The sequence below is a fragment of the Nomascus leucogenys genome, chromosome 4, assembly GCF_006542625.1.
Source record: "Nomascus leucogenys isolate Asia chromosome 4, Asia_NLE_v1, whole genome shotgun sequence".
Lineage (NCBI taxonomy): Eukaryota > Metazoa > Chordata > Mammalia > Primates > Hylobatidae > Nomascus > Nomascus leucogenys.
In genome coordinates this window covers 93,136,910-93,248,592 of record NC_044384.1, presented here as the reverse complement: position 1 = coordinate 93,248,592, position 111,683 = coordinate 93,136,910, and the positions used below count along the sequence as shown (strand labels likewise).

Here is a 111,683-nt window from a genome sequence, read left to right as displayed (position 1 = left end):
GCTGAACTCACTTATTATTTTTAGGAGCTTTTCTGTACATTCCATGGAATCGTCTGCAGAGACGATAAAGTTGTCTGTGAAAAACACAATTTCTTTCCTTCTAAAATGCATGTCTTTTGTTTGTTTTTCTTGTCTTATTGCTGGTCTTCTAGTACAATATTGAATAGGAGTGGTGAGAATGAATAACCTTGTCTTGTTCCTGATCTCAGAGGGAAAGTGTTCAATCTTTCAACATTAAGTATGATGCTTATTTTTGTTTTTTTTGTAGATGCCCTTATTCAGGCTAAGGAAGCTCTCTTCTATTCCTAGTTTGCTGAGTCCTTTTACCAGAATGACCACTGAATTTTGTAAGATGCTTTGTCTACATCAGTTTATTTGATTGATTTTTTTCTTCTTTAGTTTTTTTTTTTTTTTTTTTTTTTTCTTCTTTTTGAGACAGAGCTTGCTTTGTGGCCCAGGCTGGAGTGCAGTGGCTCAATCTTGGCTCACTGCAACCTCTGCCTCCTAGGTTCAAGCAATTCTCCTGCCTCAGCCTCCCAAGTAGCTGGGACTACAGGCACCCTCCACCATGCCCAGCTAATTTTTGTATTATTAGTAGAGACAGGGTTTCACCATATTGGCCAGGCTGGTCTCAAACTCATGACCTTGTGATCTGCCTGCCTCAGCGTCCCAGAGTGCTGGGATTACAGGCATGAGCCACTGCGCCTGGCCTCTTCTTTAGATTGTTAACATGGTGGATTACATTAATTGATTTTCAAATATTGAACCATCCTTGAATTCTTGGTATAAACCTTGCTTGCTCATGGTAAGATATGCACACATGCATGTATATTGGTGGATTTAATTTGCTAATATTTTGTTGAGATTCATGTCTATGTTCATGAAAGATCTTTGTTTTTTGTTGTTGTTGTTGTTCTTTTTTTTTTTTTTTTTTTGAGATAGAGTTTTGCTCTTGTTGCCCAGGCTGGAGTGCAATGGCAAGATCTGGGCTCACCGCAACCTCTGCCTCCCAGGTTCTAGCAATTCTCCTGCCTTAGCCTCCCAAGTAGCTGGGATTACAGGCATGTGCCACCACACCCAGCTGATTTTTGTATTTTTAGTAGAGATGGGGTTTCACCATGTTGGTCAGGCTGGTCTCAAACTCCCAACCTTAGATGATCTGCCTGCCTCGGCCTCCCAAAGTGCTGGGATTACAGGTGTGAGCCACCACGCCCGGCCAAAACATCTTTGGTTTATAATTTTATTGTCTTGTCTGATTTTGATATCAAAGTAATGTTGGCCTCACAAAATGAACTGGGAAGTGTTCTCTTCTGTTTTCTGGATGAGATTGTGTAGAATTGGTGTTATTTCTTCTTTAAATGTTTGTTAGAATTTGTGAGTGAAACTACCTGGAGATGTCTTTTTCAGGGGCTTTTAGCTACAAATTCAAGTTCTTTTTCAGATAGAGAACTATTCAGGGTATCTATTTATTTGTTCTTGGGAAAATTGAGGTCATTTGTATCTGTCAAGGAATTGGTCCACTTCATCTAAGTTACCAAGTTTTTATGCCTTGGTTTGTCATAATATTCACTTATGAGCCTTTTAAATTGTTGAGGAGGGAATCTGTAGTGATATTTCTTCTTTCATTCCTGAATTTAGTAGTTTCTGTCCTTTCTCTCTATTTCATTGTCGGTCTGGCTAAATAATGTTGATTTTTTTTTTTTTTTTTTTTGAGACAGAGTCTTGCTCTGTTGCCCAGGCTGGAGTGCAGTGGCACGATCTCGGCTCACTGCAAACTCTGCCTTCTGTGTTCATGCCATTCTCTTGCCTCAGCCTCCCAAGTAGCTGGGACTACAGGGGTGTGCCACCATGCCCGGCTAATTTTTTGTATTTTTAGTAGAGACGGGGTTTCGCTGTGTTAGCCAGGATGGTCTTGATCTCCTGACCTCATGATCTGCCTGTCTTGGCCTCTCAAAGTGCTGGGATTACAGGCGTGAGCCACCGCACCCAGCCAATATTTTTTATTTTAGCAGGTAACCTAGAAGTGAAGTTCAGGTCAGAAATTTCAACTGGCTTTGTGTGAGCTGTGGTTCCAAGTAAAGTTTTGAAAGTATTTGCAGGGCTATTCAGATCAGTCCCACCTGTGTGCCCCCAAGTCTGGCCAAACTATAATTGGCTTCTACTAAGTTGAGGTCATTTAGTGACCTGGGCAGAGAGCTGCCTGCAACAGAGTTCACAAAGCCTGTGGTATTCTGTTTGGGGTGAGATCCATAAATGCAAGCACAGGGTGAACCCCGTGAGTTCATACACAACTATTTGGGATGTCTCTCTTGATCTCCCCCATTTCTGTGATCTTCCCAGTACTTTCTGATCACATCGGCTGCAACTACAGATCTTTCAGAAGGCACGGAGCAGCTAAGGACTCTGAAAAGCAAATTGTAGCCAGTGGATTGGGGAAAGAGATGAGAATTCAAAGCTCCGCCCGGGCGCGGTGGCTCACACCTGTAATCCCAGCACTTTGGGAGGCCGAGGCAGGTGGATCACTTGAGGTGAGGAGTTCAAGACCAGCCTGGCCAACATGGTGAAACCCCCGTCTCTACTAAAAATACAAAAATTAGCTGGGTTAGCCAGGCGTGGTGGCACATCCACAGTAATCCCAGCTACTCGGGAGGCTGAGCCAGGAGAATTGCTTGAACCGAGGAGGCAGAGGCTGCAGCGAGCCGAGACTGTGTCACTGCACTCCATAGCGAAACTCTGTCTCCAAAAAAAAAAAAAAAAAGTTCCATCAAAATGGTGGAAAGTTTACATATTTTTTTCCCCTTCAGTATTGCCCAGGCTGGACTCAAAGACAGCTGCTGGGAACTCAGAAACGTGCAGTAGGTACAGACGGGAAGCGTTCCAGGAGAAGCCTTCTCTTTCTTATCTGGGGAGTGTGTGTGTGTGTGTGTGTGTGTGTGTGTGTGTGTTTGTGCGCGCGCGCGCCCCCGCGTTTGCTAGGGAGCAGCGGAGAGAATCCCATTTTGGTTCTTGCTTTCTTTTTTCTATTCTCCTCTGCCCCTGCCAGGAGGCAATACCTTGGAATTGGTGGCAGCAGCGAGTGGGCAGGCACTTAACATTGAGGAGGGATATTTGTCACTAACCAGAGGAGCTGCGGTCCAAGAGTGCGTGCGCGGGGGAGTGGGTAATCCCCGTTGCCTTTTTCTGTGTTCTCTATTGGTTCCAGATTCAGTTTCGTGGGGAAAGCGTGCACCAGGACAGGGAGACTAAAGCCCCACTGTGGCCTGAATTTTACCCCCTCCCCACACAGCCAAATTTATATGTTGAAATGGAAACAAATTCAGTTGGGCTGCTATCACCACATTCGTACGGTAATAGATAGAGGATGTGTTTACCTTCCCTGGAGTCAGACCCTAGACTTTGGCTTGGATATTAGCCTTGAAAACACACATATGCTCTGTGCTTTGTATTTTCATTACAAATGCATCTTGGAGGACTTTACTTCAGTGCCAGTATATTTCACTCATTCATCTTCACAGCTTTATAGTATTCCAGAGTGTGGCTGTATTATAACTCATTTAACTGATGTCCTATTTTTTTTTTTTCGAGACAGAGTCTCGCTGTGTCCCCCAGGCTGGAGTGTAGTGGCATGATCTCGGCTCACTGCAACTTCTGCCTCCCGGGTGCAAGTAATTCTCCCTGCCTCAGCCTCCCCGGTAGCTGGGATTACAGGCGCCCGCCACCACGCCCAGCTAATTTTGTTTGTTTTTGTATTTTTAGTAGAGACGGGGTTTCACCGTGTTAGCCAGGATGGTCTCGATCTCCTGACCCCGTGATCCGCCCGCCTCGGCCTCCCAAAGTGCTGGGATTACAGGTGTGAGCCACCACGCCCGGCCTAAGTTTTGTATTTTTTAGTAGAGACGGGGCTTTGCCATGTTGGCCAGGCTGGTCTTGAACTCCTCACCTCATGCGATCCGCCCGCCTCAGCCTCCCAAAGTGCTGGGATTACAGGCATGAGCCACCATGCCCGGCCCTGATGTCCTATTAATCATCATTCTGGTTGCTTCTAGCCTTTACTAATACAAACATGGTGCAATAAGATGACTTGTCCATATGATTTCATATGCATATAAATATCTGTGAATAATTTCTAGAGGAAGACTATCAAGGTCAAAGTAACTACTGCATATGCATTTTAAATTGTGTTCAATATTGTCACATTGCCTTGCAAATTTGCCCTCCCATAAGCAATACCTGAGAGTACCTATTTCTCCATGCCCTTGCCAATATACTTCATGTGCACAAGTTCCCACTTTGAGTTACCTCCATTATATTTCCACTGGCAGAACAGGCATCCCACTTCTACCACTTATTAGCTGTGTGACTTTGAGCTCATTGCTTGTGACTATTATGGGAATAATAGTAGTGCTCGTCTCATAGGGCTGTGATGAGGGCTCAGCGAGTTAATGTTTGTAAAGCTGCTCACTCGGTGTCTGCCACATAGTAAGTGCTGTATAAATGTTAATTGATTAATTAATTTTAAAACATGAATTAAGGTCTCCCAAGAGGAACTTACCAAAAAAAGCAGAACTCAAGTCAGGGAAAAATGCCTGCTTTGTAGAGGGGTTGAGGTGATCAGGTTAAATTTGATAACATATTTTTAGTATTTTAAGCCAGGTGCAGTGGCTCATTCCTATAATCCCAGCTACTCAGGAGGTAGAGGTGGGAGGATTAGTTGAGTCCAAGAGTTCGAGACCAGCCTGGGCAACATAGTGAGACCCCATCTCTTAAAAAAAAAAAAGGTATTTTGCACAGTGCCTGGCACACAGTGAATGCTCAGCAAATGCTCTTATATCTGTTATGGTTTCCTTGGTTTTCTTTTTTTTTTTTTTTTTTTTTTGAGACGGAGTCTTGCTCTGTCCCCCAGGCTGGAGTGCAGTGGCAAGATCTCGGCTCACTGCAAGCTCTGCCTCCCGGGTTCACGCCATTCTCCTGCCTCAGCCTCCCGAGTAGCTGGGACTACAGGCGCCCGCTAACACGCCCGGTTAATTTTTTGTATTTTTAGTAGAGACGGGGTTTCACCGTGTTTGCCAAGATGGTCTTGATCTCCTGACCTCGTGATCCGCCCGCCTCGGCCTCCCAAAGTGCTGGGATTACAGGCTTGAGCCACCGCGCCCGGCTCCTTGGTTTTCTTTGTGGGCCCTTCCACAGCAAGTGGCTGTGAATTGTTACCCAAGGCTGATGCATCTGGGGCTGCTGTGACCCTGCAGGAGGGAACTCTTCTCCTCTAGGCACAGTCACACGTGGGCAGGGTCAGGCCCCATGGAGCAGCCTTCTGGTGGTGGAGAAGTCACACATGGCCTATAGGGATTTGCTCTCCCTGGTGCCCAGTGTGGTAGCAACAGAACCAAGGCAATGGAAAAACAGGGCCTCTGAGGGGCAGAGGAGTTCCCTAGTTTTCTCTCCCCAAGGACTGAAGTAAGGTCTGGGCTTATGCGCAGTTGCCAGAAAGATCTGAGACCCCAGAGTCACATTGGATGTGGCTAACAGAGCAGGTGGTGACTCAACTGGTTTACCTTGAAAAATAAGAGATGGGACTTAGGGCCCTGGCTGGGTGGAGGGTGAGTCTGGCCAAACATAATTCAGTAGGTGGTTAAAAACCAAGTAGTTAGAGATGTTAACTAGATCTGTAAACATATCTATATCTCATATTATATGTACCATATTGTGTATGTTAGTATGTGTATATATATATAATATACCATGATGTTGTTGTTTATACTAAGAAATATATTTTGGGCCTGGCGCGGTGGCTCACGCCTGTAATCCCAGTACTTTGGGAGGCTGAGGTGGGCGGATCACGAGGTCAGGAGATTGAGACCATAGTAAAACCCCGTCTCTACTAAAAATACAAAAAATTAGCCGCACGTGGTGGCAGGTGCCTGTAGTCCCAGCTACTCGGGAGGCTGAGGCTGGAAAATGGTGTGAACCCGGGAGGTGGAGCTTGCAGTGAGCCGAGATCGCGCCACTGCACTCCAGCCTGGGCGACAGAGCGAGACTCTGTCTCAAAAAAAAAAAAAGAAAGAAATATATTTTGGTCTTTGACCCAGTTCCTGGCACAGAGCTCTGAAAACCCTTGTAATTTCCTGAGCGATAGAGGTGCTAGGTGTATCTTTTGTTCTAATATTTGGTCTTTGACCCCAGTTCGTTCCACAGAGCTCCTAATCCCTTGGAATTTCCTGGTGATAGGAGCATCTTTTGTCCTAATGAGGTGACTCTTGGTGGGTTCCTGGATGGGGGCCGGTCACTAGAAAGACCAAGCCATGATGAGAAGTTTGGAGCTTTTATCTCCACTCCCCATCCTCTGGGAAGGTGAGTGGGCTGGAGATTGAGTTAATAATTGATCATGCCTATACGATGATGCCTTTATAAAACTGTGGGCTTTGGAGAGCTTTCAGGTTGCTGAATGGGTGGAAGTGCTGGGGCATGGGTCACCCAACACTTTGCCCTATGTACCTCTTCATCTGGCTGTTCATCTCCATCCTTTGTGATATCCTTTATACTAAACAGGTAAACATAAGTGTTTTCTGAGTTCTATAAGCCACCCTAGCAAAGTATCAAACCTGAGGAAGGGAATCCCGATTTGTAGTTGGTTGGTCAGAAGTACAAGTGACAACCTGGGACTTGCAACCAGCATCTGAAGTGGGGGCAGCCTTGTGGGACTGAGCCCTTAACCTGTGGGGTTTGCACTAACTCTAATTGGTGTCAAAATTGAATTAATTGTAGGACACCCAATTGGTGTCTGCCAGAGAATTGATGTGTTAGAAAAAACCCACACATTTGATGTCAGAAGTAAAGTACTGACGGCGTGAGTATATAGAGTAAAAAGAGTTGCTTTTTCCTATGATACATATACATATGTGTGATAGATAGCATATGTAATATAATATATACATATGTAATGTGTTATATACATGTTCTGTATGTTGAATATACATGTGTATAGAGAACAAGAAAGTGGGACATAGCATAGAATCTCTACCTTTTTTTTCTTTTTTTTTGAGACAGAATTTCACTCTTATTGCCCAGGCTGGAGTGCAATGGCGCGACCTTGGCTCACCGCAACCTCTCCCTCCCGGGTTCAAGCGATTCTCCTGCCTCAGCCTCCCGAGTAGCTGGGATTACAGGCACCCACTACCACACCTGGCTAATTTTGTATTTTTAGTAGAGACGGGGTTTCACCATGTTGGTCAGGCTGGTCTTGAACTCCCGACCTCAGGTGATCCACCTGTCTCAGCCTCCCAAAGGGCTGGGATTACAGGTGTGAGCCACAGCGCCTGGCCGAATCTCTACTTTTTTTTTTTAATTTTTACCACATATTGAATTATATTGTATATTTGTGTTATATTATGTGATGAAACATATTCATGTTAACACATATTATGTGTAGTGTAGTATATTAATATATGTATATTATACTGCACGTACATATTATATGATATATTTAGAGATACAGTTAGCATCTCTTCTTGGTTTTTACCACATACTTACATTTTATATTTTATATATATTATATACTATTTATTTATTTATTTTGAGACAGAGTCTCACTCTGTCAAACCTGTGCCGCCCGGGTTCAAGTGATTCTCCTGCCTCAGCCTCCCGAGTAGCTGGGGTTATAGGCATCTGCCACCGTGCCTGGCTAATTTTTGTATTTTTAGTAGAGACGGGGTTTCACCATCTTGACCAGGCTGGTCTTGAACTCCTGACCTCGTGATCCACCTGCCTCGGCCTCCCAAAGTTCTAGGATTACAGGCGTGACCCACTGTGCCCGGCCTTATTTTATATTATTTTAATATTTTGTACTTATGTATTTCTAACATCAGAAAATTGCCAAACCTATTACAAGATAGGCCATGAGAAAGAGTGGCTATTTGTAGGCATGAAGCCATTTTCTAGGAGCAGCCGGGGAAGGGTTAAGTGTCATGGCCGCCTAGGCTTCCTCCAGCCCAGTGGTCTGCCTGTAACTGTTGTCTGGAGGCCCTGCCGCTTTCCTGCAGGGTGTGATGATCCCTTTTACTCTGCGCCTGCCAGGAGCCATAGAGAAATTGAGAGAGGTGTGGAAAAGGGGAAAGAGGGCTGGCTCGGGAAAAGACTCAGATGAAATCAAAGGTGCTGAGTTTACTGTGGGACCTAAGAGTGAATGAAGGGAAATCTGAGAGCGACCACAGCATTTCTTGAGCAACGTGCTTGTCGCTGCGCCAGGTATTTTATGCTCTTCTCCTCATTTAATTTAACCCTCCCTCACAACGCCTCTCAGAGGTGGTTACTATTAATTATTAATAAACTTATTTGGATAGATGACATACACACAGTATACAGTTGAAAGGGTCCAAAGACTTTACTGTGAAAGGTGAGTCTAAGAGAAGTCAGACAAACGAATATAGAGATAAAGCAAATACAAACATGCTAACCACGTGAAATCTAGGTGCTGAGTATGCGGGAATTTATTGCACTGTTCTCTCAACTTTTCTGTTTGAAAGTTTTTCATAGTAAAAGTTGAGGGGAGGGGAAAGTGAATTTCCCCGCTGTCGCCATCTCCTTTATGCGGTTCCCCTCCCAGGAGGCCAGCGGGGATACTAGTTTCCTGCTTGTACTGATACTCAGTTTATATGGGCGTGCACGCATGCATACACACGCAGGCACACACATGGGTCCATTTGGTTACTTCTGGTACTTTATTGATAGAATTTCATTTTTGAAAGCTTTAGAGACGTAGCTTTTTAGGAAAGGGAATTCTTTTTTTATTTCTTTTTCTTTTTTTTTTTTTTTTTTTTTTTTTTTTTATTATACTTTAGGGTTTTAGGGTACATGTGCACAATGTGCAGGTTTGTTACATATGTATCCATGTGCCATGTTGATTTCCTGCACCCATTAACTCGTCATTTAGCATTAGGTGTATCTCCTAATGCTGTCCCTCCCCCCTCCCCCCACCCCACAACAGTCCCCGGAGTGTGATGTTCCCCTTCCTGTGTCCATGAGTTCTCATTGTTCAATTCCCACCTATGAGTGAGAACATGCGGTGTTTGGTTTTTTGTCCTTGCGATAGTTTACTGAGAATGATGTTTTCCAGTTTCATCCATGTCCCTACAAAGGACACGAACTCATCATTTTTTATGGCTGCATAGTATTCCATGGTGTATATGTGCCACATTTTCTTAATCCAGTCTATCGTTGTTGGACATTTGGGTTGGTTCCAACTCTTTGCTATTGTGAATAGTGCCGCAATAAACATACGTGTGCATGTGTCTTTATAGCAGCATGATTTATAGTCCTTTGGGTATATACCCAGTAATGGGATGGCTGGGTCCCTGACTTTAAACTATACTACAAGGCTACAGTAACCAAAACAGCATGGTACTGGTACCACAACAGAGACATAGATCAATGGAACAGAACAGAGCCCTCAGAAATGATGCCGCATAGCTACAACTATCTGATCTTTGACAAACCTGACAAAAATAAGAAATGGGGAAAGGATTCCCTATTTAATAAATGGTGCTGGGAAAACTGGCTAGCCATATGTAGAAAGCTGAAACTGGATCCCTTCCTTACACCTTATACAAAAATTAATTCAAGATGGATTAAAGACTTATATGTTAGACCTAAAACCATTAAAATCCTACAAGAAAACCTAGGCAATACCATTCAGGACATAGGCGTGGGCAAGGACTTCATGTCTAAAACACCAAAAGCAATGGCAACAAAAGCCAAAATCGACAAATGGGATCTCATTAAACTAAAGAGCTTCTGCACAGCAAAAGAAACTATCATCAGAATTAACAGGCAACCTACAGAATGGGAGAAAATTTTTGCAACCTACTCATCTGACAAAGGGCTAATATCCAGAATCTATAACGAACTCAAACAAATTTTCAAGAAAAAAACAAACAACCCCATCAAAAAGTGGGCAGAGGACATGAACAGACACTTCTCAAAAGAAGACATTTATGCAGCCAGAAAACACATGAAGAAATGCTCATCATCACTGGCCATCAGAGAAATGCAAATCAAAACCACAGTGAGATACCATCTCACACCAGTTAGAATGGCCATCATTAAAAAATCAGGAAACAACCGGTGCTGGAGAGGATGTGGAGAAATAGGAACACTTTTACACTGTTGGTGGGATTGTAAACTAGTTCAACCATTGTGGAAGTCAGTGTGGCGATTCCTCAGGGATCTCGAACTAGGAAAGGGAATTCTTAAAGGTGAATCCCCACATTCGCTTTCCCAGGGGAAGGTGACTATTTTGTTGCCCAGGCTCACCCCTAGAGGGCGCCTCTTCGCTTGACTGGCAGCTGTTAGGGCAGAAGGTGCACAAACTACGGTCGGGGCTGCTCCCATGTGACTCACGAGATGCGCAGCCTTCCAAAAGTATTCACACTTATGTTTTCTGGCCTTAGCCACATTTCTTGTGGGTTGCAATACTCAGACACAGAACCCACATTTTGGCTTTGCAGAGGCAAAAGCTGACAGAGGGACAGGTTGTCCAGAAAGCTTCGCCCACACACTGTACTGTAAACTTCCAGAAGATGAATAAAACACCCATTTCCAGGCACAAAAGAGACACTTCTCAGTGTCCCAAACATTTCGATGCTGATTACTTGACTAGATTAAAAAATGTTTTTGACTAAAGGAAAGCCGTTTTATTAAATACATTAGAACTGACTTAAGCATTGGTGTTAATGTCTCTCTGAACGATTATACCAGTCTTATGTTTTGTTCGTATATTTAGGGAGACAAGATTTCACCACATTATCTCTGGGTCTGTGTGAAAAGGAATTATAATAGTGAGTATATTCCTTTTTAAAAGTAATTAAATCAATGCCAATAGATAAATGACTAGTTTAACCACACAGAAATGTAATTTTACTTTTTTAATTTATTTTAAGATAGGGTCTCACTGTCTCCCCCCCAGGCTGGAATGCAGTGGCACAATTTTGGCTCACTGCAACCTCCACCTCCTGGGCTCAAGTGATCCTCCCACCTTAGCCTCCCAAGTAGCTGGGACCACAGGCACGTGCCACAACTCATGGCTAATTTTTTCTCTATATATTTTTTTTTTGTAGATACAAGGGTCTTGCCATGTTGCCCAGGCTGGTCTCCTGGGCTCAAGCGATCCACCTGCCTTGGCCTCCCAAAATGCTGGGATTACAGGCGTGAGCCACTGTGCCCAGCCAGAAATGTTACTTTATTAATGTTGAATATGTACAGTAACTTGAAGTAGACCATTATTCTGTTTTCATGCTGCTATGAAGACATACCTGAGACTGGGTAATTTATAAGGAAAAGAGATTTAATTAATTCACAATTCCACATGGCTAGAGAGGCCTCAGGAAACTTATAATCACGGCGGCAGAAAGAAGTGAATGCTGAGCAAAGGGGAAAGCCCCTTATAAAACCGTCAGCTCTCGTGAGAACTCACTCACTGTCGTGAGAACTCACTCACTGTCGTGAGAACAGCAAGAGGGTAATTGCCTCTGATTCAATTATCTCCACCTGGTCCCTCCCATGACATGTGGGGATTATGGGAACTGCAATTCAAAATGAGATTTGTGTGGGGACACAGCCAAACCATAGCAAGACTATTTTTGCCATTTAATTATTTAAAATTTTTTTGTTTTATATGCATTTTTTGAGACAGGGTCTCAATCTGTTGCCCAGGCTGGAATGCAGTGGTATAATGTTGGCTCACTGCAACCTCCACCTCCCAGGCTCAAACAATCCTCCTGCCTCAGCCTCCTAAGTAGCTGGGACTACTGGGGCATGCCACCATGCCTGGCTAACGTTTGTGTTTTTTGTACAGATGAGGTCTCCCTATGTTGCCCAGGCTGGTCTCAAACTCCTGTGCTCAAGTGATATGCCTGCCTTGGCCTCCCAGAGTGCTTGAATTATAGGCATGAGCTACTGTGCCTCGCCCTCCCTCTCTCTCTCTCTGTCTTTCTTTCTCTTTCTTTCTTTCTCTCTTTCTTTTGCCATTTAGAATGTAAATATAAATATCTGTTTTCGGAATTTTGAGGCTCTTTGAAAAAATGTATGTATTGGCTTAAAACACAGATAAATATGACAACATAGCATAGCTGTTAAGAAAATCAGTTTTGATTTGAGGAATCTGCAAACACAGTCACAAAAACAATGAGTGATAAGATGATTCATGGCAACTATTTATGATGATATTTATAACAGCAAAAAATGGAAATAACCTAAATATTCATGGGTTAGGGTCTGAATTAAAAAATACCTGGCACAGTCATGAAATAGAATATTATAAAGCTGTCAAAAGAATAAGGGAACTTTCTGTATATGAAAGGCATATCCATCTTTCCACTTCACCGGAATCTCTGCAAATGTTTATAAAGGGAAATCTGAGAAATCAAATGATGCTTGAACCACAATTTAAAAAAAAACTTTATTTTTTTTTGAGACAGAGTCTCGCTCTGTCACCAGGCTGGAGTGCAGTGGTGTGATCTTGGCTCACTGAAACCTCCGCAACCCAGTTCAAGCGATTCTCTTGCCTCAGCCTCCAGAGTAGCTAGGATTACAGGTGCGCACCACCATGCCCAGCTAATTTTTGCATTTTTAGTAGAGACAGGGTTTCACTATGTTGGTCAGGATGGCCTCGATCTCTTGACCTCCTGATCCACCTGCCTCGGCCTCCCAAAGTGCTGGGATTACAGGTATAAGCCACTGAGCCCGGTTAAAAAAACCTTTCTATTTTGAAATAATTATAGATTCACAGAAAGTTACCAAGAGAGTACAAAGAGGTCTTGTGTGCCCTTCACCGAGTTTCTCCAATGGTTGCAGCTCAGGTAACTATAGCACAATATCAAAACAAGGCAATTGATACTGGTACAGTGTGTGGATAGTCCTATGCTATTTTGTGGCATGTATGGAATTGGGCAACCACCACAATAAAGATACAGAACTAGCCAGGTGCAGTGGCTCACACACTTGGGGAGGCTGGGGTGGGCGGATCATGTGAGGCCAGGAACTCAAGACCAACCTGGCCAACATGCTGAAACCCTGTCTCTACTAAAAACACAAAAAATTAGCCGGGCATGGTGGCTAGCGCCTGTAATCCCAGCTACTTTGGGAGGCTGAGGCAGGAGAATCGCTTGAACTGGGGAGGCAGAGGTTGCAGTGAGCAGAGTTCGCACCATTGCACTCCAGCCTGGGCAACAGAGCAAGACTTTGTCTCAAAAAAAAAAAAAAAAAAAAAGAAAGAAAGAAAATTAGCAGGGTGTGGTGGCCCACACCAGTAATCCCAGCTATTTGGGTGGCTGAGGCACGATAATTGCTTGAACCTGGGAGGCAGAGGTTGGAGTGAATTGGGATTGCACCACTGCACCCCAGCCTGGGAGACAGAGTGAGACTCTGTCTCAAAAAAAATAAAATAAAATAAAATAAAATAAAATAAAATAAAATAATTTGTATGTGTCAGGTGAAGCAAAAAAGAGAGGTCAAGGCTAACCTTTTGTTGGAAAGCTACAACATGTTGAACAGCTCACCTGTTGTACTCTTGGCCTCTGTCCCTAGCTTGTTCTCTGTCCCAAGCTCCCTAGAAAGCCTTGGCTCATTCTGGAATGTTCTACTCCCACATTCCCAATAATAAAGGCATTTAGGGTTCATAGAGAGCCATTTCAGAACCATCCCACGGACGGATCGCTGTACCTACACCCCCACCCTCAGTCCCCCAACTCTGAGCCTCACATTAAAATAATGTTTTAATCCATCTGTCATCCTCCCCTGCCTCCTTCTAGGGCTTTACTTGTTAGAGCACAAGGGTGAGGTCACACTCACCTGCGTTAGGAATGCAGGCTCCAGGGTCATGCTGCCCTTTCTCTTGTTCTTGGGCAAGTAACAACTCCTAAACCTGAATTTCCTCACTTACACACTTGAGGTGATAGATAACAACAGTACCAGCCAACAAGATCACTCAGTTATTCTGAAAATAGTTATAGAGCATCTACTATGGGCCAGCTGAGAATATGGTGGGGAGGAAAGACAAGGCCCTGCTCTCAGGAAGCACCACAAAAAGAGAAAACGGGAGTACACAGCTCAGCCCAGTCTTCAGCACGTGGCCAGCCTTTAAAAAATGTTAGTTATTTTTATTTTTATTATATATATATTTTTTGTTGAGATTGAGTCTCACTCTGTCACCCAGGCTGGGGTGCAATGGCAGGATCTCGGCTCACTGCAACCTCCGACTCCTGGGTTCAAGTGATCATCCTGCTTCAGCCTCCTGAGTAGGTAGGACTATAGGCACGTGCCACCACGACCAGCTAATTTTTGTATTTTTAGTAGAGACGGGGTTTCACCATGTTGGCCAGGCTGACCTCGAACTCCTGACCTCAAGTGATCCGCCTGCTTTGTCCTCCCAAAATGCTGGGATTATAGGCATGAACCACTGCATCCGGCCTGCTTTTGTTATAAATATAGTCACACACAATACTTATTTATGGACTGAAATGGAATATGAACCCAGTATCACACACTTGGCCTAGTATATTCTTATTCATTATTATCAGACATTAATTATGGTTAGCTGCTAAGAGCTGTGCTGGTGTCTCATGCCACCATGAAAGTCAGCTCAGTTGCTCACCAAGAGCACTCATTTAATGTTTAAAATCCAGGATTATTTTCTGAATTTAATATCTTGAACATCAGACTCATTAAGGGTCTCTTGCTGTAAACATACAACTTTGAAGAAATAGTCTTTATGTAAACTTACAAAAAAGTATCTTACAGTTTGTTTGAAGGTCGATATATTATCAAAAGATGCCCACACAATAAATAACAATTTCATTGCTTAGAACATACATTTCATAAATAATCAGAAATATGAAATTTAGCAGGGGAAAAGCCCCTTAGAGGAAGTTAATTTTTTAAATCGTTAAAAATGCCTAAAATGTGGCTAAAAAAATAAAAAAGAATAGGGCAGCTGAATAAATGCAAAAACTCTCAAAAGAGGTCTGAATTTGAGGCAAACTGTTCATTATGCAAATTAGTCAACGGGTGAACTGGTCACCTGGCAAATTTATCATTAGAATACCTGGCTCTGGGGCTGGGCGCGGTGGCTCACGCCTGTAACCCTAGCACTTTGGGAGGCCGAGGCAGGTGGATCATCTGAGGTCAGAAGTTTGAGACCAGCCTGACAAACATGGTGAAACCCTATCTCTACTAAAAATACAAAATTAGCCAGGCGTGGTGGTGCATGCCTATAATCCCAGCTACTCAGGAGGCTGAGACAGGAGACTTGCTTGAACCCGGGAGAGGGAGGTTGCAATGAGCTGAGATTGCGTCACTGCACTCCAGCCTGGGCAACAAGAGCCAAACTCTGTCTAAAAAAAAAAAAAAAAAAGAAAGAATACGTGGCTCTGGTCACAGTAGTCTGTTCCTGGGGCAGGACCAACGTGGCGGTAATGGGCAGTTTGGACATGTTGGGAAAAAAAAAACAAATTTTTCCTCAACCTTCCTAAGTTCTTATTTGGAAAAGACCCCTGTAACAAAAGACAGATTAACAAGAGAAAAGCAAAGCAAACAGGAGTTTATTAATGTATATATTTTATATATGTCAGAGGAACCCCTGCTTACCAGGCCTCTGGTTTAATAATACATGACCAGAATGACTCCCTCTTGAAGTGAGTAACTGGGCACTCATAACACACTTTAAAGGTTAATATTTAGGACCTGAAAATAGCCACACTCTAAGCTGACCACCAATTATAATTACAGAATATTTATGGCCCTACAGAGCAGCTCCCACCAAGCCTGCAGAATATCCAGATATCCTAAGCATGGAGCCCATGTACTTAAAGATAACGATAATGAGCAGGCTTCGACTGAAGGATTACTGGTCATTGACAATACTAATAGCCACTACCTTTAGCGAGCACATCTGCACATTTCAAATTTAATTATAGCTCCTTATAGTTTCTTATAAGTAGAGATGCTAACCAAGGATGGCATGTTCCTCCTCCTGCTTTCTGAGGATGCTCTACTTGACTCTGTAACAGGGTGGTTTCCAATATACTTGCTTCTTTCACTGTGGTCTGTGGCTCTCCTTGAATTTTTTTTTTTTTTTTTTTTTTTTTGAGATGGAGTTTCGCTCTTGTTGCCCAGGCTGGAGTGCAATGGCGCGATCTTGGCTCACTGCAAACTCTGCCTCCCAGGTTCAAGTGATTCTCCTGCCTCAGCCTCCCGAGTAGCTGGGATTACAGGCATGCGCGACCATGCCTGGCTAATTTTGTATTTTTAGTAGAGACGGGGTTTCTCCATGTTGGTCAGGCTGTCTCGAACTCCTGACCTCAGGTGATCCTCCCACCTTGGCCTCCCAAAGTGCTGGGATTACAGGCGTGAGCCACCATGCCCAGCTTGCCTTGAATTCTTTCCTGCACTAGATCCAAGAACCTGTTCTTGGGGTCTGGATCAGAACCCTCTTTTCCAGCAACATATATACATGGGGGATACCCAGGGAATGAGTCGTTCTCCAGGAATTCCAGCTTATATAGCATCTCCAACAAAGAACAGTGAATGTTTAGAGAAGTGACAAGACGGGAAAAGAACTTGAGTCTCCAGGGGCAGCAACTCGTGGGAAGGCAAGTAATTGGCAGATAAAGGCCAGTGAGTGAAGCTTGTTCATGTTGATTCCTCTGGCGTCATCTCCAGGGGCCCATGAAGGTCTCAAGTTGTCTTCAGTGGTTAACCTTTGTCCTCCTTTTTTTTTTCTTTGAGACGGAGTCTCGCTCTGTTGCCCAGGTTGGAGTGCAGTGGCACGATCTCAGCTCACTGCAACATCTGCCTCAAGTGATCCTCCTGCCTCAGCCTCCCAAGTAGCTGGGATTACAGGTGTCCGCCACCATGCCCAGCTAATTGTTTTATTTTTTGTTGAGACAGGGTTTCACCATGTTGGCCAGGCTGGTCTCAAAATCCTGACCTCAGGTGATCCACCCGCCTTGGCCTCCCAAAGTGCTGAGATTACTGGCGTGAGCTACCGCACCCAGCCCCAACCTTTGTCCTCCTTGGTAGAAGGAAGTACAGGATACCTTTTGTCTTCGTAATCTATGTCCTGCTTTTAGGCAAGTAGAGGAAGGGCAGAGAGCTTTCCTGCCTCTGCGTCTTCTCAATTGCCTTCGGCTCAACAGTGCTTATAACAAAGAGGCGTATTTAGGGGGTCTCCCACAGACGTTGCAGGTGGAGTGTTCTGATGGCAGGGTGTGGATCACATCTCTGCTCACAGGAAGTGGGGAGAGGGGATCTGGGGCCTCCTCGACTTCCACAGGGGAGGTTGGGCCTGCGCTGTCCACCATGACCCATACAACCACAGACAGAAGTTCCTTGGTAGTAACCAGCACATGTTCATTACAGTGAATGAACAGACCACAGCAGGTAGCGCGGATCTCAGCCGCAGCTCATGGACCACCCAGCGCTGGGACATTGCAGAGGTTCCCTAACCTCTCCTAAGCCTGAGTTTACTCATGCAGAAAATGTCAGGGTGGACTTGGAGGGTAGCTGTAGGCCCTGTGAGCACTAGGATTTCCTGAGACTTTGCTGCTGTCCATGCCCCTCCCCTGTTTTGACCTTTCCAACAGACTGGAGGCTAGAATGAAGATAAGGAGTATCATTTTTTGTTAGGCACTTGGAGACAGCCCAGACTTTGCTATAGCAAAGGTTAATGTTCTGTCATCTCAAAGATCCATTTCCCCAGGCTTTCGGAATGTAAATGTTAAGGTGATGAAAATAGTGAAGTTTAGGTTCCGGCTCATTTGAGTCAGAGCCCCTCACCCCTCACAGTGCAACCCTGGAGCTCAGGGCCTCCTCTGTGGCCTGAACCTTCATAAACTTGGGTTTAGGTTGTCAGCACTGATTTAAAGAGATTTGCTTTGTTCAGTTTGCTTCTGGGAAAGAACTGACATTCACAGCAGGGTTTGGGGGTTAAGAATGAAACCTGAGCTGGCTTCTTCCCCCCTGGGTGTGTGCAGAGTGAATCAGATGTTTGCACAGAAGGCTGTGGTGTCAAATCCACAAATTCGCAGGCCTTATGCCTTTACCACTTCAAACCGGAAAGGTGTTGCAACATAACAGTTTTAATTGCTAAACCCTAGCTGCAAACCCAAATCTCTGGATTTAATAAGAATTGGGTGTGAAAGACTGTGAACAGTGGCAGTTTTCTGCCAGGTGAGTTTATTTGTTCCTTCATTCCCTCATTTGCTTCCTCGTTGGTGCCCAAGCCCACACCAAAGGACTCTGGCCAATCGCTGCCTGCGCGCGCTCCTCCTGGTGACGGGCCTGTGGTCTCATCTGTAGGTTTACCTTCTTTCCTGCTCTTGGTTGAGATTTGCGGACCTTTGCATCCACCGTGGTCTCCTTGGAACAAGCAACTGGAAATTCTTCACACCAGCTATGGCTGGTAGGAATTTCAGGCCACAACTCAGGTAGATAAAAAATAAAGCTTTCTTTTCCAGAACTTGACTCTGGGTTCAGGTCTTTGCAGTGCCAGACTGGTATAAAACCTCTAACCATGGTCTTTCCTGGGCATATACCCACTTCCCCAGCAACACGTATTCATTGAGTTGCCCACCGTCTTGGGAGTTGAAGTAAGGCCATGATTAGGGAGGGAAATGAATCTGGCTCTGGGTCATTGGTCCACAGAGTTGGTCAAGGGATCTGTTGGTCTTGCTAAGTGGCCCCTTTTGCTTCAGGGTCCTCTGCTGCTTTCCTGCCATCCTGGGGCCCTTTCTGAAGTTACTGTAATGGCTGGTTGTACCTTCCACAGGCTTCCAGACTCTGGACAGTATTCCCAGAGTCAGCTCCCTTCTGAATTGGGAGAAAGAGAGAAAGGAAAATACAAGAAGACCCAACCATGTGGATTAACACCCTATAGCATGATCCAGGCCCACAGCCAGCTCTGTGTTTCCAGGTGGGAGATTATAGACATCTACTTTTTCTAAAGGAATAATAAACGGATAAAAAGTAATATTTTCTAACATCTGTTAGATACAAACTGGACCTGGCACAGTAGCCTTTTGAACTGAGTACTATTATTATTTCCATTTCACAGATCAGAAAACTAAGGCTCAATGATATAAGAAGCTTGCTCAAGGTCATACTGCAGTGGTAGAAGAGGTTTTAATACCAGTTTTCCTGATGCTAGAGTCCAATAACTTATTTATAATCAGTACTCAGCTGTATCTTAGATACTTAAAAAATGCTGGACCTATAATCCTGAGAGGGGATTTTTTTTTTTTTTTTTTTTTTTTTTTTTGGAGGCAGAGTCTTACTCTGTCACCCAGGCTGTCTAGAGTGCAGTGGCGGGATCTCAGCTCACTGGAGCCTCTGCCTCCCAGGTTCAAGCAATTCTCCTGCCTCAGCCTCCCAAGTAGCTGGGTCTACAGGCATGCGCCACCATGCCCGGCTAGTTTTTGTATTTTTACTAGAGATGTGGTTTCACCATGTTGGCCAGGCTGGTCTCAAACTCCTGACCTCAAGTGATCTGCCACCTCAACCTCCCAAAGTGCTGGGATTACAGATGGGAGGCACCGCACCCTGCCTGTGAGGGGATCTTTAAACTACATTTTTATGATTATTCTCATCTCGTCCTGGAGTTTGTAGTATAGTCTGGCCCCTCTCTCAGTGGGACTAGAAAACTCAGTGCCCAGCAGCTACCGTGGCTGCCAGGCTCATGCTGTGAGCTCCATAAATACTTGCTGACTGATGGACTGTACATCTCACACGTGATTTTGCATTTTCACATACTTTTGTGTCTGGTTTAGATGTGCCAGAAAAAGTGAGAGGTTGCTGGTAGCGTTGTTTTCTCTAAAAAATAGAAGAAGTCCTTCTAGTTTTGCTTTAAAAAAATTGCCTATTGATATTCCTTCAACTCTTCCTTCATTTTGCCTTCCCAGTTAGTTCCCAGTCTAATCCACTCAGGGTGAAACCCCCTGCAGGGGTTTGACAAGACAGATAGACCTGGGTTCTAAACTCCAGCTCTGATGCTTGCTGTTCATGTGACCTGCTGGTCACATATCTCCCTAAGCTTCTGTTTCCTCCTCCATAAAAGAGGGGCAATAATGCAACTAACTTTAGGGATATTGTGAATGTATGCAGTAGGCACTCAATGGCTAATTCCTTTCTCTGATAATTAAATCAACCTCATCGTCAATTTGAACTTTAAACTTAAGGTCCTTCTGAAAACTCTTTAAGAATGCCATCCTTTTGGATGGATTTAGGAATTCATGTTTACCAATACAGCTAAAAGCTGATGTATCAGTAAGATGTTTGCAGTTGCAAGGAAGAGAAAATACTGACCCAAACTGGCATAAACAGTAAGAAAAGACACTATTCAAAGGTGTGAAGGTTGATTCACGGGCTCAATGGTGGCAGTTAAGACTCAGTCTTGAACTCCTGGGCCTGAGACCCGCTCGCCTCAGACTCCCAAAGCTCTGGGATTACAGGTGTGAGCCACTGCTCCCAGCCTGACCCAGGCTTTTCCATCTGTTTTCCAGTTTCCTCTAGAGTAGGCTGCATGTGCTCATGGCCACAGGGTAACTGGAGCTGCAGGTGAACACATGGTATTTAGACATAACAACATACAGAGATAGAACAGGGGCCTTTATTTCAGTGTCCCCTTCTCAGGAGTCAGGAATTCCTTCCCAGAAACCTCCCATCAGATATATCCTCGGGTTTTAATGGGCAGAACTGGGTCACATGCTAGAGTCTAATGGTACCACTAAGAGGGAATAAAACCAATTAGGATTTATCTCTGAGCTAGGGATGAAGCGACCATTTTCTAAGTCATGTTGTGGGGGATGGCCCCTTGAACAAAATCCAGGTTCTATCAGCAAAGAAAAATGGAGAGGATTATTCTGATTGCCTCCTCTTCATCCCATTAGTGAGGGAGGGATTCCTAGCTAGGGTTATGGGGGTGACCAAACACTACACTGGCCAGGTGAGATTGAGACAGCTTACTCATCACATATACTCACAGCCCAGGGGAGGGGGACACAGGACCACATGGAGGTTGCACCCAGGAACAGAGTAAACAATCAGGGGCCCTGGGAGTCAGGCTTTGTAGTTTTAAGAAGGTGAAGTGTTCTTTAGTCCCTACAGGAGGAAGTGATTGGGTTTTTGAATAATTCTGTGGGCTGGCAGGAAGTGAAACCTCCTACTCAGTGATAAGCAGGAACTGTGCCTTGTCCCTTAAATAAGGAAGGTTATTTGGCCAGGGGACCATATCTACAGGAACATAGTGGGGAAGACGACTTGTTTGTTAGGCCATTTGAGGCCCTTTCATTTTACCAGATGTCAAGACAGCACATAATATTGAACTTTAATTTTAGGTCTTACATACACAGGCAGGGATGGATGTGGGCTACATATGCACAATCTCCCTTCCTGCATTCCTTTATTTATCCATCCATTCATCCATCCATCTATCCAACCATCCATCTATCCATCCATCCATACGTCCACCCACCCACCAACCCACCTATCTATTCTGTAGAGTTTCCACAAATGATTGATTGAGGCAGCCTAAACATTCTGACTACATCTCTTGTTTTTCATGAGTCCTGGTCATAGTTGTTCGTGGGTAGTCAACATTGGAATCAGCGCTTCTGACCTGTGGCCAACTCTTCACCCTTTTCAACTCTGCACTAGTCCGTAGGTCAGCTCATTGACCCTAGCATATGCTTTTCTCTGTTCTGCTTCTGATTTTGCTGGAAGCATCGCTTTCTTCTTTGCCTGTCTAAATTCTACTCTTTCTTGAGCCAAATCCCTCATCATCCATACACACTTTCACTCCACATCCTGAATTCTGAATCTTCTTGTCAGCCCAAAGCCTTTGTGGCAGCTGCTGTATGCAAACACGTAACCATGCACTACTGTGTGTCACTGCATCTCCTGGGGATTGATCTTTCCTGTTCTGCTGCCATTTCTCATTTTATTGGTATGTTTTCTCTCCAATCTCATCGTGAGCTCTCTGAGGGTCAGGGCTCTATCCTGCACACCCCTGCACCCCCTTCATTGCATGGGAGTGGGGAAGGGACAGCCCAGCACCTTCTTATGCTCCTAAACCTCCATAGACATTTTCTGACTTAACTTGAATCATCAAATTCTTTTTAAGAATATTTTAAATGTAAATACAAAAAGCAGTTTGAGTAGAATCTCTAAATGAACATTTATCTAGCATCTAGCACATAGAAGGCACACAATAAAAAAAGTGTTGAAATGATGAATAAAACACCTCAATGGCCATAAACATAATTTTTTTTCTTTTTTTTTTGAGAAGCAGTCTCACCCTGTCACCCAGGCTGGAGTGCTGTGGTACGATCTCGGCTCACTGCAACCTCTGCCTCCTGGGTTCAAGTGATTCTCCTGCCTCAGCCTCCCAAGTAGCTGGGATTAGAGGGATGTGCCACCACACCCAGCTAATTTGTGTATTTTTGGTAGAGACGGGGTTTTACCTTGTTGGTCAGGCTGATCTCGAACTCCTGACCTCAAGTGATTCACCCGCTTCAGCCTCCCAAAGTGCTGGGATTACAGGTGTGAGCCACTGCGCCCGGCTCTTGTTATTATTTTTTAAAGGCTAAATATTGATGGATATGCAGAATTTCAGGGCTCACAGAAACTATTTCTCTCTCTTAATCTAAGCTACTACTTTACTGGCTTCAATCCTTTGCACTTATCTTTATATATTTTTTTGTTATCTATGTTATCTTGTGTTATTATTAATGTTTCTTTTTTGTTTGTTTGTTTTGTTTTGTTTTTTTGAGACGGAGTCTCGCTCTGTTACCCAGGCTGGAATGCAGTGGCGTAATCTTGGCTCACTACAACCTCCGCCTCCCGGGTTCAAGCGATTCTCCTGCCTCAGCCTCTCGAGTAGCTGGGATTACAGGCGCCTGCCACCATGCCTGGCTAACTTTTGTACTTTTAGTAGAGATGGGATTTCACCATCTTGACTAGGCTGGTCTTGAACTCTTGACCTCGTGATCCACCCGCCTCAGCCTCCCAAAGTGCTGGGATTACAGGCGTGAGCCATCGCACCGGGCCTAATGTTTAAATTGATTAATTTTTAAACTTAGTCCAGATCTAAGCAATAGTATTTGTGACATCATTGGCATGATGTGCTAGTTATTTTCATGTATCTAATTAAAAATACACAATTAAAATAGCAAACAGTTATCTATACACACAAAATTCTTTCTTTCTTTCTTTCTTTTTTTTCTCTCTTGTTGCCCAGGCTGGACTGCAATGGCACGATCTCGGCTCACTGCAACTTCCGCCTCCTGGGTTCAAGTGATTCTCCTGCCTCAGCCTCCTGAGTGGCTGGGATTACAGGCATGTACCACCATGACCAGATATTTTTTTTTGTATTTTTTAGTAGAGAGGGGGTTTCTCCATGTTGGTCAGGGTGGTCTCAAACTCCCAACCTCAGGTGATCTGTCTGTCTCGGCCTCCCAAAGTGCTGGGATTACAGGCATGAGCCACTGCACCTGGCCAATTCTTTCTTTCTTAAACATGATATGTAATGATTATATATATTCTGGGGCTACATGTGATATTTTGGTACATGTGTACAATGTGGAACGATCAAATTAGGGTAACTGGGATATCCATCACCTCAAGCACTTACCTTTTCCTTGTGTTGGAAACATTGTAATTCTTCTCTTCCAGCTATTTTGAGATACACAATAAATTATTGGTTTTTTTTTTTTTTTTTTTTCTTTTTTATGAGACAGAGTTTTTGCTCCTGTTGCCCAGGCTGGAGTGCAATGGCACCATCTCGGCTCACTGCAACCTCCTCCTCCTGGGTTCAAGCGATTCTCCCGCCTCAGCCTCCCGAGTAGCTGAGATTACAGGCATGCGCCACCACGCCCAGCTAATTTTGTATTTTTAGTAGAGATGGGGTTTCTTCATGTTGGTCAGGCTGGTCTCGAACTCGCGACCTCAGGTGATCCGCCAGCCTTGGCCTCCCAAAGTGCTGGGATTATATGCGTGAGCCACTGGGCCTGGCCTGTAAATACAGTTTCTTGAGACAGAGTTTTTTTCTTTTTTTTGCTCTTGTTGCCCAGGCTAGAGTGCAATGGCACGATCTCGGCTCACTGCAACCTTCGTCTCCCGAGTTCAAGCGATTCTCCTGCCTCAGCCTCCTGAGTAGCTGGAATTACAGGCATGTGCCACAACAGTGGCTAATTTTTGTATTTTTAGTAGAGATGGGGTTTTTCCATGTTGATCAGGCTGGTCTTGAACTTCTGACCTCAGGTGATCCACCCGCCTCGGCCTCCCAAAGTGCTGGAATTACAGGCATGAGCCACCATGCCCGGCCAATAAATTATTGTTAACTATAATTTCCCTACTGCACTATCAAATACTAGAATGTATTTCTTCCATCTAACTGTATTTTTGTAACCATTAATCAACCTCTCTTCATCTCCCCTACCTTCCCAGCCTCTGGTAACCACCATTCTACTCTCCACCTCCATGAGATCCATGTTTTTAGCTCCCACATATGAATAAGAATATGTGGTATTTGTCTTTCTGTGCCTGGCTTATATGAACATAATGACCTCCTCCAGTTCCATCCATGATGCTGCAAATGACAGGATTTTATTCTTCTTTATGGCTGAAGAATATTTCATTGTGTATGTATACCATATTTTCTTTATCCATTCATCCATTGATGGACACACAGGTTGATTCCATATCTTGGCTATTGTAAATAGTGCTGCAATAAACATAGGAGTATAGATATCTCTGACATACTGATTTCCTTTCTTTTGGGTATATACACTGCAGTGGGATTGCTAGATCATATGGTAGTTCTATTTTTCGTTCTTTGAGGAACTTCCATACTGTTCTCCATAGTGGCTGTACTAATTTACTTTCCCACCAACAGTATACAACTGTTCCCCCTTTCCCACATCCTTGCCAGCATTTGTTATTTTTTGTTTTTTTGATAACAGGTATTTTAATTGGGGTGAGGTCATATCTTATTGTGATTTTGATTTGCATATCCCTGATGATTAGTGATGTTGAGCATTTTCTCATGTGCCTGTTGGACATTTGTATGTCTTCTTTTGAGAAATGTCTATTCATATATTTTGCCCATTTTTATTGGATTTTTTGTTTGTTTGTTTTGCTATTGTTTGAGTTCCTTATTTATTCTGGTTATTAATCCCTTGTTGGATGGTGATATGGTTTGGCTGTGTCCCCACCCAAATGTCAACTTGGATTGTATCTCCAGAATTCCCATATGTTGTGGGAGGGACCCAGGAGGAGGTAATCATTACCTGGGGACAGGAGGTAATGATTACCTCCTCCTGGGTCCCATGCTATTCTTGTGATTGTGGATAAGTCTCACAAGATCTGATGGGTTTATCAGGGGTTTCTGCCTTTGCTTCTTCCTCATTTTCTCTTGCCACTGCCATGTAAGAAGAACTTTTCACCTCCTGCCATGATTCTGAGGCCTCCCCAGCCATGTGGAACTGTAAGTCCAACTAAACCTTTTTTGTTCCCAGTTTCGGGTATGTCTTTATCAGCAGCATGAAAATGAACTAATACAGATGGTGTCTCAGTCTGTGTAGTGTTCCTATAAAGGAATATCTGAAGCTGGGTTGTTTATAAAGAAAAGAGATTTCTTTGGCTCATGGTTCTGCAGGCTATACAAGAAGTGTGGCACCAGCGTCTGTTTCTGGTGAGGCCTTCAGGCTGCTTCTACCCATGGCAGAAGGCAAAAAGGAGCTGGCATTGCCAGAGAGAGGAAGTAAGAGAGAGAGGAGGCAGGTGTCAGGCTCTTTCTAAACAATCAACTCCCACAGGAACTAATAGAGCACACACTCCTTACTGTGAGGTCAACACCAAGCCATTCATCAGGGATCTGCCCCTATAACCCATTGGAAGTGGACCTTCCAATTAGGCTCCGCCTTGAACACTGGGGTCAATTTCAACATGAGGCTTTTGAGGGTCAAATATCCAAATATTTTACAAATATTTTCTCCCATTCTGAAGATTGTCTCTTCACTTCGTTAATTTTTTGCTTTTGTTGCCTGTGCTTTTGAGGTCTTACTCAAAAAATCTTTGTTCAGACCACTGTCCTGTAGTGTTTCCCCAATGTTTCCTTCTAGTAGTTTCAGAGTTGTAGGCCTTACATTTAAGTCTTTAACCCATTTTGAGTTGATTTTTGTGTACGGTGAAAGATGGAGATCTAGTTTTATTTTTCTGCATATGGATATCCAGTTTTCCCAGCACCATTTATTAGAGACAGCCCTTTCCCCAGTGTATGTTCTTGGTGCCTTTGTGGAAATCAATTGGCTGTAAATGCATGGATTTATTTCTGGGTTCTTGATTTTGTTCCATTGGTCTATGTGTCTGTTTTTATGCCAGTGGAATGCTGTTTTGGTTACTATAGCTTTGTAGTATAATTTGAAATCAAGTAGTGTGATGCTTCCAACTTTGTTCTGTTTGCTTAGGATGGCTTTAGCTATTTGGGGTATTTTGTGGTTCCACATTCTTTTAGGGTTCTTTTTTCTTTCTTTCTTTTCTTTTTTTTTTTTTTGAGACGGAGTTTTGCTCTTGTTGCCCTGGCTGAAGTGCAATGGCACGATCTCAGCTCACCACAACCTCCGCCTCCCAGGTTCAAGCAATTCTCCTGCCTCAGCCTCCTGAGTAGGTGGGATTACAGGCATGTGCCACCACACCTGGCTAATTTTGTATTTTTAGTAGAGACAGGGTTTTTCCAGGTTGGTCAGGCTGGTCTCGAACTCCTAAACTCAAGTGATCCTCTCGCCTTGGCCTCCCAAAGTGTTGGGATTACAGGCTTGAGCCACTGTGCCCAGCCAGGATTCTTTTTTCTAATTATGTGAAGAATGTCGTTGTTATTTTGATAGACATTGCATTGAATCTGTAGATCACTTTGGGTAGTATAGACATTTTAATAATATTAATTTTTCCAATCCATGAACATGGGATATCTTTCCATTTTTTGTGTCCTCTTAAATTTCTTTCATCACTGTTTTATAGTTTTCTTTGTACAGATCTTCCTTTTTCTTTTGAGACAGGGTTTCATTCCAGTGCCCAGGCTGGAGTGCAGTGGTGTGATCATGACTCACTGCAACCTCAACCTCCTGGGCACAGGTGATCCTCCTATCTCAGCCTCCCAAGTAGCTGGGACTTCAGGTGCATGCCACCATGCCTAGCTAATTTTTTCTACTTTTTGTAGAGATGGGGTTTCACCATGTTGCTCAGGCTGGTCTCAAACTCCTGAACACAAGCAGTATGCCCACCTTGGCCTCCCAAAGTACTGTGACTATAGGTATGAGCTGCCATGCCTGGCCCTGTTTCTTTGGTTAAATTTACTCCTAGGTATTTTATTTTTTTTTTTGTAGCTATTATAAATAGGCTGGGCGCGGTGGCTCACGCCTGTAATCCCAGCACTTTGGGAGGCCGAGGTGGGCGGATCACGAGGTCAGGAGATCGAGAGCATCCTGGCTAATGTGGTGAAACCCCGTCTCTACTAAAAATACAAAAAAAATTAACCAGGCATGGTGGTGTGCACCTGTAGTCCCAGCTATTCGGGAGGCTGAAGCAGGAGAATGGCGTGAACCTGGGAGGCAGAGCTTGCAGTGAGCCAAGATGTGCCACTGCACTCCAGCCTGGGCAACAGAGCCAGACTCCATCTCAAAAAAATAAAAAATAAATAAATAAATAAAATTGCTTTCTTGATTTCTTTTTAGATTGATCACTGTTAGCATATAGAAGCATTACCGATTTTTGCATGTTGATTTCGTATTCTGCAACTTTACTAAATTCATTGATCAGTTCTAAGGGTTTTTTCTTGGAGTCTTTAGGCTTTTGTAAATGTAAGATCATGTTATTTGCAAACAAGGATTATTTGACTTTTTCCTTTTCAATTTGAATGTCCTTGATGTATTTCTCTACCTTCTAGTACTATGTTGAATAAAAGTGGTGAAAGTGGGCATCCTTGTCTTATTCCAAATCTTAGTGGAAAGGCTTTTAATTTTTCCCTGTTCAGCTGTAGGCTTGTCATATATGCCCTTTACTGCATTAAGGTATGTTCCTTCTATACGCAATTTGTTGAGGGTTTTTATCATGAAGGAATATTGACTTTTGTCTGTTTTTTCCAGCATCTATGGAAATGCTAATATGGTTTTTGTCCTTGATTCTGCTTATGTATGTATCATGTTTATTGATTTGCGTATGCTGAACCATCCTTGCATCCCTGGGGTGAATCCCCTTTGACTATGGTGAATAATCTTTTTAATGTGTTGTTGAATTCTGTTTGCTAGTATTTTGTTAAGGAACTAAAGTTGTTTCATGTACCACCCTTGGAAAACTCTAATCTGGCAATGTTCATATTTATATGTTTTATGATTAAAAAACCAGTTATGGCCGAGGCATGCAGATCACGAGGTCAGGAGTTCAAGACTAGCCTGGCCAATATGGTGAAACCCCGTCTCTACTAAAAATAGAAAAATTAGCCAGGCGTGGTGGCATGCGCCTGTACTCCCAGCTACTCGGGAGGCTGATGCAGAAGAATCGCTTGAACCCCCGAGGCATAAGTTACAGTGAGCCGAGATCGTGCCACTGCACTCCAGCCTGGGTGACAGAGCGAGATTCCGTCTCAAAACAAAAACAAAAACAAAAACCAATTATAACACAAAAGACTATTGTTGTTTGTCTCCTGTTGTATGCTTCCACTTATTTAAAAATTTTGGTAAAGGCAAAACTCTAAACTCTAGGGACAGAAAGCAGATCAATGGTTGTCTGGGGCTGAGGAAGGGAGTAAGGATTGACCATCAAAAGGGACTGACTTTGAACAAGAGAAGTTTTTGGAGCAAAGGAAGAATTCTAAAACTGGATAGTGGTCAGTCATGTTGGCTCACGCCTGTCATCCCAGCACTTTAGGAGGCTGAGGCGGGTGGATCACCTGAGGTCAGGAGTTCGAGACCAGCCTGGCCAACATGGTGAAGCCCTGTCTCTACTAAAAATACAAAAATTAGCCAGGCATGGTGGTGGGTGCCTGTAAGTCTAGCTACTCAGGAGGCTGAGGCAGGAGAATCCCTTGAACCCAGGAATCAGAGGTTATAGTGAGCCGGGAACGTGACATTGCACTCCAGCCTGGGCAACAAGAGTGAAACTCCATCTCAAAAAACAAACAAATAAGTGAATGGTGGTGATGGTTGCACAACTGCATAAATTTAGAAGAAATCATCAAACTGTATTTATAATGAATACATTGTATGGCTTGCAAATTATATCTCAAAGAGGAAGAAGGAGGAAGAGGAGAAAACAAAATAAAGAAAGTAATGGAAAGATTAGCCAAGACGGGATATGAGGGGGCTCCTGGAGTACTGGTGCTGTTCTTTGTCTTTATCTGCATGTTGGTTACAAGGGTATGTTTACTTTGTGAAAATTCATTGAGCTGTTTTTGCTCTGTGCATATTTCCATATGGACGTTATACCCCAGTAACAAAATTATACCTAAAAAAAAAAATTCGGTCAAAATGGGGATGCTGTTTCTTCCTCATTATTACTTAAGTATTTAATGATGAAGCTGTTACTTTTCTGTTTATTACTGTGTATAATTACATGACTCTGCCACCTTAGTTTTACGATGTTAGGAGTTTAGGTTTTGTGTGTCTTAATTCAGAAAGGATTATAAAAAGGTATATTTAATTAATCACACAAGTGCTATAAGAACATCAATGGAAGTCATTGTTCCTTAATTATTCACAGGAATTATCAAGGTGGACAATATCTCAACTTGCAACCAAAATAAATGGATGTTTTAAGAGGTCTTGTTGGAAAAATCAAATCATCAGTCTCAAAAAGTCCCCTATCTCTCAGCCCAGTTCTCCTGCTGCCTGCTAGGGTTTCACTTCTATATTTATCTCTTCAAATCAGCAGTACAGCAATTAGTTATTACAATAAGAGCTACCAATTTATTGTGTGCCGACTTCATGCCAGGCACTGCATTATCAGAATTTTTCATACTTTAATTGTTTCGTTTTAGTGTCATAACAACCCTGCATAGGAGTTGTTTATTCCATTTTACAGTTGAGGAAACTGAGGCTGAGAGGCTTTTGAGTGGGTCCGAGCCCTGGTTGCTGGTAAGTGACAGAGCCAGAGAGCAAGCTGGGGTCCCACCCAGTCATCCTGGGACCTGATGTCAGTAACAGGAAATAAGTGACATGTGTAAGGCAATTCTGAATCCCAAAACATGGCTCTTCATGCAGTTGCTATAGTTACTGCTCGACATGATGCTCTGTCTATCTGTCTTCTTCTTTTTTTTTTTTTTTTTTGCTGAGATGACAATGGATCCACTGTTAGCCATTGAGGTGTTGAGCCCTCCAAACCCTGTATCGCCCCAAAACCCTGGGGACATTTTACTAGGGTTAAGATAGCGTTCTTGCCTTGTAATCATACTTTACATTTCAGAAGCTCCTATAACATTCACAGATCCAGTATTATGGCAACTTTACAAATATTATTATTGCATGTTGTATAAAACATAGGAGCTCTATAAAGGTAACTATATGGAGGAAAAGATACCTTTTTCCTTCTGTAGCAAAAGACAGATTAACAAGAGAAAAACTTACACATTTATGTAATATAAGTTTTGTGTGATGTGGAGGACTTCATAAGGAACTAAATAAGGGCTTATGACTAGTTTCAGGGGAAGGTCAAAGAATCCTTCCTGCATCTCAAATTCTTTCAGCTTAAAAATATCCAGTATACCAAGTTGCCATATTTTGGGGGAACATGTCCTGATCCCTGTCATAACCATATTTCAGACAGTCATGCAGAACTCCTTGACAAAGCAATATATTTGAGGTGGGGGCAGGGACAGTGAGTCAGTGCCCCCTCGTTGGGTTGAGGTTGAGGGTAGGCATCCAGGTAGGAAAAAGTGTGGAAAGAGAGGCCCTAGGACCCAGAGAGACCCAGCCTGGGAGGGACTGGACAGAAAAGGCAGAAGCAAGGCTTTGCAAGTGATTACACGCTTGCTAAACAACTAAACACATGCAGAGGAAATGGCTTGGATTAGGAACAGGGCGGGAGGACAAACCAAGGCCTGAAATGTGTTACAGACAAGTGTTTGGGGGCACGGAGTTGAAAGGGTGAGACTTCAGAATCTGGAGTTGTTTTACAAGCCTTTTTCACACCAGCCGGTGATGCTATGGCTAGGCGGCTTTATTCCCATTTGACATAAAAGGGGTCTCAAAGCCAGTAAACTTTTCAGAGGTGGCACGCTGAGACACTCCTGGGGCTGAAGACAGGAGCCAGAGCTTCTGATTCCTGGGCTAATTTAAGATCCGTTGTCTATAATTACAGAGTCATAATGGTGAAGAGGATGGTGACATCCAAGGACAACCACAGGGCCTCTCTCCTGACACTGGTGAGAACCAGATTCCTTTCCCTGGTTCTGTAGCTCCCAGCAGAGTTTTGGAAGCTGATTAAAGAGAAGGTTGGAAATAACAGGCAATTAGAAACCTTATTAAAAAAAGGAAAAACACTCTCATCAAACTTGCCAAAGCGTCTTAATGGCTGGATGTGGAGGAGGCATTGGAAACTGCTGGCTGCAAGGGTCACTTGTGCCAGAGGGTGGCCTGGAAGCTGAGGCAAGTGTGGAGAGGGACCAGGGCCAGTTCCCAGGGACAGAGAGTGCAAGGGGACTGTTTAGGAATTTATTTCCGAGTTGATGCACCCAGTGAGTAGAAAGTGAAAGAAGGCCATTTACAAGTCCTAAGAAAACCACAGCTGGTGAAACTGGTGGCACAAGGACCAAAGGAAAAGAAAGGGACACACACACAGACACACACATACACCCATACACAGAAGAGACAGAGCCCACCACCAAGAGAGGCAGAATGGAGTGCATTTCCCCACTGGCCAGTTCCTTGACTGCTCAGAATATACCACAACAGGTAGTTGGAAGGAGATCAGCAGAGATGAGGGTTCAGATAATCGATGCAACTCACTGCTTTAGGGTTCTTCACCCCCTGCAGTCCCTAGGGACCACCCCCAGCATGGCAGGGCTTGTGGGAGGTAATTTGAATGGCCATGTGTGGGCTGAGTGCGGGTTTGGCCCTCAGGTGACCTGCTTGGACTCTGAGAGCAGTTGAGCAGCCCCTTGCTTTGAGGGTGCCTCCCTGCCCAGTGCACCCTCACAGCTCTCCTCCATCTGGGGCTGAAGCATGAACTCCCACCTTGCTCCCTCACAGGGCCTCCCATTTTACTTTAATTAACGAATTGGTTAATTATTTTATTTTTTGAGATGGGGTCTTGCTCTGTTTCCCAGGCTGGAATGCACTGGCGCAATCGCAGCTCACTGCAGCATCAACCACCTCAAGCAATCCTCCCACCTCGTCCTCCTAAGTAGCTGGGACTATAGGCGCACATCACCATGCCCTGCTAATTTTTGTATTTTTTTGTAGGGATGGGGGTGGGTTTCATTATGTTGCTCAGGCTGGTCTCGAACTCATGGGCTTAAGTGATCCATTCTTCTGCTTTGGCCTCCCAAAGTACTGGGATTACAGGTGTGAGCCACTGCACCTGCCTAGGGCCTCCCATTTTAAAGCTCAAGAGGTTGTTTTGGAAACCCTTCTAAAGGGACCCAGACTGGTTTCTTTTTGCATTCCTGCTCCAGAATAATCTGAAAGCTCCCTGAGGCTGGAACTGGGGGAAGAGGGACTCTACTTGACAGAGGCAAGGCAAGGCATGGAAGGAGGTGGGAAGGGGAACTCCACATTGCACGCAGTCAAGAGCTTCAGCCTGCTCTTGCTCCTTGGGCTGTGTTACATTTCGTAGTTCCTTTTCCCCCACTTGTTTACTTTTTTCTCTTCATTGCTCTTTCATTTCTCTTCTCTCTAAACCTGACTGACCATCTCCTGAGGGCCAAGATTGTCCCAGGTGAAGATAGATTCTGAATGGAGTCTGAGACACAATTCTCTGTGTCAGGAGATCACAGTCCAGTTGGTTCGGATTATTTCAAAACAGAGGGAGTGTTTACGTGCTCAGCAGGAGCCAGCAGGGGGCTGGTTTGGGACCTCTGGCTTAGGGGGCGAGCAGACCTAAAGTAGAGGTGAAGTCCAGGGAGACCTCTCAAAGGAAAGGGGAGTGGTGCTGGTTCCTGAGAGGGTGGCCAGGTAAAATACTGGATGCTTGTATCTACTGCAATATTTGGGACACACTTATATGAAAAAAATATTCACTGTTTATCTGAAATTCAAATTTAACAGAGCATCCTGTATTTTCATTTGCTAAGTCTGGCAAACCAAGTTGCTGATGAATAAACTGGAGTTAGCTGAGTGAATTGGGGGAAGAAAGGGAAGGGCATGCCTGAGAGGGAACAGCATGAGTGAACATCTGGAGGTCAGAGATCCTGTAATTCATCTAAGGAAATGAACATTGTCCACATGCTGGAGTATGGAGTGCAAGAGGGCAGGAGGCAGTGCAGAGAATGCACCAAACCATCACACAGCTGTTGAGTACGTGCTAAGTGCCGGGTACCAGGTGAAGTTCTAGAGTGCAGTTATGAGCTAATGGGACACAGCCTCTGCCCTCAAGAAGCTCACAGTCCAGCTGAGAAGCAGGGAGGTGGAGAGAGGGAAGGACAGGCACTGTGGAAGTTATAGCTGGGGGAACTCAGCCTCGCTGGGAGGTCAGGGAAGACCTCCCTGAGGAGGTGACAATATGCTGAAGGATGAGGAGACAGGTATGCTAAGGGTGGGGAAAGAGAGATCTTGGTCAAGGGAACCGCATAATGGAAGGCCCTGAAGTGAAAAAATGAGCAGTGGGTCCCAGGACCTAAAATGTGGCCAGAGAGGCTGGGCCCAGAGAGAGAGGAGAGGGGAGGAGGAAGGACCAGTGGGCAGGGACCAGACCACACTGCGGGGAGTTTGAACTGGACCCTGAAGGCAATGGGTGCCACTGAAGGAGTATAAAGCAGGCAGGGTGACACACAGCTTCGTGCTCTTAGAGCTGACTCATGCTGGAGAGAGGAGGACGGATGGGCAGCGTAGGGTCGGGGCGGAGGGAACGGGGGACACCAGGAGGGGGCTACTGCAGAGGTCCGAGATGGACATGTTGCTGGCTTGGTGGTGGAGATGAAGAGGGAGAAGGAGAAATGGATTCAGGCTGCACTGAGGGGGAAGACTTGGCAGGGCTGGGTTCTCTGGCACTGGGAAGTGAGGGGGAGGGAGGAGCAGGCATGACTCAAAGCTTCTGGTCTGGGCAGATGGGAGGATGGAGGCGCCATTTGCCGAGCTGAGCTGGGGACTTGGGAGGTTTGGGGGTGGTGAGGAGAGTTCAGGTTTGCACATGCTGAGGGTGAGGAGGCTGGCGGTGGACCCTGGTTCGATGGGCTGTGAGGAGGAGGAAACTGCAGGGAGCCGGCAGAACCATGTTCCAGTCTCTCCTGCCACACTTAGTCATGTGGCCTGGATCAATAACTTCACCTCTCTGTGCCTTCGCCTTCTCACATATCCCGTGGGAGGTGGGGGTATTCTGCCCTCAGAGCTGTCGTGAGGGTGTGGTGGCAGCCTCCTTGTTCACGCCTTGTGGTGCCCTCCCACACTGTAGTAGGGTTGATCTGTGGGACCATAATCATATGTGTGTTGCTTTTGAGGCTGGGTTATAAAAGACATTGTGGCTTCTATCTTGCTCTCTCTTGGGTCACTTGCTCTGGGGGACGTCAGCTGCCATGTTGTCAGGAGAGACTCTCATGACAAGGAATGAATGCCTTGTGCTGAACGCCATGTGAGTGAGTTTGGAAGGGAAGTCTCCAGGCTTCAAATGACTGCAGCCCCTGCCGCCAATTAGACTGTAAGCTCCTGCGGGACCCTGAGCTGCTTCTAAGTTCCTGACCCACAGAAACGGAGGGGAAAGCACTTGGAAGCTGTTTTAAGACCCTACCTTTTGGGATTATTTGTTACGTGGCAAAAGGTAACTGATACAGTGGGTAAAAGCACCTAGCACAGTACCTTGTACAGAATTGGGGCTATAGAACAGACAAGATCTGTAGCTCTGGATTCAGGACAGAGGGCTGGGCCGGAGACAGGGATTTGGAAGCCTTTGGCTCAGACACAGTGAAGGAATCCATGGAGGTGGCTGAGCCATTCCGTGGAGAGGGGGCGATGGTGTTGAACAGGAACTTGAGCATAAGTGTCGGGGTAAAGCAAGAGGAGCATCTTTGTAAGTCTAAGAGGAGGAGCTACGGAAGAAGGAGGAGAACGAGGAGAACACGCATCCTAGAAGCCAACGAAAGAGGCTGTCCCCTGGCAGACGTCACTGCAGAGGCCTTGCTGCGGAGAGGCCTGAGCCATGCAGGTCGGAGGAGGTTCTTTGGGATTTAGTATCAAGGAGGATTCTGGTGACCCATTTAGACGGAGAGGTGGGCCCTGAGGCCAGATTGAATGTTACGGGTTGGGGTCTTAGGGGAAGTGGGGGACACAGCAAAGGAAGAGAGGGAGGGGGACACTGTGTCGAAGGAGAAGTCTGAAAATTCTTGAGTCAGACAGAGACCTGAGGCTGTTTATCTGCTGATGGGCAAGGGAGATGGACTGGAGAGAGGGAGGGATGGAAGATCTGAGCCTGGAGAGGCTAAAGGGCGGGAGAAGGAATGAACTAGGGCCCAGGGAGGGGATCACCTGGACAGGAGGTGGGATCCCCCAGCCATCTCATGAGGGGAGGACAGTGCAATGCGGGTCAATCCAAAAGAGGGCAGAGGAGGGGTCCAGGGGGCTCCCACTGAAGGGGAAAGGTTTTCCTGACAAGTAGGAGGTGAGGTCGGCTAGGCAGTGAGAGTTGGGAGAAGAAGGGAGAGAGGGAGGGGACTCAGATCTCCATGCTTCATTCAGTTTTGTCAACTGCTGGTCCCCCTTTGCCCTCTCAGCATCGTGCTGGGCTTGGTTCCTTCCTGTAACAGGTGTAGCTGCAATAATAAACAGCCCCCTCCAGGTCAGCCTGGCCTCAGGGCAGACCAGGATCAGTATCTTTACCACAGGAGCCTGGATACTTGGTGGCCACCTGGAAAAGAGAGGTGCAGAAGGTCAGGGGCAGCTGTAAACCAGAAGCCAGCCTTCCGCAGCAGGCTTGCAACCCTGAGCTCTATGGAGGCAAACAGCTTCCAATATAAACCCTTTCCACCCCCAACCCCCCAAACCAACAGATCCAGATGGTATGCGGGAGAATCCTATAGAACATTCAAACTACAGAAAATCCCAGTCTAGTGAATAGACACTCATTCCTTAAGGTATGTTATGAGGCTCATGTAACTTTGATAGCAAAGCCAGATGAGGAGAGAATAAGAATGGAAAATAGTAGCATATCTCAGTCATCCACGTGGATACAAAAACCCTAAATGAAATATTAGCAAATGGAACCCTAAATGAAATATTAGCAAATGGAATCTAGCGGTATATTGAAAAAATAATACATCATGACTTGTGAAATTCCTTGAATAAAAATGTATTGACTTAAAAAATACATCATCAAGGCGAGTTTATCCCGGGAATATATGGATGGTTTAATATAGTAAGATCCATGGTTGTACTTTATTACGTTGCAATGGGGGGAATCTCACATTGATAAAATTCAGCACCCATTCATAGTAAAGAATAGTGCTTCCTTACCCTGATAAAGTATATCTATCAAAAAATCCACAACAAACACTATAGTTAATGGTGATATGTTAGAAGCAGTCAAGAACAAGATAGAAATGCCCATTACCATCACTGCTCTTCAACATTGTGGGAGAGAATTTAGTCAGCACAGTACAGCAAGAAAAAGGAAAAAAAGCACAGGAAGATACCACACTGTTACGACTTGCAGACTCTATGATTATTTGCATAGCGAATTCAAGAGAACCTACAAACTTATTAGAACTGAAAGAGTTCACTTTTGCTGAATATAAGATTATATAAAGCCCAACTGCATTTCAATAACCATTTATCAATTATAAAATACAAAAGTGAAAGTACAATTAGCACTAGTTATAAAAATTTTAAGATAGGAAGGACTAGGTCTGACAAAATCACCAACAAAATTAATCCATCAGTTTTTATATGGGGAAATAGAAGCCCTGAGAGGGGAAATGACTCTTTCAAGGACACCCAGTAAGTCAGAAGCAATTCTGGGTTTTCAGTGGCACCAAATTCTGGAGATCTGAGTATTGGGTAATTTTGGTATTGTCCTTCTATTAAAAAACAACAAAACCCAGTGGGGTGGGGCAGGGTGGGGGGCAAAAAAAAAAAAAGAAAAACCAAACCAAAACTCATTGTATTTTTCTGATTATAAATTCAATATTCATGTGTTCTGATTATAAATTCAATATTCATGAAAATTCAGAAGAACGTTATGAAGTAATGCCATTAACATTCCCATACAGTTATCTTGAACACAATGGTCAATGGTTTGATGTATTTCCTTGAAAATTTTTGTCTGTATATATTTATGTTTTTAAAAATAAAATCAGGATATCATGTATACTAGTTTGTGTATTGATCATTTTCACACACATTTCCCTGTATTCTTACCTAGTCTTTGTGAATTTGATAATGTAGCACTCAGTTATGTTGATGAAGCATATGTCATTTATTTAACCTATCAATTTGAGCTTTTGGAGACAAATCAAGTATCAGATATAACTGTGATGATCATGCTGATATAATTTTAACCCCAGAGCTAGCTCACACACATGCAGACGTGAAACCCAAGTGAGTTTTTTTTTTTTGAGACGGAGTCTCGCTCTGTCGCCCAGGCGGGAGTGCAGTGGCGCAATCTCGGCTCACTGCAAGCTCCGCCTCCCGGGTTCAAGCCATCCTCCTGCCTCAGCCTCTCCGAGTAGCTGGGACTACAGGCGCCCGCCACCACGCCCAGCTAATTTTTTGTATTTTTTAGTAGAGACGGGGTTTCACCGTGGTCTCGATCTCCTGACCTCGTGATCCACCCGCCTCGGCCTCCCAAAGTGCTGGGATTACAAACGTGAGCCACCGCGCCCGGCCAAACCCAAGTGAGTTTCTAAGGCCAATGGTTATTCTGGTGGAAAAGGTTAAACCCAGCGTCAGGTAACTGGTCCCACCGGAAGGGGACAGTGGCCTGGCTAGCAGGAAGTGAATGGACTTGGAACGAGTGGACGGATGGAGACCAATTAGCCCTGAGGCGTTAGGTGCTGCCCATCCTCTGCAGCCTTGGCTTCCTTCCTGGTGAAGTGGGGACAATACCAGCGCCAGTCTCATCTAGGGCTGAGCTCCTCCAGGCCCTAGAGCCTTATGCACGGGTCGTTTTGTCTGCTGAAGGTGGCTCTGCCCTTCTCTCCACCTGGCTGCCCGTGTTGCTGAGCCTCTGGGCCCAGCTGCCCTTTGCTGTCTTGCCCGCCAGGCCGGACCAGACCGTCTTGCCCCGGTGGCCCCGGGGGCTTCTTCACAGGCCTCATCACAGGGTTGTCTCCGCAGTGCAGGGCAGGCAGGAGGGGCTCTGGCCGCAGGTCGGAGTACAGGTCTTCCTCGGCCACTGCGTTTAGAAGCAGGGGCTCTCTTCCCTTCTTCTCCATCTAAGTCCTCTAATCATGTCCCTCCCAACACTTACGGTCATAACTTGTCATTATTTTGTCTATTAGCTGTTTCCTTGAGTCTTGTCTGTCTTCTCCTTTCATTAGGACCCGCCTCCGTCTTGGTGGCCGCTGTATCTCCTAAACCCCCAGGCCTGAGATATAGTGGGGGGCCCATACAAGTTCGTGAAATGACTAAGGAGAAACAGCTGTGGAGGTACCAGCCCTGAGGACGCAGTGGGCCTGGGGTTGGGCGGACCCCAGGCTGCAGGAGGAGGCGGGACGTAGGGGCGGGGTTTCGGGGCTTCGGAGCGGAGCCTAAGGGGCAGGACTGGAGCTTCGGGGCGGGGCTTCGGGGCTGCGGTCGTGTGGTCTTGACCGCGCGGCTCCGACTGCCCTGACTGAGTTCCTCAGGCCGCTCGGCTCTCTGGCCTCACGCCCGCGCTGCCGTTAGGGGGCGCCCGCGCTCGTGGCGCCGCGGCTCTGCTAGGAAGGCGCCGCCCGCGCCGGGCAGCTGGAGCCGCAACTCCGGGCGCGGGCTCAGTCGTCCCCTCTGCCGCCGCAGCCGCCGCCGCCGCCGCCGTCGACGGGCGCGGGCTCGCTTGTCCCAGCGCTCGCGCTCTCCGGCCGCGGGCATCTCCCGGCCCGGCCGCAGCCGCCGCCGCCGCGCAGTGAGTGGGGCTGGCGCGGGGCTTGCGGGGCTGGGGCTTGGGAGGGCCGGATTTCAGGAGACGTCTGCGCCGAGCGGCCAGGGGAGCGGGGCTGAGGAGCATCTGGGCGGGGGCTTCTGGAACCGGGCGGCGGCGGGGCCGCGTTGAGGGGACCGCGCGTCCCGGGGCTGGCACGAGCCAGCAGCGGAGGTGCCCGCGGCGGGGCCTGGGCGGGGGTTCCGGGGCCCGCCCGGCGGGGATGCGCGGTTTCTGCGGGCCCGGGTTCGGAGCTCCGCGGCGCGCCCCTCTTCCGGGCCCGGAGCACCGCCCGCCCTACCCCTGGCCGGGTCGGGTTGCGGGGGATTCGCTGGCGGGGCAGCAGCGAAGCGCGGCCCGGACGGAGATATTTGGGGTGTGCTCGAAAATGATTGTTTTTGGGGGATGGCGCTTATTAGCCACCAATTGCCCTAGTTTAAAGCGTGAGGCAGGACTCAAAACCCTGCCTTTGGGATTTTCTGCCCTGAAGAGACTCTCAGATCGCAGCTGAGTTCCTTATGCCTAGATTTGTGTGTGTGCTGGCGTTTTTAATGCTTGATGTCAGAGGTGATAAATGGCCATGGTAATGGGGAGCCCTGGCAGCACCTGCTGGGCTGACAGTGGTGGAGGCTGTGTCTGGGGGTGGGACGGGGAAATGAAACGTGACAGAGATCCTGTTTGGATATTCTGCTGAAGTTACCATGTTTCTGTTCAAGTATACCAGTTCTAGAACAAGTTGATGGATCCAATTTTAGGACTTTGTGATAGAAGCGGTTTGGGTGGCAAAGTGACCTGGGATGACCCGGCTCGGCTAAGAATATTTGGGGTAGCCTAAGTATCTCTTCCATATCCCCCTGGCATGTTCTTTTTTTCGCTATCACAAATGCTCTATTACTTGAATCATCCTGGGATAGGAGAGAAGCTTGGGGACAGCATGTAGCACAGTCCTGAGCCCAAGATTGAGATGTTTTCAAATGAACAAATATGTAGCTAGGAAAATGAAAATGTTTTTGTCAGCAGGGTTGGTAGGTTGAGAGAATTTTCTCTTTGGCCGAAAACCATCAGTCCATACTGATACTTGATTTTGTGCTATGCCTTAGATATGAACGATGGAGTGGTCAGGATAGCCATGGATGCCATTCCAAAGTTTTGTGATTTGAATTTTCATAAATCATATTTTAACCAAAGCATTACTACTTAAAGGAATCTTAGGGTGAACCCTATGAATCCTTCAGTGCGTTTGGATTTTGATATTTGGGGTCCATTTAAAATGGAGTACATGTACATATTTGGATTCAGCTTTACCTTGGAGATAATCCTGAGTCATGCTTTAAAGAAGTTCCTTCTGAGATCAGGAGCTCAGATGTTTGGTGATCTCTGGGAAAACTGAGAAAACTAGACACTCCCCTTTACCTGTATGTAGTTCTCCCTTCTGGAGCTCTGGGAAAAGGAGGACCTGGGGAGATTTGAAGCAATTTAAGAGGCTGCCTCCTCCCTATTTGCCATCTCCAGGCCAATGCTCTAAATTACTTGTGTTCACATTCAAGTTTCTCATGTTAACCTAGAAATTTTGTTTATGCTGCTGCCACTAGTGTTTTCACATTTGTCTAATACTTGCCAGTTTACAGATGGTTTTATATTCACGATCTCCCTTATTTTCTCCATTTCCCCAAAGAAGAAGCTGGGCATAAAGTGATTTTCTCAGGGTCTCATAATCAGTAACGGAGCAGAATTCAACTACAGGACCTCCCTGGGAACCTGTTCTCTTTCCTTGTCCTGATGTGTTACTTTTATAGGCCAATGTTTGCCTTTGTGTTGTGCCTAAATGGTGTAATTACCCCGTTGTGGGAAGGTGGTATTATACCGTTTTATCTTGCGGAAACTGAGGGTTAAGAGGAGTGTTACGATTTTGTGACTATTTGTGACAGCTTTTTAATGTTAGGTCACTTTTAAACCTATAGCTTCTCTCTTCTAGACCACATGGTTGAGGGAGGAGAAAGAGAAAATGATTACTTTTAGAGAAAAATGCATTTCTGCAGTGGTGTGGTTAAGGATAATCTAACCATCATCACGTTCTCTTTGTATGCCTGGCTACTTGTGCTGGCCTGTATGTGAATGTTAACCCCGAAGACTCCTTTAGATGTCGCTGAACTAGTTACTATAAAAAGTATTTCACTTTCAAACTCCCACATTTCAAGAAGAGCAAAACTCAGTACAAAGGCAATTTTGAAGGTAAGTATAGAAAAAGGGAGTTTGTTCTCTTCTGACTACCAGACATGAAGGTTTCAGTAAAAAAGCATTTTTAAAGGGCTGCCTGGAAACTGGGAAGTCAGTAGTTGGAGTTTTTTATTATTCATTGGAGGTTTTTATTGCAACATATAGGTAGTTATATAGGATTAGGACTTTTGCCCTGGAGAATTCTTAATCTGTAGCAGGAATGATAAACTCAGAATATTTTTGTTAAGTTAGTTCATCATAACCATTAGGCCTGTAATTGCAATTCTGCAGTGATAGGGAGAATGGCATTTAAGGGTTCTTAGGTTATTTTTTTAAGTTATTAACTTACTGAATTATGCATTTCTTCAGATATGCTAGTTTAGAAAATTTATACTTCCTTTTAAGGCTTCTATAAATTCTTCAGTATGTGTTTTCTTAAGCTTAATTACCTGCTAACATGACACTGTCAGAATTTATACATTAGTCACAATAACCTTTGAAGCTTAAACATGGTTGAATTTTCAGCACTGCTTTATATTCTTTGGGGAATGGTCGGTGTTTTCACAAGAATTTTATTTGCATCAAAGGTTACATCTTTTCAGGTGAACTGATTTTACAGGGTCAGAGGCTTCTTTGAACTTTATAGCTGTTTGTGCTTGGTTGCATTTGCTGTCTTTCAAAACCATCTTTAGTTTTAGTAAGGAAAGTCACTATAAAGGAAAAATTTTTTTTCGTTTTTTATTGTTACCATTCCTGGTAGATTTTCTGAAATATTAGATATTTCTTTGCTTTCATCAAGTAAAATAGGCCTATTTGATACCCATTTCAAGATCTTCCTTCTGCTGCCTGTCTTGTGGTCATTTAACTTCTCATTAAGCCCTCCACTGGAGACTGTGCCAGAAGGTAGAGAAGATGAAAAAGCAAATGAATCATTTTCTAATTGTTAGTAGCTCTGGAAAATGATTCAGTAGAAGAGATTGAAACTATTCTGGAAATTCTTTGGGATTGTATTTCATTCATCTGCATTGTTTCAGAGATGTTCCTAATGGTCGTCAATTCAGAATTCAGAAGCTGATCATTATCCAGCTATTGGATAACAAGGAATTTTTCATGCTTTTTTTATTTGTTTGTTTCTTGCTGTATTTAAGCATCACCACAGAAGATATTTAGAAACAGGGAGAGATAAAATTTTAACTAATCAATACTGTTTTTTCCCTTTGAACTCTTTAATGAACAATTTGATTTCTTTAGACAGTTTAGTCATGGTTATTGGAAGTGACTAATAGTGAGTTTGCTTCAATTTATTTTGATGTATCTTATATACAAGTATAGGAAGGCTTTTGGGTGGTTTTTAAGAAACATGGGCTGTGGATTCCCATAATTGCTTTCCTGAATTATTAAGCGTGAGCTTTCATCACATCTTTGTACCGGAACTTTTGCTTTTGCTGTGGAACAGATTCAGGGACATCATCTATAATTTTTTTTTTTTTTTTTTTTTTTAGATAACGGCCTAAGAAGTTACCTTGTTTTGATTTAGCAGTAAAAAAGAAAAAAAGGGTTAATAGTGGACAGACTTTTTGTTAACGGCTGCAACATTGATGTCTGCTTTTTTCCTTGTCTTTGATCTTCTGTTTCTCATTTAATCATTTGGATATTCATGGATTGGAGTTCTTTATGTCACTACAGACAGGACAGCAACCATTATTCACACTAGTTGAATGGGTTCCTGCCTTTTTTTGGTGGGGGGGCCTCAGGAGAATTTTTACAAACCCATTATGACTGTTTAGTTAGGCTGAGTTACTGTAAAATTTGTAAATAAAACCCTACTGGATGGATAGGGTTAATAGATGGCTATAGAGAGTTTAAAGTTAATCTTTTTCAATTTCTTGTCTCTTGGATTCTGTTCTTTCAATTTCTACCCTAGGAGGGGATTTTTGGAAAAATCTAGACTAAGAGTCAGAACATGCAAGTTCTTATCTAGTTACTTCCCAGCTGTGGCGCCCTCAGCTAGTCACTTAATCTGCCTTGTTTCTCTGTTTTGCATCTTTAAGATGAGGATAGTAATCCCTGCTCGGCCTACTGGTATCAGGAATGTTGTAGGGGGAAAAAAGTCTTTCATACCCCTGTCTACTAAATTGTTTCTTTCTTCTAGAATCCCTTCTCAGGTTGTTCGAATTTTCTTTCAAGGATTCAACTGAGTGGGCTCTTCCCAGAAGTCCTCCATTTCCCCTTTGGAATCTTGCTTTTCCCCTCTCGCGGACCTCTGCTGGTCCATCTGTTATATAGCACTTTGAATTCTGTTCTGTACTTCAGTCATTGCATGTTGCCTTCCATTATAGATGGAAAGCTCCATGAGGGCAAAGATTGTCCTTTTCCTCTTTCTGTGTATCCACATTGCACATAGGCACCCCCTCCACTCTATAGGTGACCCACAATAATTGTTGGCTGAATGAATGATTATTGAGGCTGTCAGGAATGAATACTTTGGGTGATGGGAAAATGCCAAAGATGAGCATCTTACCAGCACTTTTGGATGAGTGGCCTTTTAAATTGCTCAGTTACTAATCTGTTGTTATCAGCAACTGAATCAGATCCTGGCAAGACAAATTGGCAAAGCCCATTTCTTGGTCCTGTTTACTTCGGATACTATTTGTGAAGCAAGTCGGAGGAATGAAAGACTGTCCTAACAGTCTTGAATTTGACATTCGTTCCATTTCTCACCCCATAGCATGTGGAGGCCTATCTATATCCGACTGCTGAGTGTAAAGAATAAAAACTGACTGCCCCATAGTCTGGTCCACATTTTAGTTTGTGTGCTTTGAAGGATTTGCAAGGTAGAGAAATAGATGCTTCAGGCTCTGATTTCAGCCCATGCTGTGCTATGCAAATGTTCTCTACATGCCTGAGTGACCTTTTGAGAAAGAGCCTTTGTGATCTTCTGTAGCCAGGGCTTGTTCTGGGAATTCTGTGCCAGATTCCTCTAAAAGTGGGAAAAGTGGATCTGTTAAAGGACCACGTAAAAAAGCCAGTGCTTTTCCTGGATGAATACCAATAAGTCCATGTTTCTTACCATGTCTTGCCAGAGCTTTAGAAATTTGCTCTGCAGTTTGCTTTGCAGGTTGATTTGGGATTGAAGTGTGTGAGAGGGAACTGACTAAGGCAGTTCAGTAGCTGGGAAACTGTTTGTTTAAGTGCTTTTGAATTGTAGATAAAAATACATTCACATTGGCGTCATTAGTATCTGAGCATTTCTCAGTGTCTTAAGGCTGGCTCTCCATGAGTGCTGGCTGATTGACTCTCATCTATATTGGTAAGGTTCTTTTTGCCCCAAATCGTGCTCTTTTAACACTTTGGCATTTAAATCGCTTTCTATTTGTTTTAATTGTTGTACAAAGAGAAATACATCATTATTTAAAAGCATCATTATTATTTTTTTTTTATATTATAAGATAAATACGATTCTGATGTATTTCTCTTGGAAAGGGATGCTGGTGTCCTGGGAGGTTTATGATTTTTGATGCTTTTACTCAGGTGATTGGCTTGTATAGCTGAAATGCTAATGAAAAGGAGTTTTCCCCTTCTCCCTTTTTCTTTTCTTTTTTTTTTTTTTGAGATGGAGTCTCACACTGTTGCAGGGGCTGGTGTGCGGTGGCACAATCTCAGCTCACTGCAACCTCCGCCTCCCAGGTTCAAGTGATGCTCCTGCCTCAGCCTCCTGAGTAGCTAGGATTACAGGTGCCCGCCACCACGCCCAGCTATTTTTTGTATTTTTAGTAGAGATGGGGTTTCACTATGTTGGGCAGGCTGGTCTTGAACTCCTGACCTGGTGATCCACCTGCCTCAGCCTCCCAAAGTGCTGGGATTATAGGTATGAGCCACCGCACCCAGCCTCTCCCTTTTTCTTAAATGACCTTTTTGGTGAGGACCATTATAGGTTTGTACCAGGATAAGGTTGTAGAGTTAATCATAATGTTCTCTTATATAAATTCTAAAAATTGATTTTCTAAGAGGAGAGGTAGAATTTGAATGACTGGGTTACTTCCTAGACTCTTCCTCCTTCTCTTAAGTACAGGATAGTTCTTTCTCTGAAAGTCTTCCGTCTCTCAGTTCCAGATGGGTTCTCTATGGTAAGAATACAGGACATGTAGAAGGCCCTAGGGGAATGCTTTCTTCCCCAGATGGTTGCCCTGTAGTAGGTTTCAGCTGAGCAAGGATGAGTAGTTTTTCTGGTGTTTGGCCTCCTCTGTTGGGTGGAAAAAGCCTTTCTTCTCTATTTTCATAGTTACATATGCTATCATATGTCTGTTTTTCTCCTCTTGAAGTTTCCCTGAAACCTGGGCTCTTGAAGACGCATCACTGGAGCAGATGGATAATGGAGACTGGGGCTATATGGTGAGTGCTTCTTGGAGATGCATTTTGAAGGCTGGGGAATTACTTTTGTGTGTCTTTTTATCCTTATGTATTTTTAGGTATATCTTATAAGAAAAGAAAATTGTGAATTTGTGTAACCTCTCTTCCCCCTTTTACTTAGTTTAGGTGTATTTTGGAGGCGTTTTTGTCTTGTGTGGTGTTTTTTAAATTTTTATTTTATTTTTTAATTTTTTTTTATGTGGAGTCTTGCCTTCTTGCCCAGGCTGGAGTGCAGTGGCGCGATCTTGGCTCACTGCAACCTCCACCTCCCAGGTTCAAGAGATTCTCCTGCCTCAGCCTCCCGAGTAGCTGGGATTATCAGCGTGCACCACCACATCTGGCTAATTTTTGTCTTTTTAGTAGACATGGGGTTTCACCACGTTGGCCAGGCTGGTCTCTAACTCCTGACCTCAAACAATCCTCCGCCTTTGTTTGGTGTTTTAATGGAATCAAACTCAAAATGGATTTTCCAAATACTTTTTATAATCACTGGAGAGGTAACGTGATTTTTTATTTTTTAAAGTATGTTGCTCTGAAGACTCTTTCTTCATGAATAATGACTACAAAAGGATCTAGTGAGTAATGATATGGAGGATATTTTATTGTGGTTTGGGAGATTAATGGTTGAGAAAGTGCCTCTTCTCCCACTTGCATTTTTTGTGTGTGCATATGTCTCCCTATTTTTCTTTTTTTTTTTTTTTTTGAGACGGAGTCTTGCTCTGTCACCCAGGCTGGAGTGCAGTGGCGCGATCTCGGCTCACTGCAAGCTCCGCCTCCAGGGTTCACGCCATTCTCCTGCCTCAGCCTCTCCGAGTAGCTGGGACTACAGGCGCCCGCCACCACGCCCGGCTAATTTTTTGTATTTTTGGTAGAGACGGGGTTTCACCGTGGTCTCGATCTCCTGACCTCATTATCCGCCCGCCTCGGCCTCCCAAAGTGCTGGGATTACAAGCGTGAGCCACCGCGCCCGGCCATGTCTCCCTATTTTTCTATTCCTTTGGTGTAAGGTATATTTTACTTGCCTAGTACCTGAAGTCTCTGTCTGCCTTTCTTTTTTCTTTTTTTTCTTTTTTTTTTTTTTGAGACAGGGTCTTGCTCTTTTGCCTAGGCTGGAGTGCAGTGGCGTGATCTCGGCTCATGACTTTCCAAGCTCAGGTGATTGTCCCACCTCAGCCTCCTAAGTAGCTGAGACGATAGGTGGGCACCAAGATGTGTGGCTAATATTTTGTATTTTTTGTAGAGACAGGGTTTTGTCATGTTGCCCAGGCTGGTCAGCAACTCCTGGGTTCAAGTGATCCACCCTCCTTGGCCTCCCAAAGTGCTGGGATTACAGGTGTGAGCCACCACACCTGGCCTATTTTTTTCATAAATAGTATTTCTAAAACTGAAGGTATGTTTTTTAAGAGAAGCTTGCTTCTCAAAATTAAAGGCCAGATTGCAGCATTAATGTTACAAAAGTGAATACACTATCAGATTATGAAATTTTATGGCTGCTGTTAGCTTTTGGGTATGTGATACTTTTCTGGCTTGGTTGTATTGACTAAACTGTATATTTTAACTTAGTATTTGAAAGTATCACTTCCATGAAAAAGTTACCAAGATTAAGTCTGCACAGTTTTTAATTTAATTTAAATAATTTTTTTTTTTTTTTTTTTTTTTGGAGACAGAATCTCTCTGTGTCTCCCAGGCTGAAGTGAAGTGGTCTGATCTTGGCTCACTGCAGCCTCTGCCTCCCGGGTTCAAGTGATTCTCATACCTCAGCCTCCCAAGTAGCTAGGACTACTCAGGGGCCACCACGCCCAGCGAATTTTTTTTTTTTTTTTTTGTATTTTTAATAGAGATGGGGTTTTGCCATGTTGCCCAGGCTGGTCTTGAACTCCTGAGCTCAGGCAATCCGCCTGCCCTGGCCTCCCAAAGTGCTAGGATTACAGGCATGAGCCACTGTACCTGGCCCAAATTTTTATTTTAAAGACAAATTTCATAGTTTGTTCCTTTTGTTTGAGGGGGAGAAACCAAAGAAATATTGAAAGTAAATGTCTATATTATCAGATCATTTTAATTCTATCTAATGTTAAATTAAGTTCAGAAAAGTGCAAGCCTTCAAAAAAAAAATCAGAAAAATATAAGTGTATTTTAGCGTGGCTTTTCCCTTCCCACAATATATTCTGGCCTGAAAACTCTGTAGATAATGGGCCCAAAATGATGTGGCTCTGGAAGTCAATGCCCTGTATTCTTGGCATAAGTCTTTAAAGAATTGGATTTCTCCTTTTTTTTTTTCTATTGAAAACAAATGTTGTTAGATCACTTCGTCTGGGTGGGTTTATTGCTGGTAGTAAAGTCATTTTGCATTAGAAGATTACTAAATACATTATAGCCTGAAAGAATCTTGGGCTTTGCTCAGTATCACTTATTTTCTTAATTTGTCAAAGTTAGTATTTAAAAATTTCAGATGACTGATCATTTCTTTAAAAATTTCAGATGACTGACCCAGTCACGTTAAATGTAGGTGGACACTTGTATACAACGTCTCTCACCACATTGACGCGTTACCCGGATTCCATGCTTGGAGCTATGTTTGGGGGGGACTTCCCCACAGCTCGAGACCCTCAAGGCAATTACTTTATTGATCGAGATGGACCTCTTTTCCGATACGTCCTCAACTTCTTAAGAACTTCAGAATTGACCTTACCTTTGGATTTTAAGGAGTTTGATCTGCTTCGGAAAGAAGCAGATTTTTACCAGATTGAGCCCTTGATTCAGTGTCTCAATGATCCTAAGCCTTTGTATCCCATGGATACTTTTGAAGAAGTTGTGGAGCTGTCTAGTACTCGGAAGCTTTCTAAGTACTCCAACCCAGTGGCTGTCATCATAACCCAACTAACCATCACCACCAAGGTCCATTCCTTACTAGAAGGCATCTCAAATTATTTTACCAAGTGGAATAAGCACATGATGGACACCAGAGACTGCCAGGTTTCCTTTACTTTTGGACCCTGTGATTATCACCAGGAAGTTTCTCTTAGGGTCCACCTGATGGAATACATTACAAAACAAGGTTTCACGATCCGCAACACCCGGGTGCATCACATGAGTGAGCGGGCCAATGAAAACACAGTGGAGCACAACTGGACTTTCTGTAGGCTAGCCCGGAAGACCGACGACTGATCTCCGACCCTGCCACAGGTTCCTGGAAACAGACTCTCCAGGAAATGGAAGATACTGATTTTTTTTTTTAAATCATAGTGTGAGATTTTTCTTTCTTTTAAATATTTGTATTTATTTGAAGGCAGTGAGGACCAGAAGGAAGTTTTGTGCTTTGGCAGACTCGTCCATGTTTTGTTCCCTTCCCCCTGAGTATGCATGTGCCTGTTCAGAGTCTCCAGATACCTTTTTTATAAAAAGAAGTCTGAAAATCATTATGGTATATAATCTACCCTTAACAGAGCTTTTCTTATTACAGTGCTAAAATGATTTCTGATAAAATGGTCCCTAACTCAACTAGAAGGCTAAAAACACAAGAATGAAAGAATAAGCAGAGTACTCATGATGCCTTTGAGAAAAATCAAAATATCATGCAGGGTGACCTAGTTTCCAAACCAGTAAATAGGTAGTATTGTAATATTAAAGGAAAACTGTTCCAATCATTTAAAAGTACTTATTAAGTACTGCTTTTTACAGTTATGACAACTGTTTCTTTCTATGCATATAAATCAACGAACCAAATATCTGTAGCCATGGAAATGTCTGACTAGAAATATTTATATTGAATTCTGAATACAAAATGTCCCTGTGGTAGAAATCTTACTCTTTATGCCTGGTGCAGTATAATTCCCAAGTGTACTGTCTACCAGAAAAAAAAAAAAAACTAATAAAAAATGAAATATGAAAATTAAGTTTGTATTTATTGATTATTATTACTTAAGGGGAGAAAATCATATTCCTTGTCTCAAATATGCATTGTTTATGTCCCAGTGTTTACTGCCTATAGCACATTTGTATTTGATTTGAGAGGACACAGTGGGATCTTAGGTTGCAGTTTATAAGAACTGTTGTGTCATTGAAGCAAAGATGGATGGAATTATTAATTTTGACTAAAAGGGTGCATATTTGAACAGTGAACATACAGTTTTTCATATTTTTTCAAAAGAATTTATGTTGAAGATTACAGATTTTTCTTTAATTGCCCACAGTTCTATGACCATTATTTCAGCTTTGTGCTAAGCATAGGAACAAAATGACTCTTTAGCTCTTTATGCTCACGTTTTGTGGTAATCCACAAATGTATTTTGTTAACAAAGTTAAGTTTATTTCTGAAGAGAAGAAACAAACTGCAGTGAATGAATGACCTAGAACGGAGAAATACACGTACTTGGAGAAATACATGTACTTTTATTTATTTCACTGTAGTCTTATTTTGCATAGTTCATGTGCTTCTATTTCTTGAAAGTAACTCATAGGAAGGATTATTTTAATTATACTGAGACTTCCTACTTTGTTAGACCACCGTATAAAAGGAAGTCATGTAATTTATTCCCTATTTTCTAAGGGAAGAGTGGAGCGCTGAGGCTGTGTGCCCTGGGGCAAGCAGGCCACTCCTTTTCTCTTTCTGTGAGAATATTCTGAGGTTCTCTCTCTGCAAGAAAGGTGACAACACTTCCTTATGTCTATTTTTGCCTATGTCTCTGAAAATTTATTTTAAAATTTGACAAATGACCAATATCCAGAAACTAAGATCCTTTGATGTTATTGACAGGTTGCTGTGGTTTCAGTAAATCAATATACGAGTACAAGGTTATCATTTTGGAAAATTATCTTGTACTTAAAATTGATTTGATAGTTACCTTAAAAAAAAAAAAGGCCCAACCAGTTACGTGTTGTTGAGCTAGCTGAGATCAATATGAAATAAAATGATTTGGGGTGAAAACAGGTATGGAAATAGGAATAATGCTAGTTCCCAGTTTTTATTTTTATTTTATTTTTAAATGATTTTTATGTATTTATTTTTGAGACGGAGTCTCACTCTTGTCGCCCAGGCTGGAGTGCAATGCACGATCTTGGCTCACTGCAACTTCTGCCTCCCAGGTTCAAGCGATTCTCCTGCTTCAGCCTCCTGAGTAGCTGAGATAACAGGTGTGTGCCACCATGCCCGGCTAATTTTTGTATTTTTAGTAGAGATAGGGTTTCACCATGTTGACCAGGCTGGTTTTGAACTCCTGACTTGAGGTGATCCACCTGCCCTGGCCTCCCGAAGTGCTGGGATTACAGATGTGAGCCACTGCGCCTGGCCCAATTTTTAAAAGTTAAAAACTTACGAGGCCTCTTCCTTGTTCTGTTTACTGGAGATAAGTTTGCTTTTGGTAAATTTTCTCGAATTTACTAATTATTAACAATGAAATGATTGTTTATATGAGTAAATTAGGAAAAGTAGCCAGCTGAATTTTTTTTTTTTTTGCCATTTTACTTGTCTAGTGACATTTAGAGTGTTTTGTCTAATTGGGCAATTTAAAATGATATGAAAAATGTAGCTTCATTATATTTGGGTAACTTGAGACAGTTATGTCTTTTAATGAAATTTTAAATCATCTTCACTGTGGAAGAGTTGATTTTTAAAAAATGATAGTTGCATTCTTAGAGCTGTATTTTATTTAGATTACAGCAAGTATAAGCACTTAGAAGGATTGTGTGTGTACATGTATGTGTGTCCTTTTAAACCCAAGGATAAATGTGTGCTAAAAACACACTGTGTTTCATGAGCCTATTGGCTTTTGCTAGATCTACAGCAAAATCCTGGTATTTAACCAAATAGATGCTATAAATGGACAGTGGTGCGGTTTTTTTTACTGTGGGAAATTTCTTTCTTTTTCTTTTTTGAGATAGGTTCTTACTCTGTTGCTCAGGCTGGAATGCAGTGGTGTGATCACGGCTCACTGCAGCCTTAATGTCCTGGGCTCAGGCAATCAGCCTCCTGATAGCTGGGTGGGACCACAGGCATGTACCCCCATGCCTGGCCAATTTTTTTTTTTTTTTTGAGGCAGACTCTTGCTCTGTCACCCAGGTTGGAGTGCAGTGGCATGATCTCGGCTCACTGCATGCTCCACCTCCCGGGTTCACACCATTCTCCTGCTTCAGCCTCCCGAGTAGCTGGGACTACAGGCGCCCACCTCCACGCCCGGCTACTTTTTTTGTATTTTTAGTAGAGACAGGGTTTCACCGTGTTAGCCAGGATGGTCTCGATCTCCTGACCTTGTGATCCGCCCGCCTCGACCTGCCAAAGTGCTGGTATTACAGGCGTGAGATAGTTATTTTTGTAGAGATGGCATCTCTCTATGTTGCTCAGGCTGATCTCGAACTTCTAGGCTCAAGTGATCCTCTCATCTTGACCCCCTAATGTGTTGGGATTACAGGCATGATCCACCACGCCCCACTGGAAATTTCAAACACATTCAGAAGTAGAGAGGATAGTGTAATGAACACCCATGTACCTGCCCATTGACCAACTTCAGCAACTATTCACTTTGGCTTTTTTCTTCTATGGATTATTTTGAAGTAAATCACAGATATTATTTCACATATATCACTTCAGACTGTATCTAAAAGATGATGACTCTAAAACATAAATATCTAATTTAAAATTTTAATGTTGCATATATGCCATAGTACCATTATCACATGATGGTGCTGGTTGCTTCTTGAATACTGTTGGTTATTTTATAGCTTGGATCTCCAACTTTGTAATAGTGGTCTTATATATTCCTCATAGGCAGGGTTCTCCTGTTTGTAGAAAGAAACGCATTATTAAGACAGTACATTTCTGCCAGGATTAATGACTTTTACTTTCAAATTAAGTCTCTAGCTTCAAAAAGTAACATTACGTAAGATTCTTAATTTTAAAAATTACTTCTAAAACTCATTTTGTGTGAACATATGGAGAAACATTTTTTCCAAAGGGCATCCTTCCTTTTCTCATGCAGATTTTAAATTGTGGATGCAGGTGGCCAATTAAAAACACAGCTTATCACTTGCTTTTGGAATTTAATACAAATAAAAGGCTTGACTCTTTGAGCCTTTCTGAAACTGAACATTAATCACAAAGCAAGGAACCAGATAGGGATCATATAAGCAGTATTCTAGGTCCGACTAGGTTATCCTCATTATGCTGTAATTCAGTGTCTTGATTCTTTGTTTCTTAGTTCTAGTCTTATCTTTTATAATATTTACTTTGTGTATGTGTGTGTGCCTGTCTACGCTAAAACTGTAAGCTCCTTGAACACTGGGCTTTTGACTGTTTTTTTTTGGAGACAGTATTGCTCTGTTGACCAGGCTGGAGTTCAGTGGTGCGATTTTGGCTCACTGCTACCTCCGCCTCCTGGGTTCAAGCGATTCTCGTGCCTCAGCCTCCTGAGTACCTAGGATTACAGGTGTGCACCACCACACCTGACTAATTTTTGTATTTTTAATAGAGACGGGGTTTCGCCATGTTGGCCAGGAGTTTGAGACCAGCCTGGCCAACATGGTGAAACCCCGTCTCTACTAAAACAAAATACAAAAATTATTTGTATTTTGGGTGTGGTGGCTTGTGCCTGTAATCCCAGCTACTTGGGAGGCAGGAGAATTGCTTGAACCTGGGAGGCAGAGGGTTGCAGTGAGCTGTGGTTGTGCCACTGCACTTCAGCCTAGGCAACAGAGCGAGACTCTGTCTCAAAAATAATAATAAAAATACATAAAATATCTGTAGTGTGCCTTTTTCTATTAGTGCAAATGAGGAAAATGTCTCTTATTGCAGCTTCAAAATTATAGCATTATATCTTAAGAGTAGGGTTAAAAAATTATCCACAGCAGATTAAAAAATACACTTTAAAAGTGCTATTTTGGTGATCTCTAAAAGGAGCCAGAAATGTAAGATCATGTATATTAGCAGGCAGCCTCATGTCATTTTAACTGACTGGAAACAGTTCACTAAGGTCATTTGTAACTTCACATTCCCAAATTATCATGCGTGAAAGATCCACAGTGCTATACCTGTCACCTTTTTAGGAAGGTAATTAAGCTAGGATGACAAGAGTCTGGCACTGTGTACGCAGCAGATTCCTTTGTCTCACTACACAGGTCGTAAAACCATGTTCATTTATTCCATAAACGTGGTGTCTACTCCGTGATAGATTCTGGAGTTGGGAAGGTGAAGACTCCTTCGTTGTTCACAGCAAGTAGAAGGAGATAGAAGTGAATGGGATGAAGTGCATCAATGTTTTCCTAAATGTGTTGACCCTCTGGGTCAGTCATTCCTCTTGTTTAGATAAACATGTTCTCATGTAGTATCCAGATTAAAGCCTTTTAAAATAAATATTAAAACCAAACTAAAACACAAGAAAGCCCCCTCCATTCTCTCTATAGAAACCAGAATGTTTCCTGTGTTGCCAGTAAAACAGGTTTGGGCTATATATGTGAGCATTTCTGACAGGTGTTACAGCAGGGTGGGTTTTTCTCTGGAGCACCAAAGGGCATACATTTATCTTTAGACCATGGAAGCTAGTCTGGAGTGGGAGGACTGCTGTATTTTTATGCCAAGATTTAAATGTTAGAGAGATCTAATCATTAGAAAAAGTAACACACTGGAAGTAGGTTAACTGTACTAAAGCAGTGAACATATATTGTTTATACTTCCTTGAGTTAAAAGGATGTCTTTCTGGGGACAGGGAGTGACCAAGATGGGTTTGTTGTGTTGTAACTTTAGATAATCATGTTAAATTAAGCCATGTGGTATGACAGGCTGCAAATTGTTAAGAGCAAGTCTAACACCATGCTAGGTGTGAATGAAAGCCTGAGAGTTGCCAATTTGATGTGGTGTTAAGACACCTTTTCTGGAATTGGACCAAAGAGGTAAAAAAGAAAGCTTCACCACCTGAATAATGTCTTTGCACTATAAAATTTAAAATAATCTGTTTTGTACGAATAGACTTTTTGTTTTGATCATCTATGTAAAATCTGCTATTAAATATTGGTTCCTCATATTCTAACTACAGGGTTTATTTCCTCACTCCTGTTAACATATTCATTGACATTTACAACTTTTCCCAAAGAGGCTCATAAGCAGAGAGCTGCGAGCATACCCTGGCCCTAGAGTGTTGGGACCTTATGAGTCCTCCCCGTCTTCTCGCTGTTAATGATGTAGAGTTCTGGTGTGCTCTCCTAGGATGGCTGGGGATTTTTTTGGCATGACCCTTGTAATTGTCACTCATGGCTTTCCTGGGCTACTGATGGCAGTGCAGCAGCTTTCTTTGCTCCTTGGATTGTATTCCTTAGAGTGAAGAGGAGAGAGTATCATTTCTAGCAGGCAATCAGGTCTGAGAGAGACATCCCTCAAGCTTCCTACCACTTCTGAATACCTACTTTTATCTACACAAAACTGAAAGTTAAAAGGCTGAAAATAAGGTGGTTAAATCACCGCAGTGATTTATCTCCTTCTTTTTGTTACTTAAAAGCCAGTTTACCACTCTGTGTGTATGCCCTTGGGTCTGTCAAGCCATGATTTAGAGCTTGGGCCTTCCTCTTAATTCGCTTTACTAAGTTCTGAGCAGTGCATTTTGCTGATTACAGTCCAGGCTCAGAGTTCCTGCCAGGCCATACCGCCACTGCTTGTTTCTTTTATGTGTTCTCTAAAAATATTTTAAACAGACATGGTACGCCAAGTGATTGCCAACCTAATGGGAATCAATTAAAATGGGAGAACATGAAGGTGTATTCACTGCCTGTTCTCTGCTTTCTTACATAATTTATAATGTGTTCCACTCAACTACCTGAGTATTGGTTGGTGACTTCTGAGCCCACTGGAACAGGCGTTCATAGACGTTTCCATCATAACAGCCAAGTGCTGAATTTAAACACTGATCAGTGAAGTCAAAAGCATCAGTTAACAGGATGGCATCCTTCCTGGGATAGGAAACAAGAGTTTGTAAGTATTTTAGATTGCTCTTATGAATCAAACTAGTCTCGGATGGTGAATAACAATACCTAATCAGAGGTTGCATGATTATTCGCTTTTCAAACAATTCAGCATTTTTTTGTTTTTATTTTTTAATCAGTTATATATGCATAGTATAATGAGTCAAAGGGTTCCTTAAGGCTTGTTTAAAAAACAGCATATGCGGCCATGCGTGGTGGCTCATGCCTGTAATCCCAGCACTTTGGGATGCCGAAGTAGGCGGATCATGAGGTCAGGAGATTGAGACCATTTGGCTAACACGGTGAAACCCCGTCTCTACTAAAAATACAAAAAATTAGCCAGGCGTGGTGGCACATGCCTGTAGTCCCAACTACTTGGGAGGCTGAGGCAGGAGAATCACTTGAACCCAGGAGGCAGAGGTTGCAGTGAGTGGAGATCATGCCACTGCACTCCAGCCTGGGCGACAGAGTGAGACTCCTGTCCCAAAATAAAGAAAGAAATAAATAACCAGCATATACCTGTCTGATTTCCACTTCTTTCTCCTCAGAAGCAATTTCAATCTTTTTTTTTTTTTCGAGACAGAGTCTCACTCAGTTGCCCAGGCTGGAGTGCAGTGGCACAATCTCGGCTCACTGCAACCTCTACCTCCCAGGCTCAAGCCATTCACCTGCCTCAACCTCCCGAGTAGTTGGGATTACAGGTGCCTGCCACCATGCCTGGCTAATTTTTGTATTTTTAGTAGAGATGGGGTTTCACCATGTTGGCCAGGTTGGTCTCGAACTCCTGACCTCAGGTGATCCACTCACCTCGGCCTCCCAAAGTGCTGAGATTACAAGCATGAGCCACCATGCCCGGCTGGCAATTTCAATCTTTTAGTTGATATTTCGGTATTTATCTGAATGTCAAAATATCTTGTTTATATTGCTGCTTGTTGATGGTTCAGTTTGAGATATTATCCGTTGACTCTTCATTCAAAAGGTAAAGATTTATATTTATCACCCCTGTCTTCACTCCTACCTCCCCTTGTTCCCATTCTTCCTCCTCCTGGCCTTTGGGCTTCCCAATATAGTTATAATTTTGGCCAGACCAATATTTAGTATTGACATTATGATGACTGTGTGTCATTAAAGCATTGGAGGTAACTGGGATACTGTATCCAGTGTAATCCTTTCTTGATGATCCCCAACATCATATGAGCCCTACCACCAATTTAATGTCCCCCTGCCCCCTTGTGGTCTCACTTCATTCCTTATCCAGCTGAAATTCCTGTTCTATTACTCTCTCAAAAATACATTCAACAGGCCAGGTGCGATGGCTCACGCCTGTAATCCCAGCAATTTGGGAGACGGAGGCTGATGGATCAGCTGAGGTCAGGAGTTCGAGACCAGTCTGGCCAACATGGTGGAACCCTGTCTCTACTAAAAATACAAAAATTAGCCAGGTGTGGTGGTGGGTGCCTGTAGTCTCAGCTACTGGGAAGGCTGAGGTGGGAGAATTGCTTGAACCTGGGAATCAGAGGTTGCAGTGAGCTGAGATCGTGCCACTTTACTCCAGCTTGGGCAACAGAGCAAGACTCCCGCTCAAAAAAAAAAAAAAAATACACACACACACACACACACATTCAACAATTTTTCTTGCTTTGTCATACCTGTTTAGCAAAATGCATACCTCTTTGTCTTTAGTTTTCCACCCACTTTGTGCCACCACCTTTGTAGCTATACATGGCTGGAAAAAACAATCATACCTGGTGTAATAAGGGCTCAAGTGGGCCCTGATTGCAGTTCAGCAATCGTATTACATTGCTGTATTTACTCATTGTTCATTTACTCTTTCCTTTTCCTAGGTAGTTATTTCATACCATCTCTTTGATCCTCAGATTGACACTATCCACCTTTCCCATCTCTTTTGCCTGGATGGCTTTACATCATATTTCACTGATGAAGTGGAAGCAGTAAGAGGATCTGTATAAGTTCCCACCCTTGCATTTATACATACAATGCCTTCTCTCTTCAGGCTGTCAGCTCAGGCCTCAGTCCCTCCTTGTCTACTAGATGTCTTTTCCTCTTGCATACTGGAGAACAACATTCTCCTGCCTTTCTCCAACAACGTCAAAATTCCCCTCTCAGGGGTAAAAAGTTAGTGGAAATGCCCTTCTTTCTTTTTACTTTAGGCCTGGCTGGTTGCTGTCAAAATGGGCAAGTTCATGAAAAAGTGGGAAAGTGGTGCTGGTCCTGGCTGGATGCTACTCTGGATGCAAAGCCATCATCATGAAGAACATTGATGATGGCACCTCAGTCCATTCTTACAGTCATGCTTTGGTAGCTGGAATTGACTGCTATCCTCACAAAGTGACAGCTGCCATAGGCAAGAAGATCTCCAAGAGGTCAAGGATCAAGTCTTTTGCAAAAGCTTATAACTACAATCACCTCATGCCCACAGGGTACTCTGTGGATATCCTCTTGGACAAACTGTCATCAACAAGGATCTCTTCAAAGACCTTGCTCTTAAACACAAGGCCTGATGGGAGGCCAAGATAAGTTCAAAGAAAGGTACAAGAAAAAAAAAAAATCCCCTCTTTACTGGATCATTTCCATCAGTATACAAACAGTCATTTCTCCCATCTTAAACACAAGCTTTTGACTCTATTTCCTTCTCCATCATCTTGGCTCCCCTTCAGGACAAAACTCCCTGAAAGTGTTACGTGTGTTTATGCTTATGATTTCCAATTTTCACATTCTCTCCTGAACTGGATCTGTTCATGTTTTTACTGCCACCACGCCACAGAAATAGCTCTTGCCACGGTTACTTCCTTATTATCTTTCGAGGGTCTCAAGACTGAGTACTTGGACCTCTTCTCTTCATGCACTCCTTGTGATATTCTTCTCAAGGCTTTAAATATCAACCATATGCCAATGACTTCCAAACTTATTCCTCCAGTGTCCCCTGCTTACCAACATCTGTACTTGGATTTCTGACAGGCTCTTCAAAAGTAATGTGTCTGAACCCAAACTCCTTCCTGTCTACCCTGCCCAAACCTGGCCCTCCTGTAGTCTTCCCCATTTATGGTAAATGGCAGCTCTGTCCTTCTGACCAAAAACCTTGATTCTTCTCTTCTTTCTCACTGTACATCTAATCTGTCAGCAAATCCTATTCTGCCTTCAAGATATATTCAAACTTCAACCACTTCCCACCACCTCCAGTACTATCGCTGCTCCAATCCACTATCACTCACTTGGATGATTGCATTAGCCATCCAGCTGATCTCCCTGCTTTTCACTCTTAGTTCTTAATATGGCAGCTGGAGTGAGCCTTTAAAAATATACATCAGATTCTTTTAGGTTGTGTCTATCCAATGCTCAAAACCCTCCCATTCTATCCCATGCTCAAAACCTTCACATTCTCTTAAGTCTTTGCAATGATCTACCTTGCTGTCTCTTCCCACCCCCTGCTGTACTCCCTTAACTCTCTGCCCTCTGCCCTCATTTTCCACCACAGTCATGCCATTCCTGCCCCTGTGGCCTCTTCTGTGTTCTCTGGATGGATATGCCAAGCACACTCTGGTCTCCAACATTCGTACTGTCATGCACTGCATAATGATGTTTTGGTCAATGATGGACCATGTATATGATGGCGGTCCCATGACATTATGATAGAGCTGAAAAATTCCTATTGCTTAGTGATTGATGTTAGAATTGCCTACAGTATTCAGAACAGCAACATGCTTTGCAGGTGTGACCCTACGAGCAATAGGCTATACCATTTAGGCTTGTGTAAGTACACTCTGTGATGTTCACATGATGACAGACTCACCTGAAGACACATTTCTCGGAACGGATCCTCCGGTCATTAAGTGATGCGTGACTGTACTTATGTTCTGCCTGTAATGCTCTTTCCCTAGCAGCCACAACAGCTTCTCCCTACCTTCTCCCCAGGTCTTTCCTTAAATGTCACCCTCCCAGGGAGGCCTTCTCTGGCCTACTTAAAATTGTAGCTCCCCCTCCTCCCTACTGACCCCCAGCATTCTTTCCCCCACTTCCTGCTATCCTTTCTTTTATGGTAGGTATTACCATTTCACATGGTATACAGTGTGATTTATTTTGTGCATGTGTGTGCCTGTCTCCTCTCCTCTAGTCTGTAGGCATCTGTGACCCTTTTTCATCTGAAACTCGTATCCTTCATTTGAGGAATGTTTTCTTGAATTATTAATGATTCGCTTCCTTCTGTTTTCTCTGTCTTCTTTCTAGACCTGTTCTTCAGATGATGAACAGCTAAGACTGGTCCTCTTACTTTTTAAAAGTCCTCCTTTTTTTTTGTCTTTTTGCTTTCTTGCTGTGAGATTTCTGCAACTTTATCTTCCGGTCCTTACACTGAGTTTTTCATTTCCACTATCATTTTTTAACTTCAAGGAGCTCTTTTTTTAGGTTCTCTGAATATTAGTTTTAAATAATGGCATTCAGGTTTTTATTCTGTGGTTGCAATACCTTCTCTTAGCTCTGAGAGATCGCTGTTTTTTTGTTTTTGTTTTTTTTTTCAAGTTTTCTTCTCCCTGCAGATTCTCTTATGTCCTCTGAATTGCCTTGTTCTTGCTTGTTTTGGTCTCCATCTTTTATGTTAGGGGCATTCTTCAGATGTTTGGTGATCCCTGAGTGTCTGATCATAGCTAAGAGCAAGGCATTAACTAGCTGATTACAAACTTGTGGCTATGCTTGCTAATATGGGGTTCACTATGGCGTGAATTGGGTGGACCATTGGGGGACTCTGATATCAGTGTCTTTAGCTCCTTCTCCTTGGGCTGGTCAGATTCTCCAGAGAAGGATCATCTTATCATCTTCTTGCAGGCTACTAGTCTGGCTGCCAGTTTTTTAGGAACCAGTGGGAAAAAAGGTCTGGGGGAGGGAGGTGTCAGCATTTGGCCTATAATGAACCCTGTTTTCTGAAGGGTAGCCTTATTATCACCTATACCTGATGCTCCCTAGTCCACAGACCCTCTATTTATCCTTCTGCCAGGGCAGAGTCAGGGAAAGTCTTAAAATTACTCACAGAGGCTAGGTGTGTTAGCTCATGCATGTAATCCCAGCACTTTGGGAGGCTGAGGTAGGAGGAGCCCTTGAGCGCAGGAGTTCAAGACCAGCCTGGACAACATAGAGACAACATCTCTTTCTCTTTGTGGGTTTATGCCTTTTAAAAAATTTCAGTCCATTCACTGATGTTTTAGTAGGGTTTCAGGAAAGAACAAAAGTAAACGCATATGTTTAATCTGTCATCTTTACCTGGAAGTCCCCCCAGCTGAGGTTTTATGACCGCTTAAACAACTAAAAACTGTTTGGGTCAGTTAACATTACAGAGAGCTTGTTCTTGGCATCTTTAGCATACTATGCCACCCTTCAGTTTTCATCTCAGAAATCTTAGGGAGATAGTGACTAATCAAGGCAGGGAACTGTGACACCAAACAGTGATATGCATAGAATCTGTTATGTGCCTAATTACCCTGCAGTAGTAAGGCTACTTAGGAACCATCATGGAAGTAAATCAATTTCTGGGTTTGACCCATGAGTAAGTTGGCAGATTGCAGCTGGGCTGTCTGTCTTGTCTTGAATTGTAAGTTTCTGGATCCAAGGCAAGCACTTAGAAATGCTGTTTGCAAATTTAAAAAAACATGCTTATAGGGTGTTAAGGTAATCTTGTATTTTATCATCACAGACAACCGGGGCTAGAACATTATTTTCAAGTGCTTTTAAATTCTGAGAGTTTCAAAAAGATAGACACCCTTGGGCTTGAACTGTGCAGTATTTAATTATGCTCTTAATAGTTTTCACCACTGGATTCCCTGTATTAGGGAAAGTTTTATACCTGGGACATAATTGTGTCAAATGTATTTTTGACAGTTTTTGATGATTTAACTGAACAAACTTTTTTTTTTTTTTCTTGAGACGGAGTCTCACTCTTGTCGCCAAGGCTGGAGTGCAGTGGTGCGATCTTGGCTCACTGCAACCTCCGCCTCCCGGGTTCAAGCGATTCTCCTGCCTCAGCCTCCCAAGTAGCTGGGATTACAGGCATGTGCCGTCACACCCAGCTAATTTCTGCATTTTTAGTAGAGACCAGGTTTCACCATGTTGGCCAGGCTGGCCTCGAACTCCTGACCTCAGGTGATCCACCCACCTTGGCTTCCCAAAGTGCTGGGATTACAGGTATTAGCCACCACGCCTGGCCTGAACAAACATTTTTTTGACCACCAGCTATCTGTTACATGCTATGAGTAGTCATAAAGGGCATGTAACATATTCCATATTGTTAGAAATAAAAGGAATTTGGTCTCGTTTTTAAAAAACCTGTCTTAAAAATCTTATTTTTAAAAAATTACAAATCTTTTAGAGACAGGGTCTCACTACATTGCCCAAGCTAGTCTTAAACTCTTTGCCTCAAGTGATCCTCCCACCTTGGCCTCCCAAAGTGCTGGGATTACAGGTGTGAGCCACTGCTCCCAGCCTCTTTTTCTCTTTGTATTAGTCTTGTTGATATGAGAATTGTTGGAGATTCTAGGAGTCGCCTCTAACCCCATGCAATAGGTATCATATTTTCTGCCCAGTGAGGTCTCAAAAAGATTATATTCTCAAATTAGTCCATTTTTTTTATCTTATGGACAATGGTAAATAATTTGCAATGCTTTCTTTTCTTTCCTTTTTTTGAGACAAGGTCTCACTTTGTTGCCCAGGCTGGAGTGCAGTGGTGTGACCACAGCTTACTGCAACCTCAACCTCCTGGGATCAATCAATCCTCCTACCTCAGCCTCCCAAGTAGCTGGGACTACAGGTGTGTGCCTGATTCATTTTTTATATTTTTTGTAGAGGTGGGGTTTTTCCATGTTGCCCAGGCTTTTTTTTTCCTTTATTGTTTTTATTTCTATTTTTTCTAGGACTCTGATCAGGTTGGGCTTTGGTTTTGCTATGTTTTTAAACCAGTCGTTTAGATTATAGAATAATAGTGTGAAAGCACTGCATTAGTATTTCATTGACCATACATGGCACTGCATTAATGCTGCACTTAAAAACTTTGTGTTATTATTTTATAAATCAATATATGAATTACAGAGTTTAAAAAAATTTTTCATCTCGAAGCTGAGGGAAGATTAAGGTAAGTTTACTAAACTTGGTAAGAATTTGCTTAAGCACATTTAACAAAGACAAGGATGTGTTTGAAGTATATAATACCTCAACCTTAACCTTAACATACAGGTTAAGAGCTCATGCCCAGGGGCCAGACCTGAGATTGTACCCGGCCCCTCCTCTGGCTGATTGTGTGACACTGGGCAATTCCCATCAGCCCGAATTTCCTTTCCAATAAAATGAGGAGATTAATAGTACCCATTTCAAAGGGCTGTAAGGATTAAATGAGATGTATGTAAAAGCCTTTGCCACAGGGCCTGTCACATAAGTGCTCTTTAAAGGTAGCTATGCCTGGGCACGTTGGTTCATGCCTGTAATCCCAGCAGTTTGGGAGGCCGAGGCAGGTGGATCACTTGAGGTCAGGAGTTCAAGACCAGCCTGGTCAACATGGTGAAACCCTGTCTCTACTAAAAATACAAAAATTAGCTGGGCATGGTGGTGGGCACCTGTAATCCCAGCTACTTGGGAGGCTGAAGCAGGAGAAACTCTTGAACCCGGAGGCAGAGGTTGCAGTGAGACAAGATTGTACTACTGCACTTTAGCCTGGGCCACACAGCAAGTCCCTGTCTAAAAAAAAGAAAAAAAAAAGAAAAAACAGCTATGGTTGAGACTATTATTAGCACATTAGCACATATCATTCATATGTAGCATGCTTCATTTTATTGATTTTCCTTAGATACTATTCCTATTTCCTTGACAATGTGAAGAGTTCTACTGAGGTAGCTAATTTATTCTTAAGTATTTTTCCCATTTTTTTCTTTCATTAGTTCATAATGCTTTATGCTGATGTAATGATAATAGGGTGTAAACCTCCCCAGAGCTGTTGCCGCTCTGCCCATTAGCAAGGTTTTGGAGTTGGAAGTGATCTGTGAACAAGGAGGTAGGGTTATTCTCTGAAGGGTAACATGGTTTGAAGTCTCTGCCACTCACCGGATCTGGCGAAGCAGGTCCAGGTAGGCTGTTCTTGCCATGTCCACTTGGGCACCAGACAGGAAGGCATCATGGAGAAAGTCACCCGAGTTAGTCAAGATTCCGTGTATGGCATGGAGGTCACAGAGGCGCTGGAGCACCTGCTGAATCGCTGGTTCATTTTCTAGTTTCTCCAGAGCTTCTGTAAAACCCTTCACAGTGATGTAGTAGCAGTGCGCCTACAAAGACACAAATACATGCTCTCCTGATTTCTGGTTTTCTACTCCAGACGTCACCCTGGAAGTGTGGCAAGATGGCTGGAATAAACTTGAGGCAGGATGTGCTTCCCAGCAGGCTGATGAGCAGCCGCCATTTCTCCTAGCTCACTCTGGGTCTGATCAAGGCTTTTTGATGGGGTGTGTGTGTGTGTGTGTGTGCTGGGGACTGGTGGGCTTTGAAACATGGCCCTTGTTTTCTTTTGCTTGGAGCAGTTTCAAGTAGGTTGGAAAGTGGAGAGAAAGAATACAGGCATATTGGAGGCTGGCCTGGGGAAGTGGAGGACAGCACCACTGTTCTTAAGAAAATAGCTATTTTAAGGCTGGGCACAGTGGCTCACGCCTGTAAGCACTTTGGGAGGCCAAGGTGGGTGGATCACCTGAGGTCAGGAGTTTGAGACCAGTCTGACCAACATGGTGAAACCCTGTCTCTACAAAAAATGCAAAAATTAGCCAGGCATGGTGGTGCATGCCTATAATCCCAGCTCCTTGGGAGGCTGAGGCAGGAGAATCACTTGAACCCAGGAGGCAGAGGTTGCAGTGAACCAAAATCATGCCATTGCACTCCAGCCTGGGCGATTAGAGCGAAACTCCATCTCGAAAAAAAAAAAAAAAGAAAATAGCTATTTGTTGTCTCCCGTGTTCAAGTCAGTTGCGTGTGTGTGTGTGTGCGCGTACATGTGTGCACCATGGGGTGAGAAAATAAAGTTTCAACATATATATGAAATTTATTCCAGCTAGAGCATAAACTCCTTAAGGTAAGCAGTGCTGTTATTCAGCCCATATGTAATGGTCTGGCTGTGGCAGTTGTTAAAATAATACTTTAATACCAGCTGGCAAGTGTCCACTGCCATCAACCCTGTGAGAACCCCTCCTGCCAGATGGACTCCTTCCTGAAGACCCCCTCCTTCTCTCCACAGCCCAGCAACTAAAGGATTAATGCTTGACCCAGCAGGAGGACCTTGCTTCCCCTAGGGCTGAAGTCCATTTTGGTTGGTTGGTGCCTTGTCGTACTGGTTGTAACATATTTTGAACAGTCCCCATCTCGTCAAGACAAGCACACATAATTATTTTGCCAGGTAGGATATATGGGTTCTATAAGGGAGAGCGAGGAAGAGAGAAAGTATAAAGCAGTGCTTCTCAATTGTTTTTTTTTGAGATAGAATCTCACACTGTCACCCAGGCTGAAGTTCAGTGTTGTGAGCTTGCCTTGCTGCAACCTCTGTCCCACTGGGCTCAAGTGATTCTCCCACCTCAGCCTCCTGAGTAGTTGGGACCACAGGCACACACCACCATGCCTGGCTTTTTTTTTTTTTGTATTTTTTAGTAGAGACGAGGGTCTTGCTATGTTGCCCACACTGGTCTTGAACTCCTGAGCTCAAGTGATCCTCCTTCCTTGGCTTCCCAAAGTGCTGGGATTACAGGTGTGAGCCTCTGGGCCCGGCCCTGCTTCTCAGTTTTTTATGTGCATATAGATCACCTGGGGATCTTGTCAAAATGCAGATTCCAGGGCAGGGCCTGAGACTGTGCATTTCTAACAAGGTCCCCTGTGATGCCCATGCTGCTGTAGTGATTTTCAGTAGCAAGACTTAGAGTGTCTTGGGGGTTTGGCTGGGCGCGGTGGCTCACACCTATTATCCCAGCACTTTGGGAAGCTGAGGTGGGAGGACCACTTGAGGTCAGGAGTTCGAGACCAGCCTGGCCAACATGGCAAAACCCTGTCTCTACAAAAAACACAAAAATTAGCCAGGTGTGGTGGTGCACACCTGTAATTCTGGCTACTTGGGAGGCTGAAGCACAAGAATTGCTTGAACCTGGGAGATGGAGGTTGCAGTGAGCTGAGACCGTGCCACTGCACTCCAGCCTGGGTGATGGAGTGAGACTCCAATCTTAAAAAAAAAGAGTGTCTTGGGGGTTCAAAGGAGTTCACCCAGGCGGACTTGAGTTGGGGGAAAGGTCATTCCAGGCAGGGGGATCTTTATGTGCAAAAGGCTGTACTTTCAGGAAGCTGCAGGCAATTTAATGAGGCTGAAGTGTGGTGGTATAATGAGGTGATGATGGGGAACCATGGAGGTTAGGGTGGACTCATACCTGGGGCCCAGATCAGTGAAGGGCTGTGAATAACGTGGTCAGAATTTGTTCTGTGGGACCGGGAGTCTTCAGCTGGGCAGTGACCTGATCCACTTTCTCACTTGGAAAGAACTTGTGTTTCCTCCCCTGGCCCTCACACAGGTGCTGACAACTCCAAGTTGCCATTCAGACATGGTGTGCTCACAGCCATGCTGGGCTTGCAGCATTTGGCTGTGGAAGGTGAGCAGATGTGCTGTGTTGCCTCTGCTGGCTCCAGTAGCCTTTGTTACTCAGACTGGGTCCAGCTTGGCAGAACTGCAGACCCACACTCCTTTTCCTGTCCTAACCCGAGAGCCACATTCTCAAATGCTCAAGGCTCTGAGTTGAGGAGTGGAGTGATGGAGAGCTGCCCAAGGGCCTGGGCCTTAAAAAGCAGGATGAGGATCAGAGACAGAGGTGACCTCTACACTTTGGGGAAGGGCTGAGCTGAACCTTGGCCCCATGCTCTGAGCACAGTGAACGTTATTTACATTGTGTGTGTTGGTTTAAATCTTGCCTCCTGTCTAATTTGGGGGTGGGGGTGGGATATATAGCACTTAGGTGCTAGCTGCCTCTCTAAGTTTTACTCACTTGATCTTTATTAGAATCCTACAGAGTAGATACTGTTATTAGCTCTGTCTTGCAGATGAAGAGACTGAGGCTCTGACAGATTAAGTTTTTTGCCCAAGGTCATGGCTAGGAAGTGGTAGCAGTGAGATCCACACCAGGGCTATATTCCTAACTCTGTGTGGCCAAAGCCACAGGAGACTGAGGCTGGATTATAACGAGGCCAGCATTTGTTCCCGTGGTCTCTTCTGGTCAGAGTCTGAATTATAGGACCACAGCCTGACAGAGCCTAAAGGGCTCTTCCATGCCCCTTTGTCTACAGACAGGGAAATTAAAGCCCAGAGAGGGAAGGGGCCGCTTGAGGTCACACAGAGCCGGGACCAGAATTTAGCCTGTGGCTCCCCCTTGTCTACTCTTCTGTCAGTATCATCCCCCCTTCCCCCAAGTTGCAGTTATCTCTACCTGCACATTTATGGTTTCCAGATGGGGCCCAGTTGGGTGCTGAAGCTTTCTGTAGACTAAACAACCCCACAAAGCACAGAGAGTACAGAAAGCCCTATCCATTAAGACCTTGGAGACTCAGCTGGGGCACCACCTCCCCAGGACACTGTCAGGGTCATGTTCTTCCCCCACAGTCTGGCTGGCTCTCACCCTCCATCCCCCCAGAGTTTGTTGCTCACCTCAGTCACTCATCACCCCCTCAGTGGTGTGGGAAGGGAAAGCATCTGGACTCAGCTATTTCCTACCTCTGGGACCTAACTCCTGAGTTCTCTTTCCTCACCCTTGAAGTGGAGATAATGTCAGTCTCCCTCCCAGGGCTGTGTGGATTAAATGAAGTAACCCTGGCAAGCAGCATCTGGTCCATTTGAAGGCAGGCCATAGGTTTGGAAAATGGATGAGTGGATAATGGGTGGCTGTGTTCCTGTTTTGGTGATCCAGTGAAAGCAGGAAGCCTTGGCTCACCCTCTGTGTTGACAGGACAGTTAGCACAGCAGGGGGTGCCCCTGCTGTAGGCTGAGCAGAACTGAGCGCTGCAGAGGTAATCCCAGCACCTGCGGTGTGGTGGAGGTGGTGGTGCTCAATGTCCAGCCTGCCTGACCAGCCCTGTCCCACGAGGGCCTCTGCAGCCCTTCAGGGCTCTCCTGTTCCAAGGCTGCCATTTTCTGGGTCTGGGCCTGAGGATTGGCGTGATCACTTTAGTTTTCCAGTTATTGGCAGTGCCAGAGTCCCAGCTGCCTAAGCTAGAACTCAGGAGTTGTTCTTACCTCTTTCCCACCCCAGCACTCTGAGGCCTGTCCCTGCCGTCTTCCCCCTTAGCATCTCTGATCTACGCACTTGTCTCCAGGCCTTCTGCCATGCTCATGGTCAGGACCACCCTCAGTCCTGGTCCAGACTTGCTCCTTTCTAACTTGCTCCCTTTCATTCCATCCCGGGCAACCTGCATGATTCTTCTAGAATGAAACTGATCACTTTACCCCACCTCCAAACAAACTCAGCAAAGGCGTTGCAATGAAAACAAAACCCCAACTTTTCACAGTGGTGCAAAAGGTCAGAGGCCTTACCTGTCTCTCCTTCTCCCCTTGTCTCAGTCCTCCTCCTTAGGTCCTCCTTGGGAGATTTCCACTTCCCAAGCACACCAGGATTCTTCTTGCTGCCTCCTTTTGCACGTGCAGCTCCCTTTGCCTGGAAACTTTTCTCTCGAAAGTTGCCACCCCACCCTTTAGCTGGCTAATTTCAGCTTATCCTTGAAGTCTTAGCCTATATGCCACTTCTTTTGGGAAGTCTTTCTGACTCCTCCAGGTGGGCAGAAATGTACCTGCTCTGGGATTCCATAGCAGCCTGTATTTCCCTGTCATGGTGCTTCCTTGATTATAGCTGTGCATGGGCAGTGGCTTCACTGTTGAGCACCCAGCTCAGTGCCCAGCGCAGAGTGGGTGCTCAAATATTTGCCGACCGACTGTGAATTATGCACAAACACAAAACGAGTGGAAATTGAATCAGACATCCAAGGATTGCCTGTGGGGCTAAGGGGAGACTTGACCTGCTTTTCTATCTGGGAGGAAATATTTGAACAACCTGAAGCAAATCCAATAACACTGCCTCATTACCTTTTCCCCTAAGAGCTGCCAGCAAGATTGCTTTGGAGTTAAGTCCTTTAATTAAAATACCCTGGACTAAAGCCTTGGAAGTGAAACGAGGGCAGCCGCCGCTGAAGCAGTGTTGGGGAATAATGGCAGAGCCCGGATTTTCCCAGCAGGGTAGCCTGCCTGGGAAACAAAATGGATCCCTTTCAGCCTCAGCTGGCAGGCGCTCACCTTAGCAGCCTGGAGGTGTATGACAGTGGTCTGGTTCCAGGCCTCGTGCTGGTCAGCTCCGGATTGCGTCAGGGTCTGTAAATGCTGCACTGAGTCCTTTATGAGCCTGAAGGCCAAAGCAAAAAAGGTTTAGCTTCCTGACTGAGTGGAAAAGACAACTGATGGGCTTCCTGTGGTCCCTCAGAAGTAGAAATAATGCCTGTTTATTGACCACTTATGTGCCATAAAGCTAAATGATTGATATTCATTATCTCTTTAACTCTTTTAAGGGCAGGCACCCCCCAGTTTGCAATGGGGAAAACTGAGTCCCAGAGAGGTTAACTAATTTGTCCAGGGTCACACAGCTAGTAAGGAGTGGAGCCAGGATTTTGACTTGTTGTTAATCGCCATGTTATAAAGCCTCAGGGCCATAGGCCAGGAGCTGTCCCCTATTTCTAATGCAGATTCCAGCCTGACACCAGTATGTTCAGGCCTTTTTGTTGACTGATGTCCTATGGCCTGAGCAAGGAGAATGGTTTTTCTGTAAAGGCTAGAGAGGCCCGTCGGTCACCTAGCATGCTGCGGGTTCTACCCAAGGGACCTAAAAACAAAAAGAGAAAACCAACCTTTGTCCTGCAAACCACTAAATTAGTCATTTGCCATTTTATTAACCTTTAATCCCTTCTTATTTTCTATTCCCTGCCCGTCCATCCATGACCCTTAGAATTTGTGTGTAAAGCAAACTGTTTATTAAGCAATATGTGTTTTGCTTTCTCAGGGAATAGATAAGCAGATGTCATATTGAGTTTCAAGCAAGGAGAAATACCATTACACTTTAATCACCTCGAGCAGCCTTATTTTCCCCTCCTCAAATCTCCCAATTGAAATGTTAGCTCTGTGAGGTCTGGGGTGTTTATCAGGCCTATTTACTGATAGGTTCCTAATGCCTAGAACAGTGCCTGCCATATTATAGGCAGTTAATAAATAATTTTAGAATAAATAAATGAATGTTCCAAGTTGCTTATGATCTTGAAATAACTATTAACCATCCCTGGGACCACAGGTTGGGATATAAGGCCTCTTATTATATACTGAAAATATGTTTTTCCAGTTTGTTTTTGGTGTTTCATTTTTATTTTTTTTAATTAAAATTTTTTGTATTTTTGGTAGAGGTGGGGTTTCACCATGTTGCCCAAGCTGGTCTCAAACTCCTGAGCTCAAGCAATCCACCCACCTCGACCTCCCAAAGTGCTGGAATTACTGGTGTGAGCCACCATGCCCAGCCTGTTTTCGGTTTTTTAATTTGGGGGCAGGGTTCAGAAGGTTTCCTTTTTAGGTAGTTAAACCTCCATCTTTTCCATGGTGGTATCTGTGTTTGGTCAAGACCTCTGTATTCCCAGCCCCTGGCATATTTGTTCATTCCTAACACATAGTAGGTACTGAACAATATTTGTTGAATGACAGAATGGATGAGTCCTTGGTTTTGTCCATGTTCCCTGGAACCTACTAGACCCTGGAAATAAAGGAATTCTATCCCGTGGTGTAGTCATATTTTCAAAAATTATTTTTAGATTATGGGATATTTCAAACATACAAGTGAGTATTGCTTTATTTATTGGTATTTGCGTATCAATACATTTGTAGTATTTACATATGGGTACATTCGTTGTATTGCAAATCACCATAGGACCCTAGAGATTTTAAAAATATCTCACTGGCCAGAGGTGTGATGTCCTTCTACTACTGTGACCAGGATGGGGAAGTGATGGGGGTCCATGGCTGATGGGAGGCACATCCCCTCTCTCTGCCCATGGTGGCAGGAACTGAGAGGAGCGGGGAGGCTAGGCACGGGGTGGTTTTTAGAACTGAATCCACAAATGTCCACCCAACCAAAGGCCCTAGTGTGGCATGGAGCCTGTGCCCAGGTGGGATGGCTGATTTCTCAGCACTGGCTTACCTTGCTGCCACATGTGCCCAGGCCGTGGTATAGAGCTTCGGGCAGAGGAAGTCAGCTGCCCTCTGGGCTGGACACCTGGCCAGGTCAGCTGCGGTGAGATACGCGACAGATGGAGGGAGAGATCTCTGTGGCGTGGAGCCAGGGGACATCTGAGTCTGCAGGTAGCTCTTCACCAGAAACCTGGGGGGTGGAAGAGGAGGCAGGTGAGAGGGTAGAGACTCTGTGGGACAGCCCAGCACCCCTCACTCCCAGAGACAGGCGAGCTCAAGCTGGGTTCCAGCCTTCCCGTGGGAAAGCCAGGTCACCAGGCCTCCGCCTGGCCTCCCTCCTGAGGGTTCCCCCTCGGGCCATCCTGCCTCAAGGCCCTCAGTCAGGCATACCCCAGGACCTGTGGAGCTGGGCCAGACACTCTCCGATCCTGAACATAAACCCTTCTGTGATCTGAGCAAACAGAATTTTCCATCAGAACATTGCGATTTTGGGATTTATAATGACTTGTACAGTGACTGGGTGGAAATTAAATTTTCTTAGCTGAAAAAAGAAGGATAGAGGCAAGAATGCTAACATGAGTAGGAGGATTATAGGTGACTCTCAACTGCTGCTTTAGGATAATCCAGTGGTTACAGGTTCTGGGCTTAGACAGCCCTGGATTCCCATACAGCCTCGCCGAGACCTGTGTGATGAAAGAAGCTTCACCTCCCAAGTCTCGGTTTCTCCAGCTCTAGGTGGGGAGGACAGTTCTCATCTGATTGAGGGTTTGTGAAATGGAATGAGATGATATTTGCAGAGTGCTTGGCACAGTGCAGAGTATATAATATGTGCTATTGTATTCCTTTTCTAATTTGGAAAAAAACTAACGGATGTTATATATTTTTAAAAATATAATAAATGTTGTTTTTCATATTTGCCAGTGAACTTCTTTCTCCTTGCATAGGGAAGCTTTTGCCCTGTTTGGTCACCTGAGAATAGGTGAGGATGAGGCTCTGTTGGCCTCCAGGGCCCACAGACCTAAGAGGGATGAAAAGAAATCGCCTGTGTGGAGGAGGCTGACTTGGCCATTGCTTGGAGCCTCTGTGTGCAGGCTCTGCATGAAGCCTAGGCGATGCTAAAGTGAGCAAGGTAGGGGTAGTCCCTGCCCTCAGGGAGCTCCTAATCTAGTTGGAGAGTAGAGCTAAAAAGGTGAACAAAAAAATGAGACAATGATAGATTGTGAAACTGCTCCAAAAGAAACAAGGCCATGTTGGGTGGGAGGGGATCAAATGCAAAGGCCTCCTGGACAGAAAGAAGTGTGTGGCTGGCAGAAGTGAGCAGAGGTGGCTGGGTGCAGTGGCTTGCACCTGTAATCCCAGCACTTTGGGAGACTAAGGCAGGTGGATCGCCTGAGGTCAGGAGTTGGAGAGCAGCCTGGCCAACATGGTGAAGCCCCATCTCTACTAAAAATACAAAAATTAGACGGGCATGGTGGTGTGTAATCCCAGCTACTGTGGAGGCTGAGGCAGGAGAATTGCTTGAACCTGGGAGGCGGAGGTTGCAGTGAGCCGAGATTGCACCACTGCATTCCAGCCTGGGTGACAGAGTGAGACTCCATCTCAAAAAAAAAAAAGAAGAAGAAGAAGAAGTGAGCAGAGGCAGGAGGTGGTGAGAGGAGGATGGACAGGAAGGCAGGGGTCAGGTCACATGGACCTTGCAGGCCACAGCATAGAATATGTCATTTTCCTACGAGCACTGGGAAGCCATTGAAGAATTTCAAACCAGAGAAAGATGTGATCTTCCCTAGGCTCTGAAAAGATCCCTCCGGCTGCCTGTGGGGAAGCAGGAAAGGATAGAAGCAAGAGACCAGGGAGGGGTCTGAGGCTGTGGTGGAGGTGAGAGAGGATGGTGGCCTAGAAGTGGATAGATTAGTCATATTGGGGAATTGGACAGCTCCCAAATGGCACTTCCCAAAGCCTGCTCCCTTTATGGGCATCAGACGGAACCCTCCACCCAACAGAAGCTTGGTGGGTCCCCAAGGGCTTGGGCAAAGGCCTGGGTCAGCCTGGACCTTACCTGGCCACCTGCAGGTAGAGCACTGTGTTCTCACCCTCATAGGTGCAGGAGGCCGACAATTTGGTGACCAGTGATGGCAGGCCACTCAGCTTTGAGTAGCCGTGTCCGCCACAGGCCCTGCGGCACATCTCAGCTCCCTGGATGCAGAATTCTGACATCATGGCCTTCATGCCCGTGCTCAGTGCATGGAGCTGTGAGAAGACGGAGGGCAGTTGGGCGGTGTTAGGGGGCCTCCACCATAGGGACCAACCCTGTGCACCACTTACTGAGCATCTACTGCATGCCCAGCTCAGCGCTGAGGTAAGAAGTCTTTCCTCTGCTCACAACTTCATGAATGAGAAGGTGGGTACTCAGCTTATGTGACTCACCCAGAGGCACACAATTAGGCAGTGTAGGGGCATAAGAGTGAAGGAAAACCTGGTCTGGCCAGTGTCTCCAGGATAGGGAAGAGGGTGCTGCCTGAACTGGGCCCACAAGCCTCCAGGAGTTACGGATTTTGCTGGCATCGGTTTTAGAAAGCTGGTCTATGAGGATGGGTGTCCACTGTAAGCCCACTTACTGGGTTGTAGGAGGGTGGTAGGGTCTGAATGTGTCCACCTAAAAGTCTTATGTAGAAATCCTAACCCCCGAGGGTTAGGGCTAGAATTAGGAGGTATTGATGATTAGGACTAGGATTAGGAGGTATTATGATGGTAGTAGGAGGTGGGGCCTTCAGGAGGTGATTAGGTCATGAGGGTGGAGACTTCATGAATGGGATCAGTGCCCTCATGAAAGAGCCTGCTTCTGGCCAGGTGTGGTGGCTCACGCCTGCAATCCCAGCACTTTGGGAGGCTAAGGCAGGTGGATCACAAGGTCAGGAGATCGAGGCCATCCTGGCCAACATAGTGAAACCCCATCTCTACTAAAAATACAAAAATTAGCCGAGCGTGGTGGCATGCACTTGTAGTCCCAGCTACACAGGAGGCTGAGGCAGGAGAATCTCTTGAACCTAGGAGGCAGAGGTTGTAGTGAGCCAAGATCATACCACTGCAGTCCAGCCTGGGTGACAGAGTGAGACTCTGTCTCAGGAAAAAAAAAAAAAGAAAGAAAGAGGCCGCTTCTACCATATGAGGACACAGCAAAAAGACAGCCATCCAGGAAGCAGGCTCTCACCTGATATCAGATGCACTAGTGCCTTGACCTTGGACTTCCCAGCCTCCGGAATTGTAAGAAATAAATTTGTTTGTTTGTTTTTCTTTTTTGAGACAGGGTCTCACTCTGCTGCTCAGGCTGGAGTGGAGTGCAGTGGCACAATCACAGCTCACTGCATCCTTGAACTCTTGGGCTCAAGGAATCCTCTCACCTCAGCCTCCAAAGTAGTAGTTGGGACTACAGGTGTGTGCTACCACACCTGACTAATTTTTCAATTTTTTTTTTGTGGAGATGGGGGTCTCACCATCTTGCTCAGGCTGGTCTTGAACTCCTGGGCTCAAGCAATCCTCCTGCCCTGGCCTCCCAAAGTGCTGAGATTACAGGTGTAAGTCACCATGCCAGGCCAATTTCTGTTGTTTATAAACCACCGCTTTATGGTATTTTGTTACAGCAGCCCCAACAGAGATAGAGGCTGCCGGGCAGCAGGCCTGGTTTGAGATTTTGATTCTTGAAGCCCCTGCCTATCTTTGGAGCTTTCCAAGTCCTTGGGAGGAAAGTTGTGTCCCTTGATCTCTCTGTGCCTCAATTGCAGTTGGAAGGGTTAGGCCGGGCGCGGTGGCTCACGCTTGTAATCCCAGCACTTTGGGAGGCCGAGGCGGGCAGATCACGAGATCAGGAGATCGAGACCACAGTGAAACCCCGTCTGTACTAAAAATACAAAAAAATTAGCCGGGCGTGGTGGCAGGCGCCTGTAGTCCCAGCTACTCAGAGAGGCTGAGGCAGGAGAATGGCGTGAACCCGGGAGGCAGAGCTTGCAGTGAGCCGAGATCGTGCCACTGCACTCCAGCCTGGGCGACAGAGCGAGACTCCATCTCAAAAAACAAAAAAAAAAAAAAGAAAAAAAAAAAAGGAAGGGTTAATGAGCAGTGCTTATAAAGCATGGTGCCTGGACAGACTGAATTTTACTATATATGTAAGTCCACAAGGCTTTAACTGAGACCTGTGAGCCAGATGTGTTTAGGAATCAGAGTAACTTTTGGATTGTAGAGAGGCCAAGTGGCATTTAAGGTACATTTTTTTTCTTTTTTTTTTTTTTTGAGACCGAGTCTCCCTCTGTCTCCCAGGCTGGAGTGCAGTGGCGCGATCTCGGCTCACTGCAAGCTCCGCCTCCCGGGTTCATGCCATTCTCCTGCCTTAGCCTAAGGTACATTTTATATAATAGCCCCAGTGGGGTTTGGGGCAGCTTTAGTGATTAAATACATTAATAATTTTACTGCAAAATGTATTCACACTCAGAGGGATAAATCAGGTCAGTTCAGGTCAAACTATGCCACCAAATGAGTTCCAAACAACTGTTTTTCAGAGCTTTTTGGGTTTCAAATACACATCAGGGGTTGTGGACCTGTGTTCTCTACGCTAGGTGTGATTGTTTTCTCTTAGCATGTTTGTAGCTCTCTGGGGGCCGGTTGTGGGTAAATTTATATACCAGGGTGCCGTTCACCCAGATGCCCTGGGATGCTGAAAGCTGGGAGAGGTGGGGGTGGGGAGTGCCCGTGGGGATGAGGCTGTGGCTGCTCCCCAGTGAGTGGAACAATCTTAGCTGCCCTCCCAGTGCCTGCCCCTCCTCAGACAGCAGGTACCTCAGGCAGGAAGCTGAAGTCTCTGTTCAGAATGGCAGTGTAGGAGTGCTGGAAGAACTCCAAGAGGCTGACTGCCAGAAAATGGAAGGCGTAACTGATGGCCAGCTGAGGAAAGAGTTTCTGCTGTTGCGTCTGGTAGTCCAGGACCTTTGCCTCTGGGTCACTGAAGGGAAAAGAACTAGAAGATTTAGATTACTACATGCCGTGTCCACCTTCCCCTATCCCCGACACCATAAAAACCTTAAAAACAGACAGTTCGTTAGAACTCATTGCAAAACTTGAACTGACACGAGGCCATTGATAATCCTTTAAAAATCCCATCTAACATGAACATACACATTTCACTGCAGGAATATTGACACATTTGTTGGTGGGTACTGCCCCTTGTTAAGGGAGGCTTATAGAATTCCAGCATATACACGGTATTATCCTAAAACCTGAAAAGTTCTGAGATTCCAACACGTCTGGTCCCAAGATTTCAGGTGAAGGGTTGTGGCCCTGCACCTGTGATGATTTAAACCTGTGACCTTCTACTGCCCGTGTGCACTTGCCACGTGCTGAGGAATATGTCAAGCCTAAACAATAACTCTTAGGATATAAACTCGGGTCCGATGGAACCCCAAGGAAGGGACTGTGTCTGCCTTATCCGCTGCTATGTCCTCAGTGCCCGAGACTATGTCCAGCACTCAGGAGCTCGCAGTAACTGGATTGAAAGAGGGTGTGATTACAAGAAGCCTCCTCTCCGGACAGCAGCTGCTTACCTGGCGCATCTTTCTTATAACCACCCTGGGGACACTTCTGCAGCCCAGATAAATGGGCTCGGGCAGGACAGCAGCAGAAGCCCCTTCTTCCCAGTGGCCCTGTCCTCCAGAGAACTCTTGCAGCCTGGATTCTGAAGCCCAGCCCAGGCCAGGGCACTGTGAGCTTGCCAGAGGAAAGGACCCTGGGCTGAGGGCCTAATGTGCCTTACTGCATTTCACCCTCCACACCACACTGAAAGGCCACTTCTGCCATACCCATTTTGTAGCTGAGGAAGCTGAGGGATGAAGTGAAATGGCCGAGCTGAGTGTTCACAGAGGGTTCAGTCAGCCCTTGCTATTCAGTGCTGTGGGGTGGAGGGAGTGGTAGCAACACAACCAATTACAACAAAAGGGATCCAGACTAGACATACCACTCGGATGCTGACAGCACAGCTGGAGAGAACGAGCTCAGCCACACACGGTCGATATGACATTGGATTTTGCTAGGCTCGGCCTGACAGAATCAACTCAGCCAGCCATAGTCTGATGCAGCTGGCAACTGGCTGACCCAGACCCGTCCAACCCGTCACAGCCGCACAGAATACAGCTGGACTCGGACAGACACAGAGTCAGACAGACCTGGTGCTACAGGGCTAAAGACACTATCACACAGAGCCCGATGGGGGCCAGGCACTGAGGATGCAGGTTAGGCTGACTGGTCGGCCCTGTTAGAGGGAGCCAGAGAGACCCCTCTGACATGCCCAGATGGGGCCAGGCTGGGTAGATTTTGTGTGTGTGTGTGTGTGTATGTGGTGGGGGGCATCGTCTGCTCCCAGCTCTCTGGCTCTGGCAGAAGGGTGGTGTTAGGGGGAGGCACTGTGGGACCAAGAGGCAGCATATCTGCAGTAGTCAGTCACTGGGCACCCCTTGCCTGGGCCGGAGCCGGGATTGGCGGCGGATGACCGAGTAGCGCATGGCGATGACACAGGCCTTCTGCAATATAGGGAGGATCTCCCCTGACAGCAGCTCCACCCGCACCACCACCATGGGAAGGTAGTTGCTCTGTGTTGTCCCGAGTTTGACGTAGGTGCCATCTGGCAAGACCTGTGTGGAACAAGGATGGGCACAAGGTCTGGGCCACAGCTCCCCAGGATGCCCCCGCTTCCCCAGAGCTGTGGGGCTCCACACAGGGAGGGCACCTCGCCCCTCAACCGGCGCATCTGGAGTTGGAATGTTAAAATACCAGGCCATTTCCCCAAGTGCCCTGCTTCACAGTGACTCTCCTGGGACACCCCGGACCTCCCCACGACCCATAACTAAAGGGGTGATGCCTGGCAGAATTGGGACCTTCAGAACTCCTGCTGGCATTCTGGCTGGTATCTGTTGGGCGATTGGTTGTGTCAGGCCTCACTGTGGGTAAATATGCAGATCACCTCAGCCCTATCCTCTCCTGGGGCTGCCACCCCACCCCACAATTGCTCCGTCAGCCTATGTGACGAGCATTTCTGCATGAGAAGTCTGAGGCTCTGTGCCCAAGATCATACTGCTCCTAAGCAGGGGTTTCACCCCAGTCTGTGGGATATCAGAGCCTCTCTTGTGGGAAGAGGTTATGTGGCCCAAACTAAGCTCTATGGAGGACCCAGGCCCAGCCTGCACAAAGCGCGGGTCCCCTCTCCAGGAAGTACAAGTCTCCGGCCTCCCCAGACCTGTAACCTGTGCAAAGCGACTCAGCATGTTCTCCCTGGGGACCCGCACATGGTTCAGCTGCAGGAAGCCATTGTCTGTTTGATCAAAGTCCATCTTGGGTCCGATGTCCCCAACGATGATTCCTTGAAGGAGATGGAGATGAGGACACCTATCAGTTGAGAGAGTGCTTGCTATGTGGCAGGTATCACACACACATTCCAGGTCACAGCAGCCTGTGACACTGGGATTATTGTATCTATTTTGCAGGTGAACAAGCTGAGGTGAGAAAGATGCTAAATCTTCCTCAAGTTCACCTAGCCAGTTAGCACCAAGTCTGTCCAACTGGACCCCTCCCTGCCCAAGGGAGACATGTCTTTGCTACTCTTGTGGCCCTCTGGGGCCCCAGGTCAGGGAGGCCACCTGGGCTCTCCTCCTGGCAGGGTTCCTTGAGGGAGCATTGTGGGCTTACCTGGCAGTGGGGTGTGGTCCTGAAGACTCCGGATTGGCACAATAAAAGCATGCATGCCCCGCCGGGCTCCCGAGCAGATCAGCTGGGCCTGGACCAGGGCGTGGGTGGCTGACCGTCCCACTGAGGGCAGAGAGAGTAGAGGAAGACCTGTGCATTGCTTTTCCCAACCCAGCCTCCTGGGCCTGGGGTTTTGGATGGGTACCTCTGGAGCCCTGAAAAGTCACTGATCAAAGAGAGAGGGGATTGCCCCCAAAGAACCAAGCAAACCTAGCAGCAACTTGGCAAAGGCACTGTGAAATGATCCAGCCTTTTTTTTTTGCCCCCTCCCACCCCCCAACTATTAATGAATTACTCTGTCATCAACCTTATAATAATGAATACAGATAATTATGGTTTATCAAAATACAAGTGGCGCTAGACCCTGTGATAGATGCTTTCCAGTTCTTGCAGGGGACAGAGGATGATGAGTCCCATTTTCCAGATAAGGAAACAGCCTCAGAGAGTAGAGTGACACACTGAAGGTCACTGGCCTGGAGGGGCAGAGCTAGGATTCATCTGTACCCTGGTTTGTCTGATCTTAAAGGCTGGTTTCTTTTGTCTTCATTTTTGACAGTGGTCATTTATTTTCTCTCTCTCTTTCTGTCATCACTCTCTCATCTCTCTCTCTCTTTTTTTTTCTTTCTTCTTTCTTTTTTTTTTCTTTTTTTTGAGACAGAGTCTTGCTCTTTCGCCAGGCTGGAGTGCAATGGCGTGAGCTCGGCTCACTGCAACCTCTGCCTCCCAAGTTCAAGCAATTCTCCTGTCTCAGCCTCCTGAGTAGGTGGGACTACAGACGCCCGCCACCATACACGACTAATTTTTGTATTTTTACTAGAGATGAGGTTTCACCATATTGGTCAGGCTGGTCTCAAACTCCTGACCTCAGGTGATCCACTCACCTCGGCCTCCAAAAGTGCTGGGATTATAGGCATGAACCACCGCGCCCAGCTCATGTCTCTCTCTTGTCTGTCTCCCTCTCTCTGTGTGTCTCTCATCTCTGTCACTCTCCTGCTTTAGTTGGACTCAGCATATTTGTTTTAATTTTTTCCATATAAGGTGTGGGTCCCCAAGTGCCACAGATGTGTCCTTGGAGGTGAAATTCTCAAGTTTGAGGAAGGGGAAATCCCTCCTTGGGGCTTGGTAAATCACCAAGCCTCAGGGACGCTTGATGTGGCCACCACCTGGTGACCACGGCGGGAGGTATGGCATTGGTGGCCTGATGGGGGCTGGTGGTGGCCGTGAGCCTTCCTGGGTGTCTGCAGCAGGGGCAGGCAGGCGTGTTCTTTCCACTATGTGATCACAGGGCCTGTGCTCTGGCTGGTGGCAAGCTCTGCCACTAACTCGGGAGATGAGAGGAACCGGGGTTGTGAGGAGTGCCTGGGACTAGACCAAGTGTGTGTATTTGTGCGTGTGTGTGAGTGTGAGTGTGAGGCCTTCTCTCTCACGGATTGATTGTCTCCTCTACTTCAAAGTTCCTTTGGGGACTTTCCAGCCACTCACTAATGAAATGTTTAATATCCCACCTATTTTACAGAGTAAGAACCGGAGGCTCAGGGAGGTGAACTGACTTGCCCAAGGGCAGCAGCCTAGAACAGAAAATCAATCTGAGGTCTGTTGGACCTCAAAGCCAGTGCTACTCTGCCCTCCAACATTCTTCTACTTCGGGAGAGATAAGGAAGCGGGGTGGATGGATACTCACGGTCTCCAGGCCACCATTTGGTGGCAGTCAGCGTGGGGCTGTGTATCACAAACTCCTGGGTGGCTGCGTCATAGGTGGCTTCAGTCTCCAGGCCCTGAAGATATGTCCCTTAGGATCAAGGAGGGATGTTAGACATTGGCCTGAGGTGGGGTTCTTACCTGGGAAGCTGCTTCTAGGTGGGCCTGAACTCTTAGGCATCAGCGCAGTACGGAGTGGGGCTCAGCTCCCAGCTGTACTTGCAGGCAGTTCTCCCCTTTCATCTGTGGGCTGTGTGGGGGACACACAGTCCCCTATAGCCAGTCTGTGACAAGGGGTGGCTGCTGATGTTTCCAGAAGGAATGGCTTGCCCCACTGGGAGCTCATACAATACGTGCAAATTAGAAGGCGGCACCCCTTCCTCAAGACCCTTGAGTGCCATCTGCTGGAATGTTTTCATATTAAACTTATGTCCCTCGGAGCATATGAACCTATGACTACCTAGATGTAAATGGGCCCTCTGGAGTTTTGCAGTGCACAGCCTAAACACCACATGCAGAGTCCTAGCTCACCATGTCCCAACTCTGTCTGTGCATACGTTGCGATGATCTGGATGTTTTTGCAGAGTGGGTCCCATTTGGCAATCTGCTCCTCTGAGCCCAGGCTCCTGAGGGCTCTCAGGAAGACTCTGTGTATATTTAAGGCCACGTCTCCAGAAAGGGCTCTGTTGGGGACAGATGCTGTAGTTGAGCAGCCTAATGGAGACAGGGGCCCAGGTGCCCCCTGCCTGAGCAGAGTACAGGAGATAAAGGGCACCTAGCATCCTGGTTTCCCAACAAGTCTTCCCTTTGTTGGGGGAAATGGCTCATGGGGCTGGGGGGTTTCCAGGTGATCCCAGGTAGATCCCTCTCCAGTGGGGCTGCCCCAGGAGTGAGTACCTGTAAGCGTAGCCTAATTCACGACCATCTTCTAACCAACCCAGGCGCCGTGCTATCAACCGGATGTGGAATGCCCTCCGCATGGCAGCCTCATAACGCTCATTCTGGGTCATGAAATAATTGTCCTTACAGCTAAACTCCGGGTAACTGTGGATGATGCTCTCTGCAGAGGACAGAGAACAGAGGGCTTAGGGACCTGGGTGAGGTTTCTGGCACCTTCAAATCTTCTCACCCACTTGCTTCATGGATCTGGAAAGGAAGTCAGGCATTACTGTTATTTTACAGGTGACAAAACTGAGGACCAAGGTGGGAAAGTGAATTGCCCAAGGTTACAAAGCTATGCAGTAGCAGAATTTTAGGACCAGAATCCAAGTCTTCTGCTGCCTAAACTCTTCTATCCCCCAGGTGGGCTCAGGCAATATTGACATGTGAAGATTGTCTTTACAGTTCAAAGGAATGAATCTGTAACAGTGGAATTTCAAGGGCAAAGTTTGTTATTTGGAAGCAGAACTGCTAATGAAGGACTCTTCTTACAAGAGAAGCATGGGGCATAAAACAGATGTCCCATTCCCCAGCTTCCCCTTACCAACTTTCCTGCGGAGTGCAGTGTTCTGGGCACCTCCATCAAGGATGTTGGTGAGCTGTTCCACGTCAAAGGACTGCATATACCTCTCGCTCTCTATGTCGGGGTGCATTTGCCTGCTCCAGGTATCCCCCAGTGACACTCGGTGCACTGGGCTGCCCATCCTATCCTGGATCTGTCTGGTGACTGAGGAGAGACACTTCCGACCCGGCTGCTCCGAGGGTTTGCTCTCAGCGTTGGTCAGTGCAAAGAACCTGTGTGCAAGAGGAACTGCCTAGGGCTGGGTGTCAGCCAGGGCTGGTTGGTAGAAGAAAGACATCCCTAAGTGCCTGAATGCCACTCCACCTCCACACTCTCCCTGTGGATGCTGGCTGTGGACCAGGCACTGTGTGCATGGTAGGCATGGTATGCAGCCATTGCTTGGTACATGTTTGCTCAATACTTGTTAGCCAAGATTGGACAGGGCCTGACCCCAAAGATTGGGCTCTATCCACTGCAGTTTGAGTTACATGAATTGCCTAGGGAAATCTTCACAAAAAAGTCAGTGAAGGTTACACCTGAAGAAAATAATCCTGGAGAGGTTGAGTGGCCCCTAGCCACACAGCTGGAAATGGCCAGGAGTTGGATGGGGTCTGACCACAAAGCACATGACTTGTCCATACTACAGCTCCACTGTGGAGGATTACTGGGGGCACCTTGGTCTCATTCAGCTGCTCATAAGTTCTAGGATCATTCAGCCCCATTTCTATGAGCCCTGCAGGTGTATTGTGGAACTGAAGGGAGGAAGCCTGCTTCCTGCCTGTGAAGTGTTCCCCTGGAGCCCCTGACTGTCTTTCATACCCAGGTTGGGCCCTGTCTCCTTCACAGCAAATGCTTGGCCTCTGACAAGCCCCTATTCCTCCACAGTGAGGCAACCATGAGGTGCAGTCCATCCCATTTCACAAGTCTCTTGAGTCCATCTGCTCCTTGCTATCTCTTTGGCTAGCATCCAGGCCACTGTCATCTCTTACTTGGACTCAGTGTTCCTCTTATTTGTTCTTCCAGCTGCCAGGTGAACTCTTGAACTGCAAATCACATTGTTTTCCTCTCCTGCTTGGAATCTGCTCCTTGGGGCCCACTGTTTGTGGAATGGAGTCCTTGCTGTGTCTACCCACCTCCCACTCCACTCGCCTCTCTCCTATGTCAACTTACTGCCCTCATCCGTGGCCTCCACTCACCCTCTTCCTACCCTTTGCCCCTGCTGTTCTCTCTGAACAAAGTTCAGCTCCCTGGTCCCCTGGGTGCTCTAGGGTTAGGGACAAGTTCTTATTTGCTTACATGTTCCTCCCACAAGGCCTGGGAGGCCAGCTCTGCGTTTCCTAGCTTGCAGCAGGTATGTTGTAAATCTTTCCTGCAGGCTGCCATGCTTTTGATCCCCTTCGTTCCTGACCTCAACCTGACAGAGGTACTGCTGTTATTACCATTTTATGGAGAGGATGTGGGCCTTGGAAAGGCAGGAGACTTTCTAAGGGCCATGCAGCCACATGTAGCAAGTGATTCATACGAGGCTTTCAAACCAATACACCTAGCAGGGCTGTGGGGGTGCTGGCAAGGAGCCCCATCCTCTGCCCCCTGGAGTCCTGCAAGTGCACCTAGTGCGGCTCCTCTCGTCCTGCCTTACCTCTTTTCCTTGCTCTGCTGCCACTGCCTCCTTGCTGTTCTGAATGTTCCAGGCCTCGCTGCCACTGCCAGCTTTTGCTGGGGCATCTCTGTCTGCCCAGAACACCCTTTCTTCAAATGTCACTAGGGCTCTTTGCATTGAACCTCATTTAACCTTAAGAGGCCACCCTCTTTACAATCCCAAGCCCCCTCCCCCAGCATTCCCTGTCCTCCTCACTCTGCTCTCCTTTTTCTCTTTTCACTTATCCCCTTCTGACATTTGAGATCATTTACTCATTTCATATGTTTTTGTTTACTTCCATCTCCCTGCTACTAACACAGAAACTGCAAGAGGGCCGGGATCTTTGTCACTGTCACGCTGTGACCCGGAGGTGCCCAGTGAAGACAGCCTTGCTCAGGGTCTCTCAGAGCTGCAGACAGGGTCATCACGGGCGCGGCCCTGTCCTCTGGGGTCTCCCAGTCCCTCCCTGCCCCAAAACCTGGCTCACCTGGCTCCCCTCTGTCCTGTGTCCGCACTGTAGGCTGGGCTGGCCTCTCCCTGGCTGTAGGCCCCAGCCTTTCGCAGGCTTGTGGTCCTGCCCTTCTCTCCTCCCACAGAGGGGCGGGAATACAGAAGCTGAGAGCCCTGCTTGGCCACCTCTCAAGCCCTTGTCTGCTCTCAAGCCCTTATCCGGGCTTTCGGAGCTCCTCTCCTTCCTCCCTCTCTTCCTGCATGGGTGTGACCTTTGTGCCTGTCCCTGGGGCTGCCCTGGGAGGACTGCTGGGAGGTTGGAGCCCTTACGTCTCAAAGCCAGGGATTCCTTTGACACTATTTGTACCACAAAGCTGTGTACCCCAGCAGTGTTTCCAAAGTGATATCCTGGTCTTCGCTGATCTTTCACTGTGTGCCCTTCAGGGACTCAAGCTGTTAATATCACATGAGCTTAATAGGCTCCCCTCAGATGGTCCTCATGTGAAAGGATTGCTCTGTAAGGTGTATGTTTTTCCTCTCTCCCCATGTTTCTGCTCTAAAATATGGCTTGTCTTATGCTTAGCATCCCCTGACATTCCCTGGAAAAATATTTGTGGAGCATCCATCTGTAGTGTGTGGGATCCAGATGGGAGCTGGGTCTTAGTGAGAGAAATGAGAGGCTTAAAGGTTCCATCCCTGCATAACCACCTTGGAAAGTCAGATGCATCTCCCCATTTTGCAGGTAAGGAAACAAGCTCAGGGAGAGGATGTCACTTTGTTTGGGTTTGCACAATAAGTAGATTACGTAACACATTTGTGTAAGATTGGGAAAGAAATCGAGGGGCCAGTAGGAGATCAAGGCTCCTGTTCTGGCAGGACTTCTGAGCTATGTTGACTCTGAGCAGGTGTACTCCTTTCTGGGCCTTGGCCTCCCCTGTAATGCAAGGTATTTGCTCAGTAAGGAGCCTCACAGCACCCCATCATATCCCCAAGGTAGTGTCTAGCTTGTGTCTGTAGGAAGAGGCAGGACCTGTGGCCCAAGCTTTGTGACTTATCACCTAGCAGGTCCTTCTGGAGCTGTGGGGCTCAGACTCCTGGCAGTCCTCATTGCTGTGGGCAGTGGTTTCAGGGAAGGTGGTCTTGGCCCCACTGTTTGGAGGTGAAAGTTCTTGCTTACAACTGGACTCATCTCTGCCAAGGATTTATGCTATCACTGACCATGGGCAATGACTTAGTTCCCCTCTGCCATAGAGAAAGGCTTGGATTGCAGGAAGTGGCCAGTGAAGAAAGCCTTGCTCAGGGGCCCTTGGAGCAAGGCTTTTTAATAAACTCTCCATGTTTAAATTGTTTTCTCATTCACTTTGAAGCTGGCCCTGTTCTGTATGTTTCAGATGTGATCATTTTGATTTGTTGCACTGAACTCTTGAATTCTCTAGCTTAAAAAGGCTTTTTAAATTACAAAATATTTCAAACTTGTACAAAAGCGGAGAGAAAAATATAATGAACCCGAATGTACCTAACACCCAGCACTAACAATGATCACACTTGTCTCCTTGTTCTTTGTTTTTAACTTTTTATTTTGAAATAACTTTAGAATTTCAGAAAGCTGCAAAAAGTTCTTGTATATCCTTCACTCAGCTTCTTCTAAGGTACAATTATGAAACCAAGACATTAACACTGCTGCAATATTGTCAGCTGATCTTCGGAACTTATTTGAGTGTGTCAGAGGTTCTCCAAGATCAACCTCAGGTCCAGTGATTTGCTAGGAAGACTCATAGAACTTAGAAACGGTTATACTGAGCCAGGCGCGATGGCTCACGCCTATAATTCCATTACTTTGGGAGGCTGAGGCTTGAGGATCACCTGAGGCCAGGAGTTTGAGACCAGCCTGGACAACATAGCAAGACCCTGTCTCTACCAAAAAAGATGTAAAAATTAGCCCAGTGTGGTGGTGTGTGCCTATAGTGCTAGCTCCTTGGGAGGATGCAGTGGAAGGATTGCTTGGGCCCGGAAGTTTGAAGCTGCAGTGAGCTGTAATGGAACGACTATACTCTAGCCTGGGTGACAGAGTGAGACTTTGCCTCTAGAACAAACAAGAAGAAACTGTAATACTCATGGTTACAGTTTATTACAGCAAAAGATTACAGATTAAAATCAGTAGAAGAAAAAGGTACATAGCGCGAAGTCTAGGAGAGAATAGACTGAGCTTCTAGGTGTCCTCTCCCAGTGGTGTTGTATGGACAGCATTTAATTCTCCCAATAACAATGTTTACAATATGCACGAAGTATTGACAACCAGGGAAGCACACTTTTGAGGCAGGAGAACAGCAGAAGGAATTGGAGGTTGGATAAAGGGCGGAATGAGCAAAAGCAGAAGTAAGGTGAAGGGGTGAGTGAGCAAGAAGCAAGATAAGCAGAAGTTAAGCAGCCAAAACAAAAGTAAGATAAAAAACTGAGTAAAGAGACCTCATGGCTGGCAAGATCCTGACCAAACCAGTAAGGGGCAACTCCTCCGAGATAGGCATGCTCATTAGAGCGAAAAGGGATGTTTAACATGACCCCGTATGATAATCAGCTCATTAAAGCTCATGCATATGGACTGCATATCATGCATGTACTTGAGATTATGGAATGGAGGCAACGTGCAAGTGCACAAGGGCCTAAGTAAGCAACACACCTACCAATCAAAAGGCAGACACTAGCTAGAGATTAGGCAGCCTTGGGAAAAGAAAGGGAAAAAAGAACACATGAGAAGACCATAAGCACAGCAAACTGATGCTGATCTCATCTCGCAGAGGTCAGCCCACTCTGCCCTCTTTGAGAGTATAATGCTGTGCTTAATAAACTGTTGCTGCTGGCTTTGCTACTTCTGTGTGTCACGTCCAGTTTTTTGGTTAATTTGTTTTTTTGTTTTTGAGACAGATCCTTGCTCTATTGCCCAGGCTGGAGAGCAGTGGTGCAATCCTGCTCACTGCAACCTCTGCCTCCTGGGTTCAAGCAATTCTCCTGCCTCAGCCTCCTGAGTAGCTGGGATTACAGGCATGTGCCACCATGCCCGGCTAATTTTTGTGTTTTTAGTAGAGACGGGGTTTCACCATGTTGGTCAGGCTGGTCTCGAACTCCTGACCTCAAATGATCCGCCCGCCTCAGCCTCCCAAAGTGCTGGGATTATAGGTGTGAGCCACGGCACCCGGCCCAGTCCAGCTTTTCGTTTGAGACACCAAGAGCCTGGAACTGCATGGCACCATCTGGCAACACCTTGGTGTCCAGAGTTATTGCAGTCGTCACAGAACCATGGGATGCTTGTGTGGCTGACCTTAGCTACTCAGTCTCCATCGACTCCAGATGTGAAACTGATAGAGTGTGGCCTAAGGACCCACTCGGAATCACATTATTAGTATAAACTGCCTGGCATGGCCCAAGGCCCCAAGTATACAAAGATACTGTTTCCAGGCAGGATATTCCAAGGGCATAGACGTTACCTCCCAGGAGCTGTCAAGCGCCAGTCCTTTCTTTGGACTATGCAGAGTTTGAAATATTGCTGAGTTAACATTTTTCTGCATATTGAGTTTTGCTGGTTTTCCCACTAATGTTCTTTCCCTGGTTTAGGATTGAATTCAGGATCTCACGTTGCATGTAGTTAGTTGTCCTGTCGACATGAAATAGTATAGTTCTTCAGTCTTTCTTTGTCTTTTATGACCATGATACTTTGAAGAGTACTGGTTAGGTGTTTTGTAAATGTCTTTCAATTTGAATTTGTCTGCTGTTTTCTTGTGATTGGATTGAAATTAAGTTCTTGGTGTTTTTTTAAATATTTGGTTTACCATACCCTATGTACATAAAGTTTTTTTTTGTCTATTAAAATGCATCCACTTGTCACATTATATTCTGTTTTGCTGATAGTCAGAAATTTGATTCTTCATAGGTAGTATTAAAATGCTATTTTGTATTCTTCCTATTTTTATACTTTAAAAATATGTAACTTATTTATTTATAATTAAAAAAGATAGTATATATTTATCATGGACAATCAGGTGTTTTGAAATATGTATATGCATTGTGGAATGGCTAAATCAAGCTAATTTACATATTCATTACCTCACATACTTATTTTTTGTGGTAAGAACACTGAAAATCTACTCTCTTGGCAATTTTCAAGTATATAATACACTGCTGTTAATTACAGTCACCATGTTGTACATATTGTATTATGTTATTGAAACTACCTTTGCAAACATTGTAACTGATAAAATTATGACAATGAAATAAATCTGACCTAACTGACTCCATCTTGCTTCTAACCTTCAAACTGTCCTTGTTCATTCCTGGGCATAGGCCAAACTGATTTTGGGAGGAACTGAATTTATAGTTTAACTTTGAACAAAGACGGTAACAACCCTTTCCCAAAATAAACCCCATTCTTGCATGAGGACTAGACTGCCTTTGCAGGACTAACAAATTAGCTACAAGATTAGAAATTATGGTTTAGGAGTCATGCAGCTGGACTCCTAAGCCTGTGTGTGTGTGGGTGTGTGTGTGTGTATTCTGATGTTGCGTGCATATATGATTGTTATATCCTCTTGATGAATTGACTTCTCTATCATTTTATAATGACCTTCTTTGTCTCTTTTTACAGTTTTTGACTTAAAGTCTATTTTATCTGACACAAGTATGACTTTTCCTGCACTCTTTTGGTTGCCATTAGCATGGAATGTCTTTTTCCACTCCTTTACTCTCAGTCTGTGTGTATCTTTGTGTGCGTGTGTGTGTGGCAGGGTCTCACTCTGCTGCCTAGGTTGGAGTGCAGTGGTGTGATCTCGGCTTGCTGAAACCTCTGCCTCCCAGGCTCAAGTGATTCTCGTGCCTCAGCCTCCTGAGTAGGTGGGATTACAGGTACCTGCCACCATGCCCAGCTAATTTTTGTATTTTTAGTAAAGATGGGGTTTTGATATGTTGGCCAGGCTGGTCTCGAACTCCTGGCCTCAAGTGATTTGCCCACCTCAGACTCCCAAAGTGCTGGGATAGAGGTGTGAGCCACTACACCCGGCCCTCTAGTGACCTTGTCTCTTTTTACATTCTTTGATTTGAAATCCATTTTATCTGCTATAAGTATAGCGACTCCTGCTCTTTTTTGTTCTTCCTTTGTGTGGCATATCTTTTTCCATTCCTTCACTTTCAGTCTACATGTGTCTTTAATGGTGAAGTGAGTTTCTTGCGGGCAGTATATAGTAGTTGGGTCTTGTTTTCTTAATCCATTTAGCCACTCTATATCTTTTTATATTTATTCATTTATTTGAGACGGAGTTTTATTCTTGTTGCCCAGGCTGGAGTGCAGTGGCACGATCTCGGCTCACTGCAACCTCCGCCTCCCGGGTTCCAGCGATTCTCCTGCCTCAGCCTCCCAAGTAGCTGGGGTTACAGGCGCCCGCCACCATGCCTGGCTAATTTTTGTATTTTTAGTAGAGTCAGGGTTTCATCATGTTGGCCAGGTTAGTCTTGAACTCCTGACCTCAGATGATCCAGCTGCCTTGGCCTCCCAAAGTGCTGGGATTATAGGTGTGAGCCACTGTGCCTGGCCCCTCTCTATATCTTTTTAAATTTAAATTAAAAAAATTTTTTTAGAGGCAGGGTCTCACTCTGTTGCCCAGGCTGTTCTTGAACTCCTGGGCTCAAGCAATCTGCTGGCCTCGGCCTCCCAAAGGGCTGGGATTACAGATGTGAGCCACACTGCCCCCAGCTCTATGTCTTCTTTTGTTTTTAGAGCTGAGGTCTCTCTAGGTTGTCCAGGCTGGTCTTGAACTCCTGGGCTCAAGCAATCTTCCTACCTCAGCCTTCTAAGTAGCTGGGGCTACAGGTACATATCACAGCACCTGGCTTCCATGTCTTTTAATTGGAGAATTCAGTTAATTTACATTGAATTTTATTATTAACAGGTAAGAACGTAATACTGCCATTTTGTTACTTATTTTCTGTTTTGTAACTCCTCTCTTTCTTTCCTACTGTCGTGCTTTGGGGTTAAATCATTTTCTCTGGAGGTATGTTTTAATTTGTTGCCTTTTATTTTTAGCGTACTTATTATAGATTTTTGCTTGTGGTTACTATGAGGCTTACAAAACACATCCTATAGATATAACAAGTTATTTTAAACAGATGACAATCTAACTTTGATCACAAAGAAAAGAAACAAAGGAAAACTAAAACACTCCATCTTTAACACTTTAACTCCATCTTCCCACATTTTCGTTTTTGTTTTCTCAATTTACATCTTTTTGTATTGTCTACCTTTTAACAGGTTGCTGTAGTTTTTATTTTTGATAGATTTTTCTTTTAGTATTTACACCAGAGATATGAGTGGATTGTATACCACAATTATAATAGTAGAGTATTCTGAATTAGTTTGTGTACTAACTTTGCCAGTGAGTTTTATACCTTCAAGTGTTTATGTTTTGCACATTAGCATTCTTTTCTTTCAGATTGAAGAACTCCCTTTAGCATTTCTAGTAAGATGGGTCTAGTGGTGATGCTTTTGTTTGTCTGGGAAATACTTTTTTCTTTTTATAGATAAAGGGGTCCAAGTGCAATTTAGTTACATGGATGTATCATGGAGTGGGAAAGTCTGGGCTTTTAGTGTACTGATCACCCTAACAGTGTACATTGTACTCAATAGGTAATTTTTCATCCCTCACCCCATTCCACCCTCCCACCTTTTGGAGCTGCGAATGTTCATTATTCCACTGTGTATGTCCATGTGTACCTATTGTTTAGCTCCCACTTACAAGTAAGAACACTCAGTATTTGACTTTCTGTTTCTGAGTTATTCCACTAAATTAACAGACTCCAGTTCCATCTGTGTTGCTGTAAAAAATATTTCATTCTTTTTTTTCTTTTTTGAGACGGAGTCTCACTCTGTTGCCAGGCTGGAGTGCAGTGGTGAGATCTCGGCTCACTGCAACCCCCGCCTCCCGGGTTCAAGCAATTCTCCTGCCTCAGCCTCCCAAGTAGCTGGGACTCCAGACACATGCTGCCATGCTCAGCTAATTTTTGTATTTTTCATGGAGACGGGGTTTTACCATGTTGGCCAGGATGGTCTCGATCTCTTGACCTTGTGATCCTCCCGCCTCGGCCTCCCAAGGCGTGAGCCACCGCGCTGGCAACATTTCATTCTCTTTAATGGAGAAGTAGTGTTCTGTTTTTTATATATGCATATAGTAAATATATATGCAAAGAATTTATGATTAAGTCCTCAAAAACAAACTCAGCAAAAACATATATGTGTTTAAATATATATGTTTTTGTGATAACTAAACAATATATTTTTTAGTGATAAATATACAAAAATATCTCATTTTCTTCATTTCATGATCTGTAGATGGATGCTTAGTTTGATTCTATGACTTAGCTATTAAGAATAATGCTGCAATAAACATAAAAGTGCATGTATGTTTTTGGTATAATGACTTCTTTTCCTCTGGTTAGATACCTAGTAGTGGGATTGCTGGATTGAATGGTAGTTTTATTGTTAGTTCTCTGAGAAATCTCCATACTGTTTTCTGTAGAGCTTGTATTAATTTACAGTCTGACCAATAGTGTGCAAGTGTTCCCTTTTCTCTGCATCCTTGCCAATATCTGTGGATTTTTGACTTTTAAATAATAGCCATTCTGACTGGTGTAAGATGGTGTCTCATTGTGGCTTTAATTTGTCTTATTCTGATGATTAGTGGTGTTGAGCATTTTTTTCATGTTTCTTGGCCGCTTACGTGTCTTCTTTTGAAAAATGTCTGTTCGTGTCTTTTGCCCACTTTTTAATGGGGTTATTTGTTTTTTTCTTGTTGAGTTGATTGACTTCCTTGTAGATTCTGGCTATTTTCCCTTTGTTGGATGCATCACTTACAAATATTTTTTCCCATTCTGTAGGTTGTCCATTTAGTCTGTTGTTATTTCTTTTGTTGTGCAGAACTTTTTAGTTTAATTAAGTCCCAATTGTCTATTTTTGTTTTTGTTGAGTTTGTTTTTGAGGACTTAGTCATAAATTCTTTGCCTAGGACAATGTCCAGAATAGTTTTTCTCAAATTTTCTTCTAGGATTTTTATAGTTTCAGGTCTTACATTTAAATCTTTAATGTATCTTAAGTTAATTTTTGTATATGGTAAGAGATATGGGCCTAGCTTCATTCTTCTGCATATGGCTATCCAATTTTCCCAGCACCATTTATTGACTATGGTGTTCCTTCTCTACTGTATATTTTTGTTGACTTTGCTGAAGATCAGTTGTTTGTAGGTATGTGGTCTTATTTCTGGGGAGTCTTGTCTATTTTATTGACCCATGTGTCTGTTTTTATACCAATACCATGCTGTTTTGGTTACTGTAGCCTTGCAGTATAATTTGAAGTCAGGTGATGTGATGCCTCCAGCTCTGTTTGCTTAGGATTGCCTTAGCTATCAGGCTCTTGTTTTGGTTCTATATAAATTTAAAAAATTTTTAAAATTCTATGAAAAATGACATTGATAACTTGATAGGAATAGTGTGAATCTGTAGATTGCTTTGGGCAGTATGGTCATTTTAATGATATTGATTCTTCCATTCCATGAGTATGGGCTGTTTTTCCATTTGTGTCATCTACAATTCCTTTTATCAATATTTTGTAGTTCTCTACAAAGATCTCTTTGTAGAGATCTTTTATTTCCTTGGTTGATTTTATTTCCTTGCTATATATATATTTTTTTCTTTTTCTTTTTTTTTTTTAGACACGATTCTCATTCTGTCACCCAGGCTGAAGTGCAGTGGCGTGATCTCGGCTCACTGCAAGCTCTGCCTCCCAGGTTCATGCCATTTTCCTGCCTCAGCCTCCCAAGTAGCTGGGACTACAGGTGCCCACCACCACATCCGGCTAATTTTTTTGTATTTTTAGTAGAGACGGGGTTTCACCGTGTTAGCCAGGATGGTCTCGAGCTCCTGACCTCGTGATCTGCCCGCCTTGGCCTCCCAAAATGCTGGGATTACAGGTGTGAGCCACTGCGCCCGGCCTATATATATTTTTGTAGCTATTGTAAATGGGATTGAATTCTTAATTTGGTTCTCAGCTTGATTGTTATTGATGTATATAGAAATGCTAGTGATTTTTGCACATTGTTTTGTATCCTGAAACTTTATGACATCTAGGAGTCTTGTGGAGGAGTCTTTAGGGTTTTCTAGGGATAAGATCGTGTCAGCGAACACAGATAATCTGACTTCCTATTTTCCAGTTTGGATGCCTCTTATTTCTTTCTCTTGACTGATTGCTCTGGCTAGGACTTCCAGTACTATGTTGGATAGGTGCAAGTAGGCATCTTTGCCTTGTTCCAGTTCTTAGTGGGAATGACTTCAACTTTTTCCCATTCAGTATGAGGTTGCCTATGGATTTGTTGTATATGACTTTTATTATTTTGAAGTGTGTTCTTTTGATGCCCAGTTTGTTGAGTTTTTTTTTTTTTCCTATCTTAAAGGGATGCTGGCTTTTATGGAATGCTTTTTCTGCATCTACTGGGATAATCACATAGTTTTAAATTCTCTTTATGTGGTGAATAACATTTATGTATTTGTGTATGTTGAACTGTCTTCACACCCTTAGAATAAAACCCACTTGATTGTGGTGTATTATCTTTTCCATGTGCTCTTGGATTCAGTTTGCTAGTATTTTGGCAAGGATTTCTGCATCTATGTTAATTAGGGGTATTGGCCTGTAGTTTTCTTTTTATGTTGTGTCCTCACCTGGCTTTGGTATCAGGGTAATATTAGCATCATACAATGAGTTAGGGAGGATTCCTTCCTCCTTGATTTTTTAGAATAGTTTTAGTAGGATTGGTAGCAGTTCTTTGTACATTGGTAAAATTTGGCTGTGAAGCCATCTAGTCCTGGGTTTTTGTTTTTGTTTGGAGATTTTTAAAATTATTGACTTAACTTTACTACCCATTATCGGTCAGTTCAAGATTTCTACTTCTTCCTGGTTCAGTCTTAGGAAGTTGCATATTTCCAGAAATTTACCTACTTCTTCTAGGTTTTCTAGTTTGTGCACGTAGAGATGCTCAGTAGTCTCTGATGAACTTTTGTATTTCTGTGATATCAGTTGTGACACCACCTTTATCATTTCGGATTGTGTTTATTTGAATATTCTTTTTTTTCCCCTTGGTTAATCTAGCTAGTGGCCTATCAATTTTGTTTATCTTTTCAAAAAACCAGCTTTTTCTTTCATCGATCCTTTGTATTGTTTTTTTAGTCTCAATATCATTTAGTTCTGCTCTAATCTTTATTTATTTTCTTCTGCTACCTTTGGGTTTGGTTTGTTCTTGCTTTTCTAGTTGCTAGAGGTGAGATGTTAGGTTGTTAATTTGAGATCTATCTTTTTCAGGCAGGTATTTAATGCTTTATATTTTCCTCTTAGTACTGCTTTTGTTGTATCTCAGAGGCTTTGGTATGCCACATCTCTATTTTATCTCGGTCTCTCTGTCTCTGTCTCTCTCTTTCCCTCTCAACAGGGTCTCACTCTGGTTTCCCAGGCTGGAGTGCTAGTGGTGCAATCTTGGCTCACTGCAGCCTCAACCTCCTGGGCTCAGGTAATTCTCCCTCCTCAGCCTCCTGAGTAGCCAAGACTACAGGCATGTGCCACCATGCCCGGCTGATTTTTTGTATTTGTATTTGTATTTTTTTTTGGATTTTTAGTATTTTAATACAGTTCCAATCAGTGTGTCTGGTTCATTTCAGTTCCTTCACTGCCAAACAAGGGGGCAGGGACTGCTTCAGTTTCTCTGCCTTCTCTTTGTCAGTGATGACCAGGGTGTAAAGGTATGGGCTACATCGAACTTTAAACTTAACGTTGTCCTTATTTTTCTTGATCTTGACAGATTTGGCATCCTTTCGTCAGGCTGTGAGCAGAAAGTCCTTGATTTCCTCAATTTTCCGAGACATGGCGACGAGGCGCGCTGGGCGCTGGCGCGGACTGGGACAGCGAGCAGCAACCGGGGAAAAGGACGAAAAAGAACGAGACTTCCGTTGGCGGGCAGTTAAACCCTCCCAGTGGAGATTTTTTGTATTTTTAATAGAGATGGGGTTTTGCTATGTTGCCCAGGCCGGTCTCACTCCCGGGCTCAAGCAATCTGCCCACGTCAGTCTCCCAGAATGCTGGGATTAGAGGTGTGAGCCACTGCACATGGCCTCTATTTTCATTCATTAAAACATTTTTTAGGCTGGGCGCGTTGGCTCACGCCTGTAATCCCAGAACTTTGGGAGGCCCATGTGGGTGGATCACCTGAGGTCGGGAGTTAGAGACCAGCCTGGCTAACATGGTGAAACCCCGTCTCTACTAAATGTACAAAAAATTAGCTGGGCGTGGTGGTAGGCACCTGTAATCCCAGCTGCTAGGGAGGCTAAGGCAGGAGAATCGCTTGAACCCGTGAGTCAGAGGTTGCGGTGAGCCAAGACTGTGCCATTGCACTCTAGCCTGGGCAACAAGAGCAAAAATCCATCTCAAACAAACAAACAAAAATTTAAATTTTTGTCTTAATTTCATTATTTACCCCAAAATCATTCAGGGGTGGACTGTTTGATTTCTATGTATTTGTGTAGTTTTGAGAGTTCCTTGGTATTGATTTCTAGTTTTATTCCATTGTGGTCCAAGAAGATACTTAATATGATTTTTATTTTTTTTTGTATTTGAGACTTGCTTTATGGCCAAGCTTATGATCTCTTTTGGAGAATCTTCCATGTGCCAATGAGAAAAATGTATATTCTGCAATTTTTGGGTAGAATGTTCTGTAAATGTCTATTAGGTCCATTTGATCTAGAGGTTAGTTTAAGTGCAGAGTTTTTTTTTTTTTTAATTGATTTTCTGCCTCAGTGATCTATGTGCTGTCAATGGGGTGTTGAAGTCCCCTGCATTATTGTGTTGTTGCTGCCTATCTTATTTTCTAGGTCATAGTATTTGTTTTATGAATCTGGGTACTCCAGTGTTGGGTGCATATATGTATTTAGGATTGTTACATCTTCTTGTTGAATTGATTTCTTTATTATTATATAATGACTTTATTTACCTTTTTTTACCTTTGGTGATCTAAAGTCTGTTTTACTTGATATAAGTATAGTCACATTGCTTGCCTTTGGCTTCTATTTGTGTGAAGTATCTCTTTCCACCCCTTTATTTTGAGTCTGTAAATGCTTTACTTGTTAAGTGGGCTTCTTTTAAGCAGCATATGGTTAGATCTTGTGTTTTTTTTTTTTTAAATACATTCTGCCAGTCTATATATTTTAAGTGGAGCATTTAAATCATTATGCGCAAGGTTAATATTGATATGTGAGGATTTGTTTCTGTGATAATGTTAATTGTTACCTAGTTGCTTTGTATTTTCAATTATGTAATTGTTTTATAGGATCTGTGAGTTTTATACTTTTGTGTGCTTTTATGATGGAGAGTATTACCTTTTCATTTCCATATTTAGAACTCCTTTGAGCATTTCTTGTAGGGCTGGTCAAGTGGTAGTGAATTTCCTTAGGGCTTGCTTGTCTGGAAAGTATTCCATTTTTCCTTCATTTAAAAAGCTCAGTTTAGCAGAATACAAAATTTTTGGCTCAAACTCTCGGAAAGACTCTCCCAGGTTGTAATCCTCAGTAAGACTCCAAATAACAAACTCTAACTCTTAAATAAATAAATAAGTCTCTTTGTTAAATTTCTCTGACAAATTTCTTAATTGCTCTTCTGTGTTATCTTGGAGTTTGTTCAGTCTCCTTAGAAATGTTATTTTGAATTTTTGATCTAAGAATGCACACATCGTTGTCTTGTTAGGGTCAGTCACTGGCTTCTTGCTTTGTCCATTTGGGAAGGTTACGTTTCCTTTTTTCCTATTGTTTCTTGTAAATATATATCTATGGCTTCACACTGAAGGAGTAGTCATTTATTCCTGTCTTCTCATTTATTCCAGTCTTCTCTGTCTGGCTTATTTTGGGCTTTTCTAGGGTTTGTTTGTTTAAAGGTTCTTTGCAGTTACCATGAGTCCCCATAATCCTGGATTATTGCCTTTTTTTGTTGTTGTTGCAGTAGATGGTGCCTTAAGCTAAGGTTTGTCTTGACTCTTGCAAATGTTCAGAGCCATCCTAAATGGGGGGTTCTCAAAAGCAATGCCTCAGCTGTTGGGGAAGGCTGGCTAGGGTTTCATGCCCAGAAGACCCATGGTGTGTACCTCGTACAGCATGGTGCTGCCGAACAGCCTTTGGCTGAGATAAAGAGCAGAGTTTCAGGGACTGGAGTTTTTAGTCCCACCTCCCCTTTTTGTTACTAGCTTCCCTGAGGGGTTTTTCTTCTTATAGGCACTTGGAATGCTGGTTGAAACAGGAATGGTTTTTCTCCAAGTTTCCCCAAGATGGTGGGGAAGCTGGCTGTCTGCCTCAATCTTACTTTTTCCAGTGTAGAAACTGTGAGTCAGGGAGAAAGTGTCATGGATAAAGAAATTTGTTTCTCTTTCTCTCTCCTCAGAGTTTTCCACTTTTCTGTGGCCCCAGGGATTGTCTTAGCCTCTGATTTGAGTTCTGGGATGGTGTCGATAACATTCGTGTTGGATTTTTTTTTGGTTTTCAGTGGAGGAAGTGAAGTGCTTCTTCTTTACCATTTTGGTGAAGTTGCTCCATTTTATGTTCTTGATGTCATAATTTGCATCTTTTAATATTATGTATCCCTGTATTAGTCCATTTTCACACTGCTATAAAGAACTACCTGAGACTGGGTAATATGTAAAGAAAAGAGGTTTAACTGACTGACAGTTCTGCATGGCTGGGGAGGCAACATACAATCATGGTGGAAGGTGAAGGGGAGGCAAGGCACATCTTACATGGTGGCAGGAGAGAGAGAGAGAGTAAAGGGGGAAGTGCCATACTTTTAAACCATAAGATCTCATGAGAAGTTACTTGCTGTCATGAGAACAGCATGAGGGAAATCCACTCCCATGATCCAGTCACCTCCTACCAGTTCCCTTCCCTGACACATGGGGATTACAATTTGACATGAGATTTGGGTGGGGATACAGAGTCAAACTGTATCATTCCACCCCTGGCCCCTCCCGAATCTTTTGTCCTTCTCACATTTCAAAACCAATCATGCCTTCCCAACAGTCCCCCAAAGTCTTAACTCATTCCAGCATTAACTCCAAAGTCCAAGTCCAAAGTCTCATCTGAGATAAGGCAAGTCCCTTCTGCCTATGAGCCTGTAAAATCAAAAACAAGTTAGTTATTTCTAAGGTACAATGGGAGTACAGGCATTGGGTAAATGCTCCCATTCCAAATGGGAGAAATTGGCTAAAACAAAGGGGCTACAGGCCTCATGCAAATCCAAAACCCAGCAGGTCAGTCATTAAATCTTTTATTTTATTTTATTTTATTTTACTTTTTTGAGACAGAGACTCATTCTGTTGCCCAGGCTGGAGTGCTGGAATGCAGTGGTGTGATCTTGGCTCACTGCAAGCTCCGCCTCCTGGGTTCACACCATTCTCCTGCCTCAGCCTGTAGTCCCGAGTAGCTGGGACTACAGGTGCCCACCACCACACCTGCCTAAGTTTTTGTATTTTTAGTAGAGATGGGGTTTCACCGTGTTAGCCAGGATGATCTCGATCTCCTGACCTCCTGATCTGCCTGCCTTGGCCTCCCAAAATGCTGGGATTACAGGCGTGAGTCACTGTGCCCAGCCAAATCTTAAAGCTCCAAAATAATCTCCTTTGCCTCCATGTCTCACATCCAGGCCACACTGACACAAAGGGTGGGCTTCCAAGGCCTTGGGCAGTCCTGCCCCTGTGGCTCTGCAGGGTACGGCCCCTGCGGGTGCTTTCATGGGCTGGCATTGAGGGTCTGTGGTTTTTCCAAGTGGATGGTGCAGCTGTTGGTGGATCTACCATTCTGGGGTTTGGAGTATGGTGGCCCCCTTTTCACAGCTTCACTAGGCAGTGCTCCAGTGGGGACTCTGTGTGGGGGCTCCAACCCCACATTTTCTCTCTGCCTGCCCTAGTAGAGGTTTTCCATGAGGGCTCTGCCTCTGCAGCAGACTTCTGCATGGACTTTGTTTCCATACATCCTCTGAAATCTAGGTGGAGGTTCCCAAAGCTCAATTCTCACCTTCTGCACACCTACAGGCCCAACACCATGTGGAAGCTGCCAAGGCTTGGGGCTGGCATCCTCTGATGTGACGACCCAAGCTGTACCTTGGCCCCTTTTAGCTGTGGCTGGAGCTGGAGCAGCTGGGACACCATATCCTGAAGCTTCACAGAGCAGCAGGGCTCTGGGCATGATCCATGAAACCATTTTTCCCTCCTAGGCTTCTGGGCCTGTGATGGGAGGGGCTGCTGTGATGGTCTTGGACATGCCCTGAAGACAGTTTCCCCATTGTCTTGGCTATTAACATTTAGCTTCTTTCTTTTTTTTTTTTTTTTCTGAGATGAGGTCTTGCTCTGTCACCCAGGCTGGAGTGCAGTGGCATGATTTTGGCTCACTGCAACCTCTGCCTCCTGGGTTAAAGTAATTCTCCTGCCTCAGCCTCCCAAGTAGCTGGGATTACAGGTGCCCACCACCACACCCAGCTAATTTTTGTATTTTTAGTAGAGACGGGGTTTCACCATATTGGCCAGGCTGGTCTTGAACTCCTGACCTCAGGCAATCCACCCACCTCGGCCTTCCAAAGTGCTGGGATTACAGGTGTGAGCCACTGTGCCCTTCTCTTTACTTATGCAAATTTCTTAGGCTTGAATTTCTTCCCAGAAAAATGGGTTTTTCTCTTCTACCACATGGTCAGGCTGCAAATTTCCCAAACTTTTATGCTCTGCTTCCTTCTTAAACATAAGTTTCAATTTCAGACCATCTCTTTGTGAATGCTTATGACTATATGCTATTAGGAACAGCCAGGTTATATCTTGAATGCTTTGCTGCTTAGAAATATTTTCCACCAGACACCCTAAATCATTTATCTCAAGTTCAAAGTTCCATGGATTTCTAAGGCAGGGGCAAAGCAAAAGAGTGACCTTTACTCCACTTCCCAATAAGTTCCTCATCTCCATCTGAGACCACCTCTGCCTGGACTTCATTGTCCATATCATTATCAACATTTTTGTCAAAACCATTCAACAAGTCTCTAGGCAGTTGCAGACTTTACCACATCCTCCTGTCTTCTTCTGAGCCCTCTAAACTGTTCCAACCTCTGCCCATAATCCAATTCCAAAGTTGCTTCCACATTTTCAGGTGTCTTTAACAATGTCCCACTCTCCTGGTACCAATTTTCTGAGTGGGGAAGCTGGCTATCTGACTGAATCTTACTTTTTCTAGTGTAGAAACTGTGAGTCAGGGAGAAATTTTCTGTGCACAGTGCTTGGCAGATTGAGGGGAGGGTGTCATGGTTAGAGAAGTTTGTTTCTCTTACTATCTGCTCAGAGTTTTTCACTTTTCTCAGAGATTCTTAGGGATTGTCTCAGCCTCAGATTTGAGTTCTGAGATGTTGTTGATGACACTGGTGTTTGATATTTGTTTTTGGTTTTCAGTGGAGGAGAGTGAACTCAGACTGCTTCTACTTCACCATTTTGGTGACAACATTTCATTTCATGTATTGGATGTCACAATTTCTATCTTTTTATATTATGTATCCCTTAACAAGTATTGTAGCTATAACTATTTTTACTAGTTTGGTCTTTTAAGCTTCATACTAAAGTGCTTTAAATATAAGTGGTTTAACACCATCATTACAGTATTGGAGTATTCTGAATTTGACTATGTACTTACTTTTACCAGTGATTTTTATCCTTTCATATGTTTTCATGTTACTAATTAGCATTATTTTCTTTCAGCTTGAAGAACTCATTTTAGCATTTATTTTAGGGCAGGTCTAGTGATGGCAAAAAGCTTCTGATTTTCTTGGAAAATATCTCTCATTTCTGAAGGATAGCTTTACTAAAGAAAGTCTTCTTGGTTGGCAGTTTTTATCCTTTGGCACTTTGAATATATCATCCCACTTTCTCCTGGCCTGTAAAGCTTTTGCTGAGAAATCTGCTGATAGCTTTATTGGCATTCCCTTGTAACTGATACATGTCTTTTCTCTAGCTGCTTTCAGGATTCTCTCTTTGTCTTTGATTTTCTACAGTTTAACTATAATGTTTTGGTGTAGTATTATCTCAGTTGAACCTGATTGAAGATCTTTGAGCTTCCTGTACCTGGATATTTGTATCTTTTCCCATATTTGGGAAGTTTTCTGTCATTATTTTTTAAAACAAGCTCTCTTCCTTTTCTTTTTCATTGCCTCTTCTGGTGCATCTATGATGCATATACTGGTTCACTTAATGGTGACCCATATTTAATTTCGTTTGGAATGTTTTCTGTGTATGGTGTAAGGTATGCATCTAAATTAATTTTTTATTTAATATTGTTATTCTCTTACAGAGACATCTAATATTTTTGTAGAAAAAATTCATCTTCTAAGTGAATGAATAAATATTGAGGAGTATCGTGTTACTTTTAGCACTTTATATATTAACTTCTTATATTTGCTTGATTATATTTTGGAAATATCAATTCTGTGTCAGTGGTTCATTATTTCTGCCTTAACTTGCTATCATATAGTTTTATAATTATCCTATTGTTATATGGTTTAAAATTTTAAAATTGAGTTGAGTCCATTATTTATTTGCATATTCTCTCTCTCTCTCTCTCTCTAATTTTTTCAATTTTTCCCCTTTTGGCATTCCTACCTGCTTATTCTTCTAGATAAATTTCTGTAGTGGACCTCTATTGTTTTTGCCTGCTCAGCAACCCTCCCCCTTGCTTTGGTAAGTGAATCCTTCTTTCCTGTGAAGATGCCGTATGCTTTGGGTGGCATGTCTGTCTTCCTACCTCCCTGGGGACATATGGGTGGGCATATAGCTGTTCATAGTATCTCAGCTCCCTGGTGAAGAGTGATTGGTTCAGGAATGTACACGTGATCTAAACTGGGCCAATCATAGACCTTCCTCTCTGACCACCCACCCCCAAATTGCTCTTAGTTGGGACAGACTCTTTCTGTTGTGCTTGCTCAGTTGGAGGATGGGTTAGAGGCTACCAGGAGTCATCTCACTCTGTACATAAGAACAGAGAGGGAGACAGGGAGAGAGGGAGAGAGAGAAAGAGAGAGGGAGAGAGGAAGAGAGAGAGAGAGAGAGAGACATGAGACCCTGGATCCAGCCACACCTGAGGCTTAATTTTATATATATAAAATTCCTTTTTCAAAAAAAATCAGTTTGAATAGCATTTCTGTCATTTGCCACTGAAAGAGTCTTGACTAATACAATTTCACCGTCAAAGTCTGTGGGTATCTCCTGGGGTCTTAAAATCTCTCTTTTTTTTTTTTTCTTTTTCTTGAGATGGAGTTTCGCTCTTGTTGCCCAGGCTGGAGTGCAGGGGCATGATCTCGACTCACTGCAACCTCCGCCTCTCGGGTTCAAGCGATTCTCCTGCCTTAGCCTCCCAAGTAGCTGGGATTACAGGTGCCTGCCACCATGCCCGGCTAATTTTTTGTATGTTTAGTAGAGACGGGGTTTCACCATGTTGGCCAGGCTGGTTTCTAACTCCTGACCTCAGGTGATCCACCCACCTCGGCCTCCCAAAGTTCTGGGATTACAGGTGTGAGCCACCACACCTGGCCTTAAAATCTAATAAAGATTAAAATCTCCCTAGATTAACAGACAGACTTGACAATGTCCGTTCATCTTCCCTACCCAGAAAAGCGTATTTGTCTTTCGTTCTTTCCCTATAGTGTCTTTTATTCCTATTCGTGTTTTATTAATTTTCTTGCGATAAATCACATATTTTGAGTTAAATTAGCATTTATTCCATTTATTTACTTGTTTAAAACATCATATCCAATGTTATCTTTTTTTTTTCTAGCTATGTACTCCAATATAGAAATTCCATAGGCTTTTGGGACTTCAGCTTGTGTTACTTCATTAGGCAGAATGAGCTAGACTGTGCTGCAGTAATACAGCACTCCCAGATCTGAGTGGCTAAACACAAGTTTATTCCTCCCTCATGCCAAGTCCACTGCTGGCATAATAAGCATCAGAACAGCTGTCCTCTGTGTGGTGAGTTAGTGAGCCAGCCCGCTTGACTTTATGCTTCTCCATCTTAATGCTCAGCCTCTGCACTTGCCACCAAGGGGAAAAGGGAGACCTGAGGATCCCTGGGTCTTCTCACTGCCTCAGCCCAGAAGTGACCCTCATCACACTCCTGCTCCTATTTCATTGACCAGAATGAGTCACATGACTCTGCCTAAGGACAAGGGGGCTTAGAGGCAGAGTCTTCTCTGGAGAGGAGAACCAGATAGGGGAAGCCATGCCACACCCATGCCCTTGGCTTTTTTTGGGTTTGGGGTTAGCAGATTCAAGCAGAAGAGAAATTCCTAGGAGTTGTTTTAAAATAGCCGTGAAAAGGTTAGATAATATGGGGGCACTTGGAGCCGGTGTCAGAAGGTGTGAGGTGATACCGCCCCCCAAAAAATAAGGGCTGGGAGAAGGGCAGGGGGTCTTGAGGTGGGCCAGACGTTGGGGAGGGATGGATGTCAGACAAGTTTAGGGACTGAGAAGAGTAAGTGAGTGGACATAGGACCTGGAAGGGTCTGGTCAGCAAGAGACATGAGGGAATGGAACTACCAGGGACAGGAAGAGGATGATAATGAACTTTTCCTGAGTGCTGGCCCTGTGCTTGGTTCTTGCCAAGTACTTTATGCTTGTTAACTAAGTCCTCTAACAACCTTTGAGGCTGGTACTCTTGGAATTCCCATTTGACAGATGAGGAACTCAGAGATGTTAAGTCACTTGTCCCGGGTCACCAGCTTGGGGGTGCCAGAGCTGGATCTCCTACCTTTCCCAAGAATCTAAAGCCTGCGTGAATTTGTAGCCTGAGCTATTAATAATCGTGCTGTGTCACTTTGTCAAGATATCCATAAAAGAGAGAGCTAGGGAGGGAGAAGGAAGTGCCATCCTTGAAATGTGTCCAGCCCTGCACTAGGCACTGGTGTAAATGTCCCAGAAACTGCTGGACACATAACCATCCTCAACACATATCTCTCTCCTTCCCCCGGCTTCCTGAGCTAAGGGCAGGGATGTGGACTTCTGTGCCCCATTTGGTCACTGTGTTTTCTTTTTTTCTTTTTTTCTTTTTTTTTTTTTTTGAGTTGGAGTCTCGCTCTGTCACCCAGGCTGGAGTGCAGTGGCGTGATCTCAGCTCACTGCAACCTCCGCCTCTCGGGTTCAAGCAATTGTCCTGCTTCAGCCTCCTGAGTAGCTGGGATTACAGACACCCACGACCATGCCTGGCTAATTTTTGTATTTTTAGTAGAGACAGTGTTTCACCATGTTGGACAGGTTGGTCTCGAACTTCTGACCTCAGGTGATCCACCTGCTTGGCCTCCCAAAGTGCTGGGATTATATGCGTGAGCCACCACGCCTGGCCAGCCACTGTTTTTTCTAAAAGCCATGAGTGAGATGGGGCTGGGATTCTTGACCCAGGGGCCTACTCTGCCAGATTGGTAAAGGCGGGGCCACCTGCTGGCAGGGAAGGAGGAAGGGGGAAGGCTGTTTGGCCTCAGCATGCTTGCAGAATATTTCTGGTGACAGATGGGAAAGCTTGAATGTGGGTGCTTTGCAAAACATCCTCCTGCAGCCTCCACCAGCGAGTGCTGCCAGGATAATAAAGCCAGGCAGATGTGGGTTCAGATAAAATGGGGGTAATGACAGTCTTGGGGGATTAAATGAGAGAATTCATATAAAGTGCTGAGCACAGTTCCTGGCACAGGCACTAGATGTTCAATGAGTGCAGCTCTCATTACCCTTGTCACAGATGTTAAAAATGGAAAATGAGGTTCAGCAAGTTGCCCAGGCTTGTGACAAATAAGTGGCAGAGCTGGGGCTTGAATCCAGGTCTGGCCATAGAATTAGCTCTTGGCTCCCCACCCCACTGCCCCAGCAGGACGAGAGCTGAACAGTTCACCTGGGATTTTAGCAATATAGAATCACAGGAAGAATGTTCCTGCCTTTCCCATAAAAATGCTGTTTTGAAAACAGAACATTATGTAATTAATGTCCTTTCTCGGGCAGATTTGAGCTCTGATTCCTCTTGGCATTTTATGTTAAAAAGAAGTTTTTCTTTTCTGGCAAGCCTGCATGATTGCTAATAACAGTGGAGCAAAATAATTTTTGCTACAGCTAGGAAAAGAATTTTTCCTCAATCATCATGAGTTCTTAGTTGGGACGGACCCCTGTAACAAGACAGATTGACGAGAAAAACAGTTTAGTGACACGTGCAATGCATATCACATGGCCGCAACTTCAGTGAAAAGTAACTCAAAGCAGTGGCTTAGAACTCTGGCTTATGTAACATCTTCAACAAAGAACAATAAATCTGTGGAGAAATGACAGGACAAAGGTAAGCAGTTTTAGGCTTCCAAGGGCTGGAAGCTCAGGAAGGGAAATATATGGGAGGAAACCACTGGAGTGAGGTTTCCTTGCAGATTCCTCTGGTGCCATCTCTGAGTGTTAAGAGTCTAGAGTTGTCTCCAGTAAAGGTGAATTTGTATCCTGCCTCTAGGCAGATAAGGGGGGAGGGTGGAGGGAGTTTTCCTGTGTTTGCTGCTTCTTAATTGCCTTCAACTCAAAAATAATTTTATGTCAAAGAGGATACTTTGGGGGGACATATCCTTTGACAGCCACTATAGGTTGAGTTCTTACTATATTCCAGGCCTAGTGCTCATTGCTTTACAAACAAACTCTCATTTAACTCGGAAAACCCTGTAGAGTAAGTACTTTGACACCTATTTTACAGTTTAGGAAACCGAAGCACAGTTTTTCCTAAAATTGTTGCTAGTGGATGGTGGAGACAGGATTTGAAGCTAGGTTTTGGAATTTTTCTGTTTTTTGTCTTTTTTTTTTTTTTTTTTTTTGAGACGGAGTCTTGCTCTGTCGCCAGGCTGGGGTGTAGTGGCATGATCTTGGCTCACTGCAAGCTCCGCCTCCCGGGTTCAAGCCATTCCCCTGCCTCAGCCTCCTGAGTAGCTGGAACTACAGGTGCCCACCACCACGCCCAGCTAATTTTTTGTATTTTAGTAGAGATGGGGTTTCACCATGTTGGCCAGGATGGTCTCGATCTCCTGACCTCATAATCCGCCTGCCTCGGCCTCCCAAAGTGTTGGGATTACAGGCGTAAGCCAGTGCGCCCAGCCTGGTTTTTGTCTTTTTTTGGCCATGGGTTCTGTGTTTAAATGGAAATACATGGAAACAAACGCTGAGCTGCTCTAATTAAAGTTGAGAAAAGTGGTGATGAGGGCAAAGAGATTATAAATGGCTTGGTGTCACCCCCCACATCCCCCATGAAGCAAAATTTGAAAATCACTGAATTGTTCTGCTTTCTGTGACTCCTTCTGTGTTTATAGATAAAGATTGGATTTCCTTTTCTGCCTTGCCTGCTGGGAGGCTCAGGGCTTCTTTGTTATACTCAGTCATGCTAACTTTCTTCAAATTGGGGTTCTGGACCAGGCGCAGTGTCTCGCGCCTGTAATCCCAGCACTTTGGGAGGCTGAGATGGGCAGATCACTTGAGGTCAGGAGTTCGAGACCAGCCTGGCCAACATGGCAAAACCTCATCTCTACTAAAAATACATAAATTAGCTGGGCATGGTGGCACATGCCTGTAATCCCAGCTACTCGGCAGTCTGAGGCACGAGAATCGCTTGAATTTGGGAGATGGAGGTTGCAGCTGCATTCCAGCCTGGGCAACAGAGTGAGACTCTGTTGCAAAAAAACAAAACAAAACAAATTGGAATTCTGAAATAATTTTCTCTTTCCCATCTCCCCATTACAAAGCCCTTCTTTTACTCTGTGATCACCCTTTAATCAGGCTGGCATGGTGGCTCACGCCTGTAATCCCAGCACTTTGGGAGGCTGAATGGGAGGATTGCTTGCGCCCAGAAGTTCGAGACCAGCCTGGGCAACATCACAAGACTCCTATCTCTAAAAAAAAAGAAAAAAGAAAAAAGTTACCTGGACGTGGTGGTGTGCACCTGTAGTTCCAGCTACTTGGGAGGCTGAGGCAGGAGGATTGGTTGAGCCTAGGAGTTGGAGGTTACAGTGAGCCATGATCGTTCCACTGCTCTCCAGCCTAGGCAGCAGAGTGAGAACTTGTCTCAAAAAAAAAAAAAAAAAAAAAAAATCAAGAACCCTGAGCCAACACTCATAATTTACAGTTGCCCCAGGCTGTGGCTTAATGATTAAGACGAACACAAGTGACTGACTTGGGGGCAGAGGGCTGGCCAGTGTTTATGTTGGGGGGAGTGTTTTCAGAATCCCTGGATATGCCAGTCTGCCTGTGCCCCAGCAGAGGGCCTGTGTCCCCACAGCTATCTCCCTCTGCGGGGCATGCCTGAGGTTGGCTTTGCAGGGAGAGTGAGCGTTTTAGGTTGGACAATGAGAAGGTTGAGCTTAGGTGCCCTGATCCCATGGGAAGCCCTTCTTTGGAGGAGGGAGCCCTGGCTCACTTAGCTATTGCCAGGCAACCTGGGAACATGACTGGGGTTCCTCATTGGGCAGTCCTGCTCGTCTCTCTATAAGGTCCTTTCTAGGAAGTAGATGAGTACATTTAATGAAAAGGCTAGCTTTGGAAAACAAGCCCAGCCCCATGTCCTCCTCTCTGGATGAGTGTCAGCCAAAAATCAATTCAAAAAATCTCCTTGCTGTGGACTGAAGATTTGTCTTCCCCTAATTCATATGTCAAACCCTCATCCCCAGTGGCATGGTATTTGGAGATGGGGCCTTTGGAGGTAATCAGGGTTAGTTGAGGTCATGAGTGTGGGGCCTTCATGATGAGATTAGTGTCCTTATAAAAAAGACACTGGAGAGCTTGCTCTGTCTTCTCCCTCTCCCCCAGTGTGAGGACGCAGTGAGAAGGTGACCATCTGCAAGCCAGAAAGACAGCCCTCACCGGAAACCAACCATGAGGGCACCTTGATCTTAGACTTCTAAGCCTCCAGAACTGAGAAAATACATTTCTGGCTGGGCGCGGTAACTCATGCCTGTCATTCTAGCATCTGGGGAGGCCGAAGCAGGTGGATCACCTGAAGTCAGGAGTTCGACACCAGCCTGGGCAACATGGTGAAACCCCATCTCTACTAAAAATACAAAAATTAGCTGGGCATGGTGGCAGGCACCTGTAATCCCAGCTACTTGGGAGGCTGAGGCAGAAGAATTGCTTGAACCTGGGAGGTGGAGGTTGCAGTGAGCCAAGATTGTGCCACTGCATTCCAGCCTGGGTGACAGAGCAAGACTGTCTCAAAAAAAAAAAGAAAAAAGAAAAAAGAGAAAGAAAATAGATTTCTGTTGTTTAAGCCACCTGGTCTATGGGATTCTGTTACAGCAGCCTGAGCTGACTAGGACATCCAGACAGGAGGAGATTAAGGCAGTTAGTTCTGTTCTTCTGAAGTCCAGCAGGCTGGGGTACTGTAAGGCAAGAAACTAGCAGGAGTGAAGTGGTTGCTGGTTTAGTAGGTCTTTGGAGGCACTGAAAAATCAAATTGTTTACATTACTGCTCAGCGATAGGAATGCAAGGAATGCAAGGAATCCCATCACAGTGGTAGCTTCTGATCTTTTTTTTTTTTGAGAAGGAGTCTCACTCTGTCGCACAGTGTGGAGTGCAGTGACGTGATCTCTGCAACCTCCACCTCCCAGGCTCAAGCGATTCTCCTGCCTCAGCTACCAAGTAGCTGGGACTACAGGCGTGTGCCACCATGCCCAGCTAATTTTTGTATTTTCATAAAGATGGGGCTTCTCCATGTTGGCCAGGCTGGTCTTGAACTCCTGGCCTCAAGTGATCGCCCACCTCGGGCCTCCCAACGTACTGGGATTACAGGTGTGAGCCACTGTGCCCAGTCAATCCTGACCTATTCATTGGCCCCAGAGACTGGTTGAATTTGTGGTTGGAGGCGTCTGGGGCATCTGGGGATGGAGTTTAGCAGCAAGTGGACATTCCTCACCCCAGAACTAAGGTAGGTCTGCATTGACCTGAGTCCTTTTTTTTTTTTTTTTCGAAACGGAGTCTCGCTCTGTCGCCCAGGCTGGAGGACAGTGGCAAGATCTTGGCTCACTGCAGCCTCTGCCTCCCAGGTTCCAGTGATTCTCCTGCCTCAGCCTCCCGGGTAGCTGAGATTACAGGCGTGCGCCACACACCCAGCTTATTTTTGTATTTTTAGTAGAGATGAGGTTTCACCATGTTGGCCAGGCTGGTCTCAAACTCCTGACCTCAGGTGATCCGCCCACCCCAGCCTCCCGAAGTGCTAGGATCACAGGCATGAGCCACCGCACTTGGCCGAGTCTGTTTTTATAGTGCAGATGTTAAATATTTCAAGTTCAGACAGACAAATGGCAGATAAAGTAGGTTCCTGAATCCCATGGCCCATGGTCAGGCTGGTGCAGGGGCCTCCTAGGAGCACTTTCCAGGAGCAAGGCCTGGCTGTAGTGGAAAGAATGCAGACTCTGCAGACAGGTCGCTCTGGGTGAGAATCGTATCTCTCCTGGGGCATTGCCTTATGTCTTCTGGCAAGGCCCTTTACTTACCTGAGCCCAGGTGTCTTCATCTGCAGAGTGGGGAGGAAGACACCTGATTGTCATGGGTGCTGACATTGCTGGCCCCCTATAAATGCAGTGACTGTCAGGCCTCTGAGCCCAAGCTAAGTCATCATATCCCCTGTGACCTGCACGTATACATCCAGATGGCCTCTGAAGAATGACAAAAGAAGTGAAAATGGCCTGTTCCTGCCTTAACTGATGACATTACCTTGTGAAATTCCTTCTCCTGGCTCATCCTGGCTCAAAAGCTCCTCCGCTGAGTACCTTGTGACCCCCACCCCTGCCCGCCAGAGAACAACCCTCCTTTGACTGTAATTTTCCTTTACCTACCCAAATCTTATAAAATGGCCCCACCCCATCTCCCTTCACTGACTCTCTTTTAGGACTCAGCCCGCCTGCACCCAGATGAAATAAACAGCCTTGTTGCTCACACAAAGCCTGTTTGGTGATCTTTTCACAGAGACACGATCGAAAGTGATCATTACTGACATCCATTCACAACTTTCCGGGGTGCCTATTTTCAGGGCCCTGGATAAAGGTGAGCAGAATCAGACAGGGTCCCACCCTCACAGGGTTTGGAGTCAGTATAATCTCAAGTGTGGGGAGGCTGCCCTGCCAAAGCTCCTGTGATCTGAGGACTCCAGTGACACACACGCTGCAGGACCAGGGTTGGAGGGTCCCTTCACATCCTAAGGTCAGCCCTCTCTCCCAGGTTTTGTGTTTAGTGCTGGTTTGCCATTGACAGGGGCATTCTGCAAACCCAAACCAGGACCCGAGAGAGTGTGGCCCCCGCAAGAACAGGGGTTGCTGTCTTGGCTCCCTGTTTAGGGAGAGGTCTGAAGTCAGAGCTGCTGCAGCAGCCTTTTGCTTCTCCATGGTCTCCAGGCTTGAGTGATGGCCTCATCATCAGCCTTCAGGGACGATCTGACTCTCTAGACATTCCTGTGGTGTGCAGGAGCCACGTGGCTCTGATGCAGGTCCAGCCGGCACAATGCCAGTGAGGCCCAGGTGTACTGATGAATGCCCAAGAGGGCAGATGAGGGCTTCCCATCAAATGGACATCTGTGGGTCAGGTTGGAAACTGTGTTGGAAGGAGGCAGGTGGGGCCTTCTCTGGTTGCTATGGGCTGGACCTGGGAGAAGGCTGGGTGTATTGCAGAGGCAGAAGGGGTTTCTCATTCAATCATTCAACAAACACTTCCTGAGCACCTTCTCTAGGCCCTGTGCACTAGGGATTCAGAGTAAACAAGACAGACAAGAATCTCCGCCCTCATGGAGCTGACATTATCATTAGGAGGGACACACGAGACAAGTGAGCAAAATATTGAATATGTTCAATGGTGATAAACGGTAAGGGGGAAAAAGAAGGTAAGGCAGGCAGAGGAAGACTGTAGAAGTTGAGATTTTAGATGGGGTGTCTAAAGAGGACCTCATTTAGAAGAAGTGTGATAAAAGACCTGAAGAAAGAGAGGGAGTGGGCCACGTGGCTCTTGGACGGAAGGAAACTCCTGGCTGGGGAAGAGCAGGTGGAAAGGCATGGAGATGGGGCATGCCTGGAGAGGGTAGGAGGCCAGCACAACTGGGGCTGTGTGAGCGAGTGGGAGAGTGCAGGAAGGAGGTCGGAGGCTAAGAGGGAGCTGGACTCGCAGGACCACCCGGAATGCAGGAGAGACTCCACTGGGAGCCCAGGGAGGGCTCTGTGCAGAGTCACAAGTTCTGCCTTAGACTGGAAGAAGATCATTTTGGCTCCTCTGTTGACAACAGGGTGTAGGGACAAGGCCAGTAGGGGAGAGCAGTTGGGAGGAGACCACTGCAGTCATCAGATGAGGGGGAGGCACTGCACCTTTGTTCTTTACTGTGTCCCAGC

General features: G+C 44.8%; 2 protein-coding genes and 1 pseudogene across 4 annotated transcripts; 1 reads left to right on the top strand and 2 right to left on the bottom strand.

The window, feature by feature from the left end:
* The first annotated feature begins 39,119 nt into the window (after positions 1-39,119).
* KCTD6 (potassium channel tetramerization domain containing 6) lies at positions 39,120-49,811 on the top strand. 2 transcript variants are annotated; one of them, XM_003257244.1, is made up of 3 exons: positions 39,120-39,276; positions 45,831-45,900; positions 48,397-49,811. In XM_003257244.1, the coding sequence occupies exons 2-3, from the start codon at positions 45,874-45,876 to the stop codon at positions 49,081-49,083; spliced, it is 714 nt and encodes a 237-aa protein (XP_003257292.1). In that variant the 5' UTR covers positions 39,120-39,276; positions 45,831-45,873; the 3' UTR covers positions 49,084-49,811. The 2 variants fall into 2 exon arrangements, with proteins under 2 accessions (XP_003257292.1, XP_030667387.1); XM_030811527.1 differs by lacking the exon at positions 39,120-39,276 and adding an exon at positions 39,311-41,523.
* Positions 49,812-52,538: 2,727 nt separating this feature from the next.
* On the bottom strand, positions 52,539-84,445 carry ACOX2 (acyl-CoA oxidase 2). Its single transcript, XM_003257246.3, has 15 exons — positions 84,227-84,445; positions 82,083-82,333; positions 81,497-81,659; positions 81,131-81,282; positions 80,583-80,690; positions 78,845-78,964; positions 78,403-78,518; positions 77,621-77,793; positions 75,950-76,112; positions 73,179-73,369; positions 71,133-71,312; positions 69,197-69,302; positions 63,952-64,169; positions 55,713-55,845; positions 52,539-52,689 (listed from the first exon to the last, which is right to left on the bottom strand). The coding sequence occupies exons 2-15, from the start codon at positions 82,240-82,242 to the stop codon at positions 52,627-52,629; spliced, it is 2,046 nt and encodes a 681-aa protein (XP_003257294.1). The 5' UTR covers positions 82,243-82,333; positions 84,227-84,445; the 3' UTR covers positions 52,539-52,626.
* A 10,420-nt stretch (positions 84,446-94,865) lies between these two features.
* On the bottom strand, positions 94,866-95,130 carry LOC100579539 (annotated as a pseudogene). Its single transcript, XR_178177.2, has one exon. The product of XR_178177.2 is annotated as a 60S ribosomal protein L38 pseudogene (transcript).
* Between the last annotated feature and the right edge of the window lie 16,553 nt (positions 95,131-111,683).

Excerpts from the sequence above, each read along its gene's own strand:
- KCTD6 (XM_003257244.1), top strand. The coding sequence starts at position 45,874 with ATGGATAATGGAGACTGGGGCTATATG. Across the intron at positions 45,901-48,396 it reads ATGGAGACTGGGGCTATATG|ATGACTGACCCAGTCACGTT; the intron begins GTGAGTGCTTCT and ends TAAAAATTTCAG.
- ACOX2 (XM_003257246.3), bottom strand. The coding sequence starts at position 82,242 with ATGGGCAGCCCAGTGCACCGAGTGTCACTGGGGGATACCTGGAGCAGG. Across the intron at positions 71,313-73,178 it reads CTCTACCTGCAGGTGGCCAG|GTTTCTGGTGAAGAGCTACC; the intron begins GTAAGGTCCAGG and ends TCCACCCCCCAG. Across the intron at positions 52,690-55,712 it reads AGTCACCAACCAATACTCAG|GAGAACCCTGCCTATGAGGA; the intron begins GTAGTTGAGTGG and ends TTCTACAAACAG.